At 49.4% G+C, this 143809-nt stretch overlaps 1 protein-coding gene and 1 long non-coding RNA gene across 25 annotated transcripts; one reads left to right on the top strand and one right to left on the bottom strand.

Moving 5' to 3' along the window:
• Nucleotides 1–52161: 52161 nt before the first annotated feature.
• On the bottom strand, nucleotides 52162–107417 carry BIN1 (bridging integrator 1). Of its 23 annotated transcripts, none has more exons than XM_023259217.2 (20): nucleotides 107108–107417; nucleotides 80391–80471; nucleotides 74392–74446; nucleotides 74064–74158; nucleotides 73599–73694; nucleotides 72401–72508; nucleotides 71448–71540; nucleotides 67167–67252; nucleotides 66891–66966; nucleotides 65476–65558; nucleotides 63924–63968; nucleotides 62233–62377; nucleotides 60772–60900; nucleotides 57833–57940; nucleotides 57307–57330; nucleotides 56236–56343; nucleotides 55225–55314; nucleotides 54861–54971; nucleotides 54457–54558; nucleotides 52162–52905 (listed from the first exon to the last, which is right to left on the bottom strand). In XM_023259217.2, the coding sequence occupies exons 1-20, from the start codon at nucleotides 107189–107191 to the stop codon at nucleotides 52798–52800; spliced, it is 1827 nt and encodes a 608-aa protein (XP_023114985.1). In that variant the 5' UTR covers nucleotides 107192–107417; the 3' UTR covers nucleotides 52162–52797. The 23 variants fall into 23 exon arrangements, with proteins under 23 accessions (XP_023114985.1, XP_019693480.1, XP_044889517.1 ...); XM_019837921.3 differs by lacking the exon at nucleotides 107108–107417 and adding an exon at nucleotides 85969–86076; XM_045033582.1 differs by lacking the exon at nucleotides 60772–60900.
• Nucleotides 106867–110127, top strand: LOC102899681. 2 transcript variants are annotated; one of them, XR_002744746.2, is made up of 5 exons: nucleotides 106867–107016; nucleotides 107463–107627; nucleotides 107977–108013; nucleotides 108253–108406; nucleotides 108670–110127. It is a non-coding gene; the product is annotated as an uncharacterized LOC102899681 (long non-coding RNA). The 2 variants fall into 2 exon arrangements; XR_002744745.2 differs by lacking the exon at nucleotides 107977–108013.
• The last annotated feature ends 33682 nt before the right edge of the window (nucleotides 110128–143809 follow it).

Raw genomic sequence — 143809 nt, 5'->3', positions numbered from 1 at the left:
GCATTGTGGTCTGTGGAGGCATTGAAAATAAACAAATAAATAATAAAACAAACAAGCAATCTTCTCCAAAGTGCTGGGGAAGAAAGAGCCCGAGGCTCCAGGCTCAGCAGAGGTGGGAGCCAAGCCTGGGGAGCCCCACCTGGAAAATTTGACACATCATGAAGCCAATTAATTTTCCCTGATTGGCATGAAAATTAATTTGCCTAGAATTATTCACGCTAGAGGGTTCTAATTATTCATCTCCATCAAGATGCAAATTGAGTTTTGTGCAAAAAGAGAACAAGAGGAAGGCCAGAGGGAAATGGTGGGGTGTGGTGGGCAGGCCTCCGTTGAGGGAAGAGCTGGGACCTGGTGGTGCTGGAGCCATAGGACTTCTGAGCTACAGCTTTGGTAGGGGAGACTCAGGACCAGCTAGCTTGCCTTCTACCAGAAATCTTCTCCCCTGGGAGGAGAAACAAACCCAAACCGCACATTGTGTGCCAGCCCTATTACATCATGCTCCTTATGCTGGGAACAGAGAGATGCCTGGTGCTGGGGAGACCCTAGAGATGCTCTCTCAGCTGGTGCTGGTGCTGGAGACAGTTACATAACAAAATAAAAGGGATGTGCTTTCTATGCACTGTGGCCTGATATGGTGTCCAATAAGTGTTTGATTACTCACTGCTACACTATTAATCTTTTGGCAGACCGCTAAAAAAAGTCACGCTCTGTGTGAATAATAAAATGTATTAAATTATGCAAGAAATATTTGTTACACAGCTACTCCAGGCCAGCCTGTGTTAGGTGCCAGGGATGCAGAGGGGGGAAGTCAGCATCTACACCCTCAGGGAACCCACTGTCTGGTACTGAGACCTCAAAGGACACGTCAAGTGCCTGGGGATGCCCTTAGGGAGGAAAGGTGTGCAAGACCTCTTACTTCTGGTGAAAAACAAAGCACTGTTGAGGAAAAATGAAGAAGGCCTACATTTATGGAAATTCAAAGGACCCAGATTAACCAGGCCATCTTTTAAAAGAAAATAATAAATAAAAGTTTACAACGGAACATGACTCAGACAAAGAAATGAGATGTTGCCATTTGTAGCAACGTGGATGGGTCTAGAGGGTATTATGCTAAGTGAAATAAGTCAGAGGAAGACAAACACCATGTAATTTCACTTATGTGTGGAATTTAAAAAACAAATGAACAAAGCAAAAAGAGACAAACAAAAAACAGACTCTTAAATACAGAGAACAAACTGGTGGTTGCCAGAGGACAGGTGGGTGGGGGGATGGATAAATAGGTAAAGGGGATTAAAGGGATTAAGAGTACACTTATCTTGGTGAGCTCTGAGAAATGTATAGAACTGTGGATTCATTAAATTTTACACCTGAAACTAATATAACACCATATGTTAATTACACTTCAATTAAAAAAAAAAAGAATTTAAAAAGTGGGTCAACTTCCTCTACTGGTTATCAAAACATTATATGATGGTGTATTAGTCAGATTTCTTAAGACAGAATCAACACGATGTGTACTTGTACAGACTTGTTTTAAGGAATTGCCCCACATGATTATGAATTTGGTAAATCCTCAATCTACAGGGTAGACTGGCAGACTGGAGACCCAGAGAAGAGTTGTAGTTTGAATCCAAAGATGGTTTGTTGTCATGATGTATGAAAGTGTTGAATCACTATATTGTACACCTGAAACTAATATAACACTGTATTTTAATTATACTGGAACTAAAGTTTTTTTAAAAAGTCTGACGGCAGAATTCCATCTTGCTTAGAGAAGGCCTGTCTTTGCTCTATTAAAGCCTTTACTTATTGGATAAGATTCACCCACATTATGGAGGGCAATCTGCTTTATTCAAAGTCCCTCAATTTAAATGTCAATCTCATCCCAAAAGCATCTTCATAGAAACACCCAGAATGATGTTTGAGCAAATATTTGGGCACCATGACTCAGCCAAGTTAAATCACCCATCACATGGGAATTAAGAAAGCATAGTATGGCACAAGGACAGACTAATAAGCCAATGGAAAATATTAGAAATTCCAAGAAAAAATCCATAAATATATAAACACTTGATTTATCACAAATGTGATACTGCAGAGCATTAAAGACAGGTTGGCTTTGCATCAAATGGTGCTAGGACAATTGGAAATCCATATGAAAAAAATAAACTTGGAACTTTACATAGCCCATTCCCAAAAATCAGGTAGATCATAGATATAAAGTGAAAAGTGAAACAATATATATTTGAGAAGAAAATCCAGGACAATATCTTCCATGACTTCAAGGCAGAGAAAGACATCTTAAATAGGACACAGTAAGCCTTTGACAGAGTAGAAAGATTCATAAGTTTACATTAAAATTAAAAACATTCTTTTATAAAAAGACAGTATAATAGTGTCAAAAGCAAGCCACTGAGTGAAAGTGATGAATGACAAAAAGCCTGTTACTGAGCAAATGTAAAGAATTACCCCAAACCATATGGTATTGGTCTTTCTCTAACTGGCTTATTTCATTTAGCATTACGCTCCCTAGATCTACCCATGTCTTTGCAAAAACCAAGAAAGAGACCCTTAACCATAGAGAACAAATTGATGGTTACCAGAGGGGAGGGGAGAGGGAAATGGGTGAGGGATATTGTGGCTGCTGACTGCCAGAGCCTGGCAAAGCTTTATTTTCTCCCTTGGTGCAATTACACAGGTGTTTGCCACAGTCAACTAAGCTGTTATGTTTGTGTTTTACAGACTTTTCTGTGTTTATTATTATTAAACAATATAAAATGTAAACACATTTAAACTTTTATATTGTGCCATAAAAAACAAAACACTCACTGGATGGGTTCAACAGCATATCATACACAACTGAAAAATTGATACACTAGAAGAAAGATTTGAAAAATAAATAAATAAATAAATTAGAGCACAATTCTGAAAGCCCAAGTCAAGGTCAATCAGAGAACAGAGGTTAAGATTGAGATTAGTGTGGAAGGGACTGGCTTACACATAATCGCGTTTCCAGAGTGAGACAATAGAGAAAAAGTTTAAGAAAGGATATTCAAAAAGATAATGGCATAGAGTTTTTTTCCAGAATTGATGAAAGGCACACATCCTCAGATTCAGTAGTCAAATAAATCCCAAACAAAATAAATGTAACAAAATCCAAACCCAGGCATTTCATAGTAAAAGTGCAGGTAGCTGGAGACAAAGAAGACCTTAAAACGAATGAAGAAGAAAAGAGAGATTGGTTACAAAGGAACAACAGATCAACAGTGAACTTCAAACAAAGGCAATCAGAAAGACTAGAATAACATTCTTCTTAGGTTCAGAACAAAATAGCTGTTGACACGGACTTGTATACTCAGTGCACTCATTTCCTAGGGCTGCTAGACAAATTAGTACAAACTGGGTTGTTGAATATAACAGAAACCCATTCTTCTCACAGTTCTGGAAGTCGAAAGTCAAGGTGTCAACAGGGCCATGTTCCCTCTAAGGCTCTAGGGAGGAATCCTTCTTTGCCTTGTCCTAGCTTCTAGCAGTTGCCAGCAGCTCTTGGCATTCCTTAGCGGAGCCTACTTGAGATTATCTCTCTCTCCCTCTCCCTCTGGCCCTCCCCCACTCATGTTCTCTCTCTAAAATAAATAAACTTAAAAAAAAAAAAAGGAATGAAGTACTGACACATGCTACAACATGGATAAACTTTGTAAACATTATGTTAAGTGAAACTAACCAGTCACAAAGATCGCACATGTGATTCTATTTACATGAAATGTCCCTAATAGGCAGTGAATGATTGCCAGGAACTAGGAGAACGGAAAACAAGGAGTGACAGCTAATGGGTATGGGGTTTCTTTGGGAGTTGATAGAAACATTGTAAAATTCGATTGCATTGATGGTTGCACAACTATAAATACATAAAGGCCGAGGAAATAGACATTTTAAATGAGCGAACTTTACAGAATGCAAATTTCATCCCGATACAGCTGTTTCTCAAAGGGCAAGAGAGATCAAGATACTGCCAAGCAACCGCAGCTAGCAGCTAGAGCTTCAGCCATCACATATGTGTTCCCAAAAGCAAGACAGAGCAAAGGGAAGAAAACAAGCATGGCCACACTTTTAGAGATTTCCTGAGAGGACCGCAAAATGTCCCTGTACTTCTCATCATCCAGAATTTTCCCCCCACTTATAGAGAGATTTCTTGAAAGGACCACAAAACGTCCTTGTACGTCTCATCATCCAGAACTTTCCCCACACTTATAGAGAGATTTCCTGAGAGGACCGCAAAATGTCCCTGTACTTCTCATCATCCAGAATTTTCCCCCCACTTATAGAGAGATTTCTTGAAAGGACCACAAAACGTCCTTGTACGTCTCATCATCCAGAACTTTCCCCACACTTATAGAGAGATTTCCTGAGAGGACCGCAAAACGTCCCTGTACATCTCATCATCCAGAACTTTCCCCACACTTATAGAGAGATTTCTTGAAAGGACAACAAAACGTCCTTGTATGTCTCATCATCCAGAACTTTCCCAAGATGTCACACAGTGAGCAAGGAAAATTGAGAAATTTAGTTTATAACTGGGCACCTTACACCCCAAACTCCTCTGTTACAAAAGAGAAAGGGTAGAATGGATGTCAGGGAAGATGAACAGCAGCGCGTTCACATCCTCTTACCTTTGAAGCCACCCAACAGACAGCTCTCAGAGGGAGCTGCCTCTAATCTGCTTTGACTGAGTGCTCAGAATCTGAGCTGTGGGAGAAAGTCTGGGGCCCACGGTCCACGGTCTGCTAAGGCTGCCACTCACAGCCATGTCTGTTTGAAGCTTTCAACCTTGCAACGCTCCAACTCACAGGACACTTAGCCAATTTACCCTTCAGGCTGCAAGCAGAGAACGTTCTCTCAGTACAACACAGTCCCTCACATCTGCTTGCAGCCTGGCTCCCTCCAGTCTGTTTATCCTTTTTCCAGTCATTACTGAAAGCCTCATACACCAACATTTCATAGGCGGTGCATGCGGCCTGCACGTGAAGGCTGTAACAGACAGTCTGCTCCCGTGCTCCCACTGCTGCGGAAAGGGCAGTCTGCTCTCCCGCCCGCCACGTCTGTGCGCCCAGTGACAGAAGACAGACCTCCTCCACTCTTTGATTCTGTTTCTTACAGCCTTCACAGTCAGTGAAGAATAGATTTGGAAGCCCATTTCAAAATATTTCGCCGTAGGAGATAACAACTTTACTTAACAACATAGCTAAATCATACAAAGCAAAAGTTGGCAGAATTACGACAACAAAATGAAGAGTCACAGTCCTAATGGGAGGCTACCTACCTTGGGTAAGTCAAGCTAATGCGGGGAGAGAAAGGAAGGATATGAAATCATTAACAATATAATAATGATTTTAACTTAGTGAATATAGTCATATAAATCCTGTTACTCAAAAATTACAGAATACATATTCTTTTCAAAATTTTTTTTTCAACGTTTATTTATTTTTGCAACAGAGAGAGACAGAGCATGAATGGGGGAGGGGCAGAGAGAGAGGGAGACACAGAATCGGAAACAGGCTCCAGGCTCCGAGCCATCCGCCCAGAGCCCGACGCGGGGCTCGAACTCACGGACCGCGAGATCGTGACCTGGCTGAAGTCGGACGCTTAACCGACTGCGCCACCCAGGCGCCCCTGTCTGAAGCTTTTCCCTCCTCTCTACCCAAAACCAACACCTTGCTGTGTGGCCCTGCTGTGTGCTTTAAACCCTCCAGGACCTGCGAATAAAAAACCTTGTTTTTTCAAAGCTCCTTGCATTTTAAAATCATAATAAGAGTTACAAGTGCTGGTCCAGCCTCAACATGGGCTCCAGTCCAGGATATGTCTGTCAGGGCTCACCACAGGTAGTAAGGGTGCAGGCAAGTGCCCTAGACATTCCCGGCTGATAGCATCACTATGGCCAGGCTGAAGCTGACCCAGAATATGGAAATAATTAACATGTTGCCAACTTTTCAGTTTTGAGGTGTCTGCTCCTTTTTTTTTTTTTTCAATGTTTATTTATTTTTGGGACAGAGAGAGACAGAGCATGAACGGGGGAGGGGCAGAGAGAGGGAGACACAGAATCGGAAACAGGCTCCAGGCTCTGAGCCATCAGCCCAGAGCCTGACGCGGGGCTCGAACTCACGGACCGCGAGATCGTGACCTGGCTGAAGTCGGACGCTTAACCGACTGCGCCACCCAGGCGCCCCTCTTTTCAAAACCTGATCATTGAAGAGACTGAAAAAAAAAAATAGAAAAATCCCTGACAAGAACGACTAAGGGAGAAAAAGAGCAAGTGCAGAATAAACAATACTGGGTTGGAAAGGGGGAAGGGACCTAATTACAAGTATGATAAAAACAATCTTTAAATCCTAGAGATTACATGCAATTTTATATCAAAAATTTGAAATTTAGGTGTAGGGGGCAGTTCTCCAGAAATAATATAAATCACCAAACGTGGCTCAAGAAGAAAATTAAAACCTTGAACGTGTTCTAGCAATCCTACTTTTGGGTATATACCCAAAGGACACGAAAATAGGATATCAAAGAGATAAGTGCACACCCACAATCACTGCAGCATTAATCACCATAGCCAAGATATGGAAACAACCTAAGTGGCTGTGAATGAATAGATAAGGAAGATATGGTACACACACACACTGGAATATTACTCCACCACAAGGAAAAAGGAAGTCCCACCATTTGCAACATGGATGGACCTTGAGGACAGTCTACTAAGTGAGCTAAGTCTGAGAGAGATCTAATGCATAGTATAGTGAACATAGACAACAATATTGTATTATAATCATCAAACTTGTTAAGAAAATAGATCTTCATTATTCCCACCACAAAAAAGAAACAATAGTTATGTGCCATGACAGAGGGGTCCGTCATCACTATAATGGCTATCATATTATACCAGTATATTAATTCAACATGTTGTACACCTTAGATTTACACAATATTATGTGTCAAATACATTTCAATTAAAAAAAAATGAATGAGTTTCTCATTGTTAAAGACATTGAATTTGTGAGGTGCCTGGGTGGCTCAGTCAGTTGAGTGTCCAACTTCATCTCAGCTCTTGATTTCATGAGTTTGAGTTTGATTACAGCATCAGGAGTTTGAGTTCGTGAGTTTGAGCCCAGCATCTGGCTCACTGCTGTCACCCTGTCAGCGCAGAACCTGCTTCGGATCCCCTGTCCCCCTCTCTCTCTCTGCCCTTCACGTACTCATGCTCTCTCTCTCAAAAAATAAATAAAACATTTTTTAAATAGATGTTGAATTTGTATTTAAAATTTAATTCACAAACTAAGCTAAGTTCAGAAAGTTTTTACTAGTGAGTTCTGTCCAATTCATTTTACAGACTAGTAAAATCTTCAACACAAGATAGGAAAATAACAGTATAAGGAAGGAAAATTATAGCCAATCTTACCTTTGAATATACAGAGAAAAATACAAAAAAAAAAAATGGATCCAGGAATAAATATTATATATATTCAAATTCAGACACACACGTGTGTGCACATACATGATAAAGGAGAAAAGCAGCAAAATAATATCAGTAAGTACAGAAGAATCATTTTATAAAATTTGACACTCTTGTGATTTAAGAAAAAAATGTATAGGAAACTAGAAATAAAAACAAACTTCTGGGGCGCCTGGGTGACGCAGTCGGTTAGGCGTCCGACTTCAGCCAGGTCACGATCTCGCGGTCCGTGAGTTCGAGCCCCGCGTCGGGCTCTGGGCTGATGGCTCGGAGCCTGGAGCCTGTTTCCGATTCTGTGTCTCCCTCTCTCTCTGCCCCTCCCCTGTTCATGCTCTGTCTCTCTCTGTCCCAAAAATAAATAAACGTTGAAAAAAAAAAAACAAAAAAAACAAACTTCTTTGACATGAAAAAGTGCGTTTCAAAAACCTACTGCAGCGAATGTTGTCAATAGTGCAGCAGGGGGGTCATCCCTTTGGAAACCTAGAACAAGACCAGGGTGGCTGGCTATCCTATCTGTGGGCTCAAGGCCACCATCGCTTCCATTTACCCTCGTCCTGGAGTTCCTGACTATCGAAATAACATAAGGATAAATGTAAGGATTACAAAGGAAGTTTTTAAAAAATCACCATTTGCCAATGATGATTTGCAAACGTCTCAGGGATCGACAGAAAGAATATATAACAAATGACAGCACTCAGCAGGTTGCCAGAGCAACCCTCCCCAACAGCATCGATGCATTACAACACCAAATCCTTAAAAGGACAGATTTCACCTTAGCAACACAACAGTCAGGTACCTGGGAGTTCATCTAACAAAACATGTGCAAGGCCTTTACCGGTAAGAATTTCAAAAACTTTATTAAAAGGTAAAGATTTAAATGAATGGAGAGAGAAAGGACATTCGTGTATGGCAAGACTCAAAATCAAAAAGATGGTAAATCTCTGAATTAGTCTATCACTTCCCTGCAGTCCCAGCTAAAATTCCAAATGATTATAGATGTGCGGTGTAATGTCATTTATTTAATTATCCTGTCCCTTCACATTTCTTTTCCATTTTGCAAGTTGCGGGCCCCTGTCCTCTCTTTCCCTCCTCTGTGCTAAACAAAGAGTTCCAGTACTTAGCCTTAGAATGATGGCATCTTATAAAATGCTGGTAAAAAAAATCTCAATGAGATAAGAAGCAAATTTTTCCTCTTTCCCAACAGGTGCAGAAAAGTGTCATTAAATACCCTTACTTTTTCTTCTTTTTAGCATAGTATAACTGGACTTCAGAAATTATCACTATGGTCTATGAAACTAACTTTGCCTCCCAAATATGTGATTATGATCCCCTGTCTTTTTTAATAATTTATTTTCGCTGGTAATAATATTTAAATATTCAAAATCTTTATTTCTAAAAGATAAATATTTGGGTTTTTTTTAATTAAGGCAGAAAATGACCATTTCTACTTTCTCCTTCTTTTGCTTACATAATTTTTTTAAATAAAATCTTTAAGTCCACAGAATTTCTTATCCATACATAAAAAATGTGAAAGTTTTGCCTCATTTAAACTAGTAGAGCGAGTCATGGAATCTGACACAAAAAGCCCTAAAATTCACATGGAAAAGTAAGGGAACAACATAGCCAAAACAAGTGTAAATAAGAAGAAAGGAGTGGTCTCTGCCTATCACCCATGAAGGCTTCCTAAGCCACACAAATTATGACGACGGGGTATTTGGATGGTATGACAGGCTAGAAACAGAGCAGGCTGTATCTGCCCAGATGCTGCCATACCTGAGAACACCCTGAATTGATGCCTTCCTTTCCCTACCTCTCCATCTCCCTATTCTGCTTCAAGGTACAATCTCACCTCACTTATTAAATACTTACGTGTTTATATAGGGTTTTTTTTATATCTTTCCGTTGGGTATAAGAATTACCGGAAATAAAGATTTTTCATAATAATAAAAGAGACAACTTATCAAGAAAGCATAATAATCATAAACTTGTCTACACTTAGTAACAGAGCATCAAAATACAGGAAGCAAAAATGGACAGAATAAATGGAGAAATAGACGAATCTACAATGGTAGTTGTAGATCTTAACACTTCTCACAATTGATAAAACTATTAGACAAAATAGCAAAAAAAGCATGTAGAGATTTAAACAGTACTTCAACAATGTAACCCAGAGTTTCTCAACCTCAGCACTATTAACATTGTGGACCAGGTAATTCTTTGTTGTGGGGGCTGTCCTGTACATGGTAGGACGTTTAGTAACATTCCTGGCTTCTACCCACTAAATACCAGCAGGACTCTTTCTCAGGTATGACACCAAAAATGTCTCCTGACATCACCAAATGTCCCTTGCTGAGAATGACTTTCTTACCTAGTTGACATTTATAGAACACTACAACCAACACACTACATTGTCAAGTATACTTGGAACTTCTGCCAGAATAGACCATATGTCCCAAGAGATTTCAAAAAGATCGAAATCATACAAAGTATGTATGCTGACAGAAATTTTGTTCCTCTTTTCCAAGATTGTTTTGGCTTTTCATGGTACCTTGAGGTTCCATTTGAATTTTTTTTTTATTTTTTTAATCAATAAAATATTTTCTGGAAAATCTCTAATTAAATAAGCCACTTAATAATAAAAATATGAAATATCAATATTTATGGAACACAGCTTATGACCTTATCCAAGAAAAGAAAAAATACTTAAAATCAATGAGCTAAGATTCCACTCTTAAAACTAAAAAGGAAGTATAAATTAAACTCAGAATAAGTGGACACAACAAAATAACAAATGTAAACATAAAACCAATAGGAACAGAAAAATGAACAACCAAAAGAGAAAATAAATACAACTATAAGTTGATTCTTTGAAAAGATTAAGAAAATCAGTAAGCCCTTGGCTAGGCTAATCAAGATGAAGAAAGGAAAGAAAACACAATATATGGACATCAGTAATAGAAGAGTAGATACCACTACTGATGCTACAGACACAGAAAGGATAGTAAAGAAATACTATAGCGGCACCTGGATGACTCAGGTTAAGTGTCCAACTATTGGTTTCAGCTCAGGTCACCATCTCACAGTTTGTGAGTCCAAGCTCTGCGTCAGGCCCTGCACTGACATCGTGGAGTCTGCTTGGGATTCTCTGTCTCCCCCTCTCTCTCTGCCCCTCCCCTGCTCACTCTCTATCTCTCTCAAAAAATAAATAAACTTTAACAAAATATTTTAAAAAAAGAAATACTAAAAAAACCTCCATGACAATAAATTTGACAACTTAGATTAAGTGTCGAATTCCTAGAAAGATACAAACCATCATAACCAACTAAGAAAGAAAAAAAAAAGAAAATCTGAATAGATTTATTTCTGTTTTTAACAATGTTTTGTCATTAAAAACCTTTCCAAAAAGAAATCTCCAGACCTAGATGGCTTCCCTGGTGAATTCTATCAAATCTTACAAAAGCTATTTCAGAAAAGAGAAGAAATACTTTCCAACCCAATTCACAAAGTCATCATAATTCACAGACATATTTTAACAACCACAAACAAGTACAGTTTAGCACAGGAACACAAATTTGGGTTAACATTAAAAAATAAATCACCATAGGGGTTCCTGGGCGGTTCAGTCGGTTAAGTTTCCAACTTCGGCTCAGGTCATGATCTCATGGCTTGTGAGTTTGAGCCCCGCGTTGGGCTCTGTGCTGGCAGCTTGGAGACTGGAGCCTGCTTCAGATTCTATGTCTCCCTCTCTCTCTGCCCCTCCCACGCTCATGCTCTGTCTCTCTCTCTCAATAATAAATAAACGTTAAAAATTTTTTAAAAAATAAATCACCATATTAACACAACAAAGGAGGAAAAAACTGTCAAAAATCACTTGATCATATGCAAGGATTTATTTCTGGGCTCTCTATTCTATTCCATTGGTCTGTATATATCTGTCTTTTATGTCAGTACTGCACAGTTTTGATTATTGTAGCTTTGTAATAGGTTTTGAAAACAAAAAGTGTGAGTATTCCAAATTTGTTCCTCTTTTTCAAGATTGTTTTCACTATTCATGGTACCCTGAGATGCCACTTGAATTTTTTTTTTAATTTTTTAGAAAGAGAGCCCATGAGCTGGGGAGAGGGGCAGAGGGAGAGAGAGAGAGGGAGAGAGAGAGAATCTTAAGTGGACTCCATGCTCAGCATGGAACCAATGTAGGGCTTGACCCCACAACCCTGGGATCATGACCTGAGCCAAAATCAAAGAGTCAGATGCTCACATGACTGAACCACCCAGATGCCCCCCATTTGAATTCTAAGATGCATTTTTTTATTTCCGCCAAAAACATCATTGAGAATTTGATAGAGGTTACAATGAGTCTATATATCACTTTGGAAAGTATTGACACCTTAGCAATATTAAGTCTTCCAATCCATGAACATATGATGTTTTTCCATTTATTCAAGCCTTCTTTAATTTCTGTCAGCAATATTTTGTGATGCATATTGTACAAGTTTTTCACTTCCTTGAGTATTTTATTATTTTTGATGCTATTGTAAATGGAACTGACTTAATTTTCTTTTAAAATTGTTCATGTCAGTGTATAACAATGCCACTGATTTTTGCATGTTCATTTTGTACCTCTTACTTTGTTGGATTTGTGTGTTTGTTCTAATAGTTTTTTATAAGGTCTTTGGAGTTTTCCACTACCTAATTACATACTCTGGAGACAGAAATAATTTTATTTCTTCCTTTCCATGTGGATGTCCTTTAGTTCTTCTTCTTGCCTAATTTCTCTGGCTAGAACTTTCAGTACTATGTTGAATAAAAGTGGTAATAGTGGACTTCCTTCTCTTGACTCCTGATCTTAGAGGAAAAGCTTTCTGCCTTTCGCCATTGAATATGATGTTAGCGAAGGGGTTTTCATATATGGATTTTATTATGTTCAGATAGTTTCTTTCTATTCCTGGTTTTTTGAGTGTTTTATCATGAAAGAATGTTGGATTTCGTCAAGTGCTTTTTCTGATTCAGTTGAGGTGGTCATGTGTTTCTCTTTGCTTCATTCTGTTAATGTAGCATATTATATTGATCAAGCTAATCCTCTAAAGCATCCTTGCATAAATCCCATTTAATCATGGTGTGTATTCCTTTCAATATGCAACTAAATTCAATTTGCTAGTATTTTGTTGAGGATTTTTGCATCAGTGCTCATAGGGATATTGGTCTGTAGTTTTCTTTCTCGTGGTGTCTTTGTCAACTTTGTCATCAGCAAAATTCTGGCCTAGAATAAGTTGGGAAGTGTTTTCTCCTTTACAATTTGTTGAGAAATTGGAGAAGTGTTGCTACTATTTATTCTTTAAATGTTTGGTAGAATTTGCCAATAAAGCCATCAGATCCAAGACTCTTCTTTGCTAGGAAGCTTTTGATTACTAATATAATGTTCTTATGAGTTATAGGTTTATTCAGATATTCTGTTTCTTCATGATTCCATCTAGGTAAGTTCTGTGTTTCTAGGAATCTGTCCATTTCATCTAGGTGATCCAATATTTTGGCTTACCATTGTTCATAACACACTCTCACAGTCCTTTTTATATCTATAGAATTGGCAATAGTAGTCCCATTTTCATTTCTGAGTTTAGTAATTTTAGTCCTCTATCTTTTTTTCTTATTTAATAAGCTTATTTAATAAGCTTATAAGCTTATTTTCAAAGTGTCAGTTTGCTTAAATTCAGCTCCGACAGTAGGTGAGCGAATGTATCACATAATTCCCCTCTTAATGTCCCAGTGCCCCCCACCCACCATGTGTGGACACTGAAAAAAAGGAATGAGGCTCAGAAAAGAATAAGGTTCTGAATAAGGTTCTGAAAGCCAGTTTTTCTTAGAGACTCATTCAGAAAATCCACACCAAGCTCTGGACCTAGACTGTTCTCAGCCTTATCATCTTCTTTCTAGCTCTTTGAAAAGTTGCTCACAATTCTGAGCCAGTTTCCCATGGGTAGTGGAAAAGCAAGCACCTCCAATTCAGCACAGACTGGACGCTGACTTGAGAAGAAAGTAACTTGCCTCCACACCCCTGGGGCTCATTCTTGCCTCAGCATGGCCAGGGTCCTTTTCTACCTGGTGCAGCCTCACACTGTAGTCTTCCCTTCTCTCTTCCAAGCATAAGTTTCTGTGTCCCAGGCTGGGGTACTGCTTCAGGGACTGACTAATCCAATGAAGTCATCCAGGCTAAGACTCTAATGAGCCATAACAGCTTAATGGACTCTGTCTTCCATAAAACACTTGAATTTTAATTCAGTCTGAGTGCATTAAACCAAAGGAGGAAATAATCGAGTTTCATGTGCCATGGCAGGTCAGAGGAAGGAGAGGCTTGGGATGTAGGAAACACCTTCTTAGTAATGGCCATGATATTGAGCAACAGCTAAGAAACTGGGAGCATTGGAAAATCTAAGGGACATCAGTGGCCAGCAAGGGGCAGGGCTGGAAAGTGGGAAGGCAGAGGGATGATGAAAGCAAACTTTGGGAGCAATCCAGACAAATCACAAAATATTTCCAAAACTGCCTCATCTATCTTTTCAGAAGAGCATCTCCAAAGATTTCGGAAGAGGGTCTCAACACATATCATGCTGGGTACATTGCCCCCACCTGAGAGTCACTGAAATCAGTTCTGACTTATAGGATGACCAACCTTCCTGGTCTGCTTAGGACCTTTGTAATTTTAGCACTGAAAGTCTCATTTCCCAGAAAACCACTCAGTTCCAGGCAAATGGGGATGGGTGGTCACCCTAGATTTGAGAGAAACCTTTAGAATGCCCATCAAGACACTCCTGTTTTCCAGAGGTCCACCTGTCTTCCTTGCCCCTTCTCATCCTCATAGGTGGCACCCCAGCACAGGCTTTTGCACAGCCGATTGGACCAATTATACCAAATATACAGGCCAACATAAGTTGGACCAGTCAAAGTCTGGTTCCCAGAAACTCTCACTGGAATTCAGAGAGAGCAACAATGGCAAGAAGTGGAAGAAGATTCATTAACACTACTCAAATACTTGCCATGTGCTAGGTTCTAAGTGTTCTGAATGGAGTAACTTGTTTACTCCTCACACTGACCCTGTGGGTGAATGCTACCATCTTCATCATTTTGTCAGAAAAGTGACATAACATGCTCAAGTGGTACAGCTAGTAAATGGTAGCCCTGAGTTTGAAATCCAAGTAAAGTGGTTCCAGAATTCTCTAACTCAAATATTTTATTTAGTACACAGCTTAACCTCTCTACTCGGTTTCCACGAGGAGCATTCCTAGGAGAAGAGTCAAATTTGGGCTCAGCAGCCATGTTTTTCTGTGTCTGGAGGAGTAGAGAAGGCCAAGGCGGGGGGGGGGGGGGACGGGGGGACGGGGGGGGCGGACACGAGGTGGGGGTAGAGGGAGGAAAGCCATGTGCTGCTCCAGGGTTGGCAGGTGGGGCCCTGGTGCCTGACTACATCCAGACTCAGTTCCAGGTGTACTGAGGCTTGGGTACACTTCCTGCCCCATAGCTCTGTGGAGCATCCCTGAACCCTTACATTTGTGGGGAAGTTGGTTGAACTTGGTTTCTGGTTCGAAAAAACAACAGCCCCAATCCAATGAGACTAGGAGTTGGTGAGGCATGGTAATTAAGAGCAGGCTAAAAAAAAACACTGTCTGTGCTCACATCCCAGCTTCCCACTGCCTAGCTGAATGTCCCTGGACAAGTATTGTGACTGCTTGAAACTTCACTTTACCCCTCTGTAAAGAGAAGCCCAATTCCACCCTCACACTGGTCCTTAAGAAGACTGAATGAGATAAAGTCTGCAGAAGAGATATTCGCCTCTTTATGAGCCCACTCCTTTCTCCCCTCAGGAGTGGGGAGTTGTCCCTCTCTATCCTGCATGGGGGACAGCGGGGAGAGCCCAAGCTTTTCCATGCAGCACTCTCTGAATAAGGGATTCACGTGGGGTTGGTCATCATCTCTGCCAGACATCTCTTAGGAAAGCAGTTGCCCAGGGGCAGCACAGGACCAGAGTTCTCTAATTTGAAGCCTGCAGGACTGGAAAAGATGAATTCTTTGTCTCAGGTGGCAATGGAGAAAGGCTTATTCACACGAGACAAAGGAGAAAGGCTTATTCGCAGGAGACAAAGCTGGGGCAAAGACCATCCTGTGTCCTGCCCCTTGGTGCACCCCCAATGAGCATTTCCAGCCAGATCACAGGAACTTCCACTGGAAAGTTGTCTCTGGGATGCAGCATTGGGGTACAGGACACACACACACACACACACACACACACACACACACACAAAACCTAGAGACCACGACGAAGGTACAAGCCTTTAAAGTTAGATCCAACTTGGTTCTCAAAGTATGTCCCTGGACCATCAGCATCAGCAGCTCTAAGAAATTCTCAGGTTCCTACTCCAGACCTACTGGATCTGAAACCTGTGTTCTAATAAGCCCTCCAGACAACTGTGATACAGGCTCAAGTCTAAAAACTCTGGTCCAAGGACAATGGCTTGTCATGAGGAGGCAGAAACTGCCAGACTCAAAGATTATAACCAGACAAGATCTCTGACTATGAGAACAGCCCAAAGCAAATAGATGAGAGACTGCACCTGGCTGACCACAACCTGTGACCACTTATGCCCCATGTAATCTCCAAGCCAGCAGGAAGTGGGCCACATTGCAGCCTGCTGATGGAGTCCCACAGAGCCTGGACCCCAGACTTCACAGAAGTTAGTGGCCACAGAGACCCTCAGGGGGCACTGAACAGGAGCCTTACCATCCCTCTCCAGTCCTGTGTGCACTGTGGACCCGTGACAGTTGTGAGCATATTCCTATGCTCCCCTTCACCAACAGGTGGTTTTTGTTCTTAACAGACATCCTGTCCTTACTCTGCCATTGCACACCGGGTGTTCCAGGGCTGGAAGACATAGTGGCTGCACCAGAAGGCATTCCATTTAAACCCAGTGGATGAGTGTCCAGATACTGAAGTTTTGGCACAGGGTGCCGGCGGTGACCTCTCAGCCTTGACTCCCTTTGGGGAGTCTCCCCTGGGTATGAATGTATTTGAAGGCATAGGTGTGAGGGGTGTTGGTAGCAGGGAAACAGATCCCGGTGGACACTAACAGCTCCCTCCTCTGTATCCATCTTACCCTTCTTGACTGACTTTCATTCAGATAGCCACCATCCAACCCCCATGATTCAAGGGAAGCTGACCTGCTCCTTGGTTCCAGGAGTGGAGCCTCAGGTGGTGTAAAGGTACCCCAACCACCCTCTTCAATAACTGGCTCAGGAATATGGTCCTAACCAAATAGAGCCTCCACACCACAAGGCATAGATGTATGGCCCAACTGTGAGAGGCTACTAGAGCTTTCTGGGCTAGTTTTCTTATTCTTAAGAAAGAGCCACCATAATTCTTTCTCTCTTACACCAAAAATTTCCCTCTTCTGGATTAATCCCATCAGATAAGAATCTCTCATCCCAGCTCTCTCTTTTCCCCTCCCTCTTACACCCATTCATTAGGGTTTCTGAGCCCACCACCCCACTCAGGCTCCCTTTGTCAATGTCACAACACCTGATGTGCCAAATCTGACCTCCATCCTCCTCCTCCCTGTCTGCTGGGCAGCACCAGACACGTCAGGTAATTCCTCCTTTGTATTTTCTCTTCACTGGCTTCCAGAACATCCCTCTTCCTTCTGAAAACTTCTCAATGAAGCCTAATTACCCTGCAGAGTCCCACACCCTGTCATCCCTTTCTCTTGTCTTCTTCTTATCACTTCCTGACACCCACATAATAGATTGACTTACCCCAGTTACTGCCATCTGCCCCACCCCTGCCAGCTAGAATAAGAGCTTCATGGGCAAGCTTTCCTTACCTGTTTTGTTCACTGATTTAACTCCAACACCTAGAATAGTATAGTTCATGCAGTAGGTACCCAATAAATATCTGTTGGAGGAAGGAAGGAAGGAAGGAAGGAAGGAAGGAAGGAAGGAAGGAAGGAAGGAAGGAAAATGGTCTCTCTTCCTCTAGACACTGTGAGCACAGACACAAAGGCTGAAATGTGCTCCCAGCCTGAGGGCGGTCCCCAAACAAAGAAGTCAGAGCTGAGAGAATAGCACAGGATGGATGTGGGGCTGAGGATCTGAGCCTATGCCTGAGCCAATCAGCCCCCCATGCTAGGTAAGCTTCTTGACCAGACATTTTTGCTACTAGCAGCAAAACACCTTCTTCCACAGAGGGTTTAAGCAGTTGTTCATGAAGACCTCAAGAAGTCACTCCACACCGGTAGAATATTAAAGCTGGGATGGACAGCTTCTCCAGGGTTGGGGGGCAGGCTCAGGGTTGGCGGGGCTCGGATTTGCCCACCACATCAGCCTGTGGATCCCCAAACTTTGTTATCCTTTCAGCTGATTCCTCCTCTGGGCCACACTGCAAGCCCCGTGTGGGATTTATTCTAATATCATCCCATGTAAACAGTGGCCTGTCTAGCATTCATCGCAGTTAACAACTAGGCAGGCAGCTGAAAGTAAACCCATGCTTGCAGTTCAGAAGTACCAGCTGTCAGAGGACTCAGCTCCCTCATGAGAAAGGGCACAGGCGGGCAGGCACTTGGGGACTAACTGGCATGTTTGCGGGACACTATGAAAACATGAGGGTCTTTGTGAAAGCCCTCATTAGAGCCTCTCTCCTCTTCGTCCCACGTTCTGAGCAGTGCTTTCAGCATGCCTGTCCACCTTCAGCCTCTACAGTGCCTCTGCTCTGCCCTGATAGGCCTCCTGGGCTTCCTCCGGTTCTCTGGCTCTCTCCTGACCGTGCACCCTGCCACAAGGCGGGTCTTCCCACACTCACACAGGGACTGGGGAGGCAGCTCACATAGCAGTTAAGGCACAGCTCTGTACCCAGAGATCTGACCCTCCGTTTGGGCTCCTTCATCTCCTCCTGGATGACCTGAGGTGAACCCAAGCATTTCTCTGAGCCTCAGTTTCTCCCCTGGGAAATGGGCATAAACCAAGACTTTTGTCTGCAATCTATAAGCCCCTTATCTGAGCAGGGCAGCCCCCAGGAATGGTTGGACTGTTCCGCTGTCCTGCTCTGCAGCTTTCTGTGGCCTTCTACAGCTCATGCTTCTGGTCTAAGCCCCTCCACCACCTTCAGGCCACCACTGACCTGGTCCTCCCTGGCACCCATGTGATTCTTTACTTACCCCAGGCTGACCCTCTTCCAGAATGCTCATCCCCTACTCTCTTCCTACCCAAACACCAACCACCTTTCCCCTTCCAGGGTTCTCCTCATGTTCTGCTTCCTCCAGGAAGCCCTCTCTGATAACCAGCTCAGCCTGAGCTCTTCTTTCTCTTGGCCCCTGTAAGGCTTGGGTCTATCTCCTCATATTTAGAACACTGTGTATGACAGAGTAACCCTCCACTTATGCTCCTTAGACTGTTGACCAGTCTCATGCCTGTAGCTTGCAGAAGTTTGCCAGTAAGACCAATCAGTGAGGTGACCATAATATAGACTGCATAACCATGTGGCCTTAGGGAAGCTACTCAATGTGTCTCTGAGTCTCAGATTGGTTGTCAAGCGAAAAGGAAATTAAAAAAAAAAAAAAAAAAAACAGTGCTTGTGTGCAATGGAATATTACTGTCCCATGAAAAAGAATGAGATTGTGCCACTTGCAACAATGTGGATGGACCTACAGGTTATTATGCTAAGTGAAATAAGTCAGACAAAGACAAATACCATATGATTCCACTTTTATGTGGAATCTAAAAAACAAAACAAACAAAAGGCAGAAATAGACCCATAAATAGAACAAACTGATGGTTGCCAGAGGGGAAAGAGGTAGGGAGATGGACAAAATGGGTGAGGGGGAGTGGAAGGCACAGGCTTCCAGTTATGGAATGAATGTCACAGGAATAAAAGGCACAGCATTGGGAATACAGTCAATGTATTGTAATAGTGTTGTATGGTGACAGGTGATAGCTACACTTGTAGGGAGCACAGCATGACATATAGACTTGTCCAATCACTATATTGCACACCTGAAATGGATAAACATTGTGTGCCAACTATAATTTAATTTTTAAAAAGAGATGTTTACAGGGACACTATGAGGATTAAATGAGAGACCATATATAAGACACCTATCAGTTTCTGGAACCTAAAAGGCACTTAAAAGATGGAAACCAACATTGTTGTCACCATTGAAAAGGGCTTCTCTCCTCTCTGTTGCAAAACTCTACATCCAAGTGTTTCCTCCAGTCTGTATTAACCAACCATTTAGACAAATTATAAAGTATTCCAGTGTCTACAAAACTGCCTCTCTTTCTGAAAACGCTAACTATGCAGGGATGTCAAAGAGAGGATATAAGTGCTCCCACTGTCTTCATCCACCGTGACACTCTCCTCTACTGAACCTGAATCTAACCTCAGAATCTTTCTTAACACAATTCTCAGAGCAGTCACCACCAACAAATCAGAATTGGCATATGTTGAATAATAAAGAATTTGACTGGTCTTTGTCTTTGGTTCTTGGGAGGTAACCTCTAAATCCTTGGGATTTCCTGAGCACTAGTTGTATCTTGACTATTCGTGGTAGGCCCTGATAGTTTATGCTGACAAGTTAACTCCTGGTGGCCACAAGATAGTTTTGGGATGGGGGCTAGCCACCCCGAAAGACCAATCATGATCAGAGAGATGGATGCTTTGAGCCACATGATATCATGTCTTTGAAGGTATGGTACTAAGTGAAATCAGTCAGAAAGAAAGACAAAAACTATGATTTCCCTCATATGTGGACTCTAACGACACAAATGAACAAACTAAACAATATGAAAACAAACTCATAGATACAGAGAACAGATGGACAGTTACCAGAAGGGAAAAGATTGGAGATGAGCAGAATGAGTGAAGGGGGTGATGAAAATGAGTGAAGTATGGTGACAGACGGTAACTGGACTTTTGGTGGCAATCACTTAGTAATGTATACAGATGGATGTCAAATTATGTCGTATACTTGAAACATATAATTTTTATACCAGTTTTACTTCAATTAAAAGAGAAAAGAAAAAGTGAGCAGGAGCCACTCTGTGTCTGTTCACCTTTGCAAAAATCCATTATTAATGCCCCTGGGGACCCCAACCAGTGGGGGACAGAAGTAGCAAATGTCCTTTCCAGCTCCTGATCTTCCAGTGGATAATCTTTAGAAGGGACCCAATTACATCCAATGGCAACCTCCAGATCCTACCTGATATTAGTTTTGTCTCTTTCCCTGTCTCACTCTGCCCTATCCCCTCTCTTCTGCTTCCCTTTGGGACCTATTCCCAAATAAACGTCCTGTACTTGCGTACCTCCTCAGAGTCTGTTTCCAATGGAACAGGAGCTACAGCTGAAGGCTGGGCTCTGCAGTGCTGTGCTCTGTAGTATGGCTGGGGAGGTCCAGAGTTCTCTGCCGGCCTCCAGGTATGAGAGTCTGGAGGGAAAGACAATGGTGGGGTGGCCTTCCCAGGGACAACAAAGGAACTCTGAGGACCTGTGGGGACAGAGTCTTTGAGTGGGTCACAAGCACAGGGGAAGCTGCCTCAGTCCCTCCCAGCACAAAGCCAGGGCCAGACAAGAGGACCCCATAGGAGCAGACCCCACTGCCTGCCAGAACAGGCAGGCTGCTCTGTCCTGAGCCCATTGGACACCACTCCCGACTGTACCGACCTACTGACCTGGGGACCTTTGTCAACCCATCTGCAGGCAGTCTCCAACCCATGTCAGGGCCGTTTTCCTGTGTGTGCAGATCACACTCTGTCCAAAAGTGGTTTCCAAGGTGTGAGGGGTGGGTACCCGCCCTGCTTAACATCAGCCACAGTGATAGGGGGCTCTCCCGAGCCCTCCACCTGAGGACTTCCTGTCATAATTCACAGACCCACCCTGCACATGCCAGCAAAGGCTCTGACTATTTATCCGAGAGGGCTCCAGAGGGAAAGACCCCCAGAAGAGGCCTCCGGGAGCAAGCACGCCACCATCGACTTCATTCTCTGTGCCCTCTCCAGGGTTCGCTGCCAGTCTCAGACAGGAAGAAAATCCCAGCAGAGATTTTAGTGGTTGAGGGAGGGTGTGGGAGAGGACAGCTCTCTAGCCTCACAAAAGAGGGCTGTGGAGTGGATGCTTCCCCAGACCCTGCCTCCCCAGCTACTTTGTGGGCTCCTGATAGACCACAGGGTCCTGTCCTCTGGATGCAGGGCCCCCAGGGGGCTTGGCACAGAGCAGGTGCTCCCAAAACGATGACAGCCGAACACCTCGAGACATTCACTCTCCACTGTCACGAAGTGAAAGCCAAGTTTGTCCACACATGGTCTGCACCTCTCAGCCCTGAGCAAGTGCCGAGCACCACCCACCCCCCAACACACACACGGGGAGGATGCTCACCTTCAGCTCCCCTTCTCACCGCCCATCTTTAAAGGCCAGGCTTCTCTTGCCTCCACCACCCCAGCAGCCCTTGTGTCTTGACCTTGTTCTCCCTCTGCCCTTGTAGCGTGAAATGCATGGTTTACTCTGGGATCCAGCTCTTTTACCGAAACACATCCAATAGTAATGGGATGGGAGTCCTCATGGAATTTCAGCTTTAGCTCCTCCCTGTGGCAGATTTAATGCAAAAAAGAAAGAAAAAAGCACAAAAATCATGATAGACAAAATACCAAAATTTTCATTAGAAACAACAGATCAATAATACTGTTTTGTTTTGTTTTTTTTTTTTGCCTTAGAGGCCAATATGATTCGGCCCCAATCCTGTCTTTATTTAAAATTTATTATTTAAAATTATTTAAAATGATATTTTGCTCATGATGGAAATTTTGCCCCTGTTTTCTTTTTTTAAATATGCATTAAAATATTCTGTATCTTGATTCCTCGGGGTTTTTTGGGGGCGCCCTTCTAAATTTTGCAGCCAAGGCAATGCCCTCACTCCCCTCACCAGTGCCAGATAAGCATTTCCTGCTGAGTTGTATTGTGCAAATCAACCGGAACCCAAAGAAATTAAGTCAGCCTTGGGAGAGCAGACAGGAAGGGAGAGAAAGGGAGAAAAGAGACAATGACTTAAAAGCTGAGAGAGAGAAGTAGAAAACACAAAGGATTAAAGATAAGAGAAAGGACCAGTCCAAGCCAGTGACTGTGGCATTTATGCAAATGACCCCACCCACTGGTGCAGGCTTCCTCCCAGCTTGAAGCTTTTCCCTTCAAAGAGCTAGTATTTGTAATCGGCCAGACACAGTAGCAGGACTAACGTGTGTAATTTAGTGGCTTCCTAAAACAAATCTACTTTCATTTTGAACTCTCTAAGGAGTGGATATAATTTCTACAGGGACCTAATACACGTATTAATTTACAAACCCACGTCTCCCTCCAGCCCCCACATGGCACAGCCCTGCCCACCTTGGCTCTTCCCTGCTGGGTTATCTGTAAGAGCAAAAGCCACAGTGTAGAGGAAGATGTCCCCCTACACGCAGGGGGGCCAGGCATCCCACCTTGCTCCTGTTGTCCCTCTGTAATTATGAATGGCACACAAAAGGAGGCAACTTCGCAGCTAAAATGAGCCAGTTTGGTTTCTCAAAACCCACTGTTCCCACTAATGGCAGATGCCCTGTTTCCAAGCTGTAGATTTGAGATAATCAACAGGACAGACTCTCTTTTGAGGTCTATGCTCCACAAGGCTGGTACCAAACAACCCATTCTTGGCCAGGCCCATTTTCCTCAGTGGAACTAGAGTCAGAGCAGAGAGTGGGACAAGAGAAGGCAGGAGAGGTGGGTAAAGGTTAGACGTGATTGGTCCTGAAGGCCCTATTACTGAATACGGTTTTTAATCCCAAGGGCAACGGACAGCTACTGCAGAATTGTAAGTGGAGGCATGCTATCAGGACATCCATGTCTTTGAAAGATTTCAGGGGACCGAAATTGTCACCTGCTAGACCCCAAGTCCCAAAATTTATGGCCCACCTGCTTGTACTCACCGATCTTTGTCTCACATTTTCCTTTTCCACCTTATCTCTTAACTCAGGCCACTGGAAAGTAAAACCAGCCTTCCAGTGATAGCAACTGCCCTGACAAGAACTCCCTCCAGCCCAGACCACCCAAATCAGTTCTAGTATAACCCCCCGATTCACACCTGCGCAGTTGGACTATAGAGTGACCTCCAGAATGACCCACAACTGCTTTACCACAACACCTGCTTTCTTTATCTCTGCCCAAGGAGGACATGAACCCCATTTACATAACATGCAATGTATATATAGGCGTGTTTCCTTAAGGGGCATGTGTGACCTTCTGCCCCTCTTTACATACCATGACAAGGATCTCCTTTTCAAATACTCATCCTGATGGTACATAAAAGGAACCTATCCACCCTTGCCCAGGGAGTCGTGGCTTCGGAAATTATTCCCTGTGATCTCATTTGCTGCAAATAAAATTTCCTTTGTGCGCCCACTCACTTGGTATAGTTTCTATGACTCACCAAGGAGTGAGCTCATGTTAGCTCCCGTTACAAAATTGGGCGAGTGTATGCCATCTGGCAATAGAGGTGAAACTGATCAGGCTTGGTTAGGATCAGCTCTGAGAGGGAAAAAGAGGAGGAGGAAGGAGGTCCAAACAACTCCCAGCTTCTGGGTGGAAAAGGATGCTTCTCGTTGAAGGAGAAGCAGGTTTGGGGGGCGGAGGGGGGCCTCAAGCCAGGCATTTTGTCTTATGTGGTGGGTCAGATCCAGGGTGCCTTTGAGGAATCTGATAACAGCCAGGTAAGCCACTGGGTATTCCTAGTCAAAGCTGAGGAGGGTCAAGTTAGAGATTGAAAGAAATGTGAAATCTGCATATATACACGGTAACTACACCAAATAGCTCCAAATAGCTCCCGGGCAGTGGGTTGACTGGAGCCTCCAGTGGAGGTTGGAGTGAGGCGACAATCGGTTCGTTCCTTTGCCCAAAATACAGGTGGCCCAAGGCCTTGCAGCCAATAAATTGCTTGGAAGTTAAACTATTCACTCACCAAAACAGCCTCTTCAAACTCACATGCCATCCTCTTTGCTCAGACCATTTAGTCTTTCTGGGCTATGCTGACCACCGCTTTGGCCGCTCCCGGAGCCATCCAGAATCCTCCAGCCCCTTAATCTCCTCTTGTGCATTCCTTCAGTGGGCTTCGTTTCCAAAGCGCTCCCAGCGAATCGGGGGGTGCAGGAAGCTTTGGAGACACCGCAGGCACACCCAGTATTTCTCCTGCTCCAGGGCCTCTCAAATACAGCCTCGCCTGCTTTGGGGTCCACAACTTCAGCTGCCTTACTCTTGACCACCTCCTGGGAGACCTGGGAGCCCCGTATGACAGACAGGAAGTCCCGGAACCCCTCGCACTGCACAGCAGTAGGGAGATCAGCCTGGAACCAGGCATCTCCAGAAGAGAGGGCACGTGTGAGGCCTGGAGGAAATGGCCTGGATCGGCCAGTTGGCAGTGACTAAGAAATGCCCAAATTTAGACCTTCAGCTCTGGCTTTGATTTCAAATGAAATTCTTCCACTTTCATTTTCAAAGGGACATTTTTTTTTTTAGAATTCTTATAAAGGTTGTGAGCAACTTCATCCAGGTTACCAAAGATACTGGCAGCAAAAAAAAAAAAAAAAAAAAAGTCCACTGAAGGTGAATCTGCTTAAAGCAGAAACTAAAATTCATAGGAAATAATAGGGAGAAAAGCTTATATTTAGAAGTTATTTTAAAAAATAAACTAAAAATTATCAAAACAATACTATTTCACCATATCTTTAAAAAAAAAAAACCTGGTTTATAAGTATAATGGCCCCTTACTTCTGTGGATTATTTTTACTTTATATTATAAAAAATTTCAAGCAAAGCAGGAAAGAGAATGGTGTAACAAAACTCGATATATCCATTGCCTAGATTTAATAATTAACTCTCTCTCTATATATGTGTGTGTGTGTGTGTGTGTGTGTGTGTGTGTGTGTGTTGGCTAAAGTATTTTAACAGGTATTGTGACATTTCAACGTGAATCTTTTTTAAATGACATTAACCTATATAGACACAATGCTATTATCACACCTAAGAAAATCAACAAAAATTTCCTTATGTTATAAGAGACTCTTAAATACTGAGAACAAACTGAGGGTTGACAGGGGGTGGGGGAGAGGGGAAAGTGGGTGATGGTCATTGAGCAGGGCACCTGTTGGGATGAGCACTGGGTGTTGTATGGAAACCAATTTGACAATAAATTATATTTAATATAAAAATAAATAAACATTAAAAAATTTTCCTAATGTTATCTAATACCCAGAACACATTTAAATTTCCCCTCAAATATCCCCCCAAAACTGTTTTGTGGTTGGTTTGTTCAAATAAATATCCAGTCATATATCCAATCATATATACAATTAGTCATAGAAAAAGAATGAGATTTTGTTATTTGTGACAATATGGACGGACCTGGAAGGCATTAGCTAAGTGAAATAAGTCAGTCAGAGAAAAACAAATATCGTGTAATTTCATTTATATGTGGAACCAAATCAAACAAAAACAAAAACAGAATCATAAATACAAAGAACAAAATGGCAGTTGCCAGGCCGAGGGCAGAGGGGACTGTGATGGGCAAAAGAGGTGAAAAGGATTAAGAGGCATAAACTTTCAGTTATAAAATAAATAAGTCACGGGGCGCCTGGGTGGCTCATTCTGTTAAGGGCTCAGTCATGATCTCACAGTTCCTGAGTTTGAGCCCCAAATCAGGCTCTGCAGTCAGTGCAGAGTTTGCTTCGAATTTGCTACCCATCCCCTCTATCTGCCCCTCCCCTGCTTGCATGTGCTCTCTCTCTCTCTCTCAAAAATAAATAAACATTAAAAAAAATAAAAAATAAAATAAGCCACAGAGATGAAAACTACAGCACAGGAAATATAGTCAATAATATTGTAATAACATTGGATGGTGACAGATGGTGACTACACTTATGGTGGTGAGCATTGCATGGTGCACAGAATTGTCAAGTCACTATGTTGTACACCTGAAACTAATACAACATTTATGTCAACTACACTTTAATAATAAAAAAGAAAAGATCCAGGGTGCCTGGGTGGCTGGGTTGGTTAGGCGTCCAACTTTGGCTCAGGTCATGATTTCACGGTTCATGGGTTCCAGCCTCATGTTGGGCTCTGTGCTGACAGCTCAGAGCCTGGAGCCTGCTTCACCCCTGCTTGAGCTCCGTATCTCTCTCTCTCACTCTCTCTCTCTCTCGAAAATTAATAAATGTTAAAAAAATTAAAAAAAAATAAAAGATCCAGTCAAGAAGCACTCCTTGCATGCAGCTGCTATGACTTCAAGGTATCTTTTACTCTGGATATTGCACTGTCCAAAATAGTGAACACTGGCCACGTGAAGCTATCTAGATTAATCAAAAATAAATAAGTAATAAAGATGAGGTAATATGAAAAACGCAGCTCCTCAGTCTCAGCAGCCAAACTTGTGGTGCCCAATGATCACACCTATGTGATAGAACATGTTCATCATCACAGAAAATTCTACTTCACAGGGCTAATTGAGAACATTCCCCTTGCTCTTGGTACCCTGACTGTGTCTTCTTTTTATCTACAACATTGACCTGTTGAGGAGATCCAGCCGGTTGTTATGTAGACCGTCCCACCTTCTGGACTCATCTGATTGTTTCTTTGTGCTATCATTTCATTTGTTTCTTTACCCCTTATATTGCCTATAAACTCCAACTTAGAGCTAAAGACTTGATTAATTTTAATCATCAGAGCAGAGAAAGTAGCAAGTATTGTTTGGGGTGGAGGGGTGGATTTTCCTTAAAAAAAAAAAAAAATGTGTCCTGGCAGTATTGTGGGATGGTCAGGAGCTCTGCCTTCACACTGAACTTGTCCAGTACAATCACACCCCATCCTGGCCTTATGGTTTTAACATTCAAGTTGCTTACTCTGTTGCACATAGCATTTTGCCAGTCACGTTTGACTGCTTCATAAAACTTTGTGCCTTCTACAAGTCCCTAATTTGGCTCAGCAGTATGTTTTCACTGTATCCATCCAGCAGTGGAGGGCAGGATAGTAAAAGACTCCACCACCAGGAGACAGGCTCCCCATAGCAGTGAGAGATGCTTGCATGAGGGCTAGGGTCACACGTGACAACCCCAGCAGGGGCATTCTCCTGTGATGGCAACAGGAAATGCCTCGTGCACCCTCAAAGTCTTTTAAATATTGCATTTAAGGAACTCTGACAAATGAAAATCGAAAATTTTAAGATACCCATTTGTTTTGTCTCTTAAATTCCACATAACAGTGAAGTCATATGGTGTTTGTCTTTTCTCGGACTGACTTATTTCACTTAGCATAATACCCTCTAGCTCCATTCATGTTGTTGCAAATGGCAAGATTTCATTCTTTTTATGGCTGAATAATATTCCATTGTACGTGTGATATAATATACTATATATTATATATGTTATATAATATATATTATATACATACACACCACATCTTCTTTATCCTTTCATCAGTCAATGGACACTTGGGCTATTTCCATAATTTGGTGCTATAAACATCAGGGTACATGTATCCCTTTGAATTAGTATTTTTGTATTCTTTGGGTCAATACCTAGTAGCATAATTGCTGGATCGTAGAATAGTAAACAAACAAAACAAACGAATGTAGGGGGAAAAAAAGAGAGAGAGACAAACCAAGAAACAGACTCTTGACTGTAGAGAATAAACCCATGGTTATCAGAGGGGAGGTGGGTGGGGCATGGGTGAAATAGGTGATTCAGATTAAGGAACTCACTTGTGATGAGCACTGGGTGTTGTATGGAAATGTTGAATCACTATACTGTACACTGGAAACTAATATTACACTATATGTGAACTAACTGGAATTTAAATAAAAAATTTTTAAAAAAAGACTTTAAGGTAAACCATGGGGGAATTTTTTTATTTGAATTCTTCACTTCAAAAAAATTATTAAAACAGCTTGAAAGGTAGAAATTATAAGGGAAAAACCACTGTAAGTCTTAAACCAGTGCAGGGATCTGGCTGAATAAACTGTTTCAGCCACACAATGGAGGACTGAGCCCCTAGAGTTAGCAATGAGAAATCTATGTGCCAATATGGAGAAGAAATAAGGTGAAGGTAGTAAGCGAGAGGGTAACGGTTATAATACAATACCTTTTATGTAACAAAAGGGGGAAACTGGATAGAGAGACACATAGATAGATCATTTATTTATAGTATCATAAGACACAATGGAAGGATAAACCAAAAACCAATATTTTTAAATGGTTATTGAAAGAAAAAAGAAAGAGTGATCGCTATAAAAACCAGACTTCTATGGATGTAACTTGTTAAATGTTTTTTATTTTGGACTGTAAATGTCTTACATAAATTTTTAAAGTTTAGTCACAAAAGAAAAACAAACAATCCCTTAAAATGTGAAAGCACACCTAAATGAAGGAGCCTTAACTGCGTATAAAGCATGTGGCATAACCACATAAAGAAAACAATTACTTGAAGTGGCTTTAAAACACAGTGCTTTGACTCTACTTCCCAAGGAGGAGATATTCTATGGACAATAAAAAAGGAAAGAAATCATAAACTGCATTCAGTAGCTATGTTATTAGTATTGATATTTTTATTAAATGACTGTGTTGCCATCATTAGGTACCATAATTTTCAGCACAAAAATGATAACAGTGTAAAATCAAGGAAGTTAAGTAAAAATCCTGCAATCTTGAAAATGAATCAGAAATAGCAGTTTGAACTCATGTGGTATTTTTCTCTTTAAAAATACATGGATCCTGGCTCTGTCCACTGAAAGGCCTAGAAGCAATGACCATCAAGTAACGAGTAACACTAAAAGTCAGGCTGTGCTCTCTAGATACCCTTTACTAGGGAAATGGGCTAATTCCAGGTCTAGGGCTAAAAATGTACAAAATGAGACTGGGTCGTCTTGCACCGGAAAGCAAGGGAGCCATCAAAGACTGATGAGACCACATTAAGGTGATATAGGACAACACAGGGCACACACTCAGCAGCTGCTGCTCAGTGATGAGGGGGTCCGTTACTCCATGGTTGCAAGACTCATCAGAGAGAGGGGTGAGGACTGCAGGGCAGAGATGAGAGGAGGGTCCCAGCGCCAGCAGGGATGGAGGGATTTAAACCCAGCCCTAATGGGCAGCTCCTCTGAGGGAGGAACAGAACAAGAATGAGGATACAAGAACCTGAGTATCTCAGGGGCCTCCATCAACCCCAGGTCCTGGGCAAGGAAAAGCAGCAGGCACTGGAGACATTTTGAAAAAGAGAGCTCCCTTAGCCCAGGAGGAGCTGGGGTGGGGGTGGAGGGATCCTGGGCACCAGATCAACCAGCAGGAACACCAAGAGCAGGTTTCGTTCAAGAACTGCAGGACCAAATGCTCTTAAAAGCAGACGCCGTGGGGCGCCTGGGTGGCGCAGTCGGTTGAGCGTCCGACTTCAGCCAGGTCAAGATCTCGGGTCCGTGAGTTCGAGCCCCGCGTCAGGCTCTGGGCTGATGGCTCATAGCCTGGAGCCTGTTTCCAATTCTGTGTCTCCCTCTCTCTCTGCCCCTCCCCCGTTCATGCTCTGTCTCTCTCTGTCCCAAAAATAAATAAACGTTGAAAAAAAAAAATTAAAAAAAAAAAAAAAGCAGAGGCCGTCAGGACAGCCAGGCCAGTAGCCTGGAACCCAGGGGTGCACACACATTGTCTGAGTGCCTGCCTCTGAAGACCCCTATTCCCCAGGGTCCTACGTGTCTGCGGGACCCCCCCCCCACCACCACCACCACCACCACCTCGTCCCCTTCCTTTCCACTCCAGGGCCAGCCCTTCGGGAATCTTCCCAGCAGCAGAACCCACTGCCCCCAGGCCCACCTTGGACTCAGAACCCCTCTTCCTGTACCCATGCCAGACTCACTGTCATTCCTTGACCTGGTGGGCTCCTCCAACCCAAGACCCCTTGGGCGGGGGAGGGGGGGGGCCTTCTTGTCCCCAGGTTATCTGGATACTTTGGGGAAGCTGGCTTGGTGGATGGAAGGATTCCCCCGCAGGAGGGTTACTAAATTTCTGGGGGAGTCTCCTTGCACCGCCCTGCAGCTGCCGCGGGAGGCCCAGGGGACCCGGGGCGCGCCCCTTGCGAGCTGTGCAGGGAGGGTTGGGGGGGGGGGTTGAAGCTGTGGCTGCTGGTCATCCCCGTTCTCACTCTTGTACAGGTGAAAGCACCTCCCTTTATCCGTTGGACCTGCGGGAGGGGAGCTTTGCTTGTGTGCACTAGGCAGCCTAAATGGGCGCTGCCGGACGCATCCCACCTAGTCACGTGGGGTTATGTGGGTCTCGCAGGAGCGTTCGCGTGGGCGCCCAGGACTACCGTTCTGGGGCGATCGATGGGAGCGTGTGGACATTTAGATGCCCGGAGTCGGGGGGAGGGGGGGTGCTCTCCCCGCCGCGGGGTTTTCGGAGGGTGCCTGCCTCCACCCCCACCCGAGCTCTTCTAGGGTTGTGGGACTTTTCAGCGTTTGCTGATCTGCTGACCGGGCCCTCCTGGTGATTTTAGCGTTCATGTCCCCTAAGACCTAGAGGCTGACCGGTTCTCACGTGTCGATGTGGCATGAGAAATCCTCACGTAAAGCGTTCACGGTTTTCTGCCCACCTTTGTTGATTTATTTGAATTGATTCCTATAGCCTCTTCGCACCTGATGTGTTGTAACCATTTTTTCCATCTACAAGTCCTTTCCCGTCAGTGGAATTTCTTGATTTCTTGATTTTCGTGTTACCTATTTCAGTGCTTTCAAATGGTCTGTGGTGATAGATCAGTTGCTGTTTCTTGTTTTTATTTTCAACAGCGGCAGACCAATAAAAAATAAAATAATACAGTTAATACAAATTTTAAAATGACATCCAGTCTAAGAGAGGGAGGTCTAGCTACGAAGTCAATAAAATGAAACAAAATAGAATCACCTAAAATATGAAAATATTTTAAGAGAAAATAGAAATAAATTTTTAATTATAGATTATGCAGATATAAAATACACTGTCAAAATAACATAAATGTTTCTAAAAGCAGACTTGCAATGTGTCGACTTACCCAGTCACAAACTAGAACCAGAATTTACAGATGCCAGCAGTATGAAGCTTTCCACCTACTACGTTGAAAGTAGCACAGTTTATCTTATTTTTCCCCTCTAGCATTAATGCTTCTTTCTTATTTAAGAAATCTTTCACAATCTCAAGGTCATGAAGATATTCTACTTGAGTTTCTAAAATTTTTATAGTTTTACCCTCCATCTAGAAGAGACTGTGTGTTGGGCAAGATAGAGACTCCATTTTATTTTATTTTTTCCTCATGGATTTCCATTTGTCACTGTATTAAAAAGCTTGTAATTTATATTATCATAAATCAAAGGTCTATTAGTGTATAGGTCTGTACCTAAAGCCTATATTTTAGATCAACGGCCTATATGTCTCTCTTTGCACCAATAACATGCTGCCTCAATTACTATAGCTAATTACTATTATATTACTAGTTAGATTAGGTCTTGGTATTGGATAGCTGAAGTCCTTCTACCCTGTTCTTTTTAAATAGTGTCTTTGGCCATTGTATTTCCATATATATTTTTTAATTAATTTGACCAATTCTCTAAAGAAGCTTATTGGAATTTTAATTAAAATTGCATTAAATCTGTAAATGTACTTGAAGAAAATGACACATTTAACACTACTGAGTCTTCCAATCCATGAACATGGTTTATCTCTTCATTCATTTAGGTCTTTTGAATGTTTTGACATAAGATGTTATAATCTGAAAAAAAGCAGGGTGGTGGAGGGGGGAAGATACAGGATTCAATTTGAAAAGTCTACACTGGCTGAAGATGGGACCATCTGAGCCAGAAAAATGGAATGATTGAAATGAAATGAAACATGACAAATATATAAAAGTTCATGAATTCATTAAACAGTTTTTTTAAAATCTTCAGTCATAATGGGAATTTGTTAGGACATCACTCATTACTCTGAGAATTGATAAATTGATAAAGGGACAAAATCAAGCATTCATTCCACCTTTCCCTTATAAACTATATTTCAGAGGAACCAAAGAATCTATTAGGTGAAATTTTGCTGGAGAGCTTTATAACAGAGGAAACAGGTTGACCCAACTTGAACCTATGATCAATCTTATCGTCATTAAAAGTCCAAGAGATATGATGAGTCTCCCCCCAACACCACCACAGTGGGCTGCAATAGGAAGCCACTGCACCATCTATGAAGGGTTTTTACCTTAAAAAGGAAACCTGAATTTAATCAAATCGCTGGGATCCAACCACCACTTTATAAGAAATATAGGAGACAGAGGAAGAAGTTGAAGAGGCCCTCTGTGCAACAATCAGCCAAATTTAGGGTACAGGACATTCTAGAAATCCGATGAGCTAGCTTCTGTGAGCAACCAATGGCATTTTCCATAGTAATAGTAATAGTAATAATAATGATAAAATAATAATAATAAGTGAAAAGAACAAAGGATATTTAAGATATATCCCAAAACGATGTGCCAGTCTTCTTTGCATCCTGATCCAGACAAATAAACTTTAAGAGACAATTTTGGGGAATTTGACCATGAACTATGTACTGCATGATATTAAGGAACTATGGTTTATTTAATTTGGTGGGTGAGATAATACGCGGTGTTTGTGTTTTTTAAATGTTCCTGTTAGTCCCAGATGCATAGTGTAGTATTTATAGGTAAAATTACATGCTGTCTGGGATTTGCTTTAAAGGACTCCAGCTTTGAAAAAATAATGTGAGAGAAGTTGTAGCTCAAATAGAGATGGTAAAATACTGACAATTATTGAAATTGAGGAATGGATACATAAGAACACTTCATTACATCCTCTTTAACTTTTGTAATATGTTTAAAATTTCCAAGTAAGCATCTATGGTTTGTGTAAGTTAAAGACGGTCAATAAATTCAAAAGGCGGATAAGAAACCAGGGCAAATATTTGCAATTTATATGATAGTCAAAAGCTTAATATACATTCTAGGTAAACAGTTCTTATAACATGTTAAGATAAAAGTGAGCACTCTAACAAAAGGATAGGTTGAGGACAATGAAAAGGTAACTTACCTAATTACAAACGGCTAGTAAACTTACAAAAATTAAAGAAAGTCACTAATTACCAAAGGAATCAAATTAAAAGTGATTAAATTTATTTTTAAATATTTTTTAAAAATTTTAATGTTTATTTATTTTTGAGAGAGAGAGAGAGAAAGACAGAATGTGAGCTGCGGGGGTGGGGGGCAGAGAGAGAGAGGGAGACACAAAATCTGAAGTAGGGTCTAGGCTCTGAGCTGTCAGCACAGAGACCAATGCAGGGATCGAACTCATGAGCTGTGAGATCACGACCTGAACCAATGTCAGCCACCCAACCGACTGAGTCACCTAGACACCCCTGTTTTTAAGTATTTTTTTAAAATCATTGCAGTGTGATGAGAAATAGACACACATATACTGATGGCTAGATTATAAATTGTGTAAACTTTCTGGCAGGTAATTTAGCAACTTGTATTAAAGACCCTTAAAAATGAGTTCCCTGGGCATCTTGGAGAAATGGCTGCTTCTTGGACTGGGAAGGGAAAAATTCAAGATGAGCCTGGAGCATCTTGTAGTGCCAGAAAGTAATGAAGGAAAAAACAAAAGAACACACAATAATGGGGTTATGTCAAGGGGACCCAGGAGTCAATTGAAAGAGCTCCAAATGACCAAAACTGGAACCATTTGAGCAGACAAAATAAAGTAGCATTGGATAATAACCCAAGGTATAAAATCAATAGCCATGAGTCCATTCTGATATAAATGAACAATTGAATGAATAAGTAATTCAATAAATAAGGAGAACAGGCAAATCACCCATGCATTCCAAATAATTTGTGTAACACTCCTCCCTCAAGGAAGTAGAGCATAATTTCTCATCTCTTAAGTGTAGATTGTGCATAATGACTTCCTTCCAGGGACATGAAAAGAAGGGGGAAAAGAGAGCAACTTTACAGTGGAGAAACCTAACAAACACCACCTTACCTCGGCCAAGTGATCAAGGTCAATCCCTACAGTGAAGGTGTATCAATAATATGTGCCCCTGATACAGCATAATGAAAATGGCACCTTACCTCTGTGGTCTTCAACCCCAAAACACATAACCCCAATCTAATCATGAGGAAAACATCAGACATACCCCAACTGAGGGACATTCTACAAAACACTTGAACACTTCAACACTGTCATGGTCCTCAAAACCAAGGAAAACCTGACTACCTGTCACAGCCAAGAGGAAGCTAAGGAGACATGACAAATATAACGTGGGATCCTACATGGGATTCTGGAACAGAAAAGGGACATTAGGGAAAAATTGAGGAAATGTGAATAAAGTATGAATATCAGTTAATAATAATGGGCTCATGCATCATAACAAATGCATCACACTCAAGTAAGATGTTAATAAGGGGAAACTGGGTGCAGGTTAGATAGGAAATCTATACTATCTTTACAACTTCTCTGTAAATCTATAACTGCTAAAATAGTGTTTTTTTTTTAATGCATGACCTTTGACCCAGAAATTCCATTTGGGGAAATGTATCCTGAGGAAATAAATAAGGATGTAAACAGAGAACAAGTTATGGATGTGAAGTCTGTAATACTAACATTAGAAATAGCATAAGAATTCAGCAGAAGACATTGGTCAACAGTATATCCACATGGCCTACAGACAGTTATCAGACTTACAAAGGGTGTTTCAGATATAGCCAATTTTCTCCATATTTCATTTTAATTGCAAAATAGCAGATAGCGTTAATCCATATTTGAAAGTAGAGATGTAGTGAAACACAGATAAATAGAAAACCTCAAAATATAGGCACAAAATATTAATTGAGGCTGTATTCCTTTAGAGCATTTTCCAATTTTTCTGGGATAAGCAAGCTAAAATTTCCAGGAAGGAACCAGATGACCAAAATGAACTAGTGCGTCTGCAGCCCACATCCATTCTCATTGGTCAGTGTGGGGACTTAATTGTCACTGTCTGTACCATTTTGGTTGTTAAAAACTTTTTAAGTCACTTCTGTAATAAGAAAAATGTTGTATTTATTTTTTAACTATTATACTGTTCACTTCTGTGTAAATTCCAGTGCATTCAAAATAAATGTTTGTTTGTGAAGAATGTGCAACTTTCCAGAGAAACTGGGGGAATAGGGAAACAACTCTATGTTCCCACAGGAAGCCAGCAAACCCACGTCCTTAGCAGGTGTCTCCCTATTTGGCCCTACCCTCAGGAGTTCTCTTTCTCTCCCCTATTTGACCCTACCCTCAGGAGTTCTTCTCTTTCCCAGGAAAACAGAAGTCAACTCAGAGAAGTCAGGGCACAAGCCAGGTCTGGACAATGCCCTGGAGCTATGGTTCCTTCCTGCCTGAAAAAATTGTTGACCACCTGATGACTGCTAGTCACTGGACTTGACCAAGCGGTTGCCATTTACCTGGGCTATCCTCTGTGATAGGTGAACTTGGGTAAAAAGATTACAGGGTATCCTTTCAGCAGAATTCTGGCTAGCAGACCTTCCAGGAACTATCTGATTTTATGAGGACGTGGGCATTTGGTTGTTTTTAGTTGGGCTATTTGGCAAGCCTGGAGAGAGAGAAATTTTCAGAAGGCTGGTGGTGATAAAGATTTTTTTTTTGTCCTTAGCAATGCAAATGGATTGTATCCAGTGGAGAATACAATCTCAGTAAGCCCAATTGTCATCTGAACTGGCCCCCTTGTTCACTAGTAGTTAAATACACTCTTCAAAGTATTTACATTTGTATGAGAGTCATAATTAAAATTAAACCTCTTTGAAAATGATTCTTTAGTAGTTTCCAAGGTCCCATGAGATACCCAGTAGACTCAGTGGCCAGACCCGGGTAAATGAGCTGCCGGAGAGGGCACTTCTTGGGTTGCTGAGCTCAGACCTAGCCCTTCTAGGCCCCCAGAGTGAGTCCTAACCAGCAACAGAACTTTGCTTTTGCTCACCCTCTGTTTCTCTGGTTGTGTTTTTCTAATCTTTACTGAATTTGTGTTTGTGTTTTAGTCTCCATTCTTGGCAATAGTGGTTGGAAATTTGGTTTTCAGTCTGACCATTTGATGATCGCTGTAGACAGATGATAGTGATCTAGCCACTTTTGGGTGAGAAACAACAGAAAATCCAGCTTGTTAGTCTTTGTCTGTTTGGGGCTCAAGTCCATTAAGAATTTCACGCCCCCTGAGAAGAATATCTCTTTGAGATCTAGGATTGGTCAAATTTTGTGTTCATTTTTGGCCTGTGGCTGAAACTATGGAACAAAAGCCAAAATCTCTTGATGAGTCTGTCCGTCCATGTGTCTAGGAGCCTACTGTGAAAAAGGCCTTGACTTCGTGGTGTACGAGTGTAAAATACATTAGGTTCTTATGTTTCTTAAGTCAAAGGAGCCCTATTCTGATTCATTTATAGGAAAAAAGTAAGCACTTATTAAATCTTAATATTCCTGACTTAACAATACTTTTGAGTGTTAATCTTTGAAAAATATCCTTCATAAAGAAATTGCTAACTTAGAAATGTTTTGTAAATCCATATTCACATAAAGTAAATCACATTAGCTTAACAACTTTGGTTTTAAAGGAAAAGGCATGTCTTTTCTTTGATTTATTATTGTTAAGTATAATGCAAGTACCTGTTTGCTTTCCATTGCTTTATCATGAAGAGAATAGTTCATCTGAACTTCCTAAATATTTACTGGTGAATGATCAAAAAGTTGGCCTTCTTTTACACGATACAATGATGAAAACCGTAAATTGATGATCCTCTAAATGGAATCATTCTTTACACAAATTTATCATATATTTTCTGGTATATCCGATTAAGTAAATTTCCAATATCTTCAGATAACTTAAAACCCTAAACTGATATTCAGTGGAGCTAATTAATGGATGATCATTAGCTACCTAGGTAATTTCTAAGATACGATACTAAAACATAATTATTAAGCATAATTTTATTTATATTATTTTGCTTCTTATTTTCATATGCTACACAAAGACTATATATTTAGTTACATTGATAAATGTATTCATGTTTCCCACTTTAAGAAGTAAGATGGGGGCACCTGAGTGTCTCGGTCAGTTAAGCATCTGACTTCGGCTCAGGTCATGATCTCACAATTCGTGAGTTCGAGCCCCACATCGGGCTCTGAGCTGACAGCTCAGAGCCTGGAGCCTCCTTCGAATTCTCTGTCTCCCTCTTTCTCTGCCCCTCCCCAGCTCAAACTCTGTCTCTCTGTCTCTCAAAAAGAATAGACGTTAAAAAATTAAAAAAAAAAAAAAGAAGTAAAATGGATGCACGCAGCTGCAGAAATACATGCATGTGTGTTCGCGCATACTGCACATCTGCTCACAGACTGGCCAGAGGTAGTTCTCAATTTTCCCCCACCTCCAGGTTTTTTTCCGTAAAACTGAAGTTGGTTACTTTGGATAAAAGTCATCATTAGTGTGGATGGTTGATGCCATACACAAGCAATACCAACAAAGAAGTACAATTGTGTATGAGCTTTTGTTTTGTGAGGCCGTAGAGAGCGATTTCATTCAGGAATGTGGAAGAGAGCAGTAAAGGACAAAAGTGAAAAAGTACATTGTGTTTGCCTTTGTTTATAGCACATGAGTCTGAAATAAAACAATGAAGTACATTTAAAAATTTGGCAAAACTCAGCCACTGTTGATGGGTTTGCTGCCTTGGTTTATTGGTAAGTGCCTTTGTCTACAATGCAGAAGGTGATTTTTTACCTGTGTGTAATCTGCCCAAATAGCAGATAGCTTGAGTGCTACCATAAAAACAGATGTGCTTTATGTTGAGTTTATTATGTCCCTGGTTATTAAAAAACGAAATACATACAAAACCTCACTTGTGAAATAGATGTAGGTCTTCAAAATGACATCACCTAGTTGTATGTTCACTTTACAATACCTTCCTTTCTTTCTGTCTTTCTTTCTTTCTTTCTTTCTTTCTTTCTTTCTTTCTTTCTTTCGTTTTTATTTAAATTTTAGTTAGTTGACATACAGTGTAATATTAGTTGCAGGTGTATAATATAGTGATTCAACACTACCATACATCACTCTGTGCTCATCACAGCAAGTGCACTCCTAAATCCCCATCACCTATTTCACCCATCCCCCCCCCCACTCACCTCCCCTCTGATAACCATCAGTTTGTTCACTGTAGTTAAGAGTCTGTTTCTGGGGTGCCTGGGTGGCTCAGTCAGTTAAGTGCTTGACTTCATCTCAGGTTATGATCTCACAGCTTGTGGGTTCAAGCCCCACATCCAGCTCTGTGCTGACAGCTCAGAGCCGAGAGCCTACTTCAGATTCTGTGTCTCCCTCTCTCTCTACCTGTACCCCCACTCACACACTCTCTCTCTCTCTCTCTCAAAAATAAAAGTAAACATTAAAAAGAGTCTGTTTCTTGGTTTCCCTCTCTCTTTTTTTCCCCTTTCTTCATTTGTTTTCTTAAACTCTGCATATAAGTGAAATCATATGGTATTTGTCTTTTCCTGACTGACTTATTTCACTTAGTATTATTCTCTCTAGCTCCTTCCATCCATTTTGTTGCAAATGACAAGACTTCATTCTTTTTTATGCCTGAATAATATTCCATTGTGTGTGTGTGTGTGTGTGTGTGTGTATATATATATATATATATATATGTATGTATATACCATATATACATGTATACCACATCTTCTTTATCCATTCATCAGTCAGTGGACACTTGGGCTGTTTCCATAATTTTGCTATTGTCAGTAATGCTGCTATAACTTTGGGGCATGTGTGTCCCTTTGAATTAGTGCTCTTGTATTCTTTGGGTAAATATCCAGTAGTACAATTGCTAGATTGTAGAGTAGTTCTATTTTTAACTTTTTGAGGAGCCTTTATACTTACTTCCAGAGCGGCTGCACCAGTTTGCTTTCCCATCAACAGTGCACAAGGTTCCTTTTTCTCCACATCCTTGCCAACACTCATTTCTTGTGTTGTTGATTTTGGCCACTCTGACAGGTGTGAGGTGGTATCTCATTGTTTTGATTTGCATTTCCCTGATGATGAGTGATGTTGAGCATCTTCTCATGTGTCTGTTGGCCATCTGCATACCTTCTTTGGATAAATGTCTGTTCATGTCTTCTGCCCATTTTTAACTGGATTATTTGGGTTTTGGGTGTTGAGTTTTATAAGTTCTTTATATATTTTGAATACTAACCCTTTATCAGATATGTCATTTGTAAATATCTCCTCCCATTCCATAGGTTGCCTTTTAGTTTTGTTGATTGTTTCCTTCACTGTGCAGAAGCTTTCTATTTTGATGCAATCCCAATAGTTAATTTTTGGTTTTATTTCTCTTGTCTCAGGAACATACCTAGAAAAGAAGTTGCTGTGGCTGATGTTAAAGAGGTTACTGCCTATGTCCTCCTTTTACAGTTTCAGGTCTGACATTTAGGTCTTTCATCCATTTTGAGTTTACTTTTGTGGATGGTGTAAGAAAATGGTCCAGGTTTATTCTTTTGCATGTTGCTGTCCAGTTTTCCCAACACGTTTTTTGAAAAGACTGTCTTTTTCCCATTGGATATTCTTTAATGCTTTGTCAAAGATTAATTGGCCATATAAATGTGGGTTTGTTTCTGGGTTTTCTTTTTTTTTTTTTTTTTTTAAATTTTTTTTTCAACATTTATTTATTTTTGGGACAGAGAGAGACAGAGCATGAACAGGGGAGGGGCAGAGAGAGAGGGAGACACAGAATCGGAAACAGGCTCCAGGCTCTGAGCCATCAGCCCAGAGCCTGACGCGGGGCTCGAACTCACGGACCGCGAGATCGTGACCTGGCTGAAGTCGGACGCTTAACCGACTGCGCCACCCAGGCGCCCCTGTTTCTGGGTTTTCTATTCTGTTTTATGGATCTATGTGCCTATTCTTATGCCAGTACCATACTGTTTTGATGACTACAGCTTTGTAACATAACTTGAAGTCCAGAATTTTGATGCCTCTGGCTTTGCTTTGCTTTTTCTTTTTGCCTACCACTTTGCCTTGGCAGGGCACCTGGGTGGCTCAGTCAGTTAAGCATCTAACTCTTGATCTCAGCTCAGATATTGATTTCAGGTTGTGACTTCAAGTCCCTCATTGGATTCTGTGCTGAGTGTGGAGCCTTCCTAAAAAAAAAAAAAAAAAAAAAAAAAAAAATATATATATATATATATATATATATATATATATATATATATTGTTTTGTCTTTGGTGGTTGCATACAAATTTTAGGATTGTTTTATCTAGCTCTGTGAAAAATGCTGTTTGTGTTTTGATAGGGATTGCATTGAATGTGTAGATTGCTTTGGGTAGGGTTGACATTTTAACAATCTTTGTTCTTCTAGTCCATGAGAATGGAATGTCTTTCCATTTGTTTGTGTCATCTTCGGTTTCTTTCATCAGTGTTTTATAGTTTTCAGAGTATAAGTCTTTTACTCTTTGATTAGGTTTATTCCTAGGTATCTTATTATTTTTAGTGAATTTGTAAATGGGATTGTTTTCTTAGTTTCTCTTTCTGTTACTTCATTATTACTGTATAGAAATGCAACAGATTTCTCTACATTGATTTTGTATCCTGCAACTTTACTGAATTTATCAGTTCAGGCAGTTTTTCGGTGGATTCTTTCAGGTTTCCTACAGACAGTAACGTGTAATCTGCAAATAGTGAAAGTTTCACTTCTACCTTACCAATTTGGATGCCTTTTTTTTCTTTTTGTTGTCTGATTACTGTGTCTAAGCCTTCCAATACTATGTTAAATATAAGTGGTAAGAATGAACATCCTCATCTTGTTCCTGACCTTCAGGGAAAAGCTCTCAGTTTTTCCCCATTGAGAATGATGTTTTCTGTGTGTTTGTCATATATGGGTTTCATTATGTGGAGGTATGTTCCCTCTTGACCTACCCTGTTGAGGGCTTTTATCATGAATGGATGTTGTACTTGGTCAAATGATTTTTCTGCATCTACTGAGAGAATCATACGGTTCTTATCCTTTCTTTTATTAATGTAATGTATCACATTGATTGATTTGTAAATATTGAACGACCCTGGCACTCCACAGTTTTCTATTAATAATAAACAGATGAGCAAGGATTCTTTCTGGGTGCCCATGGTACTCTTTTAATCAAGCACCCAAATATTCCCTGACAACTCTTTTGGTTCCTCCTTCTTAAGACCAAATCCTAAATACAGAAACAGTAAAACAAAACTTTCAGATATCTTCAGTGAAAACGTTCTTTGAAACGTCCCAGAAATCCCCTGGAAACTCACAAAGATTTGTTCCTTCATCTTATGAGATGAGGACAAGAGATGCTAAGTAATTATGTTTGTTTAATGGGTTCCATATTCCCGTATCAGAGCTGCATTGGAAGGGTTATCACATCAAAAGAGACCCTCAGCCTTCCCTAGGTTAAGTTTGTCTCCGTAAATGTCATCAGTATGAATATTCCAGATGTCGCCTGCTTTACAGGAAGGCCCTGAAGCCTTGCCAGTGCCCTTGCTGTCCATCATTCTTTTATTCTCAGGGAAACACTCATCAGAACTCTTGTGAGATAGTTACTTCCAATATAGTATTTTACTCTCTTCTGTCTTTGTGTTACTGGCTACTGTACAAAATTAACCACAGTTTTTCCACCAGTCGCTCTTAGTTTACTCTGCTGTTTGTCTGGGAGCTCTGCTATCCTCCGCAGGCTGTGTCCAGCACAGAAGGCAGCCTGAGGTCGTCATGAAGGGACTGTACCAGTGGCTCCGACTGCCGACACCTGATGAGTCACCTCTGGGGACAGGCTGCTCAGCTGACCTTGCCTGCACAAACTTCAGCCCACACCAACAGATGGATCAGGAGTTCTAGGACTCGGTTCAGAGCAGAAGCTTTCAGCAGGGCGCCTGGGTGGCTCAGCTGGTTAAGCATCCAACTTCAGCTCAGGTCATGATCTTGCCTCAAGTCGTGATCTCACAGTTGGTGAGTTCGAGCCCCCACACTGGGCTCTCTGCTGTCGGCTTAGAGCCCCAGCTTTGGGTCCTCTATCCCCATACTCTCTCAGCCCCTCCCACTCTCTCTCTCTCAAAAGTAAAAAATAAACATTTAAAAAAAAAGAAGCTTTCTGAAAGCCAATAGCAAACAAGAATTATTTTTTATTGAATGAAGCTATTTTACTGTGATTATTTTTTGGAGCATTGTTGATGTTGCTTTAGTTATCTTCATTTACAGATCTGTCAGGAAGCCCTTTCTCTTCCTTCTTAACCTACAATTTAATAGACTTTGCTTTTGTAAATTGAAAAGAAACATTTTTTTCCCCTAGAAATGGCCAAAGTCCCTGGGTGCCTTTTCTCCCATGTACCTCCCTCCTCAGAAGCTGCTATTCATCTGAATTGAATATATATTCTCCCCATGTATTTTTAAACACTTTGTTATGTATAGATATCCATCAGTGATATATAGCACAGTTTTCAAGCTTTTAATCTTCATAAAATCGGGAGCAGATTGTACCTCTCCATCTGCAGCTTTCTCTTTTGGGGAAAAGGTGATGAACACTGATTTTTGAGATGTGTCCATGTTGATATATACACTTCCTGCTCATTCATTTCCCCTCGCATGACCATACTTTATCCATTTCCTGTTGGTGGACATTTAGGCCCCTGCCATTGTTGGTCAGTGCCAGTGGTGCTCACTAGACATTTTGTACAGGTCTCATGACCTGCTTACTGAGTAGAAGCACCTCCCATGGAAAACGGACACTGTGTTTAGCTGTTAAAACAGCTCACAGCTGAGCATGAAAAGAAACATTTTCCTCTGATTCCCACTGACACCCCCCTTCCCCCCAGAATTCAGAAGCTCTTACTTCATTCTTTCAACTTTTCATGGAAGTGTAGTTAATGTCATACGTTCAATGAGAAACTGTCCTCCTTTTTACCAAAGTATAATTGGATTGTGCATTTGGGATGCCATACCTGGGGATAACTCTCATTTATCCAGGTACAATGAGCCATTTTACGTACAGAATCAATGCCACAAGGCCCTCCCGGGAGAGCGTGGCAGGGCCAGCCTCACAGGTGGGAAATAAGGTGGTTTCCTGCAGGCCAGGAGCATTCCCCAGTCTCAGGAACTTTGAACAGAGAGGAAATCATCCAATTATGTGATGTCGATGGTTCCTTGGGCTCCATTTCCTGGGAAATAATAGAAGCTTCTAGATATCAAGGCTGAGAATGAAAACTTCTAGACACACAGGAATTCCAGGGCCTTTGCCGTCGCATGATGTTGTACGGCTCCCTGGATTTGAAAGCCCAGTCAAGGAGGCCTGTAACTTAATGAACATTTTTACTGCACCTGTGTAAATAATCAGGCCAAGCCTGATGAGACCCATTGTCTTAGGATCAAGAATAATTTTCTGAGATTATTATGACCCTGGGGGAGAAGGAGGAAGACTTTTTTAAAAATATGAAACACTTTAAATAGGCAAAAGAATTACTGTGTGTCTCTTCCCTGGAAATCTGGGCATGACCTAGTAGGCCTTGGGGTTGTCTGACTCTATGGGGTGCACAGTGTTGAGTGTCTGGGGCTGGGCTGTTTTGCAGCTCTGTAAAGATAGAGTTTGTTAATGCAGGCTGACTGAGATGCATATAAGTGCATTTGTGCGGGAGAAACTATAAACCTCTGTAAATCCAGTTCTCATGTAAACTGCCTATAGCAGGTCACTGGTTCCTCATTAGTTAAATAAAATGTGTTGCATTTCTATTTGCTTAAGACATGGATATATAAATGCATGGTTTTACTTTTTAAAATTATTCTGTAATGCTTCTTTATTCTAAGTTTATTTATTTATTTTGAGAAAGAGAGAGAGAACATGAGCAGGGGAGGGGCAGAGAGAGAGAAAGAATTCCAAGCAGGCTCCATGCCACCAGCACAGAGTCCAATGCAGGGCTAGAACTCATGAACTGCGAGATCATGTCCTGAGTCGAAATCAAGAGTCAGACACTCAACCGACTGAGCCACCCAGGCACCCCTGCAAAGCTTCTTAATTCCCACTACCTCTATGTGAATTAAGTGTTGTCACCACTATTTGATAGGAAACAGAGACCCAAGGTGGGGTCACACCATCAAGCCTACATGCCTCCAGTGCCAGAACCCAGTTCTCAAGCACTCTTACACCTGCTTGCAGGGGCCTGGATATAACCCACACATCAGCCTTTTTAGTGCCTTGAGCCTGTTCCCTCTGGAATCACCCTTCCCTGTGTTCCTGAGTCAAACAGCTCACTGTCCTTTCCCTTTGTATTTTGAAAATTTCAGTTCCTGCCCCACCATCTCCTAGGGCTTCCTCCTCAAGGCAGAGGGCTGGGGGGATGTGGCTTTTTTCCCAAGCACTGCTCTGTCCCCCATCTGCTCCCAGCACGACCTCCGTCACCGGCAGCTCCCCTCTCTGCCATGGGTCAGCTTCTGCACGCAACTGGGTCCTGCTCCTTGGTTTCCTCAAAGCAACATTGACACACTAAAGGTGTAGGATCAAAAGGTGGGGTTTTCAACCCAGCACAGAATTAGAAGCAAGTTAAATTGAATGTTAGTCTCCACTGTCTCACGAACACCAGGTGTTTGCCACCGAAGATATTTCTTGCCCTTGGTCCTTCCTCAGGCCTGGCTCACTGCCACTTCCTCAGGCTCCTGTTTTCTTCCAGACTCTTCCTCTCCCTCCACCCTTCCCCTTGTGGGGTCCTCACCTCCCTCATTCCCCACGGGCACAAGTAAAATCACTTTATCATGAAGAACAACTCACCTTTTGGCTTCTGCTACTCAGGCCATGTGGGAGAGTGTAGAGGAATCATGTTTCAGAACTAAATACGATCTTAAGCTTCCCCCCCCCCCCCCCCCCGCCCAACAAATGACCTTTTGACTCTGTTAGAGGAATTTTTTTGTTTCTTGCTAGCCCAATCCATTTCAACTTCAAACTCTAGGCAACTTTTCTAATAGAAATTGTTTTCTTCCTATGACACAAAAAAAACGAATTCCCCGGCAGAAGGTGATAATCTGTCAGCATGGAATGCATCCAAACAGCATTGCCGCTAGCCTGAAGACGCTTCCCAGAGAGAAAATTCTAGAATGTGCTGGGCAACTGCAGTCTTTTGTTCAAAAAAGGACACATACACACAGCATACTATTTTGGAAGATCATGTTCATTTGCATGAATTGATGGCTCAAGAAATTACCGACACTCATCTTGCCTGTGGTCTCTCGGAAAATTTTTTGAGCAAAAAAGAGAAAGATTCAAGGCTCACAGGACAGTGGGGCAGGGGGGCGGGTGTCAAACTGGGGAAACCAACATTTCAAAAGAGAATCTGAGCAAGTGTGAGTCTGTAGTGGTGTGCCTCAGGGCTCTGCAGGGGGTGGCTCTGTGGAGTTCAGCGATTTTGTTACACCTGATCTTGTCATCAACCTCCTTACTTACATACGGAGAAGCTGGGTTCAAGGCCTCTAACCAGACTGCTGCAGGTCCCGCAGAGGGCTCTGAGCAGAGTCAGGACTGGTTTTCTTGTCCATCCTGGGTGCCGGGCTTCACCCACATTAGGACACAGGCTGAGCCAAAAGTCGGCTGTGGCAGACTCAGAGCCCACAGAGGGCTGATAAGACTATCATTGGGTCAAATGAACCAGGTGAAAGGCAGCCAGGAGAAGCACCAGTCTGCCCTCGAGTATTTAAAAACCCCACTCCAGGGCACCTGGGTGGCTCAGGCAGTTAAACGTCAGACTTCAGCCCAAGTCATGATCTCATGGTTCCATGGTTTATGAGTTTGAGTCCCACGTCAGGCTGTCAGCACAAAGTCTGCTTCATATCCTCTGTCCCCCTCTCTCTGGGCCCCTTCTTTGCTTGTTCTCTCTCTAAATAAATAAATAAATAAACTTAAAAAAAAACTAACGATTAAAAATTTTTTAAATAAAAACTACACTCCAAAACAGGCAAAAATGAAATAGGTCACTGGATTGGGGTGATGGGATTGGCACTCACCTGTTCTCATTTTTAGTAGATGATGCCCTGTGGCTTCTGCAATACTCTGGTGGCCATGGGGCAGGGTCTGAGCAGAGAGCATGGTGGAGCACCACACTCTGAGCACCTGGAGCCAAGGGCCACAGAGGGCTCCTGCAGGTAGGGGGAGGGAGTAGCAGCTAAGCTGAGCCCACTACATGCAGCATGACAAATGCCGGGACAGACAGACAGACTCATGAGGGTGATCCCGGAGGAAATGGCTGACCCCTGGGGCTGGACACCCAGGTCTAAAGGGGAGTGGGTTTCAGAAGGAGAGGAGAAGACCTGTCTCTGAGGGCACTGGGCCACAGCATGGCAGCCAAAAGTGGGACGATGGGAAGAAACCATGTGGTTCAGCCATGTCAAGGCAGGGAATAGAGGAAGACAGAGTCGAGAGATGGTCAGGGGCCAGATCCTGAAGGGTCTGGGTGAGGGACCTGGACTTGTGTGGGAAAACACAGAGCCATGTGGTCAGGAATGAGTCTCTGAAAAATTGTCCCGGCAGCCATGGTGTGCTCCTGGGATGGGCCAGACGGAGAGGCTGAGGTGGCAGTGAGACCACCAGAACAGTGTCACATTAGTGCAGGAGGAGGTGACAAGCCTCGACCAGGAGGAAAGGGAGATGGACAGAGAGAAACTGGTTTCAAAACTCTTTAAGAGACCAGTCAGAGGACCCGGTGACAGACACAGGAGCATGGCACTGTCAGGAACACTTCAAGTAACAAAAACCCCCACAAATGTGAGGGGCTTGTTTGTTTCACACTCAAAGTCAGAAGATGGAAGGCAGGTTGGAATGAGCACAGCCCTGGGATGCCATCCCTCCACCTGGAAATCCTCACTGAGTGGTTCTTTGTCCTCAGGCGTGTGGCCTCTAGGTCACAAGATGGCTGCTGTACCTCCAGCCTTCATTCTAGGCAGGGAAGGAAGCAAGGACCTTTGTCTTGAGGAAGCTTTGGCTTTTTATTTGGGAAGGGATGTCCTCCTTTATCTTATTGGCCAGGACTGTATCATAAGGCCCCCACATAGCTGCAAGGAAGGCCCAGTGACCTTAGTGGAGTTCTTCAGTAACCTGAAAACAAATCTGTTTGGTTAGAGAAGAGAAACAGTTGAGTATTGGCTGAGTACCCAGCAGTGTCTGCCCCTGGGGGATGTGGGACACAGGAGATGTCTAGGGGATACCCCAGGTTTGACAAGCCCGGCTTAGAGGCACATACACAGGTGCCCATGCACATCCAGAGAAGATGGGCAATAGATGCACCCACCCAAAGCTTGAGTGAGCACACTCATCTGAAGCCATAGATTTGGAGTCGCCGGCTCCTAATGAGGATGACCATACAGAAGTTCCAGGCCATTCGTGACTCCACCCTACAGAAGCTACCCACCCTCCAGAACTGCCAAAGTAAGAATGGCAGTGTTGCACGAGGCTTCCAGAGGAAAGAATCCCTTTTTCCTTAGTTCTGGGTGGTTCTGTGTATGAGCCCTGGCCTACCCTCAGCTTCTCATCTCCCTGGGAAGGGAGCTGTGCCTCCTTCCTGGTGGCTACCTGCAGTTCACACAGAGCAAGCTACCTCGGAGACGTGAGATGAACACTGGGGGTTGACAGGCTGCGGGGCCAGGGATGGGCCACCCTGGGACTCCAACAAAGCTTTTCCTTTAGCAAGACTCGATGTCCCTCTTTGCCACTGTGCGTTGACCTTGGCTGACTGGGAGAGAGGATCGTCTCCCCATCTCCCGCCTCAGCCGGGGTCCTCATCTGTAATCAGGGGCTGTCAGGAAGGCATTCCTTGCTTGTTAATTATCCTTTTTAATTACGCTGAGAAACACCTTTCCTCAGCGATTTGCTCTTCCGCAGCCAGAGCGGGGCCTGGGATGCCACTGGTGGTAGTTTGCCGTGTCCACCAGGCCCACAGCAGCCCCTCCTGGGAGCCCCAGCCAGGCAGGTTGTCTTGACTGCCTTCCCCTGCCCAGCCTCACAGACCGTAAGTGGCTGCTGAAAAAGGAGCTTCTCTTTAAAATTTTTTAAATGTTTTTATTTATTTTTGAGACAGAGAGAGACAGAGCGCAAGCAAGGGAGGGGCAGGGAGAGAGGGAGACACAGAATCCGAAGCAGCCACCAGGCTCTGAGCTGTCAGCACAGAGCCCAAAGAGGGGCTCAAACCCACAAACTGTGAGATCATGACCTGAGCTGAAGTCAGAAGCCCAACCGACTGAGTCACCCAGGCACTCCAGGAGCTTTTCTTACAGGAGAGCATTTCTCAGCTCCTCAGCAGTCCCGCCTGGAAACCTCTTCCTCCCTCCTGACATTGGCGATCAGCCCCCCACCCCAGCCCCGCCCCTGCCGGGGTCCTCTACCTGCCTCCTCTACACACATACCCCCCCACCCCCGCCTACACCCTAGTGCTCTCATCTCTTCCCTGGCCCCAGTCTCCACCTCAGTGTCCCTCAGTCTTGACCTCTCTCCTGAGCTCCGGGCCCTCCAGTGAGAGCCTGAACCCCCACACGCCTCTGCAAACACCCCCCTCCTCTTGCCCAGACTTGCCTCCTCTTCTACTTGCTTCTCCCTGCCTGAGAAGAGCCTCCCTCACATCAGCTCCTGGGGACACCCATCACCTTGACAGGCTCAGGGGAGACTCCTCCTCCCATGTGCCTCCAGGCACTAGCTCCTTTTTGTCTCCAGAGCCTTGAACTCACAACCATGACAGCCCCTGCTGTGGTTCTACCTGTTCTTGCCTGCTTCCCCCCCCCACCCTGCCCCCACTCCCCAACTGCTGCGAACTGCGAGGGCATCAGGGTGGGAATAACACCTGAATCTTCTCTGTAATCTCAGTGACTGTGTGGGAACTGGCTGAGTGAATGAATGAATGAATGAATGAATAAGCAAGTGAATGAATGTTCAGGAGACTGGATCTGTACACCTCTCTCCCGTATAGATACAACCACATATGCTGAAGAATGTTGCACACTGTCTACACCATCTCCCATGGCAGGACAAGTTCTGGGCTGGGGGTGAGATGACTTCCTCCTGGAACATGGAAGAACATCCCCACATGGGTTATGTTCCCTGGTCACACCTGACCCTTTTGAGGTCAGCCCTAGTTAGGCTGCATGGAGTGAGTAAAGTAAGGGTCTCCCAAGTCTCACACACACACACACACACACACACACACACTCACACTCACAAACACACACATGTAGCCTCTATCCAGTCACATTCCCTGATCTCGTGGCCTTTTCTGGAAGACACCATGCAGTGCACATTCACTGGTTTGGCTCTTACAACTCATCCCCCTTCTCCTTGGAAGCCACGCCCCAAATTTGCGTTCAGGTGTCCACCCTCCTCCACTCAGCCCAGTCCCACCTCCCACCTGTAATTTTGAGGCCAATTAGAGGCCTGCCCCCAGCCACAAAAACTGGCTCAGCACTGGGGACCCAGGCCAATGAGACAAAGGAGATTTGCTGAGGGGCTCCTGGGAAGGAAGACTCGTGCCTCTCTATGGAAGTCTCTTCCGCACACTGCAGTGCACAGACATCACACCCGGAACTGTTGGGGAACCTGTCCAAAGATAAGCCAGTGCCCAGGGAACAGGGGACCCCAAAGCTTCGTGGAGGGCTGAGCTGTAGCCTGGGCACCCACCTACTTTGGATGCTAAGAACGCCCAGCCGAGGCTTTCTGAGCAAATGAACCCAATGTTCTGTCACAGTGTCCCAATTCAGACCTGGTGTTTGGGACTGAGTGACACTAGGGGAGAGAATACTTAAATTCCCAGAGGCAGAACCAAGGGTGTCAGGGCGAGTGGACCAAGAAAAGCAACGCCAGTGTGGTTACCAAACCCAACCAAGAATGAGAAGCAAGAGACCAGCCAGAGCTGGCCAGTGTCTGAGTCACTGGGAAGGGCTTGGGAGCTGGCAGAAGGGAGGGGAATCCAGGAGGGTTTCCCTGAGATGGGCCAGGGCCTTCTGAGACAGCCTGGTGACTGTGTGCGCACAGTCTGTGGCCTTGGGCATAGAAAGGGAGGGACCATTAGCACCGACAAGGTGTGCGCTGCTCGGCTCCGAATTTCCAATTTCTCTCAGGTGGACATAAACCTGGTAGCGTCCCAGCTCCCACTTAGTCCCGCTCAGTCTTCAGGCCAACTGCCCACCCACTTGGACAGGGGCACTGCACCCAGGCTCCCGGCCTCTGGGAGCTCTCTCTGCAGGTTCAGCTTCCTCCCACTGCCCGCAGGGAGCTCCCTGCAGACCCCACCCCTGTGATACAGAGGAGGGCTTTTCCTGACAAATTTAGCCCAGGTGCAGGGGGCAGGACCCCCTTGAGGGTCAGGGGGTGTTGCTTAAAGCCACCATTTGAGACATCCATGAATCTCATGTTGTGATAAACCTAAGACAAACGCTTTCTCCTGCATAATGTTTCAGTGTTTCATCATGAAATAAAAATGAAGACTCTCGTGGCACACCCCCAGGCCCCAGGGCGCACACCCCAGGTTCTCAAGCACAGTGGAGCTGACCAAGTCTGGGCTTCAGGCCCGGCTCCACCAGCAATAGCTGTCAATGTGGAAGGGACGAACAAATGAAAAGCTAAAGCTTTTGAAGCGGGGGTAACTGACGGGAAATGAGCCTCCCTGTGCTCATAGAAACTATGGTTGGCAGGGCCCACACTGCGAACCACAGACAGGGCAGGGCCACAGCAGCGACGATGCCACCACCCGAAGCACAGCTCAAGGGTGTTACCCAAAAATAAATCTAAGACTCTGACGTTCGTCTCCTTCACTGGCTTTTTACCACCATACAGATTTCTGCAGAGACAAGTCCCTTGCGGCTGGTCCCTAGGCCCATGAGCACAGCTCCAGTGGCTGCTGGGAGGGACCCAGGCCACCACAGGCATGTGTCACAGGCTTCTCAGGGCAGCCCAAGTCTACCCAGGAGCTGAAGAACAGGGCTGCATGCAATGGGGACCTTCCTATTGGAAAGGGAGGCAGGTGGCACGAAGGAGCAGTTGGGTGGGCTGACTTGTCTTTACCGCCACCAGGCTCAGACCTTCCCACGCACCCGGGGCCAAATGTTCGGGTTCAGAACCTAGTCCCACTGCTGATCAGCAAGCAACTGAACCTCCCTGGGCCTCAGTTTCCTCATCTAGGAAATGGAGTCTCTGGCACCTGACCTCCGAGTTCTCACATGTATAAAATTAATAAATAAGGCAGCAGGCAACTGAGTCTTCAAGCCCCCGATCTCCTGAATCCCAACCAACCACCACTAAAAACGCTAGGGGGAAGGGGCTGAAGTGCTCCGCAGGGTCCAGACCCAGAAGAGCTCTAAAGGAAGTGTTGTCGGGCACACGGTAGCTGCTGGGGCCACAGCCAGAATGCAGCCTCCGGCCCAGCAGCACCTGCCCTGGCAGCAGGTTAAGGGGGGTGGACTGTCCCAGTAGAAAAAGCCACCGATAATCACGGTTCCATTGCACTGCAGACAGAAACAGAGGGAGAACAAACACAACGAACACACCTTTTCTGAGGGTTTTTGTTCAGTTTGTTTCATTTCGTTTTGAACACTAAGGTTTATTTTCAAACAGCACACAGACGGTCTGCGGGGCGGGGCCAGGCCAGCCTGATGTCTGGGCCCCCAGGTCTCTGGAGAGACCCGACCCCACCCACAGCAGCTGCCAGGAGAAAGTGGACACTTGCCCAGACTGCTTGGCCCGAAGCTTCAGGCAAGCGAGGCGGCTCAGCAGCCCCCAGGCCCCGGCCCTGCGGCCAGGCACACATGCGGGCGCGGTGGGAGGTGGGGGCGGCCAGGAACTCAACTAGGGGACACGGCAGCTTCAAGAACACTGGTGATGCCACTGGACTCGCCGAAACCAGACTCTTTGGAACACAACCTAATCCCTGGGAGAACACCTCTTGGCTTAGGTCTCTCTCTCGATTTCCTTTCGCTTTTCAAAAGTTCAAAAACAAAATCAGGAAAAAAAAAAAAGAGAGAGAGGAAAGAAAGAAAGAAAGAAAGAAAGAAAGAAAGAAAGAAAGAAAGAGGAAGAAAGAAAGAAAGAAAGAAAGAAAGAAAGAAAGAAAGAAAGAAAGAAAGACACACACACATTTTTTGGGAAAAGGTGTTCTCCACACGCCCAGACAGCTGCAGCAGCTGCTGCCCTCACTGAACCCGCTCGGTGAAGTTCTCGGGGAAGACGCCCCGACATTTCTCCAGCTCTAGGTGCTGGTTCCAGTCACTCTCCTTCACGCCCATGAGCCAGCCTTCATCCTGAGAGCAAAACACAGGGCACCCAGGTCACACAGGGATGGGGACGGAGGGCACTCAAACCCTACAGGACATGGGGCTCACTTAGGATCTGCTGGGAGGATGTCCCCTCTTCTGCCTGATCGTTTCCTCTAGCCTGTCACACCCAACCTGAAAGAATGCCTCCTCCAGGCAGCATTCCTTGCCATCCCAGACCCAAACCTGCCCAAGCCAGGAGACATCCGCCCTTCAGCATGTGGATTTAACTGTCATTGGGGTGAGTTCTCCTTTCTCTACAAAGGCAACCTAACTGCTGTGCTGGTCTGAATGTGTCTAAAATCCCTCAATCCCAGGCCAAGGAGTTTCTCACTGTCTGGTGCTCACAGAGCACATTGGCTGTCCTTCCAGACTTCTACAAACAATACCAGAAGTTTCTGGTGAGCACTGACCAGTTAAACGCACCTCAAGTGACCCAAGGCCACCCCATCAAGCCCTCAGACTCAAACCTGGCCTTTGCTTTCATACTGACCCCTCACAGGGACCATCTACCCAAGTCCTAGCAGTGTTCCCAGCCCCAGACCCCGATCCCTAGGTCCACAGGGGCCATACACCTCTGGCCGTGGCAGATGCCATCACTGACCTTGCTCTGCCTGGGACCTCCCTAGGCCTTTGTTACGTCATTACCTGCCTGTCACAGAGCCTATGTATGTCCTTTTTGAGCCTCATCCACCCACCCACATGACCCCCACTGTGGGCTGGGGGCCAGGACTCCACTTAAAATCCCGCCTAGCCCAGGGCTGGCCCCCAGAAGACCAGTGGAGACCCAAGGGTTGAAGGAAGCTGTTAGATTTAGCACTGGGCCCAGGAAACCCTCGGCACTCAAACCTCCTGGCCCGAACCCGAGCAGCCTGTCAGAATGTAGAGGGCAGTCCCCGCTCTGCGCCAGCCCCAGTCTCGGCTGGAGCTCACTGTGACATTAACTAACCAGGAGAAGCCACAGCAGAGGGAGGGTCTGGGAGGTATCTGGCCTGGGAAACAGCTGGGGACACAGTTGAGGGTGTTCAGGGGGGCTGCTGGAACCCACACACTGTGCCTGTGGGCAGAGGGCAAGGCCAGCCTGGAGGAGGCGGCCCAATGTGACGCTGCAGAGTGGGCACCTCGCCAGCTCACTGCCGAGCAGGAGGGCTCACAGAGGGGTGGCCAGGGATCCTGTCCCAGGAGAGAGGAGGCCGTGGAGGACAGGGGCAGGGGAGGGAGGAGGGGAGAAAGAAAGCCACTTGGATGCAAAAAACTGAGAGAAAGGCAGAGCCCAGGAAGAAGGAGAGCTGACCGAGGAAACAGAGAGAGAAGACCGGGGTAGGGGATGTGATGGCCCAGGAAAGGGGCCAAAGGGAACGGAGAGAGAGTGGGGGAGGTGAAGGGAGGGGAAAATGAGTCAGGGGAGAAGGGCACAGAGACAGAGAGAAGGAGCTAGCAGGAGGGAAGAGCAGCGGCGCTGTGCCTGCAGGTCTGTAGCTGGCAGGTCTCTGCTGCCCCCTGCTGGCCACTCCCGCCTCAGCCAGCCAGGGCCCTCACCTGCTCCTCAGGGTTCTGGAAGGGGATCACCAGTACCACATCACCAGCCTTGAGCTGCAGCTCATCCGTGTCGGTGGCCACGTAGTCGTGCTGGGCCTGTACCTGCAGAGGTTGGGGAACAGCTCAACACCCCTTCCCGCAGACGCCTTTGGTACCCCCCTGCAACCTAGCACAGTGCACCAGGCCTTGTGGGGACTTCAGCGTGCTGACAGGAGATCCTGAAAGCTCAAGACGCCACCCCGCCCACTGGGTAGCAGGGGGAGTGGGGGCAGGGGAACTCTGGGCAAACCCACATAGCCTCCCAGCTCAGGGTCTTCATCTGTAAAAGGGGGTGACCACACCGCCAGGGCACCATCGGCTCAGATGGCAGCAGAGGCTGTGGGGTCAAGCTGGCCCGGGCGTACCTTGAACATGAACCCCGGGGGCAGATCCAAGCGTCCTGCCCCACCGCTGCCTTCCACGGTGCCATTCACGGTCGCTGAGAAGGTCTCTACCACCACGGCAGGGAGAGAGCTCTGAGGGGAGGAAGCGCAGTCAGCGTGGTAGGGGAGTGGGTCCCAGAGGGCAGGGGCCACAGGGGCAAGGGAAGGGGAGGGTCTCTGTGACTGACGCCAGATTGGTCTGCCTCCGGGTTCCTCGACGGGAACTATGACCTGGACCAGCACAGAGCAAGGAGCACAGGGAACACACAGGGCTAGGGAGCCACAAGCGGGAGGGCGGGCAGACAGCAGGAAAGAAAAGACAGGGTCTTGGTCCCTGTCGTCTTACGGAGGCTGCTTCACTTGCTGCTGTCTCCCCGGGCTCCTGGGCTCCAGCCGCAGGTCGGGTCCCACCCGCCACCTCGGAGGCCTCTGCTGGCTGCAACACAAATGCCGGCATGGGGTCAGACACGGGACGGATGCTGTGACCAGGACAAGGAAAGGGCCATGGACAGCAGCAGTGTCTAGAGCTGGGCAGTACAGGGAGCTCCTGGAGGAGAGGCTGGGTGCCTGTCATGGGAAGCTGCTGGAGAAGGTGCTGGCAGCACAGAGATGCCAAGTGACGTGCCACACGGGCCCCTGGATGCCGCCCCGACCTTCCCTCACAGGCCCTGTCCTCTAAGGCCAAGGCCTGGCCAGGCCTCAGCTTCTTCCCACCTGCCTGGCCTGCTGGCTGAGCCATGAGACCCCCACGATCGGGGACAGCAACAAGTGCCTGTCCCTGGCCAAACAACTCAGGGCAGGCTGGAGCAGCCTTTGCCCAGCCCTGGACACCTGCTCCCCAAGGAGGGGGCAGCACAGTGTTGGGCACCATGGGGGGAGGGGCCTGGCCAAGGCAGAACGGACACTGTCCAGCCTCAGTCAGGCTGACCTGGGCCAACACTCACACTCGGCCACTTCCGAGCTTTGGGCACAATCAATCACTCAAGCTTTCTAGCCCCCACTTCCTCATCTGTAAAAGGAGGAAATGTCTAGGTTAGGGTGAAAGTTAAATGAGAAAATTCTGGAAAGTACCTGCCACAAACAGAGAGATGCTCTGAATGCTCCTCCCTCCCACTGCAGGAGGCCTAAGCTGGGAGGCTGGGGTGGGGCTGGCAAGGGGGAGAGGGGCCAATCTGGCCTAAATCACAGCGAGCAGGAGTGGTAAGCCCCATCCTAGGGGCCTCCTGGTTCACCGCCCTGACCTCACCCTCAGGCCCACAGTGGCCTTGTCCATCCTGTGCCTCCTCCTCCAGGCTCTTCCTCACTGCTACACCCCCAGGGACTGGGGACAACTGGGAGCTGGCAGATGGGCACTTACTTGGGCAGGCCCCGGCTCGGCCGTCTGGCTGGGCCAGGCCACAGCAAAGGTGCCCTCGGCAGCACTGGGCTCCCCGGAAGGCAGGCTGCCAGCTGGACTCTCTGTGGGCTAGTGATGGGCCACCAGGGAGAGCAGGGCGGGAGGGGTGGAAGACCAGGGAGGAAGGGGTGTTGGGCAAGGGCACAAGACAAGAGAAGAGAGTCATGAGCGGCCCAGCGTTGGCAGAGGGGAGACTGGGTGCCTGTGGCGGGCAGCCTGGCCCATCAAGGGACACACGTGGACCCTCTGAAGGGAAAACCACTCCCACCTCCTTGCTCTTACTCCTGACAAAGGGATGAGCAGGTGCAAACGAGCCACACGCGGCTCAGCACCCACCAAAGACCCCTCGCTAAAACGGCTGCCCGTGCCAGGCTTTCCTCTGGCCTCCTCCACAGCAAGGCTATTCGGAGCCTTCAAGCTCCTGGGAGAAGTGCTTCCAGCACTCACACACAGCGGCTCCTGCTCCTTCAGAAGCTGCATAGTGGTAGTGCGGCCCCGTGCCCTCCCTGAGCCTCGTGCCTGAGCCCCCAGGTGATGAGGACACCTGCCCAGCAGGCCTGCTCGCATAAGGGCACCTGGCCTCACCCTGCTTCTCCTGTCCCTCGAGCCACCCTCCTCCTGTCCTCTATCCCAACGTCTCCCCGATGCCGCTGCCCTGTAGGATCCCCACAAACACAAACCTTCTCAAGGACGAAGACCCTCCACCCCAAGGCTGCCCTGCCTCGCAGGCCACAGCCCAGCAGGAGGACACCACATCCATCCTACGGGGCCACTCACAGACCCCACGACTGAGCCAAACCACAGAGGACCTTCTCTGGCTAAACCGAAGAGCCCCTTCCCCGCAGGGCCTGGCAGAGGGGAAGCAGTGGGACACCTGGAGACAGGCAGTGACGGCCAGCTCCTGCGCACATGAGCACCAGCCCGGGCGTGCGTGTGTGTGCACCTGTGAGCAGGCCAGGTGCAGGACCAGGCAAGGTGGGCCAGGGAGAAGCAGCTCCCCCTGGGGGTGGGCACAGAGCAAACACAGCTTACCTCCCAGAGGTCCCATGGAATTGACTAGGTGCAGCAGAAGGGGAGAAGGACAGAGTTAGTGCAAAGGTTAGTGACAGGGGGCAGACGAGCAGTCCCCAGGGACCCCCACCCCAAGGCCCTGGAGCCCAACGGGCTCAGGGCAGCACGGAGCCAGGCTGCAGGGTCTCCAGGGGGCCAAGTCCTGGACACCTGCCAAGGAGTGCCCAGACACAGAGCCGCTGCCAGGAGAGGGGCAGGAGGCTGACCGAGGCCGCAAGTTACCAAGTGAGTGTTCAGCTGACCTTCCTCCCGAGGGCCCTCTCCCTGACACGTGTCTGCTCTTCCCCTCCTCTTGCGCAGGGCCAGGGGGCGATAGGGGGCCAGGGCACCAGGGGAAGGGCAGTGAGTGGGAGGAAAGCCTGTTGACCCCAGGACCCTAAAGTCCTGGTGGCTTAGATGGGCACCCATGGCCAGACATGAGCCCACGGCCCGGCACCCCAGAGACCCGCAGGTCCGCAGGTGGTGGTGGTGGCGGGCTCAGACCAACCTGACCAGAGGGTGTGGGCGCCTTCACGGGGCTCGCCACAGGCGGGAGGGGGTCAAAGTCCAGGTCCAGCAGACTGGCCTGCTCCGAGAAAGGCCCCGGGGCCTCAAACTTGGCAGCAGTGGCAGAGGAGGAAGGCAGTTAGTGACAGGCTGGGAGCACTCCACGGGGAGCTCACGGCAGGCACACACGCTCACGTCCACCTCACACGTGGGAGCACTGCCCCCACCACGACTCTGGCACGAGCTCCACGCACACAGGACCGCACCCGCCACCCCCCTCAGACATCAGCAGCAGGCCCACTGGGGTAGCCACCCACCAGCCCAGCCCAGCCAGAGGTCTGTCTTGTCCTACAGACCGCGGTGGGCTCCCAGTGCATGCTCCTCTCTGCTCCCTGCACCCACAGGCTCTCCCAGCCTCACCCTTGCCCCCCCAGAAGCAGCACAGTCCACAGCCCTCCATAGGACAGGCCCCCCTCGCTGCCCCACACAGCTCACCTGTGGTGACACCCACCCACCCGCCAGCTCCACAGAATGAGGACAGGGCTGAGCCAACACACACCGCTGGGAGCCAAATCTTAGGTGTGGGTTCCCTGACACTGGGGGCACCTGTACTCAAACCGCAGTTCCCACCCCCAGAGACTCCCATTCAGCAGGCCTGAGTGCAGCCCAGGAATGTGCTGGTAACAGGCATGGCCCCAGGAGACTGCCCACGTCCACCTAAAGCCTTGCGTCTAGAAGGACCCAAGACCTGGGTCCTGGGGAAACGGGTTCCCCAGACGGGACTTCACAGCGGAGCTGCGGCCTGTCAGCAGAGACCTGAGACTCTCAGTTCTGAGAACACTCTCAGTTCTGTGCCAGCTATCCCACAGCTCAGGGGACAAGGCACAGACCTCGAAGAGCCCAGGCTGAGTGGTCTCACTTCCTGGACACGGGGCCCCAAGTCCCAAGCCCCTGCCCCAAGCCCACCCCCAGCTAGTGACTTTCCCTAGGTTGATCCCTGTCTAATGAGGCTGGGGTTGGGGCCACTGCTCTGTCCCCATGACCCTGCCCTCTCTAAGTGAGTGAGTGCTCAAGACACCGGGGGTGCATGGCCTGTAGGTGCCCCACCACCCCTGCCAGCTGGTAGCAGTGTTTCTCTCCCCCAAGTAGCCCTGCCACCAGCTCCTTCTCAGAGGTCACTCAAGCCCAGACTCAAGCCCTCTTGTGCTCCAAGGGGACAGAGGCACCAAAGGGCAGACCACATCCTCCCTCCCTGCCTCCCAGTGAGCCAGCTACCCACCATGCAGGACCACAACTGTCCTCCGGTGCAGGGATGCAGGCTATTCACCTCAGCCCTGCCCAGCAGCCCTGTGAGCACAGCATCACAGACAGCCTGCCCCAGCCCCCAGCAACAGCACCCATGGTGTAGGCTTCCCACCTCCGGGCAGAGACCTGGCTCCCTGGAGTGGGCAGAGGGGGTAGCAAGGAGGCATGCGGCGAGCACAGAGAGGCCAACACGCTCAATGAGGGCGGTGTGGCTGCCAGGCAGGCCTACAGGGTCCTCGCCTGCTGAACGGGAGCAACAACCCCCTCCTAAGAGCTCAGGTGAAAACCCAACAAGGTCATGTCAATAAGGGGCTGGCACCATCCCCTACTGAGCATTTCCTAGCGCTCTGCATGACCCCGTGTCCCTCATGTGCACCTCTAGGGTGGAGGCCTACTCAGGCTGGTGAGCGCTCCAGCAGCGAGCTGTCCCGGAGGTCATGCCACCCGGTGTCCTCTCCTCTCAGGAGCCCCTGAACCGGCCTTGGTCACCTTCTAGACAGGGGATCCCAGGCCTGCCGAGCCCGAGCCAGCAAATCACCCACCTGCCCACCCAGCCACCCCATACCGGAAGTTCCTATTTCTAACTCAGAGAACTCTGTCCCGGCTTGAAGCCCACTCAGCCTCAGGCCACTCTTAGCAGAGATCACCATCCTCGGTTCCCAACCGCCTCTCCTTCCACACTCACCCTCTGCCCTGCACCACCTCCCCCGCCCCCCAACCCCAGGCCTCTGAGCTTGTGCAAAGGAGCAGGCAGGAGGCAGCAACCAGAGGCCCTGGGCAGAGTAGTTCTAGGGCAGCCCTCCAGCACGGGCCAGCCACAGCCTGGGATCAGCAAGCCTGCACCACAGGCAAGGCCGTAGTGGGAAGGGCCATGGCTTCGAGGCCTGGAGGGCAGGCTTGGAGGGCTGAGCACACGGTGGCCTCTGTGAGCCCATCTGACCTTGTACAGCCCACGTCCGTGCCCCCGCAGTAACCTTTCTGCTCAGCCCTCCTTCTGTCCACCTATGGATGAGCATTACATGCCTTCTCAGGACACTTCCGAGCAGCAGCCCTGCTCCGTGGCCCAAGCACTGTCCCACTCGGCATGTCTGGGAGCTACAGTCTATGTGCCTTGGCCAGACTTTCCAGGGCCTTCCCAACTGTGTTCCCCCCTGCCTCCTCTCACTGCCCCACTGCTGCACTCTGCACGCACTGAACTCTGACCTCCTGAGCCCATGTCCTACCCCTCCTGACGTACACATACACTGTTGACTCTGGCTAAAGCAATGTGTCTACTTGCAGCCACCTGGCAAATGTCACCTGCTCCAGGAGGCCTTTCCTGGACTGGCCGGGATCCTCCCTGCTGATGCCTCTTCAGCCATCGCACCAGTGGAAGCATGAGGCCACTACCAAGCTGACCGGCTGCCCGAGGACCACCCGCCCGTGTCCCTGCATCTAGCCACAGTCCATGCTCAGAAATGGATGGGGGAGGATGAACGGAGGGGTGGATGAATGAGCAAGGGGGAGGCTCTGGGCCAACCTCTCAGGCCAGATTCTGGCTCTTGAGGCAGAGGCGCAGGGCGTGGGATGAAGGAAGAAGGCCATGCATGTCCCGAGAGAGTAAGAGAGAGCTGGGCCGCGGTGGCCGCGGCTGACCTGGGAGGGGGTGGTCACGCTGATCTCAGGGACAAACGTGTCATCAAACAGGCTGAGGATCTGCTCCTGCTTGACCTCCTTGGACGGGGTGTGTTTGGGAGGTGGAGGGACTGGTGGCCCTTTCCGGAGCTGTGGGTCGGCAGCAGGTGAGGGGCCGCACAGCGGGGCACAGCAGAGCGTGGGGGTGGGGGAGGGGGGACAGACAGAGACAAAGCCACGGTTAGTCACACCCCAGGCCCTGGCCCCACCCAGGCAACTGAGGAAGACAAGAAGAGTCACGGCTGCCTGAGGCACAGGACCACAGGGCCACCCCTAGAGGGAGACTGAGGCAGGAGGTCCAGAAATGCTATGCAGAGACAGAGTGGATGACAGAGAAGGGGACAGGAGGGGGAAGAAGTGAAAGGAGAGAGACAGGGAGGGAACAGAAAAGAAGAGGAGAAAGAAGGGAGAGCCCGGGCAGGGCGGGGAGGGGGCTGCAGGTCTGGGCTGTCACCCACCTGGGTGAGACACTGAGGAGAGAAGCTGTCGCTGAGAAATAGCTATGACCTGGGCTCTCTGTCCTTTCAGGACCCTCTCTGCATCTCCTGCGGGAGGGGCCCATGCTCTCTTGTCTGTCACCCGTGGAGGTCAGCACAGAGCAGGAGCCAGGGCCCAGCAGAGGGCCAGGCAGGATGGCCACACACCTGCCCATGGAGGGCCTCCAGCAAGTCAGGAACCATGCCCCGCCCCCCAGCCTTGGTTTCCTCACTTGTTGAGGTGGGGTGGGCATCTGCCTCACAGGGTGGCTGTGACAGTTTAATGAATGAAAATGTGGGAAGTGGTGGCATAGTGCTGGGCCCAGAGCAAGTGCTATTCAAGTGTGGGCTCTTGTCACACTCTTCACGTCTAATCAGCTGTGGGGCAGGTCATGGCCAACCACCAAGAGGGCTGCTGCCAGGAGCTGACAGCTGGGAAAGCCTATCAGTTCAGACGGGGCCACAGGCCAGTTCCTGGGGACATGGCAGAAAGCTGGAGGAACCTGGTGAGGGTAGGAGTGGGGGCCAAGCTTCTTGGGGGAGGCTTCTGGAAGCCCAGGGCCTGTGCCCCTTGGCTACCTCATGCTCCCCTCCCCGAGCCCTTTCCCTCACTGACCCTGTGAAGGTCCTGCATGGCCTCATGCCAAGAGAGAAGGTGAGGAGGACAGAAAGCAATGGCCTCTGCAGATCTGGATGCCCTGGGGCTGAGGGCCCCAAGCCCCTTGTAGGGGGGGGGGAAGGAAGATGAGGAGGTCAGCAGCCCCAAGGGTCAGGGAAAGAGGGAAGGAGAGGGTGCTGTGGGGGAGCAGAGGGAGACACACGGTCACAGGCATTCCCAGGAGAAGTCAGGGCCGCTGAGGGGAGCCCAGGCCGGTGTTGGGGAGAGGACTGGGAAGGAGAGAGAAGCAGGAAGAAGAGGGAGCAGGGGAGGGGGCACGGCGCCTACCTGAGACGGGGACTTGGGGAGGGCGGCCCCTGCTGCTGCTGAGCTAGGCGGCTCAGGCTCATGGTTGACTCTGATCTCCGGGGCGGCCGGGGAGCCATCTGGAGGAGGCGAAGGGCTCTTGTCCCCTTTTGCAGGGGCGTTGTCACTGTGGAGGCGAGACGGGGAGAAAGCTCAATGGAGGGAAGTCACTGCGTACAAAAGGGAATGTGCAAATGCACAGGTGTGCCTGTGATGGGATGTGTGCACGGATCCGTGTGGAAATGCATGTGCATGCGCGCATGAGCATGTGTCTGTTAACATGTGAATTGGAGAGCGTGTATGTGTGTGTGTTCACATAGATTCACCATGAAAATGCGATGTCCACGTGTGTACGAGTGTGTGTCCCAGTGCTTACAGGTGAGAAGTTCATGTACGTGTGATTCAGAATGGGTGGAAACGAAGGGGTGTGGGCACAGGGCCTGCCTTGGAGACAGTGACGGCCCGGGAGGAACTCCAAGCTGGAGGTCTTCAGTCCTCGGGGAAGCCACCCACAGGCCACCGCTGGGCTCCACCAGGGAGCCGAGCTCCACAGCACGAGAAAGCCAAACATCCTAGAGGCGAATGAGTCTCATCCCACACGTCTTGCAGCAGCCCTTGTGCCCAGCTGGGCCCACCTCCTCAGCCAGCCCCCAAAGGCCCCGGCCGGCCTCCCCGCCAGTCCACCCACTCACACCAGGACACCGACCACTGCCCGACTCACAGGGCCCATGCTCCCACCCACACCGTGGTCACCATCCACACCTTTGCGCCTACAGGCCCTTTAGGGCAGAGGGCCACAGAGTGGCATCCGGGGGTGAGAGGCTGCGGTCTCTCACATGAGCACCACTTGGGGGCAAGGGGGCAGAAAATGAAAATGTACATTTGTTCTTGCATAAGGAAACCATGGGACGGTACCGATAAAGACCAGCCACCGGCCGCAGATGGCTGTTGAAGGTTATATTTACATTAAGGGAAACTAAAAGTTCAACTGCTCAGTCACACTGGCCACATTTCAAGTGCTCACCAGCCTCCCAGGGCAAGTGTTGGACAAGGCAGTTCTAGAAGGATCCAAAGAAGCTACTGACCACATCGCCTGGGGGGTGGGGTGGGGCTGGAGGATGGTGTTGAGATGATGGGACAGACATCGTGGTCCCTTCTCATCTCTACTGAATTTGTGTTTCGTGGGAATGTATTTGCCTCCTTAAAGCATACATATAAACATAGTATACACACACACACACACACACACACACACACACACAGATTTTAAAACCCACCACTGTGCTACAAGACCCCTTTCCCCTTCCCCTCTCGCCGAGGCTCCTTTCTGGCTACATTCCTCCCGTTAACCTCCTGGTCTGGGCCACAGCCAGGTGGACGTGCTGTGGCACACAGAGGAACCCACTCAACCGAGTTCAGGCTGTCTGCCCTCCTCATTCCCACCGGATAGCCCCTGAGCCCTCCGACCCCACGACACACACACACAGGCCACAGCACAGCCCTGCTGCCCCGCCGGCTCCCTCCCACAGCAGCCCTGCCCGCAGCACCAAACAGGGGACATAGGTTAGGGGTTAGTGGCACCCTCGGAGCAGGATGCTAGGCGCATGCACAGGGGTCAGCCGGCCAGGTGCCGGCCCCAGACACCCCCACAATGCAGCACTCGGTGCCGGTACCTGTTCTTCTTTCTGAGCAGCCGGGAGAGCAGTTTAGTTTTCTTTCTGTGGGAACGGACGGGACGCAGAGGCCTTCATTTTGGGGAAACGCCCAATTTGAGGCTGGCCTGCTCCCTTTCCTCATCAGCAACCCCTCTGCTCAGAGGGGTGCCAAGGGGCAAAGCCTCCCCTAAAGCTCAAAGGCCATGAAGAGGGCCTGACCCTGCCCTAACCCTAACTCCCATTGCCCAGTCCCGGGAACCCCACTGACCTGGGCATGCGGCCAGGCACCTTGGAACAGAGCTGACAAAGTGAGAGGGTGCAGCCCCGAACCAGGGCTGACCAGCTGAGGGAGACTGCTGGCCACCCACCTTGCCTGTGGTTCAGCACACGGGGGCTCTGGGGGCCCACAGTGCCTGGAGGGGGGTGCAGCTGGCCGCTGGGAGGCCTCTGAGAGGAGGCAACCAGGCTGCAAAATGGGCCACCTTGCAGTGAAGGAGGTTCACAGAGCTCCACTCCCCCCATCCCCTCCATTCCCCTCCCCATCCGCTCACACCAGCCTTCTCCCACAGGAAGACTGGGTCCAGCTGCTGCACTGCCCAGGTGGCCTCCATTCACCACCCTCCCATCTTACCTGTAGGCCCAGCACAGGGAGAGACTCTTCCTCCCTGCAGGGACCTGGCCTTGATTCCCCACCCCTACCCTGCCCCCTGCTCACCCCTTGGCCTCAGGGCCTCCTGTGGGCTCCTTTCTCTCAGTCACACACATTCTGGTTCATTTTCAGAGAGAAGAGGAAGAGCAACATTCCCTGAATAACTCCTTAGTCCTCCATGGCCCCCCAGTTGCCCCAAGACACAGATAACTGTTCCCCGTTTCACAGAGAGGAAGCTGAGGTCCATCCATACCCTGTGGGCTGTGCTGTCACAGGTGCAAGCCAAAACGGAAGGGAAATCCCAGACGGGCTATCATTTCCCTTGACCCGCAGCCAGAGGGCAAGGCACTTCCCTCCTCCCTCACGGTTTCCCCTCAGGAAGCAGGAATCTCCTCGCAGCTGGAGGGGACCCTGAGAGGCCAGACCAGGCCAAGGACAGGAACAAGGATGATTTTGTGTGTGCCCAGGATGCCACCATCCAGGGACTTGGGCTTTCCCAGGAGCAAGGAAAGGAAAAGGTGGCACTACGCCCCTGCTGGGGGAGGAAGGCTCCCCTTCCAGGTGGCTCCGCACCAGCACGGAAGTTTGGAGTCCCCGGGCCCCACCTCCAAGGCTTCGCAGGCACCCTGGCTGCTGGGCTCCACAGGAAGGGAAGCCAGGCCCAGGCCCAGGCTCAGGTGTCAGGTGACGCTCAGACTGTCCAGGAGTGCTCCTTCTCTGATGCCACACACCAGAGGAATGTGGGGTGCCCTAACCTGTCCCCCTGAGCACAGAGAGGCCAAACCCCCAGGGCGGGGCAGACACAGCCCTGCCCTGGTCTTCCAGGAATGAGCAAGCTCTGCCCCAGGACCCTGCCCCAGACCACACCTCCCTCCACCCCACCCTCAGCCAGACTGCCAGACAGTGCTGGGCTACACGCACCTGGGCTGGGCCTTGACTGTGAACGTGTTGCTCCCGTGCTGCTTCTCCAGGCTAACCAGCACATCGTTGAGGTTCTGGTTGAGCTGCAGGGGGACAGCAAGCAGGTGGGGAGAGCCTCTGGGGCCACCAAACACCTCTGTCTCTCCAGTAACATCCCTGCTCCTCCCCATACCTAACCCCTTCTTGCACCCTGTCCCTTACCAGGAGTAGGGAGCTGGGAATTGCACACCAAACCCAGAAAAACGAAGGGGAAGAATGGAGGGAGTGGGCTACATTACTAATCGTTACTGCTTCTGAGGACCATCCTCTCTCTTCTTTCTACTTGTAGCAATTTCCTAAAATGCCTCATTGCAGCTTGTACAGTTTTTAAATGTTTTTAAATTGTTTTTGCAAACTAACTGTTGATTCTAATTGTTAAGGTCATTGTGCCAAGATGTTTTCAGGCCACCCTACAACTGCCAAAGATTTCACTAAAAGCACAGACAGGATAGAAGAGGTTTATCCCGTGTACACAGTGATTCTCACTCCTGAAAAAAATTTCCCTCTTTCGCTTTGACCACTAGGAAGCTCAGAACTGAATTTTCCTCCTACTTTACATAAATGTTTTCTTCCTCCAAACACCTCTTCCCTTTTTAAACTTTTCATAAGTTGTCTCAAATGTTTAAAGGCAGGAAGGAAAAGAATGGGAAGACCTAAAAGGCAGGAAATCATAGTCAGGGTGGTGGCTCAGGAAGAGGCCCCAAGCTGCTGCTTCTCCTCCTGCCCTGGGCCTGGACTCCACCGCCATCACTTGGTTCTTTTGGGCCCAAGAGACAGGGTCAGTGACCCCTCGAGTGCACGAAGGGAGGGGCCGCCATCACTGGGTCTCTCCAACTCTGCTTTGTAGTTTAACTGCCAGTTAAAATGAAAATAATACAACATAGGAATTCAAGCTAATCAGACCCCTTCTTACCCCGGATTCTGGCAGATAAAACAGACGCGTTTCAATGTCTTAAGAAACATGAGAAAAAAATTGAGAAATTCTAGGAACTTATTGACTATTTGCCTACGAACGGGGAAAGGGCCAGCATTCTCAGAGCTCCCTGAGCCAGTGTTGCCTGAGAACACACTGAAACCTCAGGAGGGGCTGGTTCCATCCAGGCAGGGAGGATAGGACGGGGCGAGGAGGGGGCAAGGGCCAGGCATGTGGGCCCTGCTCACAGCCTCCCCAGCACTCTAGAGCCTGGACGCTCTAGAGTGGCGAGCTCCTGGAGGCCAGGACCAGGCGGCTCTCCCCAAGGCCCAGAGGCAGCACTGTGGTTACTAGTGTGCACCAAGCCCCAGCAGGAAAAGAGGGAGCTTGGCCGGCCCCGTCCTTGCCTCTGACCCTGGCTCTTGGCAGCAGAGTGTGGCCCAAAGGGGTCACTGGGACCTACCTTACTCATCTCCTTGTGGAAGTTCTCCTCCAGGCCAGCAATGCTCTGGAACGTGTTAACATAGAAGCCTACACGGCTGCGGGAGAGAGGGAGGGAGGGGCAAAGAGAACACACAGGTCAGCGGGCGGCCCAGGAGACACACACACACCGACACACCTCCACCTTCACCAGAGACACCAACCGTGGGAGGGCACAGGGCACAGCAGACAGACATCCTCAGGAGGGAGGCCAAGGCTCAGCGCCACCACCTATGGGGACTCACCCCTGGGGACTCACCTGTTCCACAGGGACGGCAGCTCTTCCTGTAGGTCCACATTCATCTCCTCAAACACCTTCTGGGCTTTGATGAGCTCCTCCTCTGCCTGAGGGGCAGGACCCGTCACTCCCCGCCCCTCCGCCAGGCCTCTGTCCCAGCCAGCTGGGACCGGGCCAGGCCCACCCGCCCCCCAAGACCTGCTTCTCCCAATCTCCCACCCCCGAGATCTGCTCCCCCAACCTCCTACCCACTCGCTCAGATCTGTTCCCCCAACATCCCACCTCCCGAGACCTGCTCCCCCTAACCTCCCAGCCCCAAGATCTGCTCCCCCTAACCTCCCACCCCCATGGTAAAAGGGACACCCCCGCCCCACCCACCCCCACCCCCACCCCCGTCAGGCCAAGGTGGGCCAGGAGGGAGAGGAGGAATGAGCAGGGCACAACAAGAAGGCTCCAGACAAGGGGCCCAGAGGCTGGGGCACAGGAAGGTCACAGACCCAGCCCAGCAGGGACCCTGACCACTTACACGTGAACCCTTCTCAGACTAAGTGTCAGCCTGCTGCCCAGCTCCCTTGGCCTTGTCCTTGCTGTCCCTGCCTGAGTACCCCTTTCTCAGGGTAGGCTCCTACTCAGCCCCAGCCCCCAGCCTGCATTTCACCTCCCTGTAGGAGGTGGTAGCAGCATTTCCTCTGTGACCTGTCCCCACCACACAGAGTCCAGAGGCAGCTGCTCAGGCATCCAAGAAGGACAGGGGAAAGATGGGGGTGAGGGCAGGGCCAGGGGAGGAGGGAGCTAGGTTGCCGGGCAGGGTGCCAGGGCTCACCCCCAAAGCCCTCACCCTGGCAGGGCCAGCCCAGCGCCCTCCAGACCCACTCATACCCACCAGGTGGCGCTAAGGCCCCATCCCAGAGCCGAAGGCGGAGACTGGTGAGAGTGGCAGTGAGTCACAGACCCCAGGCAGAGAAGGGGCTCTGCTAGCTCATTGGGAGGACACTGCTGGAAACAGTGACTCAGGGGGGTGACTTGGATTCAGAGTCTGAGTCACATCCCAGGAACTCAGCAGGCCCCTCCCCGGGGAACACTCCCCACCAGCAGCCTTACATTCTCAGGCCTCTGGCAAAGGCAGCCACCTGACCAGAGCGACAGACCAGAGCCACAAAGCACACGATTTCCGCAGCCCACCCAGCTGTCCCATCCAGCTCCGGGCCCACTATCCCTGCTGTTCCCTGCCAGCCCAGCCTCGGGGATGGGCGTGAGGCTGGAGGAGTGAGGGACCACCCTGCTCCTGATGACAATTATCTTCAGGTTGCTGGAGCTTGCTAGAATAAGCTCCTTGCCTAACTGTTTAAAATCTAACTTAAAAATTAAAGGTGGAATAGGGAAAGAGAGAAAGAAAGAAAGAACGAAAGAAAGAAAGATAAAAGAAAGACAGACAGAAAGAGACAGAAAGACGAAAGAAAGAAAGAAAGAAAGAAAGAAAGAAAGAAAGAAAGAAAGAAAGAGAAAGAAAGATGAAAGAAAGACAGAAAGACAAAAGAAAGAAAGACCGAAAGAGACAGAAAGACAGAAAAACAAAAGACAGAAAAGAAAGAAAGAAAGAAAGAAAGAAAGAAAGAAAGAGAAAGAAAGGTGAAAGAAAGACAGAAAGAAAGACAAAACAAAGACAGAAAGACAAAAGAAAGAAAGAAAAACAGAAATAAAGAGAGAGAGGGAGGGAGGGAGGGAGAGAGAGAGAGAGAAAGAAAGAAAGAAAGAAAGAAAGAAAGAAAGAAAGAAAGAAAAGAAAAGAAAAGAAACAGAAAGAAAGACAAAAGACAGAAAGAAAGATGAAAGAAAAGACAAAGAAAGAGACAGAAAAACAAAAGACAGAAAAAGACAGAAAAAGAAAGAAAGAAAGAAAGAAAGAAAGAAAAGAAAGAGAAAGACAGAAAGAAAGGAAGTAAAGAAATGTCTGTCTGAGCATGCACGCCTCCGGCAGCTCTTGGAGAGGACCAGACCCAGCAGGCCCACCCTGCCATACTCCACTGTCGGCCACTCAGGTAGGTACTGTGGGTCTGTAGAACCCAAAGAATGAGTTCTGGCACTGTCACACACCCCTCCCACCCAACTGCCACGGGTCTGGCTGAAGACCCACGTTCCCCAGGAGCTCTGGCACAGCTCCCATACCCCCAGAGACCACCTCTCCATGGCGATTCGGCCACTACCCCACGACACTGGTCCTGACTCCCCAGACGAACAGCGGTGACAATGACACTGAGGATGGCCTAGCAGCTCATTGCTGTAGGCCAAACTCTGTTCGCACGCCCAGCAATCCTGTGAAGAACAGGGTGGCTCCGTTTTAGCGTTCCTGGAAGTCAGGGCCTGTGTCTGTCATTCCTTTTGGGTCACATTCTTCATATTCTGGCTGTTTCTGAAGCACTGGAGGGGGCAGGGGGCCGGGGGAGAGCTTTCCGTTGCTGGAGAGATCTTGAAGCCCTGGTGGCTTGGCTACAGGCCAACGGACACATGGAACAGATGGAAACAGGCCCGCTCACCATGCCACGGGGCACTGGGGTCCCGCAGGCAGGTTTTAGGGGACTGTGGCCAGTGCGGAGAGCAGCTCAGAACTGGCCCAGGGAATATGTGGCACTGGTCAGCTTGAGAGAACACAGCCTCACCAGGTCACACTATCTCCCCAAAGTCAAGTCAGCCAGCAGGGCAGCCCCGGGACCACAGTACCCCAGCTCACAGCCAGACAGCTGCCCGTGGGAACTCAGAAGACTCCCCAGCTTCCAGCAGGGTGGGGGCAGAAAGAGGATCTGCTCAAATAAAAATTGGGTCCAAATGGGAAAGCCAATTGGGCTGAAAGGCCAAACATCTGCAGTCCAACATCCAAAGATGAGATCATATGCCTTAGCCTCCCTAGTGGCTCCCCTGAGGCGGGGGGATGGGGCCCTCCCAGCAGGATCCCCTACCCACACCCCACCCGGGAGCTCAAAAGCAGCCACAGGCACCACCCCAAGCTCCACAGTCTCCCAGAGGCAACAAAAATCTTCACCTGGTCTCCTGCCAAACCCATCTCAGGGAAAATTATGCAGAAAGCCTGGGTCTGGGTCAGTGGCCCCAACCCCTCCAGCCAGAAGTCCTGAACTCTATAGGCAGGGATGGTGCCCCAGCCTCTAGCTCCTCCTTCACCTCCTGAGGGCCATCTCCCCCAGACTTTGGAGATCCAGGGTCAAGCTACCCTCAGGGTAGGGCTGTCAACAACTCAGTGCCTCCAAAGTCACCCCATAACTCTAGTCTAAAAGAAATCAGGCAGCAGGTCAGATAAGAAATTGGGCCGCGAGCCCATGCTGAGCCCAGAGCCCTCCACATCACAAGCGTTCAACACGTGCAGGTTGAAGATGATGAAATCAGGAGGTGGCCCAGAAAAAATGGGGCCACTGCCCAAAGAGAAACCCAACCTGCTGGGTCAGGGCTCTGTTGCCCACCCCCACCTCAGGACCACGAAGGGGTGCTGGAGTCCTGCCAGTTTCCCTGGAGAGAAACCATGAGGCCACCTCTCCCAGGGTGTATCTAGCCGTCCCTGGCCACACTGCGCTCACCAGGCACCCAGTCCATCCCAAGGGCAGAGGTCTGCAAAGAGCGAAGTGTTACCAGGGTATTAAGATCAGTCAGGAGTTCTGTACAAAGGCCTCCTCCAAGAAGCCCTCCAGAACCACTGTGGTGCACAGTTTGCCCTTCGAGAAACTCCCAAAGAGCCAACCCTCCAGGCCCCTGGTCTCAGATCCCAAACACACTTGCAGAGCCTTCCCAAGGTTTCCCCTCTAGGGGCACCATGAGGGCCCACAGTTCCCGAGGGTCCCTTCGAGCTGGAGATTTCGCCTCTCTGGGCAGGTGTGTCTCCTCAGTAAATTCTGGACAACCTCACAACTTTTACTAGGCTTGAAGGACAACACATGTCCGGACAGGAGCCCTCAGAGAGGGCAAATGGCTCGGAGGCTTTCCTGCATTCCCAGAGGCTAGGATTTCATAGATTCTCAGGACTACCAGAGACCCAGGCATGAAGCAACAGACTGGGGTCCACCCCAGGTTAACCGGAGCCCCAGGCCCCTCTGAGTCGCCCACATTTGACCTCAGGTCTCCTCTGAAGCAGGAGCTCTCCCAGCAGAGGCATTTGAAAACAGCCCTGCACCTCACCAACCCAGGAAATAGACTGAGCCCTCCCCCCGCGCCGGGCAGTGCAAGACGGGCGCCCAGCGCCAAGGACAGGACAACAGACCAGAAGGCGCCAGCACGTGCAAGGTTAGAAGCCAGTGTCACCTGATTTCGGAGCAGGTTAGTTTGAGCTACGAGATGAGCCTGCAGTTTGCCTTGGCACCACTGGGGGGCGGCTTTCTCAAGCAGCGAGACAGGCTGGGGGTGGGGAAGGGAGGTCAAGGCGAAGGAGAGTGGAGAAACAGGAGGGAGATGGGGAGAGAGAAACAGAGACACAGATATTAAACACCAGTCCAAACGTCCCAAACACAGTGACAGACAAGCTGGCCGCCCCTCCAGGGGGCCAGCCCCCCAGCAGGTAAAGGCCCCTCGAGGTCAAGAGAATTAAGGGGAGCCCCAGGCAAGGGGCAGACAAGGGGGTGCAAAGCAAACTGTGCAAGCAAACTTGCACTCCAACTGCAAAGCAAAATGTGAGAATCGTTAGCAGGGGCAGAGGGGCTCAGCAAGCTTGGTCCTGCTCCAGGGTGGGGGTGGGCTGGGGAGGGGAGGGGGACCCACCCTCGGCCCCTCACTTGTGGACAGTGTGGCCAGCCCAAGCCCTGGGCCCCCAGGCTTGTTCCAGCTGAGATAGGGTCACATCGGATCCCATGACAGAATTCCACTCAGAGCACGCCAGGTCGGGCAGGGCCGTTCCAGTGAAACCCAAGCCAGGCCTGTTCTCATCCTGGAAAGTGGCCTCGGAGTGGGGTGGAGGAACCAAGGGCCAGAGCAAGCACCAGAGGATGGGCAGGAAGTGGGCCCTCACCCAAGTGCCCACAAGGGCCTTTCACTTGCCGCCGTGGGTCCAGCACCATCCTCCACCCACCTCTGCTACCTGGGACTAGTCACCTGCTATAAAGCCATCTGCAAGCGGGGTTGATGGTTCCTGCCCCTGGGGAGCAGAGACAGTCAACAGTGCAAAGGGGTGCAGGGAGGGCAGCACAGAGGAAGGCCCCTCCAAGGGACGTGGGTACCCAGCCTAAAAACTCTCCCCCACAGCCCTGCCCTCCAGCCCTTACCTTGGCAATTTTGGTTTCATCCTTCTTTTTGGCGGTTTGGAGGGACTCGTAATGGTGCCGGGCGCTGTCATAGTCCACCAATTTCCGCCCTCGCTTGGCAATGCGTGACTGGAGGACAGACGGGGTGGGGGAGCGGTGCTGAACAGGGCCTCACCCATGCTGAGATGCTGACCAGGCTGGGCCCAAAGAAACTGGGGGAAGACGAAGGGCCCAGGGCAGTCGACCCCGGGCTCAAGAAGGGCATCTCATACATGCTTGAAACACGTACTCCAACATTTCTGGTGGCAAAGAGCTCACACCTTCAAGGCAGTCCCTGCCCTCTGGGGTCCTTTCTCATACAGAGGCCAAACCATGTCCTTCAATATCCACCCGTTGTTGTCAGTACCCTCCAGCCAGTACTGTGGGACAAGCCTCCACCCTGGCCTGGCCCTCAGCTCCTTAAAGACGTCTCCTGGACCCCAGGCTTCTCTTCTCCCAGGCCACCACCATTAGCCTCCCTTCCATACTCTTCATAAGGCCTCTTCAGGAGCCTGAGCCATCTGCATTGGGCGGCCATGGGGGCCAGCATGGAGCCTGACTCCCCGGGTATCAGGTCTAGCACAGCAGTCAGCATCTGGGCTCAACATGTCTGCTTCCACGTCTGAAGCATCTGGGGCCCACTGACCTCAGTGGGGACCCTGGCACACTGACAGTTCCCAGTACGTGGGGGCTGGCTCTTGGAACACACCCAATAACACATATACACCCAGATAAGAGGGAATACACACAACAATACATACATTCCCTTCTAAGCACACATAGGCTAATGCAGGACACCTATAGGCACACAGGCCCAGGCCTTACATGCCCTCAATACACCTCATACAACCCTATAGTCGTTCCACAGTGACATGGCCACACACGCATACATGCACCACGGGGTCTCTTCCCCTAGTCCAGAGACCCAAAGGTTCAGGGCCCAAAAGCTGTCAGCTCTGAAAGGCCCAGGGCTGGGGGCTGGTGGGCTGGCCTCAGAGGGAGCAGCCCTGGAGGGATGAATTGCTGGGTGAGGGAGATGCCTGCCTTCGGGGCATGGCCACCTCAGTGCCTGAGAGGGGCCGGAGGCTGACCCTTCCCCCCACCCCTCTGTCTCCTCTCCCGCTCCCCTGCACAGGCCACCAGGCCAGAGCAGGACTGATCTATAGAGAGTGCCTCTCACCTTGATGTCAGGGAACTGGCCCAGGTATGTGTCCATGGTCAGCAGTGCCTGGTCCACCAGCTTCTGGTGATAATCCAGCCAGAGGAGGTCATTGTTCTGAAGGACGTAAGAGTCCCTGAGTATACGGCTGGGCGAGCTGGGCCGCACCCAGTCCCCCACCCTCTCCTCCCAGCGACCTGGGGTCAGCTTCAGCCCCATCACTTCACAGCTCAGAGGCTTCTCAGAAGCTTGGGTGTGGAATGGGTGTACTATAAAATCACTCCTGCCCTGTGGCCTCTCATGGGGCAACTCTAAGGGAACGGATAAGCCCAGGGTCAGGGAGTCGAGGTGATTTACCCAAGGGCACATGGCATGTGGATACCTGAAAACCAGAAGGGCTTGTCCCTGTGGGTGAGGAATGGGCCGGGACCTGAGACGAGGAGGGCCTTCCGGGAAGGACTGAGGCCACCTGCCTCATGCGCTCACCTCAGCTATCTTGTTTGCTTCATCCCTGCCAGGCCAGTCGGGCTCGTACACCTCCTGCAGACATTCGTTCAGTTTCTTGGAGGCCTCGTGCATGGCTGTGGGGCAGAAGGGCCATGCTGCAGCCAGGGCCACGGTCACCCTTGCCCCCACCTCCAAAGGCCCTGGAGGTGTGTGGGTCCCCACTACCAGCCCTTACCCCTCCACCACAAACCCTGCTCCCCTTCCCAGCTCTGCACCCATCAGCAGCACGTGGCAAAGGTCCTTCAGTGTCCCATGAAGCCCCCCTCCCCAGGCCGGGTGTGCCCCAGGAGACCCACCTGCCCCTTACCTTTGACGGAGGCCAGGTAGGTCCGGAGATCCTTCTGCAGTCGAGTGCCCTCGGTCTGCAAAGAGAATGACAAGGACAGCATAAGGGCCCGGGGCACACCCCATACCTGTCCCCATCCTTCCTGCACCCTAGCGTGGACAAATGCAGGCTGCTCCTGACAGCTGCCACAGATCAGCTGTCCTCATCAGGGCACCAGCGGGATGAGAGGAGACGAAACATGCGGAACAGCCACCGAGCACAACCCAGCCTGGAGCACCACTCGGAGCACAGCAGCTATTGCCTCTCTGGCGACAGAATGTACTGGGCCTCCAGCGTTCCTCAGCACCACCCCTGCCTCAGGGGCCCTGACCCCAAAGGATATCTGTCCTGAGCCCGTCAGCACCTGCCTCTTGCAGGGACTCTTCAGAGCCCTGTAAGGAAGGCAGGAAAATGGAGACCCCTCCACCCTGAATAAGACACGGGGGCACAGGCTGAATGGCACACACATACAATGGGGTCGGCGGCCCCCAGGCATGCTCTCACACGACCGGGGACCAGGTGACCAATGAGCACAGAACACAGGAGTGGAACACCCAGCACCTTGTCCTGAAAGCTCAGGCCAGCAGGCTCCCACTGCATCGTGCCAGAGACAGAGGATGGCACTGGAAGGGGTGGGCAGGTGGGCTGCAGAGGTGAAAGGGAATGGCTTAGCAAGGCTTCAGAGAAGTGCGGGGTCGTGCCCAGGACTCTCAGGACACTGGCCCAGCCAAGAGGGAGGAGGCAGGAGGTAGGAAAAGGCTGGCCAGGGGACTGGGCCAGGCAAGGAAGACCCTGAGCTGGGGAGGCAGCCCCAGCAGCTTCCTGAGGCAGCAGGACCGGCACAGAGGATGGCCCCCTGGGCAAAGCCTCCAGTTCCTCTGGATTATCAATACCACACAAGGCAGGAGCAGGAAAGCGGAGTCCCAGGGGAGCGAGGGGGCCAACAGGCTGAGGCAACAGGTGACATATGAAACCATCAACAGTGAGATGCTGAAGTGTCCAGAGGCCATGTGTAAAGTGGGAGAGCGCACACACAGGCTTTAGAGTTATGAAGGCCCAAGTCAGGCCCTTACTAGACATGTAGCCTCAAGCAAGTTACCGAACCTCTCCGAGCCTCGGTCTCCTCATCTGCCAGCTGGGGTGACCGAGCCCCGCCTGGCAGACCACAAGCTCACATGTGCTCAGGGAACAGCGTAAGTGAGCCAGGCCAGGCCCCTAGCTTCAGGAGATGGGCTTTATGAGGACGATGGTGATGCGGGGCAGGGGGGAAGCTTGAGGAGGGCAGGGCCTCTGGAGAGCCAAAGGTGGCAGTGCCAGAAGCTGACTTCTGCAGGGGAGGAGCACTGTCCTGGCGCCTCCCTGCCCTCCCTGCTCACGTGTCAGCAACACCCCTGAATCCCCCTGCCCTGGTGGAGAGCGAGATAGACATGGACCCGGCAAGCAGACACAGCCCTACTCCTGGCCTGCCTGGCGCTTCTGCAGATGACAGGTGGTCTCTACTCCAGCTGAGGGCAAGCAGGGACACAACCAACCTCCTAGGCTCACCCAGGCACCCTCAAACCTCATCTGTCCCCACCCCCCAAACAGGCCCTCCCTCCTCACAGCCAGGGCCTCCTCTTCCTCCCACAGTGTCCCCAGAGCATCATGCACCAGCTGGTTCTTTCCCTGCACCGTCTTCATGGTATCATTTGCCCCCACCTGACCGACGAGGAAGCTTAGTGGTTCAGTGGCTTGCCCGGTGTTCACGGACTGGAAGACCCGGTGAGGACCCCCACAGCCTGGACACTCGGGCCCCACCCGCAGCTGCCTACTTATTACAATTAATGCTTCCAGAAAACAGCAGAGGCGTCATGCAGGAAGGGTTTCAGGGCAGTGCATAAGATGTACAGTTAGGGAAGAAAAAAAAACCCTCTCCAAAATTCCTTCCGTCCCCCCAGAGTAGCCTATAGAACCGTGGCCACACCTAATTCTGAGAACTTTAGAGTTTGAGGCTTGTTAATTAGAGATCAAAGGAGGCCAGGCCACAGCATCCAAAGCTCTCTGGAATTCTATCTCGGGCCAGATGTGAACCGCGAGGGACCGGGAATGAAGAAGGGCCACTCCCACTCTTGACGCTTTGGTGGCTGAGGTGAGGATTCGAGTGTATTCATGATGTGATGCCATTGCATTCATCTGAGCTGGCAGAATCTTCCAGACTCAGCTTTTCTTCCTGCCAAGCTCCGTCATCCCACTCCCCTCCCCAGCATCATACACATCACCCCGAGGAGGGGGTCTCCGTGGGGTGGCTTGCCGTGCTTGCCCGGGCCTCAGGCCGTACCAGGGCTCCTTGTGTTTCCCAAACAAGGCCTCGCTGTGAGCAGGCACACTGGGCACAGATGTGCGAGGGGCCGCCCAGAGCTCTGCCTCGCATGTGCCAGCCGCAGCTGGGCCCCTAAGCCACATTCCCCAGTCAGTCCCCGGGACCAGACACAGCCCTCCCCCATGCAGGCCAGCGCTCAGGCCAACACAGAACCTGTGTGTTTGCTCCCAAACTGGTTCCCTCACCCCCCCACCCCCCAATAGAGCATCCAAGAAACAACTCTCTGGAGGTTCCCAGGGCTCTAACACCCCTTGCAGAGCAGCTGGGGGAAGAATAAAGCTCAAAAGCACAGTCCCTCCAGCCTGGCTCTGTGGGCTCTGGACTCAGAGGATTCTGGAAGGACACAACTACCCAGTACCAAAACCCAGGGCAGTTGCATGGGGGGTGGCTTGGCCAGCACCCCATATCCCTGCTAGACCTCCCTTCAAAGGGTGCTCCCTGCCTTCCCTGACATCAGCCCCGACCGGTGGTCTGAAGACCTAAGCTCCTATCTTCCCAGGGAGTGCGGGGGGCTCCCTCATGGACCCTCTCTGGCTCCGGCTGACTCTTGCTGCTTGCAGTCAGTTTCAGAGGATCATAACTCAATAGCCAGAGATGCCCTCTCTGAGCCGAGCAGGCCCTAAGAACAAGAAGGAATCAGGCCTGTGCCCCCTCAGCGAGAAAAGCAAACAGCAGCAATGAGCCCTGGGGTGCAAGCTACAGGTGGCCCCAGGACAAAGAGCATGGCCCACCCGGAGGACCCAGGATGGCTTCCAGAAAGGCCAGAGCTGGACCTGAGCTGCGGGGAGGTAGTGGAGGAGGTGAATGGGCCCTTTGGGGTTCCCCAGTGCAGGGACAGAGGGCAGAAGGGCTAGACTGGCACTAAGTGGGGCCAGGAAGGGCTCTGATGTGCCCCTGTGAGAGCCCGCGACAGCCAGGTGACCTACACCCTCACCTAGGGCACCCAGAGGGAGGGGTAGGAGATTTGCTGCCTTGAAACCCATATTCCCAGCCATCCTAGTCCCCGACTAGCACTGGGCCCATTCTGCTTGGTATTCCCAGATAAAGAGCAGGAGAACACTCAGCTTCCAGACTTTCCATACTCAGACTCCACCCCACCTTTCCCGGGGTCACCCAAGCCCAGGGCCCCAGTTACCCCCACACACCAATCAAATCCAGAACTGCATGGCTGCCTTAAACCCCAAGAGAGGGTCACCCCAAGCTTCAAATGAGACCTCAAATCCACCCCCTCCTGCTCGGCCCCTGAAAAGCCAGCCACCCTCCCCAATCTGAGGACAGACAGAGCCCCAGCTCAAGTAACCACTCCATGCCTGCCACCCGCACTGGCTATCTTTAACTCTGGCCTCACTGCCTGGTCCCTGAGCCCAAGGATCACTGAGTGACTCCCTGTCCAGAGCTGGGGCCCAGAGAGGGTGACTGTGAGGGACGAAAGTGGAAAGCAACGCTGTGGTCATAACACTGGGGCCAGACCACAGGGAACCTCAGATCCCAAACCTGTGCTTTTTCTCCTTCCACCAGACAGCCCAGCCTGCTCTGAGGCAGCCCCATCACCCCCTGCCCAGCTCAGGAGCCCTAACCCTTCTCTCCAGCCCAGCCAGCTGTCCTCAGGCCTGGGACTCAGCTCCAGAAGGGGTGCCTGAGAGTGGACAGATCTGGACACCACACCACTGTGTGCCCTTGGAAGAGTCGCTTAACCCCTCTGAGCTTCAAGTACCCATCTGTAAAATGGAGGATATGAGCATCCGCCTCAAGAATGCAAGGTTAGTGTCTGTAAAATACAAGCAGTACCTAGTCTATAGTCAAGAATGCAAGGTTAATGTCTAGTGCCTAGTCTATAGTAGGTACTCTAGCAACACTGATTCCCCCAAGGGCTTTCAGAGCATCCCACAACCTGAGGAAGCCAGCTGAGTAGGGGACAGACCCCTGGAGCTTTCAGGTGACAGAATCAGAAGCAAAGACTTCAGGGTTCTTAGCCAAGCCTCCATTTTGCAGGTGAGAGAACTGAGGCCCAAGGAGCAGGGGCTCACCCAGGGTCACACGGCTCTGTCATGGCACCTACTGGGGCCTTGAAACACTTCCCATTAGCGGCCTGGGGGACAATCAGCCATGAGGGCTTCTATCCCTGCCCTAAGGAACATTTCAACAGAGCTCCTCTGGCAGGCAAGGATAAACTTGGTCCTGGGGACTTTTCAAGCTGCTCTCTGCATCCCCCTCTCCCACCATGCCCCCAGCCCTCTCCCAGCATCCTCCCTGGGACTCTCCCAGCATGTCCCCAGCCCTCTCCCAGCATGCCCCCGGCCCTCTCCCAGCATGCTCCCTGGGACTCTCTTAGCATGCCCCCAACTCTGACCCAGCATGCCTCCAGACCCTCTCCCAACATGTTCCCCAACCTCTCCCAGCTGCTTTCTGACCTTCTCCTTAGCTGCTCTTTAACTCTCCCAATATGCTCCCTGACCCTCCCCTGTCACCCCAGCCATCTCCCAGCATGGTCCCCAGCCCCTAGCCAGTGAATTGTCAAAGTTCTCCAAAGAGGACCCCCTCCCCCAGGTTGCATTCCAGCTGCAGAGGCATTGGTGGGCACCTTCAGTGCTTTCAGTGGCCTCAGACATGAACAAGGAAGAGGAAGAAGACTGGTTTGGGCCTATTTGGTCCCTTTCCCAGGACAGCTTAGGCCCTAACCCCACCCCCATGCCGATTCTCACTCCTTGTGGCCTCTCCTGGCCTCCACCCCCATCTGTCACTCACTGAGCCTGGCCTGCAGAAGCCATGGGGCCACGGCCCAGTTCTCCCTCACTTCCTACTACCTCAGCCCTTCCTCAGGAGGGGAGAGTCACCAAGGTCATCTCATTCCCCACTTCTATGTCCTCAGACACAGCCACAGAAGTGGCTTATTCTAGACTCAGCAGATTCATGTGAGGAAAAAGTTTCAGGGACATCCCAGTTGAGGCATTCAGGGTCCTTCAGTCAAGAAGATACAAGAAGTCCTCTCTTGTATCGAACCACTGCCCCCAGGCTGCCAATGTGATTAAGCCCCTTCTGTCACTGGTCTCTGACCTATGCAAAGGGACCTGATAACAGTGCCACTGTAGTCTTTGGGACCAAACAAGTATGGATCTAAATCCACTCCCAAAACAAGATGGCCTTGGACAAATTACCCAGCTTCTCTGAGCCTTTCTGCTTCATCTATAAAAAGGGAACGGTGACACCGGATACCTTACAGGGATGTTGGGAGGCACACCGGGCCATGCTTAGCAGCTGCTCACACCAGATCCTGTCTGCCCTGCTCCCACAGTACACTCTGCAAATGCCACTCTCCTCCCAAGAAGCTTCTTCAGCTCCCACTTGCCTCGACGTTCAAGGTTTTCTAGAGTGTGGCCAAAACCCCTTGCCTGCTCCCACCTGAACGCCACCCCCCTCCCCCAGGCCTCCTTCTTCTTTCCCGTGGACTACATCCAGAACCACTGCTCCCTCCTCGAGGAAATCCTCTGTAACCTCATCAGCCCGCACGGGCACCTGCTCCACGCTCTCTTACTCCATAAATTCAGCTCTTGACATTTTCTACCTGGAAGCCACAATTCCATTTTGCACAAGCTCCCTAAGGCCAAAGGCCACCCACACTTACCAGCTGTTTGTTGAAATTCTGGACACACTGTTCAAACTGCTCATCCTTTGTCTCATCCGCCTTCCCTAGTTTCTGGAGGACCTGCCAAGGCAGACAGAGAAGGGAGTGTTACCATGAGAAAGTGAGTGCGAAACCAAGAGTGCCCGATCGCCAATACCACAGACAGCCCCCCTACCCCGACCAGGGTCTTGGAGGCCCGCCGCCAGTATCACCCAGCCCAGGGCACTAGGACCATCAGAAGGTCTCGTGGCTGCTGGGATCCCCAAAGGCAACCCTGAGTCCATCAAGTCTTGAGACCTCCCCATCTTCTATCCAGGGCTCACCCATTAGCCAAGAGGATGAACTTAGGTCAGGTTTGCTGTAGTGACTGAAACCAGGAGGACGGGAGCTCCAAAGGCAGCTTATGGGGTCAGGGCCCCCTCCTTGCTGATCTTACACTGCGACCCTGGGGGCTCCGCCCCAACCCTGGCAGCTAAAATGTGAGCTGAGCACAAGAGGGGCCAGGTAAGGGCAGCCCCACTTCCCCCACATGACTCCATTTCCTGGGCTGAGAGTTTGTGAATACCAGAGGGAGGAGCAGAACAGCCCCAGGACAAGGAAGGCAGCAAAGGGTGGCTGGGGGTCAGGCTCTTTGTGTCCCAATCTGACTAGACTTTCAGATGTGACCTGCCCCAGCCACCCTGCTCCCTTCTCTAGAGCCCAGCAGGCCGTGCCAGGCCCACTGCTGGCACCCACACTCACACTCACACACATGCATTCACACACACACACACACACACACACACACACACACACACACAGGCTTGCAGCCACCCGCTCTACTCCCAGCTAGACATCTCAGAGGTGGACTCTCCCCGTGGTGAGTCACACTGTGCTTTCTCAGCTGTGTGGGGGGAGCCGAGATGGATGGGTTAGGGCAGAGAGACCCAAGGCCAGAAGGGGGGGAAAGACCTAAAGAGGGAGGAGCAAGAGCCAGAGAGGAAGTATGATGAGAGAGATAGGGAGGTGGAAGCTAGGAGGGGTGAAGGCAACAGGGGAGGAGAGGGCCGGGAAAGAGACGGATGAAAGATGGGTGCCGAAAGGGGAAGCTATGGCAGAGACAAGGTGGGTTTATGGGAAGACAGGGAAGGCAGAGAAACCCCCCCCCCCGCCACTTACAGCACCCCCACAGGAAACAGGAGGACCCCGCTGAGACATTCAGCAGAGGCAGTGGCCACAACCCCACAAGAATGAGAAAGAAAGGTAGCAGTGGGTGTGGGTGGCAGGTAGAGGGAGAAAAGGTGGCCTGAACCAAGGGAGGCCCTGTCCCAGAACAGAGTCCGGACCTTCCCAGCCCTGACTGGACCTGGGATGGCCCGTGCTGTCCTGCTGCACCCTGTCCAGCTGGCTCGGGGATCACGGCAAGGTCTGTCAGCTCTCAGACCCACTCTCCGCGTGGAGAATGTTTAGCCATCTCGTCAAGTGCCTGCTATGCACAACAGCCATGGGCATCTCTGCTGGGGCAGCACACATCAATCAGACATGGATCCAGCCAGACAGAGGGAAGCACATGGGACTGTGGGAGCCCGGGGTAGGGATCCCACGCAGCCTCAGCAATCAGGGAAGACTTCCTGGGAGAAGTGGCAGCTCAGACGGCCAGGGAGAGCGTGCAGCAAAGCGAGGAGAGATGAGGAACATTACCAGGAAATTCAGAATAGCTCAAGGTGACCAGAAGTCACAGAGGATGCTGGGGGAGGACGTGGGCAGTGGGAGGAGCAGGGTGGGCATGGGAGGGCGGCCCACAAACAACTTTGTGCTATAATGGTCACAACACGGTTTATCAGGCCAGGGCAGCTGCAGGCTGATATTGAGGTGAGAGGAAAAGAGCAAAACTAAACCCCCGTGAGCAAGAAACTCAGCACTTCCCGCCGTCCACGGGTTCCCCCACTCCTCCCTTGGCAGCAATCCCCAGCTGGTCCTGGGGAAACAGGGCGGAGCTGTGGAGGCACCTGGCCTGCTCTGCACTGAGCCTGAGTAGGTGACTCACCCCCTATCAGACACCGGCCCCTTGGCCCGACCACCTCCAAAGACAGAAATGGAACACCAGGTGGGAAAGAACTTCCAGAAGTCAAGAGAGGCCACAAGAGACAGTAAGAGGCTCCCAGGGAACAGGGTCCAGGCCTGGTTGGCCCTCGAGACAGGAAGACTGGGAAGGTGGCCCTGTCCACCCCCCTGTCTCCCTTCTCCCCAAGGAAATGTACTCTGTCAGCAAAAGGTCCCCAGTGCCCATCCTGCCACCAGAGCTCCTGAGGGCTCCAAGCCCCCAGATCTGCACAGACACACACACACGGCCCCACTTCCCCAACTGGCAATGCACTCCACCCAGACGGCTCCCCACCAGGGACACCTGCAGGCCTGAGGACGGCCAGCCACAGTGAGCAATGCCAGGCAGTGAGAAGACCGTTTAGAAAAGGCACTTCCTCTCTGAACTTCAAGTGCGTTGTCTGATGAATAAACAGAACACCAGCACCCACCTTAAGGCTCATATCTATAAAACATGTGTCTGTACCTGGCATACTCGAGTAACAACAATCTCCTAAAAGGCCTTCAGAGCAACCTTCACACAATTGGGGGCCAAGCCTAACACCTAACAACCCCCACACTGGGCCCAGACTGATAGCATCCCAAGACACGAGACATAATTCAGGCGCACACACACTGAACATACATGCATGCGCACACAGTAAACTCCTATCCACCCTTCAAAACTTTGCTTGTATGATACCTCTGCAAAGCTGCCCCTGCCCTCTCTCCCCCCAACAACACTCTGTACCACTGAAGGCCTGGGACCCACCCTCCTCACTGCTGTGGGATGTGCCCAAGTGTCTGCCTCTGGCTCTCTGCCCCAGCCATGCAAACAGTCTGAGGTCAGAGACAGTGTCCAGCCTTTTACATGTTCCCAGTTCCTGCAAAGGGCTGGGCACAGGGCAGACGCACAACTTGTTCTTGGTGCCTGCTGGCTAATCTAAGCCATGACCTTCAACAGAACATCCCATCTCCCAGGCTAAGTATCCTCTTATGCAAAATGGGAGGGTTGCATACAGAAAGTACTCAGCCAGACACACAGACAGAAAGCTGACCGTGAAAGGTCAACATTAGGATGAGGGTTAGGATTGGCACTCACATGACCTGAGAACCGGTCTTGGATAACCCAGGTCCACTCCAGCAGGTCCCAAGCCTGAAGGGGCCATGTGCAGGGGAGTGACCAGCTCGGGAAGGTGGGGTAGGCTCCTGGCTCCACGTGACCTCAGGCTAACTGCTTAACCTGTCCACACCACGAGCGGTAACCACAACCTGTCCACACTGTGAATGGTAACCACGGCATGGCTGCAGGGCTGTGTTTCAGGAAAACGCCCAGTGAGTGAATGCTGGCCTTGGCCTCGTTAATCCCCCCCTGCACCTACCCCATTTTATAGGTGACAGAAGGTCACACAGCGTGGGTTCCCGCTCTCAAGGTGCTGCTGGTGTGGCTACTAGAGGGAAAAGCAAGCCGAGCACTGCCTGCCTCGGAGCAAGGACAAAGACAAAATTCGGTCCGGTAAAAATCCCACAGCTTCCCGCTACCAGCTTCCTTTTTTCCAACCTCTGTAACTGGAACTCCTGCCATGGCCCAGCCGCTGGCTAACAGACCTTTATGACCGGCTGCTGGGGAGCCCAGACCACGACCCACCCCCTCCCTGCCACCTGAAGCTGTTCTGCCATGCTGAGATCTGTCCCCGTCCCCAGGGGAGGCCTCAGGGCTGCTCTCTCCAGCCCCCTTCATTAGGGCCTTCATTAGGACACACATGCACACACTCAGCCCCCTTCATCCAGTGCCTTCATTAGGACACACCTGCACACACTCAGCCCTCTGCTCACCAGGAGGCCAGCGTGGCCAAGGCCACAGGCCTTAGGGACACAGGTGCTCCGCCCATTCAATACGCGGTTAGTGGGGCCTCCCTGTGCCCAGCTCACACACAGACTACTGAGAGTGGCTGGGGGACTCTGGGCATCCAGAGGGGCCTGGCCCCCAGGGGCCCAGAGAATGCAGGACAATGAAGATGGCCTTATAGGATGAGCAGGAGGTGGGGACAGAGGCAGGATTCCCATGGTCTGTCCAGGGTTATGTAGGGGGAGAGCCCCAGACACACCAGTGTCACACTTACGCTCTTGTCACGTGTGTCTCCCTTTGTAATAAACACAGAGAGCCTTTCTCACGATGGGGCAGAGGAGAGGTGCCACACCTTGGTGTTAGCCCGGGGGAGGGAGGGAGGGCAGTTCAGCAGCCCGGAAAGCCTCATCAGTACCCCTGTTTCTTCTCAACACATCCTCAGCCCAGCCCGAGAGCAGTGGAGCTGACGTCCTCAGAAGGGACAGTCCAGGGCAGGGTGGAGAGGAGCAGCTGGTGGCAGAAACAAACCTCCTTGCGACAACATCCACACACAGTTCGGCCTCACTGAACCTGCGCTGTGAACCGGGGCCAGCAGCCCCTCCCTGTGCAGGGCAGGAGGCTCACCAGGGCTCAGGGGGAGCTTCGAAGGAGGGAGGGGCCCCTTCCCAGCCTCTCTGCTGTGGCCTTTCTCACAGCCCAGAGCACCCTGCTCCCACTGCCCAGTATGGGGAGTCCTGCCAAACCTTCACCTCTCCTCCTGGGGCCTCCTGGGGACAGGCACATGTGCCTCTACACAGCCATGCTTGCGTGACCACCAAACCCAGAGGAACAGGAAGGTCCCCCCAGGGCCAGTCTTGTTTGAACTAGGAGCAGTTCATCACTGACTGTTCACCAGGCACTGAGCAAAGCACTTTACAGACACCAAATGCTCCCTCCTGTAGGTAAGAGTCTTCACTGCCATGTGACAAGGTGGCAGGTGAGCGTGGATAAATCAGGCCCTGTAGCCTAAAGTCTGACAGCCAGGAGCAAGCTCTGAGCTGCTCTGCCATTCCTAACCTCCGAAACTGGAGGAGGGGAACCCAGTAGACCCCACCCAGCACACGACACTCCAGACCCGCAGATACAGTGTGGATAAGAGGTCTGCAGGCACTCACCCACTGGGCTACAGCGGGTGGCCCTGCTTGGAGCCCTGAATCCGGGACAACACCCTATGGGGAGGAGGGGGGGACTCTAATGTCTCCTTCCTCCAGAGAGGGGCTGGCTTCCCCTGCACTGTGGGGACACATGCTCACATCTGAATGGCATGGCAGATGGCAGGAGTAAGTGCTTTCTAGAACCCAAGGCTGGGGAGAAGAGCCAAGTCCAGGGCCCCAGGAGGGAAGCCCAAAGGGAGGCAAGGTCCATGTTCCCAATCAGCCCTGGTCCCCAGGCTCTGGGCCAAGCAGGAAAGCCGGGGGCTCCTCCAGCAGCTACGGCACCCCTTGTCATGGCTACTGCAAAGGCGTCTCACACAGCCAGCTGAGATGGGGACCCACCCACACTTCACCCAGAGCGTCCCCCAAACCCCAACCCCCCCACACACACTCACAACACGAGAGGTAGTGGGGAGACTCATCCAGCTCCCCTGCAAGAACCCACCACCCAGCTGAGACCCTGTCAGGCCTTCACCTTCCTCATCATCTCCTCCCGGCACCTGCCCGGTCGCTGCCTCTGTCAGGGTCGGCGGAGAAGTGAGCTGCACCAGGGGGGCTGAGCACTGCCACCTCACAGCTTCCTCCCAGGAGAGCTTGCGGTCAGGGGACCACAGCGACAGGATGCACGTCTTTGCACCTCACACACAGGTTCCCAAACAGGCAGGTCAGGCAGACAGACAGACAGATGGGCAGGCAGAAAGAAGGCCAGGTTTTCCCACAGGTCGCTCAGCACACACAACTGGGCTCTGTTCTGAGGGAGACACCTCAAGGGGGGAAAGGCCAGAGCTGCTCCCTCCCCCAGGGTAGACATGCCAATCTGGCATATTCTGCCCACTCTGCCCATGAGCCTCCGGGTTTCTGGCTCACCGCCCCCCCACCCCCAACACCTTGGGGCTTTCTTTCTGTGATGGGGCCTGGATGCCTCCTTCTCCACCCTCTCTCCCACACACAGCTGGGGTGGGCCAGGCTAGGGAGCTGCACAGCTGGCCTTCCGGTCCCCCGCGCTGATGCTGCGAGCCCTTAGACCCGTGTGATGGGCTCTGACACTAGTGGCCTGAACCTGTCCCCATGCTTGTCTCAGACCCTCCAGCAACCCAGGAGCTGGGCGGGACCCCAGCAGCACCCACAAGAGAGCAAGGAAGGAGAGGACAGAGGTAGGCCCCCAAACCCAGCACTCACTGCCACCTGCACATGCCCCTAAAGCCCACCATTTCTCCAAGGAGCCTAGCTGTCTTCAGGGGGAGGTGTGTTCATTGCTATTGAGTATCCTTCCTCCTGAGTATCTCACTTAATCTTTAGGCCATGTCCTGAGCTGCACACTCGTACCCCCAATTTAGAGATAAGAAAAGTAAGGCTGAGACATTAAGTAATTTGGCTGGCCACCCAGGACTCTGTGGCTTTGCTGTGGCTGTAAACAAGCATGGCTCAGATCTCATCTGCTGTGGCAAATGAACTAGACCTCTGGGCCCATCACTGCGCTCCAGCCAAGGCCACACCATCCATGGGCCTACTCTAGCCAGTGACTGAGTGTGCTGGGGTTGCAGAGACAATGGGCCCCTCCAACAGGTGAGTCTGGCCCAGGGATGCCCCACCAGCCTTGCTGAACCCTTCCCAGCACTGTGCTGCAGGCTGAGCTCCTTCTTTGGCCTCTTCTTCTAACGTGGCCATAAGGCACTCCCACTTAATGAGAAAGAAGACAGAAGGACAGAGTGCTGAGGTGGCCTGTGGCCTGGCCAAGGCTACACCCAAGGGCTCCTGACTCCTGGGTCCTTTCCATGGGGTGCCACCCCTGAAGTGTGGCTCTTGACCCTGGACACAAGGAAATAGCTCCATCTTCTCATGTAGCATCCAGCCCCAGCAAAGTCTGCCCCTCCCTCCAGGGAGCCTCACGAGCTCCCTGACAAGCAGTCAGGTGGCTCTGCCTTCAGAGCAAGCAGCAACACTTCCCCCAGAGGCTGGTGGTCTCTGAGTGACTAGTCTGACATGGTTAGCAGCCTCAGAGCTCCTGCTGTGCCTTAGGGTTAGGCAGGGACCAAGAGGAAAGGGATAGAAGGAGGGGCCTGACCTCTCTTGGAAGGAGTTGGGCCCCACTCCAGCCCAGCTGTGGCCAGCAGGAGGGAGAAGCCACTCAGGCCCCTGCCTGGGAGCAGAGCCCAGGGTCCCACAAAGCAAGTCCGGAACACGCGGCAGAGTTGCCCTGGCCAGTGAAACTCCTAGGCCCTCCTGCAGAGCCAGGCTGGCCGCACATCAGGCTTTCCCTTACAACTTCCCGGAGGCTCCAAGACTTTTTAAGAAAGATAAATGTGGAAACACTGGCCTTGGGCAAGAGCCAAGAACAGCATTCCATCCCCAGGAGGCAAGAATGCTCCCTGGCACTCAGGCCCCCCACGCAGCACCCGTGTGCACACTCACAGGCTCCCATGCACAGGCGGCAGGCACACCCAGCACCCACACGTTCACCTGCTGATGCTCACCCCCATGTCTGTGCATACACACTCGCACACACTTCCTGATGGGGCTCCCTCCCACGGCCCTTTGGTCGCCCCCCAGCATGGTGGGAAGGCAGCGGGAACCACAAGGAGGCCACAGAGCCAGGCAAGAAGCAGAGCTGAGGCCAGGAGACACTGTGCAAGGAGAACCCAGAATGAGGAAGGGGAAATGGAGAGAAAACCAGAGAAAGGGAAACCGACAGTAGCTGAGGGTGGCAAGATGGGCTCCAGGCCAGGAACGGGCCCGGCAGCCCCAGGCAGGTGGGTCTCAGGGACCAGAAGGAGCCTCTAGACTCCAGCTCCCTCTCTCTACCCCCAAACACACACACACACACACACACACACACACACACACACACACGCATGCACGCACACACGTGCACACACACATGTACACGTTGCAGCCCCCAAAAGACAAGCCCGGCCAGGGGCCTGCGTCCCTTCTCTTGGTCTCTCTACACTGCTGTCCTAGGACCTCCATTTCCCCAGGCTGGCTGCAAGGTGGTAGCAGGAGAGACTGGCTCTGAGGACAGGCGTCTCACATCCTGCCTTCCTCCTAGGGGGAAAAATGCTGTCGGCTCACCTCACATTCTGAAGGGCTCCCCTCCCCAGCCGGGCTCCTGGCAGGCTCCAGCCGAGGGCACCACAACCACCCCTCCTTCTAAGCTCCACAAAGATCACATTGCAAAGCATGACCCCAGGGTGCAGGGTCCAAGGACCCCCCCTTGAGAGAAGCCCACCACCCTAACCCCCGCTTTCAGCTGGGCTCAGATCAGCAGGACATCCTGAGGTGGGGGCTATTGTCCCATTTTATAGATGAAGAAACTGAGGTTCAGAGAGATTCCCCCCAAACCTGATGGTTTTCCAAAGCCCAGACTGCACTTGTCATTCTCAAGTGGGAGGCACCCAGATGCCCGGCAGTAACAGGCAGCACGTGCAGGGTTTACTGCAAAAGATTCATCCTGCTGCTGCATCCTTGCCGCCCTCCGGAGATGTAACTGGTAACGGAAGCACTTTTGTGACATAACCAACATAGACAGATTGCGTAGCAGAATGCAAAGCTGTCGAGACTTTTGCAAGGAAATACAACACTAGAAAAACGTTTCCAGGTTCCTCCTGGCCAACCTGACCGAGGCTGGACTGCACCCGCCCACCCCTCCCCCATCCCAGAAAGCTCCTTGCCTCACGCCCACAGGTCCTGGTGTTTTGGAAGTCACTGGCCCCTGACACCAGCCCACAAAGACTCATCATCCTTTTCTGTGGGCCCCTGGCTGAGGAAGTCAACTGGCCTTGCTTGGGAGACGGTCAGTCTAAAATCATCTCCTTCCTCTTTCAGCAATTTTCCCTTTCCCTTACGAAACACTGGTGAGAGTAAAGAGTGATGTTTGGTTTTCTTTTCTACGTCCTTAACTGGATACATAAAAAACTCGGCCCGCTAACTCCATCGGCCCCACCACACTGCCTTGAGATCTGATTGGTTGGTCAAAAGCCAGAATGCACAGAGTCCTGAGGACGTGGTCCATCCTGGGGCTGGAGGCCTAACCCCTGAGACGGCAGGGAGCCTGGAGGGGGTGTCTCCTACTCCTCCACACCCATCTGTCCAGGTGGACCGGAAGGCCCTCACCCCAGGCAACTGTGGGCCAGAATTCCCCTCCCCCTCTCCCTTCTCCCCTCCCCTACCAGGGGACCTGAAATTCCAGCTTGTTCAGCAGATAAGCCTGTGGCCAGCGGCCAGGGTAGGGCCACCCAGAGCCCAGAGGAAGCTAGGGTGGGCTGGGGTAGGGAGATGGGAACAGCCCAGAACAGAGCACAGGGGAGCAGAGGCAGCAGGAGCCCACGTCCGGAGGGGGAAGAGGTCGGCTAGAGCCCGGAAGGGCCCAGCTGAGCTTGCCAGAGTGGAGGTGGAAACCACAAATCAGCAGCAGTCACTCAGCCAAAGGCATCCAAGAGGCTTACAAGTGTTCTCTGAATCCTGTGAGAAGAGGGAGGTGTTCCACAGGGGAGGAACCTGAGGCTCAAAGCCCGTGATCTCAGGGCTAAGATAGAAAAGTCAGCCAAGAGGAGGTCTAGGCCAAAAGAAGCACTACAGCCCCAAGGGGGCCAGAGGGGCCCAGGCTTGGGACGACTCCCCTCCCCTCAGGGGTCACCCACCAGGCGGAGCCCATCCCTAGTCAACAGCAGAAGGAGGCTTCCACAGTGGGTCGGAGGGCTTCTGGAAGGGCTAGAACCACCCAGACCAAGGCTGGCCACCCCCTTCCACAATCAGAAGCCACCCAACTATCCAGACCTCCCCACACAGCACTCCACCTCACCCAGGCCACATTCCCATGGGAGAAAGGAACTTTTCACCAACTTTTCCAGGACAGCCCAAGCTGCTCCCTCCTCAAGGGCTCTCACTTGATTTTGACCCTCCCAGACTTTCCACAGTGAGGAGTCCCTACCCCATGGACTCTGGGACTTGGCCCCCTGGGTTGGGGCTCATCTTAGACACCCTCCCCCAGCCTGCCTGGCTCTGTTCTGCAGGGGGCAAAGCAAAGTCCCTGAGCCAACACTCCAAAGAGGAGGCATGTCTGGTGGTAATACAAGAGTCTCTGAGCAAAAACACAGCAATGCACAGAAAGAGTGAGGCCAGAGAAGTGTTGTTCTTAGGAAGCAGCTCAGGGAAGTGACACCTGAGACCTGATGAAGGGGAGAGAACTTGCCAAGCAGAGGGCAAGCAAGTGCAAAGGCCCTGAGGTGGGAAGAGCAAGGCCAGAGCAAGAAACCAAGGCACTGCTTTAAAATCTCTCCAGGGTCACACAGCCAGCCAGCAGAGTGGCTGGGATCCAAACCCCAAGCCTGCCTCCAGAGGCCATTGCTCTAACCACTGCACACACGGCCTTAGCAGCCAGGGCCAGACCACAGGGCCTTAGCTGCAGGCTCCTGGAAGATTCTGGCTTTGATGCTCTCCATGGAATAGGAAGCCCGGGGAGCTGTGATCTGACTCACAGAGCAGGGAGCCCATTTCAAAGGTGTCTGCAGTGACCCAGGTAGAGCCAAAGCTGGTTTGGCAAGAGCAGGAAATGGTGAGAAGTGGCCGAATGTGGGGTGACTAAGAGAAGTGAAGAAGACTCCAGGGCTTGAGTGACAAGAGGGAAGGAGCTGTCATCACTGGAGATGGTGAGTCTGAGATGCCCAGAGATGTCAAGGAGGGAGGTGGGGACACAACAGCCAGGAAGCCCAGGGCAGCCAGGGCAGACCCCACATCAGGCTTCTGCACTCATTCCCTGCCCACCTCCCCACTCCGTCACTCCTACTCCGGAGGGCCAGCTCAGAGTGTCTGTCTGGTCTGGAGAGCTGCCAAGGGGAGGGAGAGAGGGAGGAGCATCTCCAGCTAAGGACCTCTTCCATGGGGAGAGGACTCAGGGCAGAAGGTTCAGGGAGCAGGCCCAGGCTGTGAAACCCTACATAGGGAGTACACCTTTCTAAGCCCTGAGCCCCATCAGTAAAATGGAGCCAAGACCTCTCCCTCATGGGAAGACTAAGGATGCGGTGTGCTTGAGTAGGTGACTTCCTTTCTGTCCCCTTCCCCTCATCTAACCTGGGACTCCTCACACCCAGGCCAGAAAGTTCAGGCGGCCTCTCCCACCTCGGCCCCGCCCCGCCCTCCCACCCTCAGCCCACACATGACTTTCCCGGTGCCTGCCGCCCAGCGCACCTGTTCCCCATGACTCACGCAGGCTTACGCACGACGCTCCTGGTGGACAGCAAATACCAATCCACCCCACCTCCCCCCAGCAGCACCCTCTGCCCCCCAGCTCTGCTAGGATCCTGAAAGCCACCCCCTTACCCTGGCCCCCTCCGGTGGTAAGAGGGTAAAATGGTAAAGGCCCCAAGGAAACCGAACAGCAGCTAAGAGTACTGGCCTCTTGTGACCAGCGGCAGCCCCCATGAGCAGCCCTGATGCACCTTGACTTTGCTGGCCCCGAGCCTGGGATGCAGCCCACCCCAGGAAGAGGTCCAGAGAAGGCTCACAGCCAGGGCATGTGAGTGACACAGGGCCGCCTGCTGGCCTCCTGTCATTCTGGGTGGGGCCTGCAGAGGACAGGAACGACCCCACCCTTGGCCCAGCACCCCACACCACCTGTTCAGAGATGTCAGCACAACCACCCCCAGAGCCACCACCCGGCCCCACCTGTCCCCTCCATGCAAGTGTGGGTGCTATTCTCAGCCCCAGGCTCTAGGACACTGGCCACCAACAGAGGGGGTGGAATCTGTCCCTCCAGTGCACGGCCTCCCACAAACCCCTCATCAGCTGCTTGTTTAGCTCGGTGGGGGAACAGCCTGTGCAAAAAAAGCCCACAGCTCAGCACAGCATGAAGCCAGGGCCGGGGGAAGGGAGGATGAAGTCCCTGCCAGCACCCACCTGCATCAGGGCCAAGCAAAGGCCAGCCCTGGGGCCCCCAAATCTCCATCAGGAAACCCTACTTCCTTACTGATACCAGCCCATGCTGCTATTTCACATCACGTCCTCCAGGCAGCCTTCCCTGACTCCACCTCCGCCACAGAGGCTCACTTGCCCCACTGGATGTCCTTAGCCCTTTACTTACATCTATTCCTATCAGAGAAGTTCAACCTAAGTACGCAAACAGGTCATTCATTTATTTCACCAGTTGGAATGCTCTGTGTCCACATCTGTGAAACTGTAACTATTAAATAGTACCTACCAGTGCCTGGGGGGCTCAGTTGGTTGAGTGTCCGACTTCAGCTCAGGTCATGATCTCATGGTTCATGAGTTCAAGCCCCCTATCAGTCTCTCTGCTGTGAGCACAGAGCCTGCTTTGGATCCTCTGCCCCTTCTCTCCCTGCACCTCCCCCGCTCATCCCCTCTCTCTCTCTCTCTCTCACTCAAAAATAAATACTTAAAAAATAAATAAATAGCACCTAAAGGAGACAAGATAGTGGTATTTTTTTCAAACATATTATTGCTACTATTTTGGCTACTGTTGTTATTTTTGTTATTCAAGGGAGTGGATGCCTGGAATCACCTTTAAATAGCTCCCACACAGTCCAGCCACCAAAGTGCTGACAAGCACCCCTGGCCCAGTAGTCAGGGGAAGGGGGGCCCTCACCCCAGCCCCTGTGCTTACTCCCAGGCCCTCATCTGCCTGGAAGCTCCCCTGCCACAGCCCTGAACCGTCCACAAGTCCCCGGTACCCATGAGGGCACCACACGGACCCCCAACTTCACAGTTGGGAATCAAGGGGTGGGGACTGGCTGGTTCATGGTTCCCCAGAGGAGCAAGTCTAGTTCGGCTGCATTCCACCAGTGGAGGCAGGAGAAGTGGGAACGGACTAGAGGGGAGGGAGGGGCTGACCACCAGGTAATCCGGTCAAGGGTGAAGCCTGGGGTGGGGGAAGAAAGTGGGACCACCGACAGACCAGGGGGTGCCACATGGCCGCCCCTGCCCCTGGCAGGCAGAATGAATGTTCAGGGGCCAGGGCAGGCTTTTCTAGGCTTCCTTCTCTGTTTTTTTTTTTTAAGTTTATTTACTTATTTTGAGAGTGAGAGTGTGTGTGTGCACGTAGGGGAGGGGCAGAGAGAGGGGGAGAGAGAGAATCCCAAGCGAGCTCCATGCGCGAACAGCAGAATCATGACCTGGGCCAAAATCAAGAGTCAGACACTCACCCGACTGAGCCATCCAGGCGCACCTTCAGACTTCCTTCTGACAACATTGCACCTGCTTTTCTGTGCTTCTGTGGGGGAGGGGAGGCTAGAGAGATAGGGTGGGCAAGGGGCATACCGAAGGAGAAGGTGCTATCTTCCCCAGCCCCAGCCCCAGCAGACGCAGTGGGCAGGAACAGGGGCCTAGAGGCCTCACTGGCTCAGTGGGCAGCTTAGGGGGATCATTCAGGGGCCGCCAGAGGCCTGGACAGGTCGTCACGCTCCAGGTCTCGGTGTCCCACCTCTATAGTCAAAGGAGGGAGGTGAGGACCAGGTGACCGTGAGAGGCCCATCCATTTCGGCTTCCCAGGGCTTATTCAGACCATCAGCACAGGAGTCCCTGTCTCACCGAGTACGGAGGGACCCTAGGGATCTGACCCACATCCCTTCACTCAACACATCCGGGCTCCCAGTCAAGTCTCCAAGAAGGCTGATGCAGTGAGGACAGGGAGGGGTGGCAGAGACCCCCAGAAATCATAGAAAACACCAGCACACCCTCTATGCCTGCTGGGTTCATGCCTACTGCCCCTTCCTCCCCTGGGGCCCTCTTTGCCAGGAGAAACACAATTCAACACCAAGGGGAAGTTGAACAGTGAGGCAGAGTTACCAATTCTCAAAAAAAAAAAAAAAAAAAAAATCACAGGAATGTGCCAAAGGAGGCAACTTTGCGTACTGCAGGGGAAGGTTGTCCAGAGAGGGGCAAGTTGGACGGACGCCCAACCCCAGATTCTGAAGGTCGGTCCCTGACCATCCCTTGCTACAGCTCTGGACACTTGTAGATCTTCTAAAAGCTGGAAGTGATTCTGTTGCCTACAAGGAGAAGGAGTCAGGGTGGGAGGGATGAAAGTCACCTGGCCCCCATGAAGTCCTCTCCAAGCACTGCTTCCTTCCATCCTCCCCAGAGCCCTCAGGCCCACCATCTGGATTCCAAGCTGGGCTTGGACTCCTGCACTACTGGTGGGCCAAGCATGCCCTGGACTCAGCCAGGATAGCCCAACAGGACACACACAGAGTGCCAAGACACAGTCGAACACCCCACACCCACCTAAGGTGCCTCAGCCACCCCTGCCCCAGTGTAGAGCTGAGCCCGTGAGCTGGCACGCCAACTTCCAGTACCCTTGGTGTGAAATGGAGACACTATTCTCCATTTAATCCTCACAAATAGGAAAACTGAGGCTCTCAGGGGTAAGTAACTTGCCCAAAGTCTAGGGCTTGAGAGGAGGACAGCTAGAATTTGAACCCAAGCCTGCCACCTTGCCACACTAGAGAAGGTGCTTTGCAAAACCTTTCCCGTTGCTTCTGCACTGGAGCCTTACACTCCAACTCACTTAGCATTAAGTGTCTACTAGGTGCAGATGCCAGGATCACACACTCACCACAGGACCAGCCTTCACCCCCCAAGACTCTGGGTGAAACAGGGAAGATGGTTACCACATTCTATGAAGGAGAAAACCATAGCGGAAGGGGTTAAGTGCCTGGCCCAAGGCCCAGGTAAGGAGAAGGAGAGGCACCTGGGTGGCTCAGTGGGTTGAGCTTTCGGCTCAGGTCATGATCTCACGGTTCGTGAGTTCAAGCCCCATGTCAGGCTCTGTGCAGTGAGGAGCCTGCCTGGGATTCTCTCTCTTTCTCTCTGCCCCTCCCCGGCTTGTGCTACATAAGTAGATAAATTCTTTTTCTTAAAAAAGCGGGGGAGAGAGAGCACAAGCTAGAATCCCAGGTCTCAGGGTGTGCTGAGAGCACGTGGCTGTGCAGAGGCCTCTCTCCCCACCGCGTGGCTCGGGGGTAGCACTGCACCAGCTGGAGAACATGATGGCAGCCTCCCCAGGTGTCCTGGAGTGCATACTGGACAGGGTGACCTGTGAGTGCAGTGGCACCGGTGGGGGTGCAGCCGCCGGGTCCCGTCCTGCTGCTGCCCGTGGGTTTCCCACAGTGCTGACTCAGCCCTCCCGCCCCGCCCTCCAGGTAGTTTCTGCAGTGTGCTAGGCCAGCAGTGCCAGGACCAGACACGAGGAGGAAGCCCCCACTAGTCCACCAGATCCAGAGCAGGCCCCCCTCAAATCCACAGCCTGGGCCCCGGCCCCCCCCCCTTGGTTGTGGCCTCCTCCAGACCCACAGTCCACCCAGCCAGGAGGGGGAGGCAGTCAACTTGGGGAGGGCAGTGACATTCTAGCTGAGCCAAGCCCACTGCCAGGACAGACTGTTAGACTGAATCCTTGAGGGGTGGAGAGAGGATACAAATAAATAAACCCCTGGCTTGGTTTACTATTTCAGAAAAACAACAGTATTTGGGTCCTGTCCCAGGTTCAGCAAATGCATCCAATGAATTGTGAATTTTGTCTCTCATTTTAGATCAGGACTTACTCAGCTCACACTTGCAGCAATTAGCTCATCCTCAAGTCTCCCCTGCCCCAGGGCCCCCCAGCTCTTTCTTCATGGGAGGTGGGAGCGATGGTGCCTGTGCTCAGCTCCCCCTCTACCTTTGGGCTCCCCAGGGAGTGCGGATCAGACCCGCTCTCTCCAAACCTGACCCTCTGAGGTCCCTTGGTTCCTGGGGACAGCCACACTCCCACCTCTTGTAAAGTTGGTTGGCGAATGCCAGGCAATGAGGAAACCCCCCAACTCAGGGAAGGGCCAGTTCTGCAGCTTTACCTTCTCCTCTGGTGTGCCAGCCTCCTGGGGCGACCAGGGGCCGCCTTCCCCACCACACACACACACACACACACACACACGCATGCGCGTGCACCCCATGCCTAGACATGCACCTGTGCACTTCAGCAGTCTCTCCCTAGCCCTGGATTTAGGGATGGGGGTGGCAGCACCTGGGAAAGACCAACCTGGGGCCAAGTCTGATGACCGGAAGGGAGGAAATCCCAGGGTTTCCCTAAGCATCAGTGTTCTCACCTGCCAAATGGAACCATAATCCAGTCCTGCCTACCTCACAGGTCAGCAAGACAATGCATAAAATGAAAAATGGCGGGTATAAGTGTTCTTCATAAATCACAAAATTCCACAGAGACAGGAAGACTGTGCTCCCTCCTAAACTCTCCAGAGCCAGCTGGAGCCAGCAGGGACACAGCTCTGCCACTAGCACTTACAGGAGTCTCCGGGTTCACCTTGTCTCATGGAGAGGAGAGTCTCATGCTTCCTAACTCCCAGATGGGCACACTGAGGCTTGGAGGCCGAGCTAGGGTTCAGCCCAAGTCTCTCAAGCCTGGAGTCTTCCGTTGCACATCAGGCTCCTCAAATGAACGAATGATGGGCGACCCCTCACCTCTGACCCCAGCTTTGTGCCCCTCGCCCGGTCCCTGAAAGCACAGCCCACCTGAACCAGTTGCCTCCCCCCCCCCACCACCTCCTTCAATCGGGCTCTGGCTCGGGGGCTCTGACTTCCCTCCTCCAGGAGGTGATACCACCACCTCCCAAATTAGCTTTTTCAGCCAATACAGGAAAAAAAAGAAGGGGAAAAAAGTACACCACAGTTCAATGTCAAGAATCCTGTCATAAGCAAAACAGCTCAAAACACCAAAGCCAGAATGGTCCATACGTGTGGGTTCTCAGGTGCTTCCCCAAGATGCTCCCTGGGAAAAAACCCATGTGTCAGCTCCCACCAGGGACCAGGCATTGATTGCATTCACTTCCTCCTGGACCCTCTACACAAGCCTGTGGGGCAGGAACTGTTGTTCCCATTTACAGAGGAGGAAACGGGGCTGCAGAGAGGCCCAGGCCCGCAGAGTAGGCGAGCGGTCACTGAGGCCACACTCCATCCTCTCTTTTAGGGTCTGTCTTCCTCCCCGCACACACCTCTTAACCCCAGTTCAATCTCTGCCCTTGGTCCACTGCCAGTGCCCGGGGCCCCAGGTTAGCACCTGCATCACCCCCACCTGTATCTGACCCCCAAGATAGTTATCATGTCCTGGCAGAGTGATGATGCCCCCTCAGAGCAGAGAAATAGGGGCTCTATAGTGGATGGGGGTAGGGAGCAGGGGGCCCCTTGCGGGGTTTCTTCCAGCCCAGATTGCCTGCACCAGGTCTGTCCCTGGTGCCCAATGGTGGGCCCAGGCTCGTCCAGGGCTCAGGCATGTTGGCCACAGTCCTGGGGAGAGGCTGAGCTGAGCAGAGGGTCCAAAGAAAGTAGCAGCAGCTGTTGGAAAAGCAGCCAGTCTGACAAAGGCTCTCCCGTTACCCAATCTGCCTTCCGGCCTCACAGCCTCTGAGAGCCCCTCAAGCCACAGGCGGGAGCAGAAGGCCAACCGCCTCGCCAGCCAGAGCCGCCCCTGGGCCTCCATCCGTACAACAGTACTGTTCCTTTGTCCACTCCTCTCCCTGCAGTCTGCGCTGACAGCCAGAGACCCCACCCACTGGCACGACCCCTCCTCCCTTGAGGACCCCCCCTGCTCCAACCCAGGAACTAGGGGACCCCCACGTGGCCATCTGACCAGTGGCCTGGCCACGAAGGGCGGAGCCCACAGGGCTGCCTGGAGAGGGTGAATTGATGCCATGATGGCCCCTCCGGGCTGTTAAGCTCTCCAAACCTAGAGGTGTCACTTACCCTCAGTGTCACCTTGGGGATCCAAAACCCAGAAGCAGGGACACATGTGAGGCAGGGAGTATAAGACGTTGTGCGGTTTCCGGCAAGCTTGGGGAGCAGACATCACCTGACAGGGTGGACTCCAGGATGGCAGCCCTACCCCAGGCCCCCTTCCCGGGCACACCTGGATCCCAGCCTGGCCAAGCCAGAGGCCATTCCCTCAGGGCATGCAGGACTTACCCTGGGGCTCCTTTTCCTCAAAGCCAGGGGCTCCCTGGGCCCTGGCCAGTGAGACACTGGGTCCTCAGCTAAGCCCAGACTGGACGACAGACCCATGGCTCAGGCAACACGTGAGGAAGAAAGATAAGCAGGTTGAGGTACATAGGGGTCTGGGGTCCCTCCCAGCCCTCCAGGGCCTGCTCCCCCCCACCCCCCACCACTATCCTTTCAGTCTCGGGCCCCACCCCCCAACACCACCCTTACTCAAACACATTCCAGCCACCCTCAACAGGCTGCCAGAAACATCCTTGCACACCCCACAACCCACCTTCTCTGCCTTTCAAACCCAGCTCAAGTGCTACCTCCTCTGAGGAGACTTCCTTGATTTCCCCAGGTGGATGAGAGGCTCTCATGTCCAGGGCACCAGTGCCCTTGCCCTCAGTCTCCCCCGAGTGCCGTGATGGGCACTGGGAGCCCCTTGAGGGCAGGGCAGGTTCTCTCTCAGCACCCGCCGCACCTCAGCATCCTGGCCCGCAGTGGGCAAGCCACAGACAGGGGAAGGACAGCCGGAAAAATAAGCTGAGGGAGCTAGTTCAGTGTGGGTAGAGGCATCTAAAACACGGAGCCAGCAGGGACGTCCCTACGAAGGTGCCCTGGGAGCCAGGAACAGGGAGCCTTCAGGGGCCCAGAAGGCCTCGGAGCGCTGGCCCAGCACCAGCCGCAAGGAGTCCCTCCCTACGGCCCTGTGGCGCTGTGGCTGGCAGCCGCCCACTCACTCCCAGCCTGTGGGGCGCAACCCAGAGACACTGCGGCCCTGGTGCTGCAGAGGTGGAGGCGGCCGTGGCTCACTGCCCTTGGGGGGGAGGGGGGGGCAGCGCATCGCCTCAGGCTTGGACACAGTATGGGGGGGCACAAATGCCCACCCGCAGGGCACCAAGAGGCTCTCAGTGCCCTGAGGCCATCCCTGCAGCCAGGCTCCAACCCCCCCCCTCCACCCATGCTGGGCCCCCAATCCCATCCCATCCGCACTGCAGTGTGGTTGAAGGTGAGTCCAGGAAGCAGAGGGAGGAGGTCCAGCAAAGAGTACAGCGGGGCTGGGGCTGAGGACAGCAGCTCGCCAGCCCTAACAGCGAGGTCGCGGGTTCAGCAAACCACACAGACCCCCAGGTCAGCGATCCCCAGCGCCTGTGTCACCTAAAAGCTTTCTCAGGTTGGAAGAAGACTCTGGCAGGAGGCCCAGGCCACGTCCTCTCTGGCATCTGGCCTAAAGCCAGGCAGGGCTCCCGAGCAGGGCGCCAGCCCACTCCCGGTTTCTGGGCCGAAGCTCTGCAGCCTCTGGCTCAGGTTCGCCCCGCCATGGTCCTGGGCCATTTTACTGGGGGAGACGGTACTGTGATGCCTGGGTCCCTCGGAATGGCCTGCACGGCATGGGAGGTGCCCCTCCATCTGACTCCAAGCCCTGAGCTCTAACTCTGGCCTTCTCTGCTCTCTGAAGGCCTGAAATCCTGCAGTCCTGGCTTTCCTACCCCACCCACCCTGCACCCTGAACACTCAGGGCATCTCCAAGGCCTTGGCCAGCCCTGCCTGAGGAATCCACGCACCCGTGCGGAAGTTATGCACTGAGCACGTGCCATGTGCTGAGCTGGAGGTGCCACAGCTGCCATAGGAGGCGGGACCCACCCTTGTGGAGCAGATATTCTAGGGAGCTTGCCCCAGGCTGCCCTGGGCCAGCCTCAAGCCTGCACCCAGGAGACCTGCCTCCCCACCAGAGCAATTGCGTGGGGCTGGGCAGCAAGGTCCCCCTCCCCCCTCCCACCCCCAGGGGTGGGTAGTAGGTCCCAGACTTTCAGATTCCACTCCAGGAAAAGACTTCAGCATGTGTGTGTGGTCAATTACATGACTATATCCTCCTCTATAACATTATAAAACAACTCTATTAACATCATTTCATAAAAGAAACACTGTTACAATAATACAAACAAAAGTAGACAGAATCTCAGAATAGAGTGTCTCTTTATACTGAATGAACTGGATACAGCTTTTATATTTGGGAAAACACACATGATTGCATAAATACACACCACATTGCCTCGTTAGTCCTTATTTGCATGCAGAAACCCTTGCTTTGGGCTACATCAGGAAACCTCCGGCAGTTTCCACACCCCAGAGCCCACCACACGTCCCATAAGAGTGAAGGTCACACCCCAAGTGTACGGCTAGACAGAGGGGACAAGAGCCCCCAAAACTCATTTAATGGGGGAGGAAGAAGGTCTTGGGGATCCAAATCTGTCAGATGATCCACCTGATAGGCAAGGCCTTCCTGGTCAGGAGGGGTCAGCAGGGGTCACTAGAGATTCACATCTCATTTCACATCTCTGCCAGAGACCTGGTAACCCAGATAGTTGACCAGGAGAGCCCGTGGGCAAGTCATACGACTGCTGGGCCTCAGTGTTTTGATCTGCTGAATGGGAATCATAATGACCTCACCTGGTTGCAGTGGAGATGAGAGTTTTCACAAAGCACCTGGCACTCAGCAGGTACACAGTAAACCATGGCTGTTATTATCAAGTTAATATTTGACCAACTCTTCCCTAGGAACAAGAAGAGGCCTGCCTTTCCCTTTTCAACTGCCCAGCCCTGACCCCTGTCAGCCCTTAGCATGGAGTCTGTTCTGCCTGAAGTGAGTGACCTCTTTGGGAGGTGACAGCCCCTTTGGGGAGGCACCACCACCCCCAGGTGCCAGCCAGTTCCCACGAGGGTGTCCCATCCACAGCACAAGACCAGCTCCTTTGGGAAATGGCGAGCCCCGTGCATTTAATCTGCACAGCACCCTGCAAGGCACACACCCCGATACCAAGGGAGGGAAGAGACTCCGAGAGGTCAATGAGTCTTGCCCACGGGCAGTAACACTAGGGAGAGATTCAGACTCAGCTTCCTAAAAAGTCTTACAAGCATCCACCCCCAAGTCTGGGTCATCTTTGGTGCCTCCCTCCTCCTCTTTCAGTGGCCCCTCTGACCCCCTCATTCTACATTCCAAACCCAGAGCCCCTGCCCCGCTTCCAAGCTGCCCAGGCCTGTCCTCCGTCAGTGCCCTGCTGAGCAGTTTTAGCATGGGCATCCTTTCCTTTGTACTTTTACTCCCAAAAAGAAACTCTTCCCAAAAAGTCTTTAGAGAAACACAACATCCAAGGGTGACATCTAACGGAAAGCCTTCCTCCTCCAGGTGCCCTCTTACCTGGAGCCCAGAAGCTTCCAGTCAGCCTCTCCCTGGCCAATCCCTTGCACTGTGTGAGAGCCCATGTTCACATCCACACCTGAGTCCTCAGCAGTGGTAACTAAGGGATGCTCGGGAAACGCTGAGCCCAGTTCTCAGAACCCACTCCACCTGCCAGCACATGTTTGTTTCTTTACCGTCTCCCCAAGCTAGAATGTCAGCTCCCTGAGGGTGGGGCTTGGTTTTGCTCAGCCCTCTACCCCCGGTCCCTAGAACAGTGCCCAACACATAGTGGGTGCTCAATGTTCCTTCCATGAATTAAAGAACGGATGAGCAACCCTCCCTCACTTTACTGATGGCCAAAGTGAAGAAGCCCAGAGAGGGGGAATAACTTACCCAGGGCCACCGAGTTTATCTGTAGGAAAGTTGATATTCACTCCAGAGCTGTCTGATTCCCTCCCCTGCCGCCGGCTGCCCCTCTAAACACACACACACACACACACACACACACACACACAGGCATGCACACACACGCACACCATCATAAGCCCTGATCAGCTAAGGGCTCAGCAGGGATTAGCTGTCTGTAGAGGCCTGTAATGGACACTCACAGGGAGAAGGTTGGGAAGCAGGCCTAGGCAGGGACGGCAGGCTCCAGGGTGGCCTCACTGTACTGCCCTGCCCCACAGAGCTGGCATTTAGTGAGCACTTGCTATGTGCCGGGCACCATCCAAGGCTTTACTCTCCAACACAAATAAGCACAGAGGAACCATTATTACCACACTTTATAGATGAAGGTCCTGCTGCTTGCCCAAGGTCCTATAGGGAAACCAAGGACTGCCTGCCTGCCAAGCCCATGCAGGCTGCCTTTTTGACGTGCTCCTGTAGTCTCTTCTCCTGTAGTAAGAAAGAGGCCTAACACTGAGGGGAGAACCCAGGGATTCTAGAAACTCATGGAAAAAGAACAATGCAAGGCCTGGCCTTAGGTTCTGGCAGGAAGGAGGGACAGAAACATTCTCTTCACATCGTGAAAGTCACACAGCTTGTAAGGGACAAGCTGAATCGAAACTGCCTGGTCCAGGGAGAGGGACGTGGTCAGCGAGCTGCTGGCCTCCTGTGCTCACTCTCGCCCCATACCTCAGCCCACAATGACCTTCCCAGAACACCCTCCGTGCCCCACGTAGCCCAGTGAGCACATCCTGGTCTGCAGGCCCCTGGGCAAAACGGCCTTTGCCTCATTCTGAGTCCTGCCATGAGCCAGCAGGGCTCTGCTGAGTGGGGACCCAGCTCACCCCCAGGCCCCAGCCCAGCCAGGACCCCCAGAGCTCAGGGAAGTCTGGAGGCCATGCTTCCAATCTTTCTGTGCCCACGTTCCCTAGCCAAATGTCCTGAGCCCCTATAGACATGCTCCCAGAGATGATGCCTGGTTCAGGAGCCTTCCGTCCAGTGGGTGAACCATCTCCATTAATAATTCAGGTTCAGGGACAAGCCGCTCCAAGGGTAGGCAGGTACAAAAGCCTTGTGCAAACTCAGAGGAAAGAGACACAGAGCAGGCAGATAGGGAGAGGCCAAGGAACAGGCGACATGGGGCAGGGTGTGGGCACAGACAAAAGAGAGGGGAGGAAGAGTCCTCAGACACCCAGGGACAGAGAGATGGACACCAAGATGAGGAAACAGAAATGCAGAATGTGGGGGGGAGGGGAGCAATGGGTGGCTGGGGCCTGGGGAAGGGGGGAGGTGAGAGGAAGCTGGGAGGCACCCAGGTGGGCCCCACTCCCAGGGCACCTGCTCCTCCCTATGGCACGGCTCTTCTTACGGCTGCCGTGAGGATAAAGACTGGTCATACAGGCCTGGCTCCAGCTGAGGCTAACACCGCCACTTTGTTGGGAGACCTTGACCACCAGGCAAATGTGGTGCCATCGGGGCCATGTGTCAGGGTCCTATAAATAACTGCCGCACCTTCCACTCTGACTTGCCAGCCCTGGGCCCTGCCCTCTCCCAGCTGGGCCTCCCCATTCCCAGCAGGCTCTAGGTGGCCTAGGGGGACAGAGTGCATACTCCCACCCCCTGCCGGAGCCTCCTTCCTTGTGCTCATCAGCAGCCCCAGCTCTGCCAGCACACAGCCTCCCTCAAGCACACTGCTCTGCTCTGTGAGGACGCCTGAGCAGTGGGCCTCAGGGGCAAGCAGGCCAGGTTCCACCCCCACCCCAGCTGTCCCTTCTCCCCCACCATCCCCTCCCCCAAGGGGCCCAGCCCGCCAACCTCTAATCCTCTGTCATCTGACCCGGGCTCCACCCTACCTTTGGCTCTGTCCAGCCACCCTACTGAGGCCCAAAAATGGACGCAATGGGAAGGTGACCTCATGACACCCCCGGGCCGAGCTCCAGGCACACGCTCTGCGCCCCAGCACTCTGGGGGCAGCCGGCGGCTGGGAGGTGAGCAGTGTCACTGCCAAGCTCAGACCCTGCTGGCCCCTCCGATATACGCTTACGCCGTCCTCATGACCAGAGGCCACAGGACCTTACAACAGTAAGCTCCACGGCAGTCAAAGCCAGCACAGCCCGATCCCCACGGCACCCTCAGCGGGGCCCGGGGCCAGGCACACAGCACATGCCCAAGGCAGAATTTGCTGAACGAGGAGCACACAGCACAAGTCAGCCCACCCACAAGCCTGCATCAGGACTCCCAGGCCAAGCCCTCAAATGCCCTTGTTTGTTCATACATAGTCACTGTACCTCCGCCAGGGCCAGGTGAACATTTGGGTGTACACGCAGGTCTGCTCTCCCCTCAGGGACAGCACCCAGACCAGCGACACAGGGATGGGGGAGGGTGAGATGGGTAATGCCAAGCCAAGACCCATGCAGAGACCCACTAGGCTGGGGGCACAGGAGAGCTGGCTCCGTAGGCACCAGAGGGCAAGCAAGGAAACTTGAGCACACTGTCACCCTTGGAGTCCTGCTGGATGTTTGGGCTGGGAGTGGATGTGGGGAAATCGGGAAAGAAGAAAAGGAGAGATGGGGCCCTTGAACCTATGCGGATACTATCTAGGCCCTCCACTCCAGCTACTGCTTGTCCCTGACCAGGAGATGCCCTCCTAGGGCAACCCGACCGATGGAACTGTCCCCATCATTCACTGATCTGGCAGAGGCCAGGTGGGGGAAGGGAGGGGGGGGTGCCTGTGAGACCACTGACACTGTGAATTAGACATGGTCCTGAAGACCACCAGCAGATGACACACTCTGAACCACAGGAGGGCAAAGGGGAGATGCATCAGGCTTCTGGGAAGGGGGTACCGCGGCAGGGCCCACAACCGAGGAGAACTGAAGGAAGGCTACTCTCTGGCTTCCGATGGGGGGAGGGTCTCCTCACCAGTGCCTGAGGGCCAGAACACAGGCAGCACTCAACAACTCCGGTCAATTAGAGCCCAGGCTTGGGCAGTGCCAGCCCTTGGCCAAGGCCAGCACCCATGGCTGACCAGCTGTCAGCCAACTGCCCATGCCACAGAACAGGAGCTGAAGAGAGAGGGGTGGCAGCTCAGTGGGGTCAGTAATGACATACTGCCACTTACAAGGAGGGGACACAGGTCATGCCTGCTGTCCCTTAAGTTACTGAAAGAGTTGCTGCAGAGACAAGGCAAACCAGGACAATGGGGACACCAAAAGAGCCAAGGGGAGCTAGGGAGGAATAGGACGTCAGTGGAGTGGGGGCGGGGACCTGGTCTCAGCTAACCTTCTGCTTCCCATTCATCTTTCCCAGCCCCTCAGCAGCAGGAAGTAGGCTTAGCCCAGAGCTGCCGGCTCCAGGCACCTAGATGGATTACCCAGTCCAGGGCGAGGGAGGGGGGAGGGGGAGGAAGCAAGGGCAGAAGCATCTGCCCCTCCACCCCCACCGATGCTCATAGAAGCCTTCCCAGCCTCCCCCCTCCCCCCCCGCCCCCCCCCCTGCCCCCCACACACACCAGCTATCTGCGGTGCTCTAATCCCTCCCCCCGCCCGGGGCCCGGAGGGGGGGTGGTACAGCTGCTGGGGCCAGGCCAGATCTGGAGACTGGCTGAGGGCCCTAACCTCCACACACACCCACCTATCTCCTTAGCCTGGGACCTTAAGGATGAGCGACGGGACTTAGGGAGGCGCCCGGGAAGCTCTAGCCGCCGTCCCCCACCCCCCCGCCCCAATCACGTGACCGCATCCTTAGGGAGCCCCGCAGGTCTTAGCTGCAAAAGTCATTGTTTATAAACAGCCACAGCCAGGCAGGGGAAGGCCGACCGGTCCCCAGATTCCTCCTCTCGGCTGAGCGTCGGGCGGGAGAGAGGGCTGACTCCGCTGGGGGGCCCTGGGGGACCACCCCGGCTGGAGCACGGATTCTACAATCCTAGATTTCAGAGTCCGAGGCGGCAGGGGAAGTGGCGTCAGCAGCTGGCGTGATCCAATTCAATGAACCAGAGGTGGCTTGGGAGGGAAAAGTGAGCGCGCGCGGACCCCCGCCCCCGGGTCCCGCACGTCCGGCACCGTCAGGGAGCCGCTGGAAGCCCCAGCTGCGTGCCCCCTCGCCTGCTGCCAGCTGCCCTGGGCGCCGAGGGGTCGGGTTTCCTGAGGCGCCCCTCCACGCCCCCCGGCTTAGCCCCCAGCTCCTTCGAGCCAGCTCCCCACCCAGGTGGTGGGCTCCCAAAACCGGAGTCACCACCCCCTCCCCAGCCGCCGGAAACGCCAAGCCGGGGCTGGAGCGGGAGCACCTCCCCGAGGGGCGCGCAGGGCCGTGCTCCCTGAGGGCCGGGCGGGAGCGGCCAGGCCGCGGGCACCTCTCGGCAAAGGAAACTCGATCCCTCCTGCGGCCGGCGGGGACAGAAGGTGGAGAGGCGGGCGGGGAGGAGGGAACTGAGGGCGTAGGAAGCGCCCAGAGGCCTGGAGAGCGAGTGCTCCAGCACCCGCGGGCCTCGGGGCAGCCTCGGGATTCCCGGAGCACGGCGGCCCGGGGGACGGGTAACAGACTCCCTCCTTCCCCCTGGAGCCGGCCCCGCCCGCGTGGCTCGCGTGGGGCTGAGGGGCTAGGGGCGCCACCCAGCCTCCCAGCCTCCCGGCCCTCGGTCTCCAACGTTGGGTTTACTGGACCTCGCGCCCCGAGAAGAGCGTGGGCCGCCTCTTCTCTGCAGACAGGCGGAGGAGATACAAAGCGGGTTGGGGGGGAGGGGGAGGGAAACGAGGGCGGGGGGGGGGGGTTTGAGGGGACAGCTGCGCCCTCTCCTGCCCCTGCCGGGGGTGGGGAGACAAGACGCGGACCGGAGGGGGCGCCCAGAACGCTGGGGGCTGCAGCCCGTGGACCCCCGAAGGCTCCCAGCAGCGGTCGTCCGGAGGTGACAGGGCCCGATCCCGGGTGAGGACCAGCCCCTGGGGGTGAGGGGTTAGGGGGAGGGAGGGGACAGGTGGCCCGGACCGCGCGGAGGCCGGGGATCTGGCTCCCTCACCTTCTCCTGCGCGCGCGTGAGCTTCTTCTGCACATTGCTGGCGATCTTCCCTGCGGTCACCCCCTTGCTGCCCATCTCGGCCATCGTGGCTCAGGCCTCGCCAGGCGGCGGGCGCCGATCTCCCAGCCCCCAGCCCCCGGCCGCGCGTCCGGCCCCGGCTCCGGCTCCACGCCGCTCTCTCGACAGCCGAGCCGACTGACGGAGGCGGAGCGTTCGCCCGGCGAGCGAGCGAGCGAGCGACGCGGGGACCCGGGGAGGGACGGACCGAGGGAGGGGCGGGGAGGAGGGGCCGGGCCTCGGGCGGCGGTCAGCGCCCCCCGCCCGCCCCCTGCGGACCAGACTCTGCCTTTTAAAGGGCCTCCGCGGGCGCCGGAACCCTCCGCGGACCCGGAGCGAGGGGAGGTGCGCGAGGGCGCCCGGTCCTGCGGCAAGCGGGTCTCCCGGGGCGCTCCGAAGACACCGCCCCGGGGCGGAGACGAAGACGCGGTCCTCCCGGGACAAGAGACCAGCCTGAGAAAGGGTGCGTTCCAAAACCAGAGGTTAAGGGCGGCGATCGGGGCGCGTCCCCGGGATCGGGGAGCCCCGGCCTGGAGCGCGCGGCGGGAACCCGCTCTCCAGCCCTGGGTTTGGCTGTGGCCTCACGCGGGACGCTCGGCCTCGTCCTGGCCTGTAGACTCACCAGTTTTCACCTGGGTTCCGGGGGGGGGGGGGGGGCCTCTAGGACATCTTCACATCTCTGTCCTTGGCACCTAGTCCCATGCCTACAAAGCGCTCTGTCTTCCCATTTGCCGATAATTATTACGGTAATAACAACTGACGATTAACTGAGCACTTACTGTGTGCCTGGCACTCTGCTGTCTCCTGAACAGGCGGTATAGCTTCCAGCCTCCACAACAGCCCTATGAGGTAGGTGCTGTTATCATTCCCATTTGACAAATGGGCGCAGAGAGGCCTGGAACCAAATCTCTGATTCTGCCTTCCAGGCTCTCTACCACTATATACTGGGCTGCCTTCTCTTCTGCGAGGCGGGGAGGGGGATGATTAATGATCGTTATTCAAAGAGAAGATAAGGTTATTGCTAACTAGCTTTGCCAACAAACCAATGACACTTGTTCGAGATTTATAAATATGTGTTGAATCTACAGATCCCACTCACACCGCTTCCCCAAATTATGTCAGAGGCTATAAAGGATGCCACAGCCCTATGCTGCCCTGGAGGCCAGGGCACCGCCCTGCAAGGTTTCTCAGGCACCGAAGGCTGAGCTGAGTGGAGAGAGGAGTCCTGGACGCCCTGTTGAGGTGGGTGGACAGGTGCCAGGGCAGGGGTCCCTGGGAGGCTCCCAGAAGCAGGAAAGGCTTTGGAGACCATACACCAAGCCCCACCCCCATATAAATGGAGAAACTGAGGCCCAGGAATAAAAGGTTTTCACTTCCCTCTGCGTGGAAGGCCTCCTGTACTCTGGCCACTCCTCCTCCTTCTTCTTCCCATTACTGCTCAGTGCCCATAAGGGATGATCTTAACCAGTCCTCCCTCCTGGCTTATTACCACTTGTATTTTGCAGAAAGACAGACTGGGGGTTGCAGCAGCTGAAGATCACAAGAGAGAAGCAGATATCCAAACCCTGGTCTTCCTGCACTAAAGCCCTCAGCTGATACACCGAACTGCGTCCCAGAAAAAGCACCAAGCACTGCACAAATGGAAAGCATTTTGTCAAAATTATGATTATAAACTCATGCCCGATTCGTGAGTCACAAAAACAAAACGTAAACAGCACAGCCTGAGTTGTTAAAGCGACTTTTTTCTAAAAGCTCAACGTGCTTTCACTTCATGGTCTCTCTTCTCCTAATTTTATGATTGTCGTTTTTCTAACTGTTCTCTAAGAGCGCTGTCTCCCAACACTCCTCGGAGGAAAGGAGGAAATAAGCAGAAGTCAAACCGTATTACAATCAGTTCCCAGGGAACAGTGGGAGATTGTGCTTCGCTGGGCTTTGGTGTTGCAAAATATCACTTGACAAAAAAATTGGAAGCAACTTAGATGGTTATCAGCAGGATGGAGTCAGCTAGGGGATCATTCTAAACAACCATCCAAAGATGTAGCAACATGAAAATAATGCTTACAGTATGGTTGTGAGCAAAAAGGAGAAGACAAAAAACACTGTGCATGCACTTTGTCCTTGCAACCACTAAAAATAAATATAAGTGCTCGTGATCCAAGACTCAAAAGGACCATGCACAAAGGAAACAGGCTTTGTTTAAGGTCGAGAGATTATGGCTCATTTTTTCCTCTTAATTTCCTAAATATTCTATAATATACTATATGGCCTTAATAACTAAACACACGCATAGCTCTATCTTTAAACGTGGTAATTCTTTTTTTTTTTTTTGATGTCTATTTATTTTTGAGAGACAGAGACAGAGTGTGAGTGGGAGAGGGGCAGAGACAAAGGAAGACACAGAATTGGAAGCAGGCTCCAGGCTCTGAGCTGTCAGCCCAGAGCCCCACGTGGGGCTAGAACTCACCAACTGTGAGATTGGGACCTGAGCCGAAGTTGGAAGCTTAGCGGACAGTGCCACGGAGGCACTGAGACACCCCTAAACATGGCAACTCTTAATGTGATATCTACGTTGGAAAAACTTTTTCAAACACAAAAGCATTGGAAGATCTATTGAAATAAACAATGCTAGTTTGAGAGTACATAGAAATTTAAATGTTTTAAACTTCAAAAACTACTATTAACACATAAGGTTAAAAGTTTGGAAGGACATACTCCAAAAATGTTAGTCACAAGTCCAAGGGGTAGGAATGTAGGAGATTTTTACTTTCTTCTTTATGATTTGCTATAATGTCTGATTTTCTTTACCATGATAGCCCATTGTTTTCACGATCACACACAAAACACTAAGATCCAGTATAACTGGGCAAATGGCACAGATGGACAATTCACAAAATCGGAGTTTCAAATGATCAATTAACAGGTTTCTTAAAAAAAAGCGTTTATTAAATCAACGAATTATATCATTCCTGCCTCTACTTTCATCAAATCGGCGAATCATTTTTTAAACTACATTACCTACAGCCAGAGAGACAGGCACTCACACTTACTGCTTCTGAGATTATGACAGATATTGGAATTTCCAGAAAGCAGTCTTGTAATATGTATTAAGAACCATCAAAATGTCTATATTCTTTAGGGCGTCTGGGTGGCTCAGTCGGTTCAGCGTCAGACTTTTTTTTTTTAACTTTTTTTAATGTTTATTTATTTTTGAGACAGAGAGAAACAGAACATGAACAGGGGAGGGGGAGAGAGAGAGGGAGACACAGAGTCCAAAGCAGACTCCAGGCTCTGAGCTGTCAGCACAGAGCCCGATGTGGGGCTCGAACTCACGGAGTGTGAGATCATGACCTGAGCTTAAGTCAGACGCTTAACTGACTGAGCCACCCAGGCACCCCAAGCATCAGACTCTTGATCTCTGCTCAGGTCACGATCTCATGGTTAAGTGCCTGAGATCAAGACTCACAGTTTGTGAGGTCGAGGCCCACAAGTCGGGCTCTGCGCTGGCTCCAGGCGCCCCAGAGACTGCTTGGGATTCTCTCTGCCTGTATGTCTGCCCCTCCCCCACTTGCTCTCACTGTCGCTCTCAAAATAAATAAATAAACTTTAAAAAATGCCTGCATCCTTCAATTTCGAATTTCAAGTCTAGGAAATAACTTGAAATTTTAGCAAAGCTTTAATCATGCAGAAGTTCATCACCTTAATTGTAATAATGCAAAATTACTATTTTGGCATGTTCACTGTTTATTGTTTGCTCCCTCTCTCACTCTCCAAACATTGTCAGCACCTACTAAATGCCAGTGGTGGGCTGGGCTCTGCAGAAACAGTGGTGGGTGCAATGGAGCCCCTCTTCCAGGAGTGCGCCACACCAGGGACAGGAGGGGTTCTGGGAACGGCCTGGGAGGCTCTTTGAGGGAGGGATGTTACAGACCTGAAGTGGGCATTGGCCGAGAACGAGGAGGGTACCTGATGCCTAGCGGAGCCCTCAAACATCCAGGCAGGAACAAATCAACAGACAAGCAAATATGCAACATATTATGGGCTGCCTTTTCCTCTGCCCCTTCAGGGCCCAGGTCTCCCGCCCCCTGTGTCTCCCCAGCTCTGTGCAGAAGACCCTGGGGGCCCAGCTGTCCAGCTCACTCCCAGACCTCTGCACAAAGGCCTATTACCAGCTGCAATGAACTAAACTCTGGTGTAGCCATGCATGCAATGTCTGCGGAAACAGTGATTCCCAAGTTTTTTTGTGATGGGGAAATGCTGCTAACGTGTTGCTAACAGAGTAACGCAGGATATTACATTGTATAACAGCAACGGCTAACTGCTGGGTGTTGATATCTCTGGGTGGAGCGATTTCGGGGTGAGGATTTTTTTTCTCCCTTTTTTATTTTCCCAATTTTGTGCACGTACTATTTTTGTCACCAGAAAGAAAAGCTATGGAAAATACAAATTGAAACGAGGAAGCTGCCCCTGGGGCGCTGGTTGGGAAACCACAATATGGCAGAGTAGAAAGACTAAACACAAATGCAGACCGTGTGTCCTGTGCCTGCACCTCTGAACCGTAAGTTCTGGGGAAGTGATTTTGCGAATTAGGAAGGACGCAGGCAAGCAAAGTGCCTTCTCTCCCTTCCCTTGGAGAGAAAATAACACCGCCCTCATGTTTTCCTTCTGTTCTTCAAGAATTGAATAGGGGGCCCTGCTCTAGCACCATGACAACTATCATCATCCATCATCATTATCATCCTATCTTATGAAGCAAGATTTTTTGCTTATATTCTTATGACTGTCAGAAGAATCCTGTGTTCTACAGCAGTAGGACATTTTTGCCCTTGTTATATAACAATCAGGACTCAGAGAAGACAGGATGCATTTACCCAAAGGCCTGGGGCACAGTGTAGGTCCTATGCTGAGATCAGTCAGCACCTGGCCATCCCCATTGACTGGAATGGACCAGCTTCCTACCTCTCTCCTGGGACAGCAGGCTTCATCTCCTAGAGAGACAGGGAGAATCCAGAAGAATCTACAGACAGAACCAGAAGAGGATTTGTCTGTCCAGAAACATTATTTCAGGCAGCACATGTGTGATGCACATCCAAGAAAGGCTCCTTGACAGATTATCCTCACTCCCTCTCACATGTAAAACGCCACCAGGACATTGTGGGAGGGGCAGATAGTTCTGGAGTCAGAGGTCAGGTTCTCCATTGACCACTTTTCCATCCTTGGCTATAGTATTTAAACTATTCAAGCCGCCTGTGTAATACAGGGATAAATTATACTCTTTAAGTAATTGTGAAAATGATGAACATTATCCATAAAGCCCCTGGGACATCAGAAGTGACAACATAGACAGTGGCTGTATACAGTGGATGGCAGATGCAGTCAGTGTGGTCTGCTCAGATAATTGACCTACTTCTTTAGGGATTCCATCCTTGTTTGGTGTGAACTGATGCAACCTTGCCCCTTGCGCCATGATGTGTACATAGCCCAGGTGAGTTACCTATTCACCCCAAACCATAGCAATTGGCTCAAGGATGTGCACATGACCCAAGCAGAGCCACTCAGACTTCCCTGGATAAGAAGGGATATATGCCCATAGGAAAAGAAAGTTCCTCTTTCCGGGAGAGTTGTTAAGATGGGGGAGTGTGAGTCTAGAGTCTCCAGGGGCCAGCTTGCCCATCAGATGGACTATCCTGCCTACAAGGTGAAATCAACAGGAGTTGAGAGTTGGAGAGATGGGGACAGAGGAACAGAGACAGAGGGACAGAAGTAACAAAATTGTTTGAGAACTTGGTTCCAGTCAGGCTTGAGCCCTCCAGCTGTCTAGCTATGCCAACCAATACATCTTTTTCTTATTAAAGTCAATTTGAGGTCATTTATAATCAAGAGTCATGGCTAGTGTATGTTATCATAATAATGCCCTTCTGAGAGGCAACTCTAATGACTCCCTGATGTGTATTCAAGTAAGAGTTTCTCTGAAGTGCCTCTAACTGGTCTGTCTGAATTAATATAGACCAAAGGGGGTTGGAGAGGCAGATTACATTGACAGTAGACATAAACCAGGGCTGTCCTGGGCAAATCGGGACATATGAGTACTAGTGACGGGATAGGAATCAAGAATAAAGGTGGAAAAGGAGATTAAACACATATAGTTCACAATCCGTGCTCAAGCTGGTGCTGAACACTGACATCTATCCACTGTCCAGGCCTATGAGCCATAATTGAAAAGATCCTTGCAGAAATGGGAGAGTGATATTCCAGAGGACCTTCTGAGAGAAGACCTGTCCCAGGCTTTGCCTCCTGGCCCCCAAACCTACCACCCTAGATGTTGAGCTCCATTCTTTTTTTTTTATTTTTTTTTTTATTTTTTTTTCAACGTTTATTTATTTTTGGGACAGAGAGAGACAGAGCATGAACGGGGGAGGGGCAGAGGGAGAGGGAGACACAGACTCGGAAACAGGCTCCAGGCTCTGAGCCATCAGCCCAGAGCCCGACGCGGGGCTCGAACTCACGGACCGCAAGATCGTGACCTGGCTGAAGTCGGACGCTTAACCGACTGCGCCACCCAGGCGCCCCTGTTGAGCTCCATTCTTGATCGTATTTAATCAAGCCCTGCAGGAAGGAGTCCGGAGAGTAGGCCTGTCACTGGGCCACCAACTGGCTGCAGGATATTGCCAAGGCTTCTGGAAACAAGAAAGAACGAGCAAGAACCAGCTACTCCCTTTTGCCACCAACAAATGAAGTCTCCAAAAGCAAAACAAAACTTTTAAGATAATCAACTTGCTTGGGGCACCTGGGTAGCTCAGTCAGTTAAGCTTCCAACTCTTGATTTCAGCTCAGGTCATGATCTCTAGGTTCATGGGTTCAAGCCCTGGGTAGGGCTCTACACTGACAGTGGGGAGCCTGCCTGGGATCTATGCCCCTCCCGCACATGTGTGCATGCACCCTCTCTCTCTCTCTTTCTCAAAAATAAATAAACACATATTTAAACAACAAAAAGATAATCGCCTGTGTTTCGCCTCCATATCTTTAAACCTTTTTTTTGTCCTGTGTGCTGTCTATGGTGTGGCCCAAATGCAGTAGAGCAAGAAAATGACACCATCGTAGGCTCAGAGCCAGAAGGCCAGGCTCTGCCACCATTAGTCATGTGACCTTGAGCCAGTCACTGCCTGCAGCTTCTAAGTGGGGCAATAATACGCGCCAAGCAAGGCTGTTGTTGAGAATTAGAGGTAACAGGCCCCCTGGCCCAGGGCTCAGTGTCCTCGATAAATGGCAGTTACTATTATGACATGTCGGCTCACAGGCTAGGGACAGTGCCTCTCAGTTCATCTGGTCTGTGGCCCTCCCCGTGGTGAGAAGCAGCAGGCTGACCTTTGCCAGCTTTACAGCCGGGCAAATAGAGGCGCCAAAAAGCAAACAGCCCTTTGCCCAGCCTTCCTTCAATAAATCACTGCTGACTTCCTTTAGGAATAAGATTCCAGCCTTTGGAAATGCTCACTGGAAATTTACTAGCATTGCCTTTGTATTATCTGTGGAAAAAATGGTTTCCCCCACAAAGTGCAGGGACGAAATGGCATATGTATGTTTCCAGGCGTATCTATGATATAGCAAACTAACAAGCTAGGGGACTCTTAGGAGGACTGGACGGTCCCTTGAAACCAGGCTTCCCATACACATCACCAGGTGACCTTTGAGACAAGCCTTTTCACGGCATGTACAAAAGCCTTGCAAGTGTTGGCATCCTGAAATGCTTGTGAAACTATCCTCAGAACACGGTTTTCAGTACAGTGATGTTCCTCAAGATAGGGGAAACAGTGAAAAGTGGGAAGCCGCCTGAATGTCCAAGCATGGCTTGGTTAAATAAGTACCTATCTAAATTTTGGCACCTCAATATTTTGAATATTAAACTCCCATTAAAAATTGATAAATGGGACTTCCTCACAATTAAAAAAATCCGCTTTTCCAAAGATACTATTATGAAAGTGAAGAAGTCACCCACTCGGATAAAAACTCCTCGTGACACATACGAGCAAAGGACTCGTACTGCAAATATGTAAACAACTGCTGTAGCTCAGTGACAAGAGGGTGAACAGCCCATCTTAACAAATAACAAGAAAGAGCCAGGCAAATGATTTGAAAAGACTCTTCACCAAAGATGGCAAAACACACATGAGAAAATGCTACACTTCATTGGTTTTTAGGGAAATGCAAATTAGAAAACCACATACACGCACACACTCACATACACACACTCACACACAAATGGCTAAAATGGAAATGACTGACAATGCCAAATGTTGGTGAAGAAGCAGAACAACTAGAACACCATCGGCCACTTCGCCCCATATGCCAGATTCCTCCTTTCTTGACGACGAATTTTCCCCTATCATCCTTTGCTCCTGCCCACTCTACTCAAGTTCATCATGTGTACCTGAAACCTAACTGTGCCCTGCTGAGTGTTTTGCCCCTTGAGCATCCCTGTGGCTGTGAGCAGACACCTGGGTGGGGCAGAGCTGCCCGACTGGTGTCACCCTTGTCCAGACAGGCCGTCATGTGTGCCGGGGCCTTGAATGTACTCTTCCCGAAGACACACATGCACATGCCACCAGACCAGCTCTTCTCCCCTGTGTCTTCACCTGACCACCTGGCTGCCCCTCATCACTCTTCAGACCCAGCTCACAGGTCATCTCCTCCAGAGAGGCATCCTTGACTCATCTGACTCAGGCAGGGATCAGTGACACTCCTCTGTGCCTCCCTGCACCTGCCTTTCTACATACCCGGCACCTCCCAAACATCATTTTGTTATTGTGGGGGGAAGCCACATTAGGACCCAATTCTTGACTCTGACAGTGAGTAGGGATGCACCCACTGTGTCCCTCCTGGCCTGGTGGTGGAGGAGGTTATGCTTGTTTGTGGGGAAGAATCATTTTTTTCTCAGACTGTAAGTCAAGAAATGACAACCTCCTGCACAGAACTGGTGTTGCCTTTGAGTGGAGGCTATGCTCTGTTTGAGAACCACAACCCTCAACAGGTGCCCTGGCGGGGGGGGGGGGGGGAAGGACCGGGTCTAGGTAACTCTGACCTCTGCTACTCTCAGTGAAGCACAGGTAAGACACTCAGCACATAGCTGCTAGAATGTTGCCACTGCTCCTGGCTCTGGACATGGTCCACCCAAGACATGGTCAGCAAAGGCATTTGGCACCAATGGGTGGAGACCTACCTGCAGCTGGTGTCTTGTAAGTGGGCAAGCGGCATTCAATCAAAGTCACCGCCTTTCTGCCTTCACATATGTCCCACCCATGTCACTTCCTCTCTCTCTTTTACTGACATTTGCTGCATTAAGTATGCTGCATTTGCCTATGGTTTTATAAGTCACTGGTCATGCTTAATTCACTTATTTCCTGCTGACCTGCATTGCTTCTAAAGCCAGCTTCTACCAGCCCAGCCTAGTTCCTGGCCCCAGGAGCTGGTAGCAGAACCAAGGGCATGGCCGAGCCCTGATTGGTGGCCCTGCGGGTGACGGGTGCCGCAGGGCAGACAGTGATGCACATTCACAGAGTGCAGGTGGCCAACATCACTCCTGCCATGAAATCATGTTTCTTGCATTTTATATTTTACGGAGTGGAACACAGAACATAATAATAGTTTTTTGTTCATTCTAAGTAAACATCTGACAATGTCCAATTCAATGGCTCCTGCTCCCAAAACACAATGCTTTCTTAAATCAAAAATGACTGAGGGGAGTCTGGGTGGCTCAGTTGTTAACCATCTCACTTGATTTCGACTAATCATGATCTCCCATTTTGTGAGATCGAGCCCCACATGGGGCTCCGTGCTCAGCATGGATTCTCTCTCTCTCTCTCTCTCTCTCTCTCTCTCTCCCTCTCTCTCCCCTCTCTCTCTCCCTGTCCCCTGCTCATGCTCACTCATGCTCTCTCACTCTCTGTCTCAATAAATAAACTTTTAAAAAACTGGCTAAGTGTATGGGCATTCATAGGCAGTAGGGACAGAGCTCAATCCACAGTCCTGACTGTACATGAACTAATTGACTCCCTTTACGCTTCTCTCTCAAAGCCTTATTTCGCCAGAAGGTCATTCCTACCCCTTTCCCATTTCTCCAGACTTAGAAAGCTCCGGTCCTCACACCTACCTTCTGACCACTTCTACACCATAGTGTGCCTTTCCCTTTTTTCTCCAGCCTGGGGTCCGCCATATCAGCCACACAGCTGCATCCCAGGTCTGGGCCAGGTCTTGGGAGGAACATCCCACATCCCTCACAACTGCAGGTTTAGGATACCTAACATCGTGGGGACCTCTCAGACAGGGGGACAAATGTAAGAAATCTCTTTTGCTTCTCCCTGCATGTTGAGGCCGTGGGTAACCTTCTGAGGCTTCCTTAGTCCACCGCCCAGATAAGACAGCAGAGTTTCTCCTACCTTGTGCATGGCTGCTCAGGGAACTCTGGGAAAAATATACTCTGCTCTCAGATTCTTCCAGACCGGGCTAGGGTTTCTGTCTCCACCCCCACCCCCTGACCTTGTCCCCAAGGATTGGTCTGGAGAGCAAAGCCAGGGCCTCTATGAGAACCTAGCACATCCAAGCTGTGTTCACTTCCTCTCTGACTCTCCACAATCCCACCCTAAGGGTAGCTTTCTGATCTGAAAGAAGGAAGACTTGATCTAGGCTAACTTGCAAGGCACTGCCCCTAGTCTGCTGGCTTATGAATAGGTCTCTGCTTTCCAAAGTCAGAAGCCAAGAATTTGACCCATTCCCTGAAGCAATGAAAGCAGAGAGCTCATCTGTCTGAACAAGGGAAGTTTGTGGGCAACAGAAATGCCGAGGGACAAAGCAGTCCCTCGCAAAGCAGTGGTTAGCATTCCCAATACTATCCTGTGTATGTCATATATAGTTCATGTACATATAGAGTTTATGCAAACTATGTATATAGTATATATAGTTTATGTAAACCCCACCATCCACATGAAGCAAGGAGGTGTTTTTTACAGTCTAATTAGACCCACATCACATCTGCCTGTAAATACAGAAACAAGACTGGCCCCCTGAGGAGGCAATGAAATCTCTAGATCAGTGATCAGTGAGTGCTGAGCTGGCTGGCCCGGACACTGCGGACACACACAGAGGAGAATAAAGCAGGTCCCTGCCCACAAGGAGTCCTCAGTCTGGAAGCATACGGACAATACTCTATAAACCACCCTTGGTAGATAATAACCCGTAACATACTAAATTGTTGCCTGTTGCCTGTTGCCCAAAATTCCACGAGTGGGGAAAAAAACCTGAACAAGGTAGATATTTTGAAGTGATTCACTTTTACAGACACCCAAACATATACACCATTGGAGGAAACCTTTGGCCTCGTGTGGGACCCATGCCTACAGTCTTCACCAACCGCAGCTGCAGCTCCCTGGCAAGCGGGAGGCCCCTGCAATGAACACCTTGACATAGTCATTCTAAAATTCTGACACTGGTGCAAGCCATCTACAGAAACGAAGACATTCCCAAGCCATGACCAGGCTCCTGGCTCAGCATCTCAGAGAATGCTATGAGGTAGCCTGGAGCTGGACCCACCCTACCCCTGGGTCCAGGCGGGGACAGTTTGGCCACCAGAAGGAAGCTGTGTTCCAGGGATTCTTGGAGGGGGCCTGGCCTGGGCTCTGAAACCCTTATAGCCTCATTATGTCCACACAGCCCTGGTCAACTGCCCCCACCCCCAGACTGCTTCCTCTGTGCCCGTAGCCTCCCACCTCTCATCTGCCTTGCCCTCCCACTTGCCCTCTCCACGGCCCAGGGAGACTTTTCTAAAATGTTATTATAGGGGCCCCTGGGGGACTCAGTCAGTTAAGTATCCGTTGATCTTGACTCAGGTCTTGATCTTGAGGTTCATGAGTTCGAGCCCTGTGACAGGCTCTGGGCTGACACTGCAGAGCCTGCTTAGGATTCTGTCTCTCTCTCTGCCCCACCCCCTGCATAAAAAATAAATAAGTAAACATTTAAAATAAAATAAAACTGGGACACCTGGGGGCTCAGCTGCTTAAGCATCGGCTCTTGATTTCAGCTCAAGTCATGATCTCATGGTTTGTGAGTTGGAGCCCTGCATCGGGCTCTGTGCTGACAGTGTGAAGCCTGCTTGGGATTATGTCTCCCTCTCTCTCTCTGCCCCTCCCCTGCTTGCTCTCTATCTCTCTCTCAAAATAAATTTAAAAATAAACGTATAAAAAATAAAATAAAATATTATTCTGATTATGCCACTCTCCTCCCCTTCACTGCCTCCTGAGATTCTAGAGTAAATTCCAAATGCAATAAAACCTTGGTTAGCAAGCATAATTTGCTCCAGAAACATGCTTGTAATCCGAAGCACTTGTATATCAAAGCAAATTTCCCTTAATAATGGAAACTCAGATGATTCGTTACACAACTTAAAAATATTCATATAAAAATGATAACAATACTGGAATATAATACAAAATAATAAAGAAAATACAAAATATAAGAAAAATAAGCAAATTAACCTGCACTTACCTTTGTGGCTGGTGTGAGGGAGACAAGAGAGGAGGGTGATTGTGTAGGACGACTTTCACTATCATTAACATAATCACTGCTACCTATTGGCTCAGTGGAATCTTTTTATTTTCGTGCAACTTTAACAAGGAACCTGTCCAATGACACCTGCTTTTGCCTCCTTTTGAGGATTGTGGAAATGTGACATTGCATTGTCGTTAAACAGATTCACACTCGCACTGCTACAGCCTTATTCAGTAGTGCTTCTCTACAAAATTCTGCTCTCCTTCCCACATTTTACACATCTCCCTTATCTCATATGAAGTGAGAGATTCCACCGCCTTTTTCTCCTCCTCCTCTGCAGACGAGATGAGGACATAGACTTCTCACAGAATCTCGGAATTCTAACCACTCCCATACCTTGTTTGTACTTCTCGATGATTTCCTTCCTAACTTCCACTGTAATCATCTCCTTCTTACCACCTTTCTTTTCAGCCTTTTTCTGCATGGGGGCCATTGTATACCCTCGCACGGATGTTGACTATAATACAGTATTAATAAACTCTTGTCATATATGTATTTAATGTAACTGGCAATACGGCAACAGAGGAAAGGGTCTATATCTGCAGGCTGCCAGACCTGGAATGAAGCAAAGCGTTCCTAAGCTTAGTCTTGGATGGAAGAGCAAAGGACTGTCTGTAGGTGCTTTGAAGTGACAAAAAATACAGTAGTGCCAGTTGTGGGCACCTTCCAATGTTCTGAAAAATCACTGATTTCTGCCAAACACCACAGCCTGAGACCAAGCATCCAAGTATGGGAGATGATCACCCACAATCCTGCAGTGAGAGAGAGAGAGAGAGAGGAGAGAGACAAAAGAACCATGGGCTCAGTTGGGATCACGGGACATTTGACATCATGTACTACTCGTATTGCAAGACATCACTCATTTATCAAGTTAAAATTTACTAGAAATGTTTGCCCATCTTGCAGAATACTTGCAGAACAGGTTACTTGCAATCCAAGGTTTTACTGTACTTTATATTAATGTGCAGGTTCCTGGTGGCTCTGGGCACTCCCACCTGCCTCCGTACCTTCCTCTCCCCGAATTCCTAGGCTCAAGCCCAGCCCAGGCCCTCCTGCCAGCTTCCCTCCAAGCTTGGCAGAAGCTGTTCTACATCTCACCAGCCTCTTCCACTTTGCCTCACTGTTTCCAGCTCACCTCTAGACCCAATTCAAGAATTCCCCCCCCCCATCCAGAAAGCTTCCCCAGGTCTGCCAGGCAGCCCCAGTGCCTTTGCTTTGAGATCTCACAGCATTAGGGAAATATTTGGTCTTTCACCATTAAGTATGATGTTGGTTTTAGGGTTTTTTTTTAAGATGTTCTTTATCAAATTGAGAAAGCGCTCTCTATTCCTAGTTATCTGAGTTTATCATAATGGGTATTGAATTTTGTCAAATGATTTTTCTTCATCATATAATTTTTATTCTTTTGATTCTGATAGATTACATTGATTTTTTTTGTTTATTTATTTATTTTTGAGAGAGAGAGAGAAAGAAAGAGTAGGGGAGGGGCAGAGAGAGAAGGAGAGAGAGAATCCGAAGGAGACTCTGTGCTGATAGCGCAGGGCTCAACCAGGGGCTCAACGTGGGACTCAATCTCATGAGCCATCATATCATGACCTGAGCCAAATCAAGAGTCAAATGTTTAACCTACTAAGCCACTCAGGTGCCCCTACATTGATTGATTTCTGAATATAGAGCCAGCGTTGCATCCCTGGAATAAATCCCACTTGGTCATGGTGTTTAATTCTTTTTATATATTGCTAAATTCTATTTGCCAATATTTTGTTAAGAATTTTTGCATCTAGGGGCACCTGGGTGGCTCAGGCAGTTAAGCGTTCAACTTCAGCTCAGGTCACGATCCCACAGTTTGTGGGTTCGGGCCCTGCATCAGGCTCTGTGCTGACAGCTCGGAGCCTGGAGTGTGCTTCAGATTCTGTGACTCCCTCTCCTCTATTACTCTCTGTCTCTCTGTCTCTCTGTCTCTCTGTCTCTCTCTCTCTCAGGCGCGTGCACACTCTGCCCCTCCCCCACTCGCTCATGCTCTCTCTCTCTCTTAAAATAAATAAACATTTTTTAAAAACCACAGTGTTGGACAGTAAATTTCATATTAAAAAAAAAACAACTTGAATTCAAATAAATAAATTTTTAAGAGTTAAAAAAAAAAAACCCCACCGTGAGATATCACCTCACACCTGTCAGAATGGCTAGTATCAAAAAGACAAGAAATAACAAGTGTTGGTGAGGATGTGCAGAAACGGAACCCTCATGTAGTGTTGATGGGAATGTAACTTGGTGCAACCTCTATGGAAAACAGGATGGAGATTCCTCAAAAAATTACAACTAGTAATTCCACTGCTTGGGTACTTACCCAAAGAAAAGGAAAACACTAATTTGAAAAGATGTATGCACTCCTATGTTTACAGCAGTGTTTATAAAAGCCAAGATATGAAAGGAACCTAAATGTCCATTGATGATGATGAATGGATAAAGATGTCGCATACATGCACAAAGGGATATTACTCAGGCATAAAAAATAATGGACTCTTGTCATTCAAAACAACATGGACAGACCTTGAGGGTATTATGCTAAGTGAAATAAATCAGCTAGGGAAAGACAGATACCATATGATTCCACTTACAGGTGGAATCTAAAAAATACATCAAACACACACACACACACACACACACACACACACATCCACACACAGAAGCAGCCCCGTAAATACAGAGAACAAACTGGTGATTGCCAGAGGGAGGGAGTAGGGGGAAGGGCAAAATAGATACAGGGGACTAAGAGGTACAAACTTCCAGTTGTAAAATAAATAAGTCACAGGGGAAAAAATACAGCATAGAGAATATTGTAATAACTTTTACAGTGCCAGATGGTGATTACACTTATCATGGTGAGTACTGCATAATGTATACAGTTGTCAATCACTAAATGTTGTACACCTGAAACTAATACAACTTATCTCAATTATACTTCAATCTTAAATGTGTTTCATTAGCATTAATCTCACATTTTAAAAATATTTTTAATATTTATTTATTTTTGAGAGAGAGACAGAGTGTGAGCAGGGGAGGGGCAGGGAGAGAGGGAGACACAGAATCTGAAGCAGGCTCCAGGCTCCCAGCTGTCAGCACAGAGCCCGACTCGGGGCTCTAACACAAATGCTGTGAGATCATGACCTAAGCCGAAGTCTGACACTTAACCAGCTAAGCTACCCAGGCAACCCTGCATTAATCTTACATTTATCAATAAATACTAGAATTTCTTTTGGAAAAAAATAACACAACAAACAGTCATATAACCATCACCTCAATGCAACAGTTGTGAAACTTGGCCATATATTATACATGTGGTAAAACATTACATATACAAGATATACATATAATATATTATATATAAAATTTATATGCAATATATGTAACATACACATAATTTGTATATTATATATAATGTATATACAATTTATATATTATGTATTTTTAAATATGTATATATAATATATAGGACCCATTTGAAATTTAGCTGCAGGTACCATGACACTTCTTTACTCATGGAGACATCAGTGCGCATCTCATAAATTACACTGTCATTATCACACCTAAGAAATTTAACAATAATGTATCTATACCATCTAATATCCATTCCATATGAAATTAAATTTTACCAGTTTTACCAGTTTAATTTTACCCTTATAGGGTTTTCTTTTCTTTTCTTTCCTTTTTTGAAACAGGTTAAGGTTCACATGTTTCATTTGTTGCTGGGACATTTTAGTCCACCTTGAACAGCCCTCCACCTTTTGGTTGGGGAGGCAGGGGTATGATATCCATTTGAAGAATCCAGGTCAGTTGTCCTATAGAATGTCCCATATTCTGAATTGTGTTTCCTCGAAGTTTGGTTTGACTTGTTCCCCTGGACTTACTACCATCTGGAAGCTGAGTCTAACCACCAGTCAGCTGGCTTACTTGACCTCTAAGGCCCTGTACCTCACAGTGCATCACAACAGAGAGATGACCTGAGATGAAATCATGATCTGAGCTGAAGTCAGACGCTTAACTGACTGAGCCACCAGGGCACCGCTTGTTTAAGACTTTTTTCAATTTTTTGAATTGAAGTATAGATGTACTGAATGAAGAAAAAAACAAAAAAACAAAAAAGAAGTAAAGCATTATGCCTTCCAGACATACGTTAAGTCATTCATTTTCAGTAAAACATGAACATCCCTCATGTTAAATTAATATTATTTGGAAGTTTAGTGGTCTTGTCATGTTGGTTATATACGGTTTCTAAATTTGCTTTGGTTTAACAGTAACGTAAGAGCCATCAGCATAAGAAGTTTATGCTTAATTTTCTATTTGTATATGTATGAGAAATGTCATAGTTTCAAGTAAAGATCTCACAAGGAAGCCAGCATACGCCCTTCTTTCTTGAGCAGCAAAAAAATATGTACAAAGTTAGTAAACAAGAAAAAAACAACAAAAATACACAAATTGAGTTTTTGTATTTTTCTGTGGTGAGTGACTTCTTTATAATAAGCCTAGATCATTCTCACAAACTAAAAAATAATGATTAAAAAAACAAAACTACTTTTAAAATGGAATTTAAACCCACAGACGCAGACACTAGCTTTTAGAAAAAGTGGGGGGCGGTGCGGGCAGGGTGCCTAGTGGTTCAGTCCATTAAGCGTCTGACTCTTGGTTTCAGCTCAGGTCATGGTCTTGCAGTTTGTGAGTTGGAGTCCCACTGGGGATTCCATGCTGGTAGTGTGGAGCCTGCTTGGGATGCTCTCTCTCCCTCTCTCTCTGCCCCTTCCCTGCTCACGCACTCTAAGTAAATAAAAAAACTTCAGAAAAAGTGGAAAACACAGACAAGCTCAAGGAAGAGTAGACACCCTGACTGCTGTTGGAGCTGGTGGCAATAAATAGGCACCTGCTAGGAAGAGGAAGCAGGAGAAAGGAGTCCAAGATTTGACTCATTCTTTTATGACGAGGGCCCATGCTGCCCTCTGTTCCTCACCAGCCTGGGTCTGGGTGGCTGGAACTGTCTCGGAGGCCTGGAGCTGCACACGGGGTTGACACTGTCACATGCAGTTCGTGTGACAGCTTTCTCACTCTTGCCTCAGTTGACAGGGTGTGGGGGATGCTTTAATCTAGCATTTTTGCTACTATCGCCTACAAATGTATCTATAGCCATGTGCACATAATCATATATGTTGCTTTTAACTCTTTGCCTTCTGTCTTACCCTTTCCTCTTTTCTGGCCTTCACATAGTGGTTCCATGAAGCTAGCATGACAGCGGTTTTGTCCAGTTAGGCTCATTCAGGAGCCTAGAAGCCAAAGTACAGAGGCAGGGATGGACTAGCTGATGGACACACATCTAGTGATACAAACCTCTGCCCCTCTCCCAGTCCCGAATCCTACACTTGACTTTCTCTCTCGTGTACTCTAAGCACAATCCTGATAAGCTCACAAAAGCTGTATCCCACAATTCCCTCAGAAAGGGGTGGGTACAGGCACCTCAATCTGGGGCAGACTGCAGTTGGCTAAACGGATGGGATTTCTCCCTTGTCCCTTGCCACTTCCCTTAAAGAGCTTGGGGAAGTTAAATACTTTGCCAGCCTCCCCTGAAACTGGGTGGACATTTGACATAGCTCTGGGAAATGAAACTTGAGTGAACATTTTCTAGGATTGGAGGAGGTTTCTGCTTTTCTTGATTAAAAGGAAATTGCAGTCCTCCCTCCTTCATGCTGCCTTGAACACAAATAAACTGTCTGGAGCCTTAGCAGCTATTTTGTGATCACAAGGCAACAAACAAAAAATTCGCACATAAACTTGCACTGATGCCATGAGTTTCTGAACCAATGCGAGCAACATGACTTGGAGAATCTTGTTGTATGACTAGGCCTCTGTAAAGAAGAGTTTCTGTTTCTTGTAGCAAAAACATTCTTGTGTGTGTGTGTGTGTGTGTGTGTGTGTGTGTGTGTGTTTGAATATTTTATGCAGAAATCCCAAGTTACAGTGATACTTATGTGAATCAAAATTGGTAAATACATTTAAATATTATTATTTCAATCAATAACTTTTTATGTTTTATTTTTATTTACTTTTTAAATTTTATTGAAGTGTATTGACATACAATCTTATATTAGTTTCAGGTGTGCAAAATAATGATTCAACATTTATATACATTGTGAAGTGATTACCATGATAAATCTAGCCACCATCTGTCACCATACAAAGTCTTTACATGTTATTAATTATATTCCCTATGCTATACTTTGAATCCCCAAGTCTTATTTCTATTATAACCAAGGGGCATCTGGGTGGCTCAGTTAAGCGTCTGACTTCAGCTCAGGTCATGATCTCACAGTTCATGAGTTCGAGCCCCACATCAGGTTCTGTGCTGACAGCTCGGAGCCTGGAGCCTGCTTCGGATTCTCTGTCTCCCTCTTGCTCTGCCCCTCCCCCACTCACGCTCTGTCTCTGTCTCTCAAAAATAAATAAATGTTAAAAAAAAAACAACTTTATTTCTATTATAACTGAAAGTTTGTATCTTTTAATCCCCTTCTCCTATTTTGCCCATTCCCCAACCCACCAAGTATTCTTAACTGATACATACATACACCATTTAGAAACAAGTTGACTCAATAGACATGTATTGAGCACTTACCATGAACCTGAATCTAAGGATCCATACATAAATAATACATTGTCCCTGACCTCAAGGAATTCCTGGCACTTGGATTATATTTGTGTTCTTCACACAATTCTGTAAGATGAATATTATTGCCCATTTGCAGATGGGGTAAATGGAAGCTCAGAGAAGTGAAGGAATTTGCTTAATGTCACACAGTACTTAGAATTGACACTTGACTTATGTAGCGCAATCAATCCGTGAGCAGGCCAGCAACAAAAGACAGGAACCTACTCAACCAGAAACTTCCTCAGACCCCACCCTCCCATGGTGTCTTTCTTTAAATTGGGAACATGGGGAAGATCATGTTGGGCTGGTCAGTGAGGGGTGCCAAAGAGAGAGAGAGAGAGAGGGAAGAGAAGAGGAAGGAGGAAGGAAGGTGGGGAGAGGAGGGAGGTGGGGAGAGGGAAAGAAAGGAGAGGGCAGGGGAGAGAGGGAGGGGGAGAGGGGAGCATACTAACAGGAGCAAGATCAGTGCCAAGGACCCAGGCATGCCCAGCTTCCACCCCTGCCCACTGGCCCCAGCGAGAGGGAGTTGGAACTCGACCTACAGCTGTCTCAGGAGAGGCAGAAGCTGAAGCAACACCACAGGAAGCAAGAAGAGCCCCTGGGGTGCCCAGCCCCACCCCCAGGAGAGCTGCTGGGGACCTACAGTGAGCCCCTCCTCAGTCCATAAGAATGGTGACCAGCCACTGCTCCCTGGAACCAAAACCTCTCTGTCTGGGATTTAAATAGCAGAAACTAACTGAGTTCAACTCAAGCAACCAGGGAGATGATTGACGTGGACATGGATGGAAATCAAGGACCTTCTGCCTCTGTGCTCATTATGCATCGGGGGACAGCCCTTGCCTCCTCACCGCAGCCCCTCTTCCCCACAACACTCTCTGAGCAGGTGCCTGGAGGAGGAAAGGCTTCCCGGCACCCCGGGCTCTGACCTCCATGAAGATTACTTCTTTCTATTCCCTGCACTTACTCCGTGACCTATGCTGACTTTTCTGGGAACCAGGATTTCAAATAAGCTTAAAAAGCAAGCAAACAAACAACAACAACAACAACAAAAACCTCTTCTGCTTTTCAAAAATGCCTTTTTCCCCTTTTCATTTTCAGCAGAAGTAACCAAAGAAACCTGGGGGCAGATGCCAAGGGAAGGTGGAAGGAGAGAAGGGGAAGTCTAGGTACTGACTGGGAGGCACCCCCCCCATCCTTGTCCTCATCCTTGGGGCTTGCTGGGGGCCAGCCCCACTGAAGTCAGCACCTCCAGGCCTGCGAGGGTCCTCACTGCCCACGCCTGCCACCGTGCCAGGCCCAGAGCAGACAATGCCTTTGATAACAACAGCTCCCATGTGAGCACGTGTTCTAAGTAGGCACTGTGTGCAGAGCGTTTCATGCGTTATCCACTTTAGCCCTCACATCAACCCTGTGAGGTGGGTAGATGTTACCCCATCTTACAGAAGAGGAAACTGAGGTCCACAGTGGTTGAATTACTTGCCCCACATCTCTCAGCTGCTCTAGATCTAACTGCAAAGGCTGTGTTTTGGATCCCATGCCAGAGGGGGTCCCAGCGCTGACTCCAGCCCACACACATATTTTGCTTGACTTGCACAACTGGAGCCTGCCCGGTGTTTTAGATTTGATTAGTTGTTGACATTTAACAATTGAGAGAGTTTACATAAAAGCTCACATTTCAGGATATCAGGCCCCATTAGGCCCACATTTCCTCTTGGCAATAATTGGCTGAGCTGACCCTTTGTATGAGACCCTTCTCCCTACTTTCTTCCCAGACCTCACTGTTCCCTGTTGCACTTCCAGCATCAAAAGCCAGTGTAAAAGGCTCTGATCATCTTCCTCCTTGTCTGCTCCACTCAGTCATGGTACCCACATGGCCCTGTACACAACAGAGTTTGAAAACCTGCACTAAGTTACACCACTTTATGGATGGATGGATGGACGGACAGATGGACAGACGGGTGGATGGATGGATGGATGGATGGACAGATGGGTGGATGAATGGAAGGATAGGAAGGGCTAAGAAGATATCAACTGCCTGTCCAGGAAGTATCTGTTGAAAATGACCCAGCATCCTGTCAGCCAACTTACAAACTCTAGGGTATCTATCCTAACATGTCAGCCTGGCTATGCATCCCCTTTGGCCCTGAGGCCCAAGCCCTGAGTCCCTAGTACCAGGAGATGACTCAGCCCTACTGTCAGAGCATCACTCTGTGAAAGCCTGGGGCAGGCAGGCCCTGGAGAAGCCCTCACCTATAAGAAGAACAGACATTCATGTGCTCACCCCCACTGTGCAGGCCCACAGTGGTGCTTCATCATGGGTCAGCTGTGAGAAGGCAGTAAGGTGAGGGGGGCAAGGCCTGGCCCCTACCAGTGCCCACTACTAATCAGCCATAATAAGAGGTGGGAAGTCAGGGAATGGTGGGCTGTTTAGAGGGGCCATGGGAGCATGTGCCCCATCGGCCCCAATGCTGGCAGGAGTTGAAATGGGAGGGACAGGGCATCAGTGAAAGGATGGGAGTTTACACAAAGTTTATGGTGTAGGTACATTTTAGGACAGGAACCCCAGGTGACCGGAAGGAAAAGGAATGGGATGGGCAGACTGGTCCCTCGCAGGGCTGCACATTGCTCAGGCAGTACGGATGGGGGGTGGGGGGGGGGGTGGAAGGCAGAGGGTTGAGAGATCTCTCCAGCAGGGACTGGCCATAACTAACTCCGAGGATGAGCCTGGAAGGGTCCTGGTCCAACAGCCACGACAGTGTTTGTGGTGTCTGAAATCCTCAATCCTGTGTCTTCCAAATGCCACATCTCCCACAGGTCTAATTTGGAGTGGAAGTCGGTCATGAGAGTCGTGGCAATTTTCCCTTCAGTCTTTGAAGTCACTGACACGCTAATAATCTCTTCCTGGGGAATCCAACTGAAGCTGCTCTCCATCTAGAAAGACAGGAGGCAGTTTAGGGAGGGGCGTGCCTCTCCATTCAATGGCCAAAGCATCCTATTTTCTCAGAGCCCCTGCAGAACTAAGGCCTGAGCCTGCAGTGATGGTGCCCAGTAGAGCTGGAAGAGACCGAGTGGCCTCTGGGAACTGGTGGACGCTGTGCTGAGGCGGTCCCAGCCAGGCAGGCTCAGAGGCCATGTGATATCACCCAGTCCCAGGGACTAGAGGAGGAAGATCTTCTAAAACAGTTAATATTGACCCCTGACCCAAGTAGCCTTAAACCGTAAGGGTATTTATCATCACCTGTAACAAGATGCCAGGACACATGGATTCAGCAGCCCAGCCCTGTCGTCTGTGACCAGATTTGCCCTGTTTTTCTGCTCCACGTTTCTTGCGATTGGCTTCTTCCTCTGGCTGCTCTTCTCACCCTGACACAAAGGAGACATGTATTTAGTAACACACACATAATGGAATTTACCATTAATGGCATGTAGTACATTCACAATGTTGGGCAACCATCACCACTGTCTAGTTCCAGAACATTTTCATCACCCCAGAAGGATCCCTCACAGCCAGTAAGCAGTAACTCCCCATCTCATGCATTCATGTTGTAGTATGTATCAGTATTTCATTCCTTTTCATGACTGAATAATCTTCCAGAACTGCTAGATTTTCAAAAGCCTCCCCCACAAGACTTCTCTTCAAGTCTCATAGGGCAGAATCAGGCCACATGCCCATTTCTGAACCCCTCCCTCTCAACGCCAATGGGATCACCCATAAGTAATGGCTGTCTCGGCTGCATATTAGATCACTCAGGGGCCTTCAAAAAACCATGACCTTGGGGGCCTCACCCAAGAGATTTTTATTTAATTGGTCTGGGGCACTGGCGTGGATATTGGGATTTTTTTAATTGGTTATTCCCATCATTAATGGTGGAGATGAAGAGAAGGTCATGAAAAAATGAACTAAGTCAGGAGACAGGTGGAGAGAGCAGGTGATGGGGCCCCAGGACTGAGATGTCAAGGAGAGGACAAACCACACGCTTCCTAGTCTCCAACTCAAGCAGCTGGACCTGCCTGTGGGTGGATGTAGCAGGAGAGGTCCCAAACCCTGCTGGTGCCTGAGTTTGACGACTGGGCCTCTCCACTTTGCTGCGTACTGAGCCCCTTCAGGACTCCCCGATGTCGGCTTCTGAGAGTGGGATACCATGGCACCTGCCTTCTGCTGTGCCTCCTTGCCCAGTGTTTGGGGGGTACCAAAGGTTGAGAAGCACTGGCTTAAGCATTAACCCTTCTGTTGGAACACATCTTCCATTTCTTGGACTTTGCCTCATTCTCCGAGGCCCCTGATGAGCTCCTGCCAGGGAAGAGAGGGGGGCCCTTTCCCACTGGAGATCTGGTCCAGTGAGGCCTGTGACCACAGCTGCAGTCCCATCGGTCATTATTTAACCTTTTCTCTCTCCCTCCTCTGACACCTTCCAGCGCTCTCACCGCTGGCCGAGTGCTCCTCTGTGCTGCCAGCTTCGTCCTGCCTGAACCAGCAACCCTTCCAGGGTGAGGAGGATTCAAGGGAGCTGCCTGTATCCTTTGTCCCCACCTGTCCTCCCTGCTTCCACCCTGGGTGGACCTCTCCTCAGCTGCTCCCTCTACCCCGGAGAAGACCCATCTCATCTGGGATGTTAGGGGATTAAAGATGGCTTTTCTGGAAATTTAACTTTAAAAGGGCAGTCTGGAAGAAAACAAACCACTGATGGTGGACTGTTGCTGTTGTGGCATTTTTCAACCTGATTGTCGCTGGGGCCTAAGAAAGGGCTGCGTGCACCTGATGATACTATAACCTGACCAGCATGCTAAATTGTCATTCACTTTAACCATTGCCAAATAACGCTATTCATTAGCCATGCAGAATGTTGTACCAACCGCCAACAAGAACACTTTTGTTCTTCCTTTCCAGGACTTTCACGTTGCATTTCCTTTTTGGGTCACAGGAATGTGTATCACAAGAGATACCTAAGTGGAAGAAGGACATTCTCTCTCCTTCCCATCCCTAATCACCCAGGTCTCCTCCCTAGGAAGTAGCCAGTGTGGCCAATTTTGTGGGAGCCCTTCTAGACATAGTTCATGGGTGTGCAAACAATGCCATGCATTCCTGCCTTCCTCCCTACAAAAGCAGTCTTCCAGGTATTTTATTTCTGGGTAATGAAACACTCCAAACTTAGCAGCACAAAATAACGACCATTGTGTTAAGCCACAGATTCTGGGTGAGGAGTTTTTCAGGGTTCTAGGGGAATGGTTTTCCTCTGCTCTGACCACGTCTAGGATCTCAACTGGAAAGACCCAAAAGGTTGGGAGTTGGAATTGCTTGGAGGTTTCTTCCCTCGCTAGCCCCTGTGCTCACTCGGGACTCTTGACCAGGTGTTCCATGTGTGGTCTCTCCTCACAGCATGGAGGCCTCAGGTCTCCAAAAGCAGATTGAGGAAAGCAGAAGAAATTGCATGACTCTTTATGACAGAAATCACCTAAAATCACTATGGTCAAGATGGTCAAAAACTGCTGCCCTGTTTCACAAAGTGGGCCATAGATTTCACCTTTTAATGGGAGGAATGTCCAAAAATCTGCAGCTATGGGTTTAAACCACCAAAGGTATAATGCTATCTCATTATTATTCACTTCATTTTTTAAATTTTTTAAATGTTTATTTATTTTTGAGAGACAGAGCATGAGTAGGGGAGGGACAGAGAGAGAGGGAGACACAGAATCTGAAGCTCCAGGCTCTGAGCTGTCAACACAGAGCCCAACCTGGGGCTCAAATCCATGAACTGTGAGATCATGACCTGAGCCGAAGCCAGACATTTAACTGACTGAGCTACTCAGACACCCCTTGGTTCTTGTTCTTACCAATATGGTAGATGAAAAAGTTCTTCATTCTCATTTTTTTTTTATTTTTACTTGTAAGAAAATGCACATGGCATACCATTTACCATCTTAACCATTTTTAATTGCACAGTTCAGTAAGTGGTAAGTACATTCATGCTGTTGTATAACAGATCTCCAGAACTCTTTTTGTTTTGCAAAATTGAAACTCTGTACCCATTAAAGAATTATTCCCCATTCACTCCTCCTCCAGCCCCTGGCAACCACCCTTCTACTTTCTGTCCCTATGAATTTGTCTACTCTAGGTACCTCATATGAGTGAAATCATACACTATTTGTCTTTTTGTAACTGGCTTATTTCACACAGAATAATGTACTCAATGTACAACATCCATGTTGTAGATTTTATCAGAATTTCCATTCTTTTTAATGTTGAATAATATTCCACTGTGTGTAGATGCCACATTTTGTTTATATGTTCATCCATGGACAACTGAGTTGCTTCCAACTTTTGGCTATTGTGAATAATGCTACTCTAAACATGAGTGTACAAATAACTCTTTGAGACTCTCCATTCAGTTCTTTTGGGTATATATCCAGATGTGGAATTGCTAGATGAAATGGTAAGTCTACTTTTCAAAGTTTTGGAGAAACCACTGTAGCATGGTTTCAGCTGCTGCATCGTTTCACATTCTCACCAACACTTGTTATTTTCTGTTTGCTTTTTTATATAGTAGCCATCTAATAGGTATGAGAAGGTACCTCATTGTGGTTTTGACTTGCCTTTCTCTCACCATTTAGTGACGTGGAGCATCTTTACATGCGCTTATTGGCCATTTGTATATCTTCTTTGGAGAAATGTCTATGCAAGCCTTTGCCCATTTTTAAAAAAATATTTATTTGTTGTAGGGAGAGCGCAAGCAGGGCAGGGGCAAAGAGGGGGTGGGCAGAAGATTCAAGCAGACTCTGCACTGGCAGTCTAACAGCAGCAAGCCTGATGTAGGGCTGGAAATCACAAACCACGAGATCATGACCTGAGCCAAAGTCAGATGCTCAACTGACTGAGCCACCCAGGTGCCCTGCCCATTTTTAAAATCAGGTTGTTTGTTTTGTTTTTGTTGAGTTGTATGAGGTATATATATATATATATATATATATATATATATATATATATTCTGGATGTTAACCTCTTATCAGATATATAATTTGCAAATATTTTTTCCTGTTCTGTAGGTCACCTTTCCACTCTGTTGATTGTGAACTTTGATTCACAAAAGTTTTATTTTTAAGGTTCATGTAATCCAACTTAATCTGTTTTTGCATTTTTTGCCTGTGCTCTTGGTGTCATATTAAGAAATCATTGCCAAATCTGATGTCAAGAGGCTTTTTTCCCTAAGCTTTCTTCTAAAATATGTTATAGTTTTAGCACTTACATTTAGGTTTTTACTCATTTTGAGTTAATTTTAGTGTGTAGTATAAGTAATGTAAGGGTCAATCATCAATTGTTTGCATGTGGATATCCAGTTTTTGCAGCACTTTTGTTAAAAAGACTGTCTTTTGCCCTATACAATAGTCTTGGCACCTTTGTCCAAATCAATTGGCCATAATGCAAGGGTTTATTTATAGGCTTTCTATTCTATTCTATTGAGCTATATGTCTGTCTTTGTACCAGTACCACACTGTTTTGATTACTGTAGTTTTGTAGTAAGTTTTGAAATCCAAATGTATGAGTCATCCAACTTTGTTCATTTTCAACATTGTTTTGGCTACTCAGGGTCCCTTGAGATTCCATATGAATTTTAGCATGGAATTTTCTGTTTTTGCAGAAGCCATTGTTAGGATTTTGATAGGGACTGCATTAAATCTGTAGATTCCTTTGGGTAACAGTCATTATCTTAATATTAAGTCTTCCAATCCATGACTCAGGGGTAATTTATGTGTTTGCTTGTTTGTTTGCTTATCTGTGTCTTCTTTAATTCTTTCAGCAATGTTTTGTAACTTTCAGGGTACAAGTGTTTTGTTTTATTTTTTTGGTTCTATTTTAAATGGAATTGTTTTTCTTAATTTCCTCTTTGGATTACTCATTAGTGTATAGAAACACAACTGGGTTTTGTGTGTTTACTTTGTATCCTGCAACTTTGTTGAATTTATTAGTTCCAACCAGAGTTTTAATGGAATATTTTGTTTTCCACCCTAAAAACAAAACAAAACAAAAACTTACTTCTCTTGTATGTCTCCTCTACCCTTAATCTGCTACGACTACACTACCTCACTTCAGACACAAGATGTGTGAGTTTTCCACACACCAAGCAATCCTGTAACACCAGCTGTGTGTCCAAATTTAACTCAATTCTGACACTCTCTACCTTAGCATTTCATCTCTTTTATTGCTCTTCTATGTAAAATAGTTTCTTCCATTATAACTTTTAATTGTTATAATGTTTGTTATAATGTTATAATTGTTTGTATATTTGTAGTTTATTGGGCTCCACATATTAATTTTGCACAGACCCAAACTTACTGAATTCTCTATCATGTGTTATAACTTTCCAATAAATTATCTTGAGTTTCCCCAGTAATCAACCATAATATTAAAAGTAAGAATAATATTACTTTTTTCCCATTTTTATTTTTTTTTTTAATTTTTTTCAACGTTTATTTATTTTTGGGACAGAGAGAGACAGAGCATGAACGGGGGAGGGGCAGAGAGAGAGGGAGACACAGAATCGGAAACAGGCTCCGGGCTCTGAGCCATCAGCCCAGAGCCTGACACGGGGCTCGAACTCATGGACCGCGAGATCGTGACCTGGCTGAAGTCGGACGCTTAACGGACTGTGCCACCCAGGCGCCCCACTTTTTTCCCATTTTTAGAGCTCTTGTTTTATTCTCCAGTTCAATTATGTTGACTGATATATCTAGAACAATGTTAAACAATACTGGTGATAAGGACCAGCCTCTCTTCTTCTTGATCTTAGCAGGAACATATCTAGTGCTTTCTCTTCTTGGTGGTGATATTATATATTTGTATAATATATATTTATATAATATAAAATAATATATATTTTATATTAAGTAGGAATCCATCAACTCTTATTTCATTACATTATTCTATTAATAACACTGAATTTTGTCGAATACCTTTCCAAGAATCTACAAGAAATGTCTTATAATCTTCTGAACTTTTGATCTATTGACATATATTTATTAAATAAACCCTATTTGGATATGGCTTCTGTTTTTTTTTTAATGTGTACTTTCTATATTTTAATGTTAGGTTGTTAGGTGAATAAAAGTTCACAATTGTTATATCATTATGAATTTTTTTCCTTGTTCCTTATAACATTTGTTTTGCCCCATCTTCTACTTTTTTTCTGATGTCAAATTCATTAGCCATTCTTTCTTTTTTTATTAAATATTTTAATGTTTATTTATTTTAGAGAGAGAGACAGAGCACAAGTGGGGGAGGGGTAAGAGAGAGGGAGACACAGAATCTGAAGCGGGCTCCAGGTCTGAGCTGTCAGCACAGGGCCAGATGCAGGGCTCAAATCCATGAACCGTGAGATCATGACTTGAGCCGATGTCGGACACTCAACTGACTGACCCACCCAGGCACCCCAACATTCTTCTTTTTTTATCAGCATATATTCACCATAATTTTTTCTGCTCCTTCATTTTCAATGTTTCTGTCATTGTTTTAGCTATGTCTCTTAGAAATAGCTTGTAGCTACATGTTCGAGATTTCTTTTCCTCCTGATTTGTTGTTTTTTTCACAAATCAATTTAAGCTACTCACATTTATTGTGATTACTGATATGTGAAGGTTTGTTACTGCCATCTTATCTTGTGTTTGTACGCTTTCTTTTTTTCCCCCACTTTTTTTTCCTTTTTGTGGATAGATTGGATCTTCTTGATTTAATTTCCTTTTTTTTTTTTAATTTTTTAAATATTTATTTATTTTTGAGAGAGAGAGAGACAGATTGTGAGCAGGGGTGGGGAGGGGGGTGGAGGTGGTAGCAGAGAGAGAGGGGGAGACACAGAATCTGAAGCAGGCTCCAGACTTTGAGCTGTCAGCACAGAGCCCAATGTGGGGCTCGAACCCACTGACTGTGAGATCATGACCTGAGCCAAAGTCAGACATTTAACCAACTGAGCCACCCAGGCGCCCCTTCTTGATTTAATTTATGATGTTCAAGTGCTTACTTTTAAATTTTAACTCCAATATATGATCATTATTGTTTTTCCTTTCATCGTCCATATAAGTGTAGTGCCTGTCATGATCAGCCACTGCACACCACTTAGACCTTGTTCCACTCACGCTTCCTTCCTCTCCCTCTCTCCTCACCTACAATGGTTCTTTTTAGGCTTTCAGTTTCGGATGGCAAGGTTGTTGTTCTGTTCTGTTCTGTTTTGTTTTGTTTTTTCAGTTAACACTTATTTAGACATCAACAATTTCTACTGATTTCTTTACTCATCCCTGCTTCTCTTGGATTCTTTTCATCGTATTGGAGTACCTCTTACAGGTAAAACTGAAGGTGATTTATTTTATCATCCTTGGAAGTCTGAAATTGTCTTTATATATTTTAGCCCTTATACTTGAATGATAGCTAGGCTGGTTCAAATCCTTTTTTCCTGGATCTCTGACGATATTCCAGCATGCAGTGTTGTAACTGAATCTGACATTTATCTGCTTTCCTTTATGAGTAATCTGTTTTCCTTTTCTCTATCCTTCATGTTCCAAATTTCACCATCGCATGTCTATTTGTCATGTTGATTTCTGTTCTGCTTGTCATGTGGTGGACCCCTTCAGTATGAGAACTTTGCCTTTCATCAACTTGAGAAATTTCCTTTCGTGCTTAATTTAGTCTTCCTCACTTCCCTTCTCCATTTCTCTTTCTGGAACCTCTATTTGATGGTTATTGAAACTTCTGAATCTACTCTTCACATATTCTAACTTTTATTTTATGTTTTTTTTTTGCAATGTATCGTAAAAGAATTCCTCAATTTGATCTCCCAGCTCACTTATATGCTATTGTTCATCTCTGTCCAACCTGTTTGTAGCCCATTTACTGAGGATGCCTTTGAGAATTTTATTTTTTATTTCTGAGATCTCAGACTATTTTCTCTAATAACTTTCTGAGGATGTTTATGCTCATTCTAAATGTTTAATATGTCTTCTCTGCTGGTTCTATTTCTCAGGGTTTCTGTTTATTGTACTCTGTGCCTATTTCATCATAGTGGTCTTTCTCAGTGTCTAATGGCTCTTGGTTGTGTGCTTATCTTGAATTTGAGAGTCTTTGTTACCCAATCTATGGATGATGTCTCCAGTCATTGTATGGGAGGGATGATAGAGGGTAAGAAACAAACTGATGGAAAAGGTGTGCCAGTCTCTAATGCCCTTTCTTCCTGGGCATTGCCTTGCCTCTCCAGCCTGAGTGTCCATATGTGCATGACGAAGGCAGATATCTCTGCTGCTGCTGCTGCTGCTGCTGCTGCTGCTGCTGTTTGGCTAAGCAGGGAAGGTGGAGTGGGAGGAGTAAGTAGCTGGTTGTCTTGAATTGTTCCTACTGCAACATCCCAGCCCATTACCCCGTCAGTTACTACCACCCCCACATCCACTGTCTTCAAGCTCGAAGCACCTCCAAAGCCACTCCCACTTTTCATAGAGTTATCTCCTGCACATGTTTTAGACAGTTCTTTCATTCTTCCAACTCCACCATCTTTTTTGCTTTCATCAATTCCTCACAATTTCAAGTCCACTGAGGTTGCCTCCCCTTGTTTGCCAGGACATTTATGGATTATATATATTTTCTTTTCTGGTGTTTCCAAGGATTGGGGATAGGAAAAATGGCTGAGATTCAGTCTACCATTTTGAACTAATTTCTAAATACACTGTTTAAATGCTGAGACCAACCCTATGAGCTAAGTGTTAATTATCACTCTCATTTTACAGATGAGAAAACAAGCTCAGGAAAAGATATATAATTTCCTCAAGATTTCACAGCTGGCAAAGAGCAGTATTGACACTGGAACCCAAGTTCGTTCAACACTAAGCCGAGAGCTCTGAACCAACTTCCCACACTGGTGAACTGAATGTAACAGGGACCAGTCTCACTATTATTCATGGTGTGCACAAAAAGTCCCACAACCTCCAAGACTTCTGCCTCTGGACTGCATTTGAGGACTCTATGTCATGTCTCTGAAACTCTTCCAGCCACCACAGCCCCTTAGTCTTGAATCTCATATCATTCATTCATTTATTCATTAATTCCCTATTTACTGAATACAGCCTCTGTTACAAACACTTCTGGGACAAAATAGACATGGTTCCTACTCTTTCTGTCTACTAAGCAATCACTCATGTTACAGGTGAAGCTGCCAAAACCCAGAAGGAAAAGGACTTCCTTAAAATAAGTCAGAGGCAAAAAATAAAAAAATAAAAAAAAAAATAAGTCAGAGGCAGAGCTGGCATCAGAACACAGAATTTCCTTATTTCCAGACCAGTATTCCCTTTTCTTCTGTCTTTTTCAAATAAGTAATACATGTGTATTTTGGAAAATTAGAAAATAGATGTGAACAATGAAGAAGAAAGTAAAGATCACCCATAATCTCACCTTGCAAAGGTCTAAGACTAACATTTTGGCATTTATACTTCTAGATATCTTTCTTCACATACATGATTTTTTTTACCTAACAATATTCGTAAGGTCTTAGAACATTTGTTTTAGCTTTCAAAAATGGAATCCCACCATATATTCCTCTTTAAAAATATACCGTGCAAACATCCCCACATCAATAAATACCACACTGTCATTCTTAATTACTATGCAATACTCCATTGTATGGGTGTATTACATGTTATGTAGTCAATACCCTATTGTTAGAAATTAAGGCTGATTTCTAATTTTTCATGGTTATACAACAACCTTTCAAATAATATTTTCACATCTCATAATACTCATCTCCAAGTCAGACAAATGGTGGCCAATATTAGCTTTGCCTCCTGTGTGAACTTGAACAAATTTCATCCTCTTTGGGTCTAGTTTCCTCATCTGCAAAATGAGATAAATGACATCCATTGCACATGATATTTCTCACTATTAAATGAGATAAGGTACATAAAAGACCTGGTATGGCTCTTGATTCATTGTAGGTGCTAAATTAACAGCTGGTGTGATGGTGATGATTAGATTTGCCACTTTATCTCCTCAGAGCCCTGCCTAGTGTAAATGGGAACCCCAGGTCTATTTCAAGTCATCCTAAAGGAATTAGCTTATTTGAGCCTTGTGCCCAGGGATGATACAAGTTGAGCCAGCTCTAGGATAAGGAGAATCACTGTCATTAGCCTTCCCCTGCCACCGTCCCCTGTTCCCTCCTACAGCCAAGGAGCAACCTGGCAGATTTCCAGGAGTGGGCAGTCTGGGCATGGCAGGGAGGTGAGCAGTCAGACCCCTCCACTTCAGAATGAGTAAGGCATGTCAGGACCAGAATCTTACAAGAGCTAGTTCAAGCCTTAAGCATACTCTCCAGGTAATTCTACACGGAACACAGGAAGGCCTGTTGGCTGTCCTCAAAGAGCCCAAATCCAAGATCAGGATGGATGGGAGCCCATTGAATCAGGAGACATCTTTACCCACAAAAAAAAAAAGTGCTTTTCTTATTTGTCTTTTATTGCTTATGCTCCTGTTCCTCTTTGGAGTGAAAAACAGAATGGTGGCAGATGATGTAGAGAGGGAGACACGGAGGAGAAGAGGAGGAGCAGAGGGAACAGAAGGAGTTGGCCCACCGCTGGGCGAGGCAGGGGCGGGAGGAGAGATACGTGCTCCTAGGCACCCCAGCTCACAACGTGCCCACCGGCGCCTTCTCCCATTCTTACTCTGAACTACATGTTCAAAACGTGGTTCTAAGAGATTAGCCACTAATATTAATAACTAATATTTATCGAATGCTAATCAAATGTCAGGATGCTGTCAAACTCATTTAATTCTCACTATGAGAATAGATATCATCATTATTCCTGTTGGCTATTGATTTAGCTGAACCAGTGAGGGAGAATCTGACTGAAATCGTGTAGACTTCTGAGTTGTTAGGCCACAAATCCTTAAGTTGCTTGGGCCTAAGTACTTAATAAGTGGGCCTATGACGCATTTCTTTTGCCCTAGGAGGAGCTGTGAAAACATTGCTGAGACACTGAAGGCACCAAGAACCAAGACAGCTTGGGAAGCTCTGCATAAATTCCTACAATTCATGTGCTGTGTCAAGGACTGTTTTTTTTAAATATATAAGCCCAATTGCCTTCAGAAGGTTCTCATTTATAATTAACCAACAGACTATGAAAGTGAAAGTTTAAATGTAACATTGATGTAGGGTCTCTACATATCTGATTTCTTCCCTCTAGGAGACTGTCTTGAACAAAGAATCCAAGGATTTTGTTGGGCTTACTATTTATGCAAATTATGTATTTTTATTTTTTTTTTAATTTGTGGAATTTAAGGATTTGTTAAAAAGCATTATGCCAGCAATCATTTATCTCCGGATGCCGAATTTGCAATAACTATTGCTTTCTTCTTTAGAACTTTCTGTGATATCTGAATTTTTTACAATGTTTACATCCAACTCTTTTAATAAAAAAAAAACTCTGAATATTTTGGCTTAAATTTGTACCTTAAATCCATTGACAAGAATGAAGGACGCAATACTAAAATATCTGCTGCCCGTCATCCTCCTTTTGAGAAATGAAACCCCTGGCCATAAAAATAGCCTTTTCTTGCAATTGGAAGGGAAAGAATTTTAAAAGAAAAAGAAAAGAAAAAGCAGAAGGAAAACTGTCTGTTAGCAAGTCTAAATTCAGACAAATGTCTGAGGGGCTGAAAGATAGAGATGGTCCCGTCTCAGCCCCACCCCCAGGTTCCCAAATCCTGCATGGGGCAAGGAGGGAGCTGGTGACTTTATACAAGGTGCTGATTTTAGATGTGGCTGCAGATTAATTTTAGAAGGTCTTGACATTCAAACTGAGTCATCCTGAAGTGGCCTGATTGGAACTAAACCAGCAAGCCCATTTCAAGCTGGCTGTCTTCTCAAGTGTCCCAGACCTCGGGGGCTCTGCCAGCTCCTGGAATTGGGAGGCCTTGTTCCCATCAGCAAGTGGCATGTCACAAACAAGGAGGGCCTAGATCACCAACCAAAAGTAGCAGGACCACCTCAAAATACACACGGAGAGTCCTGGAAGCTCTATTTCCATGGGAAACTCAACGATAGCTAGTATGATCACACCTGGGAAGCTGACTCCACCCTTGCCATTACACCAACAGCTATAAAGCACCTACTGTATACAAACATGGAGGGGCAATGATATCCAAACCCAATCATCCATAATCACTAGAGAACTTATTAAAAATATAGATGCCCAGGGGCGCCTGGATGGCTCAGTTGGTTGAGCGTCTGACTTCAGCTCGTGTTGTGATCTTATGGTTTGTCAGTTTGAGCCCCGCGTCAGGCTCTGTGCTGACAGCTCAGAGCCTGGAGGCTGCTTCAGATACTATGCCTCCCTCTCCCTCTGCCCCTCCTCCTCTCTTTCTTTCTCTCAAAAATAAATAAACATTTAAAAAGTTACAGTAAAACCTTGCATTGTGAGTAACCGGTTTCTGAGTGTTCTGCAAGATGAGCAAACATTTCTAATAAATTTTAACTTGATAAAAGAGCAATGTCTTACAATACCGAATGTCACGTGATCACTACTGAGTCAATGGTTCTTGAAATTTGCCTTGATATACAAGTCCTTTGGATTACAAGGATGTTTCCAGAACAAATTATGCTCACAACCCAAGGTTTTATTGCACCTCCTTCCTTGGAGGATTCGCCCCTCCCTTTATCTGTGTAGTCTGACCCATCTCCCAGCCACAGTATTTGGTTCACTGGTGAGCACCTGACTCAGCTTGGGCCAATCAGAGCCCTTCTTAGTGATTTTCTGAACTGGGAGCCAGAAAGAAAGAGCACTCCTGCCAGCTGGCAGATACGTGAGGCAGCAATGGAGGTTTCTAGGGCCATGCTTTGAAAGAACAGCAGTGTGCCATGGAAGAGAATGAAGGCAACCCTAAAAGAGAAGCAGAAGTCACAAAGGAGAGTAGCACGGCACTGTAGCTACTTCTCTAGTTTGGGTTGGGTTTTTGTCACTTGCAACCAAAGAGTGATAACTAATATTCATGTCATATATCAGTTTATCGAAAAAGAGGATAAATAGGCTAAAAAAGAAATGTTGGGGCCAGAGTCCTCCCTCATAGCCCAGCAGACCTACTTTTCAAGCAGCACTGATCTATTCATCAGCCAGATTCAGGTTTCATCATTCCAGAAATTCAATTAGAGAGGTTTGGTGAAATCAAGATATGTTTCCTGGAGGAGGGGGATTTAAGGCTGGATTTTGAAGAGAAAGATCACAGGGCACTCTCAAAGCAGTACTGCAGGCTGAGGATCTCTTTATTCCAGGAAAGGCTGAAACACTCATGACTCCCTGGGAAGATCTTCACAGGCACATATACTGTACTCTTACTATTCTTAGCAGCATGCCATGGTCCAGGAAGGGATCAGGATCCCTGTGGCTGCACGGCCTGAGGGAAAGATGAGCTGGCCCCTCAGCTGTGCTGCCCTGCTTAAGCTCATGAGCTTAGCAGAATGAACTTGACTCACATTGCAACTGAGGATTAAAGCCGAGGGGCTACAGGAGACGTTTCTTGAGCATGCCTGAGCTGGAAATATGTCCAATGGACAGAACTCTTAAAGCCCAAAGGATGGAGCTGATCAAAGGATGGAGCATCCTGACAACTTGGAAGAAATCCTGCCCCAACGGACTACACAACACTAGCAAGTTAATCTTTATCACAGTAACTTTGCCTGGGACCCCGGACTTACCTAACTTCCAACATGGGTTACAGGATTCTTTGCCCATTGTTAATTGGGTTATTTGTCTTTTTACTACTGAGTCATAAGAGTTATTTTTACATTCTAATTACAAGTCTCTTGTTACATATCTGACTTACAAATATTTCTTCTCATTCTGTGGGTTGGCTTTTCTTTTCTTTCTTTCTTTCTTTCTTTCTTTCTTTCTTTCTTTCTTTCTTTCTTCTCTCCTTCCTTCCTTTCTTTCCTTCTTTCCTTCTTTCTTCTTTTTTTTTAAGTAATCTCTACAACTGACATGGAGCTTGAGCTCACAACCCCGAGATCAAGAGTTACAAACTATACCAACTGAGCCAGCCAGGCGCCCTGGCTTTTACTTTCTTTGATGGTGCTCTTTGAAGCACAGAAGTATTTAATTTTGATGAAGTTAAATTTATTTGCTTTTTATTTTGTTTCATGTGCTTTCAACATCATATTAAAAAACCATTACCAAATCCAAAGCTATAAATATTACCCTTATGCTTTCTCCTAAAATTTTTGTAGCCTTTGTTTTTACATTAGGTCTTCAATCCATTTTGACTTAATTTTGTATGTGATGTGAGGTAGCGGTCCAATTTCTTTCTTTTGCATGTGGATATCCAGTTGTCTTAGCACCATTTGTGGAAAGGATTG

The sequence above is a fragment of the Felis catus genome, chromosome C1 (genome assembly GCF_018350175.1).
Source record: "Felis catus isolate Fca126 chromosome C1, F.catus_Fca126_mat1.0, whole genome shotgun sequence".
Taxonomy (NCBI): domain Eukaryota; kingdom Metazoa; phylum Chordata; class Mammalia; order Carnivora; family Felidae; genus Felis; species Felis catus.
This window is presented reverse-complemented; position numbering and strand designations above follow the sequence as displayed.

Bases quoted from the DNA above. Each gene is read 5' to 3' on its own strand.
- BIN1 (XM_023259217.2), bottom strand. From the start codon at position 107,191: ATGGCCGAGATGGGCAGCAAGGGGGTGACCGCAGGGAAGATCGCCAGC. The intron at 72,509-73,598 runs GTGAGAGGCACT...TCTGTCCTCCAG, and splicing joins GCCAGTTCCCTGACATCAAG to TCACGCATTGCCAAGCGAGG. The intron at 67,253-71,447 runs GTGACACTGGCT...CCTGCCCCTCAG, and splicing joins CTAACCTGCTCCGAAATCAG to GCAGAGGAGGAGCTCATCAA.